This window comes from Rattus norvegicus, chromosome 11 (assembly GCF_021556685.1).
Source record: "Rattus norvegicus strain SHRSP/BbbUtx chromosome 11, alternate assembly SHRSP_T2T, whole genome shotgun sequence".
Taxonomy (NCBI): domain Eukaryota; kingdom Metazoa; phylum Chordata; class Mammalia; order Rodentia; family Muridae; genus Rattus; species Rattus norvegicus.
The window spans coordinates 91,785,611-91,910,136 of record NC_141544.1 but is presented as its reverse complement, the minus strand read 5'-3'; the positions used below and the strand labels follow the sequence as shown (position 1 = coordinate 91,910,136).

Sequence of the window (124,526 nt, the reverse complement as noted above, 5' to 3'; positions counted from 1 at the left end):
CTGGCTTCTTTGCAAAGTCGTTTACGTCAAATGATGTTTTGCTGGGGCACACAGGTGAGAGAATGTTTTCCTGAAGAGGACACAGGTGAAAGGACTCTCGATGTTTCAGAAGGGATATGCATGTGACCCCACAGACAGTGGGAGCTGGAGCATTGGTTTGCTTTGCTCTGCCTCCCTATTCTTCACACGGCACACATGTATTGGTTCGCCTTACATTTCGGTGCTGAGCTCCGCTTACGGTGATGCCGTTGAGAGAAACTCGCCCAAAGAACCTCTTGTGAAGTTCCTGTGGCTTCTTGCCGCTTCCACAACCTCAGGCCAGTTGGCAAGCCTCGTGTTTTCTTCAGGATTGAACTGCAGCTGCTGGTTCGTGTGTGTAGTGTCTGGTGAGAGGACTAGATTTCAGCTGCTGGTTCGTATTTGGTGTTTGCTATTGGACTGAACTGCTGCTATCCTGACAATGAAGATTAGACCGCCCCCAAAGAACTATTTCTAAACAGGTCTACTTCCCCCATGTCCTAATAATTTTTCTTTTCTACTACCTCTGGTGGGTGGCAAGCTAGAGGCAAAGTTGAATGTTTACTAAAGAAGGTTGAAAAAAAAATGTATGCCTCCAGAAATTCATACCTGGCACTGTCAAAAACCCTTGGCTAGAGAGGTCATAGACCCCAATAATCTATTCTTGGATTGGTAAAGGGAAACCGTCAAACTGCCTCCTAAATACTTATGTCTCCCAGCCTGGTTAGAGAAGGTCCTGATTGCAATGGGCAGCGGTTAACGTGGAGACTCACAACTGGTCAACATGCTGAGAACAAGTGACTGCTGAGTGTCAGCCATGAACGGTATGTCTGTGTGTCTTACCCCCTCCAAAGCTCAAAGAGCACCGAGGACAAAGGCAGGAGGGAAGAGCAGAAGGATGGGGAGAATGATATGGAACAGTCTTCTGGGTGGGGCAGGGCAGGGCTGTTGAAAGACCCCCAGACTTGGGGAGACTCTCGCTCCAGTCACGGGTTGAGGTACCCCCAGGAAACACGAGAAGCCGGTCTTGATGTAATCAACAAGAGGCAGTTTTATTTACGAGATCTCGGGCTGACACGTATCTCACACAGGAGATTGAGTCAAGCCCCGAGCCTCTCTAGGCAGGAGCTTATATAGGGAAAACCAGGGGTTTCGTGTGAATACACATAATTGGCTAATACAAAGGGTGCACAGTTACTTTTGGCACGGAGTTACATCAACAAAGCATACGTGTAATCTAGCATCTCAGCAATGTGGGCAGGGCAACTCATCTCACTGCAGCAGGGGGATGACCCATCCTCAGGGAGTGAAGGAAGGGGAGGGGGTGGCTCCAGATGGCCAGTGTCCTTGGGAGTTGATAGTCGGGCCAGTGAGCCCTATCTCAAATTCTCTCAGGCATGTCTGGACTTTGTTCATGACTAACTTTTAGAAATTTTAACCCTTCACTGTCATGTTCATGAATTAGTAGCAGTGAAGCTTACCCAATGTAGATGGTGACCGGGCTCACACCTCTCTGATGAGGTTATAAGCTGTAAATGATTGCTGGGGAGGTAGGGTCCAATTCCTTATTGGTCCTACCACTGGTATGGCGCTGGTACTCAAATTAATTACCTTCTCCTCCCAGGACAAAACAAAATGGAAATATACCAAAGGGAGCAAGCCCAATAAACAATGAAAATATGTGACAGTAGATGGAAGATTTATTTGGAAGGAATTTCAGGATGGGGGATGGGTAAAAGTGGATAATGGGGATATCATGAAAATACTGTGTGTGCACACAAGCACAAGCACACGGGGTGGGGAGGGGAGAGAGAAAGACAGAGACAGAGAGCGAGAATGCTCATCCAAGCAACTGGAGCCCAGAATCCTGCACACAGCTTTGGCCTCGTGTCAGTGATTTCCGGGGAAGTGTCTGATTTGTCTAAGCTGAAGACAAGATCCTCATAACAGCACCTGCCATGCAGTGGAGAAGAGAACTGGAGATAAAAGTCGTAATCACATGAAGGACAATGGTTCTGAGCTGGAGAAAAGATACACACTTTTTTCTTGCCCCTCCCTAACCAACTGCCCCCCACCCCACCCGCCGTTAGAAGTATCAGGCTTTGAACCAAGGGCCTCATATGTACTAGGAAAGCACCAAACCTCTGACCTTCCCCAAGCTTCCAGATCTATACTGAATGAAGTTTCTGGCCCCCTGTATGCTCAGCCCTTAGATCTCACCAGAGTAGGCCTGCTCCAAGAGCGAGGAGGCCTACAATTGCTCCAGCATGGCCCCCAGCCAGTAACGCTGTTGTCCTGTTCTCCAAGCCAAGTCCTAGGGCACTCAGTCTTGAGCCTCCCGCGGGCCTGGAGGGAGGACACTTGCGGGACAGTCTGCCTGTTGCTGGCAGTTGTGGGCGGTGGGTGGGTGGGAGGCTCTTGTTGGAATGCTCCCAAGAACAGATGGGGCTTTCTGTGTTGCTGGATGGTGGCAGCTTGATGTATAGTAACTGACAAACTACTCATCATGAGGGGCGGTCCGGAAGGAGGCCTGCAGTTGAGTGGGCGAAGGGGATCACACAGAGGGAAATTGGCAAGCAGGAAGGCAGCTTGTGGGTGGAGGCGCAGGTGGAGCTGCGGGGCAGTGCGCTCCAGAGTGAGGTGAGCAGGCTCCGCTCAGCACGGGCTGAGGACCCCCTCCCCGCCCCCATCAAGAGAAGAACACTGGGTAACATTTGCTCAGGCTCCAGAAACAGCGTCCTGGGAGCCCAGAATCAGGGAAGTGCTGTGAGAGGCAGGGCAGCCTTTCTTTCTTCTTCCTTTTAAAATGACATTAAAGGCAGGGGGAAAGACTTTAGACTCCTTTTAAAATGACATTAAAGGCAGGGGGAAAGACTTTAGACGACAGGAAGCAACAGGTAACAAACTATCAAAACGAAGAAACACGATAGGAGGAGGAAGGAGAGGGAGGCTGGCACGCAGAGAAAAAACATTCCCACGAAGCGAAGGGAAGTCCGAAACAGGTATCTAATTTCCCTGGGAGGGTCCAAGTCTTTTAAATGATTTTCAGTGGGCCCCCATCTGCCCTAATTTTGGCTTAACCTAAAGAAAGTGGATCTGGTAAGGCTGTAATTTCCTATAAAGCTGAAACGTGTTTAGCACAGGCCTCAAATACATCAGCCCAAAAAAGAAAGGCCCTGCTTGATATAGACAAGCCTATGAGGCCTTAGTATCGGAGGAGGAGGAAGAAGTTTGAGGTCTTCATTGTGTATCTGGCAGTCGGGGATCAGGGACGACTGGAACCATTCCTCATTTTGTGGAGAAGATACAGATTTGCTGAGCCCAGTGATATGTAGTTATCTGGTAAGGAATAGGAAGGGAGAGATTTTGGAGTCCTGGCTACAAACAGATGGAGAGAGCAGATGTCCTTCCAGGAGGGTCCCCAGACGTGTACTGCCCGGTCGTGTCCATTTCCAGACAGTGGATCCAGGATTGGACCCAGAATGGATCTGGATCTCCGAGGATCCAGAGGCAAGAGGAATTGATCTGTTTGCCACTGGGCACTACTGTGACCACAGTTTGAGGCCACTTGGGAGACAGGGCTGTGACTACAAGGCTCAGTCCTGACCCTGTGGAGAACCGCTGTGGGGACAGTTGGAGGGCTCTTGTCAACAGAAAGGACAGGTTCGAGTCAGCAGAGCCTTGGCAGAGCCTGTCTCCGGGGATAGGCAGCCATCCCTTTGGCCAGAACCCCTGCAGGGCTAATCTGCCCTGCTCCTGGTTGTAAGGTTGGCCAATCTGAAGGGTTTCTCTTACATCAATAAACAAGGCCCCATAAATAGCACAGCCCATTTGCTTTGATCGCTGGAGCAACAGGGTTTTACTCTGACAGCTCTTGACGTTTGGGTCTGCCACGTGAGAAGTCATTCCTGCCGCCCGTGGTGCTAACGTTTGTACTCTTGCCGATACCTGGGAATGATGGGCAGCAGCCTTTGAAAATGAAAGACCTTTTGCATTTAATCTGAACCAATTCCTGGGTTTTTTTATTTGTCTCTATAGGGCAGCGGCTCTCACTCCACCTGAAGGTTGTGACTGCCTTGGAGGTCAAATAACCCTTACACGGGGGTCACTTAAGACCATCAGGAAACAAACAGATTTACATCACGACTCACGACGGTAGCAAAATTACAGTTATGAAGTGGCAGTGAAAATAATGTTACGGCTGGGGGTCACCACAACATGAGGAACTGTATTAAAGGGCTGCAGCCTTAGGAAGGTTGAGAACCCCTGGTCCAGAGGCTTTTTAGCCCTTCCCACTCCACTTTCTTACATTTGCCCATTTGTTGACACAACCTCCATACTCCGTCTCATCTAATCCTCAGGGTCGTGACACACATGAATCTCATTAAGTTACCCTTTTCAGAGGTGAACACTCAGGCTCAGAGATCACCATGGCTTAGGAGGGAAACGCTTGTCTGGGAGCAAAGAAACCTGGATCCTGTTCCTGGCTCTGCCCTCCGTTCCTAGGCTTCGTCCTCTCAGGTTTCCTTATCTGCAAGCGTAGCTAGCCAGATGGATTCATACGTCCAACGGTTCAAACACCGGATGACCCCAGCAAGCCTGCTGTGCTCCTCCTGAGGAGACCAGGAGGCTACTTGCCAGGGGAAGGTAACCCAGCAGGGCCTGCTGGGAAATCTGTTCATGTGCGGCAGTTCACACCTCTGTCTCTGCAGTTACATAGTTACAGTTTCTTAATCATACTGGCAAGACGTCTAGGGTTCCATTAGCATTCCCATTGGACGGGGCATGCCAAACTGCTAATAGCACCCTGGGGGTGGTGGCGGTCGGTACACCTCACACCGTCAGCTGCCTTTCAGATTTTATTTTAAACTTGCTTTCACGTTTATTAAAATTGGACTACTGGTTTACAACCAGGAAACTCTAGGCCAATGCCTATGCAAAGGTGGAAGAGGGGACTGTGCACCACTCACTACTGTGAACCGACCTGCTAGGGGACTAGCTGTGGGACTGGGAGGTGCCTGGTTGCCTTTGGGAAGCTTCCACTTGCTAGTGGGAGTGAATTAAAGCCGCAGCTGCAGCAGATGTTGGGAGAAGCTCAAAACCCTGGAGAGGGAAACACCTTATGAGGCAAGGTGGACAGGCTGAATTTGCATCTTGGTTTTGTTGATGAGGTGCTGGGTCTAATCCAGTTATTCTGTCTCTCTGTCTGTCCCTCCACCTCTCTCTGTCTCTCTGTCTGTCCCTGTCTCTGTGTCTCTGTCTCTCTGTATGTTTCCTCTCTCTCTCTTCCCCCCCCCTCTCTCTCTCTCTCTCTCTCTCTCTCTCTCTCTCTGCCTTTGTTTCTTCATCCTTAAGAGGAATGTCATGGGTTTTATTGATCTGGAAGCACATCCCAACACCAGGATTTGAGTGTAGGGAAATATTTGGAAGATGATCCCAGGAAGCCCTGGTAAAAGAGTGGGAAGGTAGGAGAGGAAAAATCTGTCACTCAGCAGGTCACCATGTCATGCTGGGGAGAAAGGTGTATGTCTACTAACTTTTATCATCATTGCTTCAGGATGTTCTTGAGGGGCATGGATGGCTTAGTGTTGTTGGCCATCCTCATGTTCAGGCTGAGAATGGCAGGGGACCTGAATGGGTTTAAGGATTTAGCGAAAATCAGTTGTTTTCCTATTAGCACTTCAAGGCCCAGAAGGAGAAACTTGTGTGAGTTATACAGCTAGCAAGTGGTAAAACGAAGCTTTGTATCCAGGTTTTCTGTCACGGACAACCATTATGCTAGAATGGCTTTCTGAATAAAAATAACAAGGAGAAGAAGAAGAAGAAGAAAACAAGGAGGACAAAGAGGAAATAGATAAGAAGGAGGAAGAGGAAGAAGAAGCAGGAGAAGAAGAAGGAGGAGGAGGAGGGGGAGGAGGAGAAGCAGAAGCAGAAGAAAAAGAGGAAGGAGGAGGAGAAGGAGAAGGAGAAGAAGCAGAAGCAGAAGAAAAAGAGGAAGAAGGAGGAGGAGGGGGAGGAGAAGGAGAAAGCAGAAGCAGAAGAAAAAGAGGAAGGAGGAGGGGGAGGAAGAGGGGGAGGAGGAGGGAGGAGGAGGGGGGAGGAGGAGGAGAAAGCAGAAGTAGAGGAAAAAGAGGAAGGAGGAGGAGAAGGAGAAGGAGAAGAAGCAGAAGCAGAAGCAGAAGAAAAAGAGGAAGAAGGAGGAGGGGGAGGAGAAGGAGAAAGCAGAAGCAGAAGAAAAAGAGGAAGGAGGAGGGGAAGGAAGAGGGGGAGGAGGAGGGAGGAGGAGGTGGGAGGAGGAGGTGGGAGGAGGAGGAGAAAGCAGAAGTAGAAGAAAAAGAGGAAGGAGGAGGGGGAGGAGGAGAAAGCAGAAGCAGAAGAAAAAGAGAAAGGAGGAGGGGGGAGGAAGAGGGGGGAGGAGGAGGAGGGAGGAGGAGGGGGGAGGAGGAGGAGGAGAAAGCAGAAGCAGAAGAAAAAGAGAAGGAGGAGGAGAAGGAGAAGGAGAAGCAGAAGAAGCAGAAGCAGAAGAAAAAGAGGAAGAAGGAGGAGGAGGGGGAGGAGAAGGAGAAAGCAGAAGCAGAAGAAAAAGAGAAAGGAGGAGGGGGAGGAGGAGGGGGAGGAGGAGGAGGGGGGAGGAGGAGGAGGAGAAAGCAGAAGCAGAAGAAAAAGAGGAAGAAGAAGCAGCAGCAGAGGAGGAGGAAGGAGAGGAGGGGGAGGGGAGACAAGGAGGAAGGGGAGGGGGAGGAGGAGGAGGAAGAAGAAGAAGAAGAAGGAGGAGGAAGAGGAGGAGGAGGAGGAGGAGGAGGAGGAGGAGGAGGAGGAGAAGAAGCAGCAGCAGCAGCAGCAGCAGCAGCTCCTTCCTCTCATTTGTCATTGATTCCTGAAGCTTGTCTTTCGTTGTTTCATTGACTCTGTCTTAGGGAGCCCACATCACTAAGTCTGCCTGGACAGGATTCCTGAGTCTCCAGTATCACAGCCAGAAGCTCCAACTCAGCTGCAGGAGGTACCACTCTGCACCAGGCTAATGAAATCTGGAGGTTCCCTTCCTGGAGCCAGCATTTGGTCATATTCCCCTACTCACTCAAAACGTATGCCTTGGACTCAGCTTTCCTTAGACCCCTCCCATTTGATGTCTGCAGAAGTGCAAGGATGTAGAGAAACTGGGAGGATGGGGAGTCTGTCTGTCTCCCCAAGATGACCAGAGTCTCTACTCCAAGCCTTGTTAGGAAGTTTAGGTCCACAGAAAGCTTAGTCCACTGATACTGGTGGCTTAAAGTGATGACATGTAACAGGTTCAAGACGGATGTCCCTGTCACAATTGTCTCTCCTGTAAGAGAGCTGGCAGAGCTCTTGACTTGCAACAAGCTCATATTCCGAGGGGAAACGAGTGATGTAGACCGATAGCTGTGACTCTGGACACAAAAGGCAGACGTGATGGTGAAATGACATGGGATGTGGAAGGAAGACGTGTGACCGGAACTCCTGAGGGGGCATTCGAGTGGCTTCACACGAGAAGAATCACAGGCAATAAGGCAGGGAGGGAATTCACCACAGGAGCAACAGACTCTGGTGTGGATCCTTACGAGCAGTGATAGCTTTCTCACCTGGGACATGTGTGACCCAGGGACTTAAGATTTCAGGTTCTCAATGGACATCAAAATCAGCCTGAGACCACGCATGCTGGCTACTTTTATGCTAACTTGACACAAACTAGAGTCATCTTTGCGGTGACCACCTTGAGAAAATGTTCCTACCAGATTGGCCTGTGGGTGAGGCTGTGATGCATTTTTTTTTAAACTGATGATTGATGTGTGATGGCTCAACTCGCTGTGGGCGGTGCTACACCCCGGCAGGTGCTCCTAGGTAGGAAAGTAGGCTGAACAAGCTGTGTAGAGCAAGTCAATAAGCAATGTTTCTCCATGGTCTCTGCTTTAGTTCCTGCCCTGGCATCCCTCGGTGACAGACTGTGAACTGAGAATTGTTAAGATGTAATGAACCGTTTCCCACCCAAATTGCTTTCAGTCATGATGTTTTATCTCAGCCATAGAAACAAAACTCCACCTGTGTCTCACGCCAATGATGATTAAAGATGCAGACACAAGGGGGGTAAGGAAAGCAATATCAGCTTCAGGAAGGGAAAATGAAGGGACAGCACAAGACCAGTGTCAGAAGGTGGGCTCCTGAGAGGGTTGCCCTGAGGGGGTCTTGCAGAGTGTTTTGAAAAGTTCGGAAATCATATTTATTTGGGAGTGCATGTGTGGAGATCAGGAGACAACCTGCAGGGACTGCTTTTCATTTTCACTGTGTGGATCCTGGGGATCAAACTCATGTAATCAGGCTTGGTGACAACTGTCTTCACTGGCTCGGCCACCCTACCAGCCCTGTGGAGATTCCTTACAAGACTTTTCATTGGGATTGGGCAAAGACTGAAGTAATCTCTATGAGATTGGTGAGTTTCCTGAACATATTCTCGGTAGAGTTACTCAAACTGTCCTTGACTCTGCATGATCTTCTGGCCCAACCAGAGGGATGGTCACATGCTGTACACCAGCTAAGAGCTGAAGTGTCCCTCTGTCCACCTCTAATTCCTGCTTTTGGTATTGCTGACCTTGGCCCCCTTGCTGGCTTCTAGCTAGCCAGTGACTGGCTCTGCCAGTGTTGCTGGTCTCTGCTCTTGGATCATGCCTTGCTGTATGTTAAACTGCTTTCCTCGTTCCTCACACTCACATGGCTAGGTTGTAGTTTTCGCTGGAGACCTTTCCCCCCTTACTACCTATGAAGCCAGCTCCTAACACAACTACCTTGAAAAATTACCAACAATTCCCTCCGTGCAGGGAGGAGGAGGAGGGGGTGTGGGTGCTTGGTGAGATGCATTCCTGGGCCAATTACTGTGAGGGTGTCCCACTTTGAGCTGTGCTTTTGAAAGCCCTCTTCCCTGGTAGTGTTCCCTTCAGCTGAGTTATTCTGTGTACACGCTGTGAGCTGTGGCACTGGTACAGCGGCATACCCCGGGATAGCTAATGAAACTCTATTTTGTGCTAGGCATTCATTTTGGGACTTAATAGCCATTTGTTTCTGACTCAAGTTCCTGGAGGATATGGCCCAGCAACCCTGCCTCCTTGGCCTCCACTCAGAAATGTATGGCCATCTGCTCCTATGATATGACAACCCGCTGATTTTGGCTTCTGTAACTTGTTTATGCAGACATTCAAGGACTATTTTGAAATCACCTTGACCATCTAATCTTGGCATAGCAGAACAGCCCTTGTGTTTTTGTTTTTTTTTTTTTTTTGTTTTTTTTTTTTTTACTTTAAAAGCCCATCTTTCACTCAGCTCAGGGTGCATGTCTCTGATTTGGATTAGAGACTCTGCCCCAGCTAGCAGCTTTAATAAATTTGGTTAGTTGTAACCTGGATTAAGCCTGGGGTCGTTTTCTGGTTGTCTTGAACTCCACAGCATGTGTTATAGCTCTGAGAGTTGCAATTCTTTTCTGCACTTACATGAACCCAAAAGATCAGAAGGGTTTACCAAGATGACTCACCGCATGTTTTAGAAAGAGGCAGATAATACTAGAGCTGGCTGAGATGCCCCATCCAAGGCTGCCACAGATGACCACGTCAGGAAAGTGGGGGACAGAGGACGGCTTTGTGCTATCCTTTCGGGATGGAATGGACAGAGCTTTGTAACCAGTGGAGTATGGGAGAGAAAGGGGCTGAGACAACATGAAGTCGGTGTGTTAATGGTAGGAGGAGAGAGAGGTGGGAAGAGGGGGAAAGAGGGGGAGCATAGAGGAGGAGGAGGGCCCAGCCCTGCTACCTATTCCCCTGGAAGTTTTCAGATCATCTGAAACAGGACGGGGAGGAGAGGAAGAAAGGAGAGGGAAGATAGAGGAAAGGGGAGGAGAGAGAGAAAAGAGAGGGAGGAGGTGAGGGTAGGGGAGAGGGGAGGAGAAAGAAGAGGGGGAAGATAGAAGAAAGGGGAGGGGAGGAGAGGGGAATTGAGGAAAGAGGAGAGAGAAGAGAGGGGAGGGAAGGTGACAGGAGGAGAGAGGAGAGGAGAGGGGGCAGGAAGAGGAGAGGAGAGGGGAGAAAATAGGGAAGAGGAAAAGAGGGAGAGGAGAGGGGAGGGAAGGGGAAAGGAGAGGAGAGTCTCTGGAGTTGTAGAGCTTGGTCCAGGGAGAATGGAATATGAAGAGAACCAAGAACAAAATGTCTTCGAACTCTGATGCCTTAGGGAGAGGAATGAGGAGGAAGATGAGCAAACAAATATTGCCCTCCATCTTTTCTGTTAAGTAAGAGGCAGTGCTCTCTGAGGAGACCAGGCCATGTGATGGGGTTTGAGGAGGAAACGGTTGCTGGTAGGGAGGGCATGAAGGAGTTGACTGGGGACACAGAGAAAGGGCTGCCAAGCACACCTTGTTTTCTCCTGCCCCGACAGCTGTCATCGGTCAGGGGACCAGATGGAAAGATGAGGTAAGACTCCCCCAGTGCAGAAACTACACCCGACTAGGTACCTCGATACAGAATTATTCCTCAGAGCCAGTGGCGGGCACAGGTACTGATGGAGTGATTTGCTCATGGGAGCTCGAACAGAAGCTTGGACGCCTTCCCCAGTGACAGCCAGGGCAAGTCTCTTTATAATTATGGACTCGAGTAAAGAGTAAAAATGGAAGACCATACATCAGATGTCTGAACATATTTGCACACTATAAATTGAGCTACAGTCACTGCCAGCCTGTATTCCTGGCTGGTGTCCTATCATCCACTTCCAGAAGCACCTCACACTTAGGGCTCCAGGAGCTGAGTTCACTCCTCTCTTTCTTTCTCTGTCCCTGTCTTGTTTCTGTCTTTCTGTCTCTATCTCTCTGTCTCTGTCTCTCTGTCTCTGTCCCTCTGTCTCTGTCTCTCTGTCTCTGTTCTGTCTCTCTGTCTCTATCTGTCTCTGTCTCTGTCTCTGTCTCTGTCACTCTCTCTGTCTCTCTGTCTCTGTCTCTCTGTCTCTGTTCTGTCTCTCTGTCTCTGTCTCTCTCTGTCTCTGTCTCTTTCTGTCTCTCTCTGTGTCTGTCTCTATCTCTCTGTCTCTGTCACTCTCTCTGTCTCTGTCACTCTGTCTCTGTCTCTCTGTCTCTGTCTCTCTGTCTCTGTTCTGTCTCTCTGTCTCTCTCTGTCTCTGTCTCTGTCTCTCTCTCAGCAGCCTAGCCACCTGTGCCCCTAGAGTGTTCAGTGCTGGGCCAAGCTAGGGAGGGAGGCTAGATCTAAGCTAGAGCCCCAGCTGCTGCCTCTGAATCCAGGACAGGGATACAGCTGGCAAGGTCTTTATAAAACAAGGAGGCAGGTCTGGGTGTGTCAGCTCACCAGCTCAGGATCTCCAGGCAGGCCTCAGCACATCACTCTAAAAGAAGGAAGGGAAAACAGTTATTTTGTGGAATTAGACTGGCTAGACACATGGTACCGGAGACTTTAAAAACATTATAAACAAAAGCAGAGTGTCTGGAAACAGCCCCATTTCCTTCACTCTTGAATTATTAAAGTTAAAAAGTAAAAAACCATAGTTTCTAAGTAATGAAAAAGAATTACTGATACATGTTGCACACGGAGACGTATCCCCAAACATTATTCGTGTGGAACCACACACAACCCAATCCCACTCAGGACCTCAGGAGAAGGTAAACCAAGGGAAAGACAGTGGCTTCAGTCCAAGGGGGCTAAGCCAGGATAGGCTTCAAGCAGGGACACATGAGGAACCCAGTGGAATTTTCTTGGGGGATAACAATGTTCAATCCTGGTTTTGGTGGTGTTTACCCAACTGTATAGTTGTAAAAATTCATCATGTCAAAAGCTTTAAAAAGTGGCTTTTACAATACTGGAAGGAGGCCCCAGTGATTTACTCCCTCAAACAGTGGGTCAGAACTTCCTCCATTCTGAGGCTACCCCTGTGACTCTCTCCCCGACCCCACCCTCCTGCATTCACCAGCCCTGGGCTGCTCCTGCACAAGCTGCCTGCGTGGGGGATGGAATAGCCCACCTCAGATGTTTCTCTGGCTTATTTTGAGTTGCTTATACAGCGATTCCATAGGTCTTCGCAGATTCGAGAACACTTCTGAAAGCCATCCTTTTAAACAAAGAAATCAGTACCTTTTCCTCTGTGTTAGAAACCAAACAGGGTGTGCCTGATGCCTCCCTCACTGCCTAGGAGAACCTCTGAACAGGAAGGAAGAGGATGCGGTGGGTCCGAAGCTGGAGCAGACTGGTTACAACATGTACCTGCGGCCTGGGGGAACTCATGTGGCTGAAGCAACACTTGCCAAGCACATCCTCCCTGACCCCCCCCCCATAAGCTAAATATTGCTATGCCTTAGGCATGGTTTGAAAGGTCAGTCCTGTTCCTATACCTGTCTATAGTAAATGGACTTCATAGCTAAAATGATCAAATCTTCAGAGGGAAAGGGTACATTTAAAATTATGCCAAATCCTCCCCCGACTCCATTTACTTAGTTGAGCGTAGGTGGCACGCCTGGGGTAGGGATAGGGGTGGTGGGGGTGGGATGCCGGGGGTGGGGGTGGGATGGGGTAGGATGGGGTGGAGGTGGGAGTGATGATGGGTGTGCTCTCCTCCATAGTTCACGGTGGTACAGGATTCCCTGTAAGCAAAGGGCCCTTCTTTCCAGGACCTAAGGACATGTGACAAAGTCACAGACTGACATCCAATTTGACAAGTCTGAGGGGCTGACAAGGTCTGGCATGCTGGAACTGTTCTCTCACTTTTACAGCTCCTAGACAGGGAGAGTTTTAGGAGATGTTGAGAATCAGTTCAAATTCTGTGCTGCCTTTATAGAGACACACAGGTGGTGTTTCAGAGCGAATGTTTTCTCCTGCTTTTCTTGTTTCCCAACTTTGAGATTTTTTTTTTGTCATGGATTAGATTTTTTTTCTTCTGTTGGGCAGATCTGCTGTGTTTCTTTATTATGGAAGAATAATTAGAGGACTCTTCTCTGGTTTCTGGAAACCAGAGAAGTGGAAGGCAGAGGGCAGGAGGAGACACACAGTACAATTGATGATGCATTTGAGCTCATCAGGTTGTCTGTCCAGCAGACCCTCTCTCCTACTTCCCTCAAAGGCCAATCCGCTAATCCCCATTACATGTTACATTCGCTTATACCTCCAGGGTCGTCGACACTGAAAGCGCGGTTACGCTTACGGGAAATGTGAGGCTAACAATCTCTCACGCAGAGAAATGTTTGGTGCTGACCCTGGGTACATCAAGGGGCTCTTCTTGACTGAGGGCCTAGGAAGGCTGAAGCTGCCCCTACAGGAGCATAGCCTTTCTGTGACTCAGTCTATTCCACAGCGAGTAGGAAGCATAGCTACCTTCCTCTTCACATAATCATGGGGAGAGTCAAAGTCCGGCATGTCAAGAGGGTCACTAAGGCAGTGTGAGTGAAGCTGTTGCCAGGAGACACTGAGTAGGCAGGACCATGTGACTCTCTCACAACTGCCAGGTTGCCTTTGGGAGTCTTTGGGAGTGACTCTGGTTCATAATCCTCTCACAAGCAGTTCTCCTCCCTGCTCTTTTTTTTTTTTGGCCCAGGCTTGCGTGATCACGGGAACATAGTTTGAAGATCTATCTTTCTGAACTTAGCCCTGGGTCTTGCAGTACCAGCCTCGCCAGGGCCACGGGGCATAAACTGTGAGCGTGGGCAAACCAGTCAGTGTGTATTCAGAAACCAGCATGGTCAGCGTTACCGCCAGGACCCACCATTGTTCTGGTCCCATGGTTCAATGTGCAGGCTGATGTGGCTGTTCAGGGAACAAAGGGGACAAATCCCTGCCTGCTGTGGACTTGACTCCCGAGAGGCAAATGCCAGCAGGATTTCCCCAGAAAGGTATTCACTCCACAATCACCCAACTGGGTTACAGCTGCTGGCTCACAAAGGGAGCCACAGGTACTGCAAAAATAGGACTAAAGTGGAAAGATCTGAGATGGGGTCAAAGGGTGCTTCTGTTTCTGGCAGGCAAAAAATGAGGGAGATTAACTTTCCATTTATGTGCAAGTAGCCACCCTCATCATGTGGCTGAAGTACCCCAAACTTCCCTCTACTCCCCTGGCTCCCGCTTCTCACTGGCCCCTACCCTTCTTGACTCCTCCCCTCCTACCTACTCTCCAGAAAGGATCTCATAAGTTCACCCAGAATCTTTATTTCGGAAGCCCCATGGGTTCTGAGTCTTCCACCAAGAAAGGGAATCTTCTATGTCTGTGCTTCCGAGCCAGTTTTAGGGTAGCTGCCTTTATTCAGTATATGCCCCTTAGAGTTGTAGGCATGGCTACGGTTTTTCTCCATATTGTCTCAGCTAATACTAACACAGCTGCTTGTGTCGTGTTGAATATGAGCATGAAGTGCAGGTTTGAAAAGCTCTGACCTGTGTGAGTTCTACACGTAACCATGTTGGCTTTGGGAACTGCTCAGCACTAGAACCAGGGAAGAGACTAATGGGACAGGCAAGAGAAGGCCAGAGTCCTGTGGCAGCTAAATATGGTTTTTCTCAAGGTTATGGGGTTCCCCCAACTATGGAGCATCTGCTAAAACTACAGACATGGACTGTGGAGGTAACGTGTGGAAAAGTGTTTCTGTGCAAGCTTGAGGGCTAGAGTTTGGGACCCCAGAATCCATGTAAAACAGAGGGTTTGGGCAGCCCTACCTGTAATCCTGGTACTCCAGAGACAGTGAGTCTCTGGGTCAAACTGACTAGCTACATACATGGTAAGCAAAAGACCCTGTATAGATAGATGGAGATGGAGATGATATAGATGATAGAGATATACATGGTAAGCAACAGACCCTGCGTGTGTATATACGTGTGTGTGTGTGTGTGTGTGTGTGTGTGTGTGTGAATCAAGGAGGATACTTAACCACAATCTAGAACCTCCACAACACACATCTATACATGCACCCATATCATGTACATGTCATATGCACATTTCTGAAAAAAATCGTGGGCTAAAATGACAGGTGTCAGACTGGCTAAGCACATGAAGGACTATGAAATTAATCCAGACAAGCAATAGCTATCTAGCAGTAGAAAATAGCGTGAGCGCGGCAGCCCCTGCGGTCCAGTGGACCCTTACGTCAGGCTGTATTTGCAAATTCTAAGCTCCAGACACTTTGTAATCCTCAAGCCACTAACCATGGTGGCTTTGAGGCTCCTTGTGGATGTGAGCGGTGGGGAGCCATGATCGGTGACCCAGTGTGTGTGATCCCAGGTGGAGTGAGAGAGCCCTATGCCTTTTGGCCTCAGCTCTCACACAGGCCCACCAAGTGCCATGGCCTTTGGATTCCTGCTTCCTGTTGATTGTTTCACTGTGTAGAAATGCACCCAGGGATGGTGGCAATTTGTTATCTAACGTTGCAAGCACTCAAAGGCCGAGACAGACCCTACAGAGAAAGCATGTGCTAGATAACCAATCATGTGGCGTGAGTTCTGGTGCCGCTGGGTGTGAGTCCCATGTTCCTGAGTCAGCAATATGCGCAGTGTCTCAAACACAAGCGCACAGGAGAAGTGGTTTTCTGCTGCCCATTGACAAGACCACCGGTGCTGGAGGCTCACAGGAATCATACAGCTCTTCTCAGCAATTCAGCATTTGCTGTTCGGGGTTTGTGCTGCCATTTCAACTACTGAGGACAAGGCTAACAAAAACATCTATTACATGTTTTTCTATGTTGTCCGATCCCAGTGCCCATAGAGCAGGTGCTGTCCTTCTCCTGCAGGAAAGACTTATCCACGTCAGAGTATGTGACTCTGAACTAATTGGGACCCACTCCCAGAGAGGAACAGGACTCTAGCTTTTGTGCCAGACGGCCGGTACTTAGGAAAACGATCACGATCCTGTAGCAGAACTGGTACATCATTAAGAGGCATCATTATGTCTTGTGGGTGGAGACCTAGGTGGACAAGACATAAGACTGCTGATTGAAAGCTGGAGCAGCAGATGCTGGCTTTGTGTAAGAGGGAGATTGTAGCATTCAATTCTCTCTGACGGTCAACATTTGAAATGAGTGGTCCAGTCTGTCCATGGGAGACACACATTTAAATTGCCTTCGTGGGTCCTGTACCCTCATTTCTGAAGCCTACCTACAGTGTCCCGTGTGCTTTTGGCCTCACTTCATTTGTTATGACTTGCCTTACTCTCATAAGAGGATGGCCAGATATAGCAAAGGAAAATAAGGATGACGTCACATGATCAGACACATGATCATTTCTAGCACGCCCCATTCGGAACTTAGGTCATGTTTATTTTTATATCCTAGTATTTGGTGTTTATTAATACTGCTCTGTATTTAACCTGGCAGTTCTACCCTGGAGGATTAATGTAAGAGCCCTTGTTACATGTTGAGGAAGTTGGCTCCATATTTAGGAAGTACTCAGTCTTGTCTCAGAAGGATGCCTGGGATAGAAAAAGGCTAACATGGTTTTCAAATAGCTTGGCCGTTGCTTTCCTGAGATGCTGTTTCACAGAAAACAATTAAGGGGGGGGGTAAGTTCAGGATAATCACTTCGCTGTTGGAGTACAGTTGATGGCAGACCTTGGCTCCAACAGCAGAGAGAACTATCCCTACCCAAAAGGCCTGGGATTTATGAACAGAGGACAGATCGTTTTTTGACCTTTAGTATCGAATGCTTGTAAAATTCCTTTTAAGCAGAGTTAAGAGCTACACCCATGGCTTGGAGAGCAACGACGGCCTCTCTGAATCAGGGCATTAGCTGACAGGCCTGTTGTTTTATGTTTTAGCAGCCTTTGTTTGCTTCCCTCAGACCGTGTGTAGCCATCATGATAGCGTTCTCCTGGCTCCGAACACACTGCGATGAATGCCTAAGGAACAAAGCAGTGGTTGCTGTGAGAGAGGAGGCCATCACCGACTATGTTACCACAGCCTCAGTTTCCCCAGTGGAACGTGACTGGTAAGATCTCTGAGGTCATTTCCAGAGACTTCACTTCTAAAAACCATATCAGTAACCTTGGGTATTGGCCAATGTTTTCAGTGTCCTTTCTGGCCCACTGTGTTCGATGGTGAACACTTGGTTTGGGGCTCTTGTATGGGAGACGAGGAAGCCAACAGTGAGTTACAGATGTGTAGTGTGCATTAGCATTGAGTGTCCTCATGTGTCATTAGGGGGAAAGGCCCTAGAAGACATGACACTTGCCATCTCTTTTAAAGACAGGTGCTTTGAGCATTCCCCTGAATTCTCAAATACCCTCCAGAACTCTAGGGATGGCTGCTGTGTCTGCACCAGGACTCAGTGAGGCCTTGGGTTACTCAGAGCCTCAAGACTCTGGTCGACTTCTTTTCAAATTCTGCTGAGTAGGAACAAGTTACATCCAGTCCCTTTTCACTGTGAACCCAAAACATCTGGATCTTAAATGAGGGACATTCGGCAGAGGACAGCTCAGCTACTCGCAAATAACAGCCCTGGGTTTATTCCTTGTTGTCAATAAGTATCCTCCTTCTGGAGAGAAGCTGCAGTGAGAGCCTACACCCCCACTTTTTACATCCGTTAGAGTCCTTCACTCTCTCACACTGCACACATATCTTCAGCTATTGAGTTGAATGAATGAGCTGGAAATTAAACAGTGGCGTCAGAAACATCAATGTCCTCCACAAAATTCTGCTTCCATACAGTGAATGTGATCCATTTTATATTTTTTCTTAAGTCTCAGTTTTCTTAATTGTAATGTGTAGACAGACTGCTATTCTTATAGGGTGGTGTGAGAAGAGACAAATCTTAGTCTAAGTGCTCTGTAAAGGGCAGCTCTGACTTTTGCTTTTGTTGAGTTAATGCAAAATGCAAACAGAGAGAGCCTCTACGTGAAAGTGAGGTTTCCTAACCTTCTAGTCTTACTTCAGTACACTTTCTTATCGGAAAGATGAATGGCCTACTGTAGAGGGAGCTAGATTGCTGGTCCCTAAAAGCAATTAAGAGGAGACACAGTAGTCAGCGATGGGATGCATTCCACTGCTTTTATTTATGTTGCCTATTTGGACCACAAGCCAGCCAGCAGAGTTCAGCCCTCAGGGAGAACTCTACGCTCCCACTCAGACCATCACTCCACAATGCGGCGGAATGACTGGACAGCGGGGGACGCCGCACCCCAATCGACGGGCTTCCGGTACTCCTTCTTGTCCAGAAGGTACTGTCTGCCATGATAGCTGGGTAGCTCATAGAAGATCCAGGTGCCTTCTAGTACCTTACAGGAGTGGATCTCCCGCAAGTGAAACCGCTCCATGGTGGAAGGGCAGTCCTCCGTGGTTTCGTACATCTGGCCACTGAAGTCACCCTTTTCAAAGATCTGAATCTTGTACTGGCCTCCACTAGACTGAAAGCAATGAGACCAACAAAAGGAAATGAGCAACCATTGCTATAGAAGTCATTAGCACTTCGGGAACTCAGAGAAGAGCTTGGTGCACAGCCTCTCATCCTGAATGGAGGGTCGTCAGAACTCCTGTCCCCAAATAAGAAATATTGAAAGGGCAGACTAGCACAATTTCTATAAACATCTATGAGGTAGAGAGAGAACAATTAGTATTTCGTGATCTCAGCCACGAGGTGGAGAAGTAACGTCATTTAGCCTACTGATGAAGTAAACTTAAGATTCTTATTTCATTCAACAAAAAAGAGGTGGGAAGACTTAGGGAGGGGTCTGTGGGGAGAGGGGCTTGGATGGAGAGACGGCTCAACAGTTAAGTGCTTGTTCCTCTACCCATAGACCTAGCTCAGTTCCCAAAACCTCCATCAGTCAGCTCACACCGAATCCACTTGCTAACCAAGTTCTAGGCGATCCAACACCCTTTGCTGGCCTCTGAGGGCACCCGAATTCGAATGCGTGTGTGCCTGCGCACACTCACAAGAACAGAATCTTAAAAAAGAAAGATGTGGGATGGTGGCCACACAGCGAGCTCCCTGACTCACCAGATGAACAGCTCTGCAAGAGCCCAGGCGGTCATTGAGGCCCATCCAACGCTGGTACTCAGGGTACTCGCCCTGGGGTAAGATGTACATGTGCCCCGAGAAGTTGGGCCTTTCATACACGGCCCAGGTGCCACCTTCTACTCTAATGGAGTTGCAGCGACTCAGGTACGAGCGGAAGTCTACGCAGTCACAGTCGCAGTCATAGCGGCGGCCTTGAAAATTTCTGTCTTCGTAGAAACTGATCTGCAGCACAGAGCAGTCAGAGAGCTGAGGAGCCGGGTGGCTTTGCGCACAGATGAAAGTGACCTGCACACTGCCACGTTAGAACGTCAGTATGGCTTTTCCTTCTACTGTGAAGAAAAACACTCAGTTCTCTTTCACCTCACACTTGGCTTCTGGCAATCTTGTCAACAAAGGGGATAGGAAGTTTCTTAAAATGGAGCGGAATAAAAGAATGTCCTTCGAGATGCCAAGTAGTCTCGGACCAAGGTATATTTAAGTTCCCATAGCCCTCTACTTACCACATTATATTCATATATGTCTGTGTATGCGTTTGACCCTCTCACCAGGCTGTTTAGATTCTCCCAAGGGTAAAGACCAAATCTCCTTAGCCTACAGGCCCCCTGGGCCCAACACCAGCTGACAGATGCTCTCAACAAATGCTCTGTGAGGATGACTACCCACGGATGGGCACAGGGCATGGGTAGATGAAACACATCATGACCACAATGCAGAGATTGCGGGGCAAAAATGGTCTTTGCTTCAAAGTCTTACCAGTTTCTACCACAGGAAAGACACTGGGAACAAGTTGCCACGGAGAGCCAGACATAAACCCGTGCTCTCGAACTACTGTTCCATTGGCCCTGCTACCTCAGGTAAGGCATTCCTGGAGACTTCCACTTCCCACTGGTCGGTCCAAAGGCATGACTCAAATACACTCACTGTACAGTGTACAGTGGCCATACAAACATGAGCTCAGGTGTTTTCTGGGTGAAATGGGGGACACCTAATAGGAACTCTGGGGTTCATAAAACTTTTTTTTTTCCAGAGCTGGGGACCGAACCCAGGGCCTTGTGCTTGCTAGGCAAGCACTCTACCACTAAGCTAAATCCCCAACCCCTCATAAATCATTTCTGAATACCACCATGAAATAAAAAAGTAGATTCCTCCCCCACACCCCCTCCTTGTAATGCCACAATCAGAAAAATACCGGTTGTAAGGGAGAAGTGGCTGATTTCTTGGCATTATGCTGCCACCTTGTGGCTCATTTATTGACTTGACAGAAGAGCATTGTCACAAAGGCGCAGAAGCAGAGAGATAGTCCTCGGATTTTTTTAGTGAGAGTAGCAGGGTGAGTAGTCTTCCAGGAACAAAGGAAAGGGGGCAAGCCCATTCAGACATAAAATACGTGAGGCACACAGCCCACCATAGGAACTAGGGACTAGTAGTGTGCGGGGTTCCCTCAGTACCGGTAAACGCCAAGAGCAAGAGGATAACGTGGACAGCCGACAGCCGCAATGGGAGAGCACTCTGAATGGACCCAGGTGTTGGTGACTCCTTAGATGGGGAAAATAGCAGATTCACAAAGGGCACAAGATCCTTTCTCTTTAGTCCTGGGTGACTCTTTCTGCAGGTGGCACACCCAGAGTCCTTTCATCCTGCTGTAATCTTTCCTGTTCCCTTCCTGTTCCTTAAAAAAACAAACAACCCCCCCCACAAACCAACAAAATGAACAAAACCTCACACACAAACCAACAAAATAAACAAAACCACACACACACAAACCAACAAAACAAACAAAATCACACACATACATACACATATCAACAAAAACACACACACAAACCAACAAAACAAAATCACACACACACACACACCCACACACACCAACAAAACAAAACACACACACCCCACATTATTTCATTTCCTCGCTTCAATTTTGTTTTTCTACTCCCTCCCTCTCATTTTAGCACAGCAGAGTTAGAGGTATAGGATACCTGCTTACAAATGAGAGGGAAAAAAAATTCCAGCACAGCTCAAGTGACTTTGAACAGAGGATCATGGAGCCTTCCTAATCTGTAAAGCAAGGTAAAAGTGTCTTTCTACAGAGGGCAGGCTGAGGGTAAAATGGCAGTCAAGTGTACAGTTTAACACTTGACTTGAAGTTGTCAATAAGAAGGGGGTTTTGCCAGGCTGGAGGAGCTACGGGCACTTAAATGGATGTTGGGAAGGGAGAGTCATATTTCTGGGTGGGGAAGAATTCCATGTGGAGAAGATACTGGTTGTCAACCTTCCTAATGCTCTGAACATTTAATACAGTTCCTCATGTTGTGGTGACCTTCAACCATGAAATTCTTGTTGCTACTTCGTAACTGTAATTCTGCTACTGTTGTGAATTGTAAGGAAAAGAAAAGATATATAAGATATCTGTGATCGGGCTGGACATGGCTCAGCAGTTAAGAGCACTGGCTGCTCTTCCAGAGGTCCTGAGTTCAAATCCCAGTAACTACATGTTGGCTCACAACCTCTTGAAAGGGGATCCAGTGCCCTCTTCTGGAGTGTCTGAAGACACTGCCCCGTCTATGCACAATTCCTACTTATGAAGGAAATGTGAAAGCTGCCCATTCTGTAGCCAATGGATAGGCTGTGGTCCTCTCACATAAAACTTAGAAGAGAAAAAAAAGTGTTGTTTTCCTAGAAATTACTACGAAATTCCTGTCACATTTATTTTTCAAAAATAGCCTACCAAGCAGAAAGAAAAATATCTCGATTTTTCCCAGTGGTTAATGAAAACATACTTAACAAACCCTGTTGCTTTTGCAGAGCCCCCAGTGCCTCGGATTAATCCGGTGACAAGATGATGAGAAAGGAAGAACAAGGAGAAAGAACGGGTTTATTTACATGATGTCTGTGTCTCTGCAGACTTCTCCGTGGGACCTAAGTGATTACAACACTGGACATCTGTCTGGGTGCATGTTTGCTCTGTCTGTCAACTGAGGAAAAAGCACTCAGGCACTCGTCAACCACAGAACCTTAGGTTAACAGCCACCTCTGGACACCGTGACTGGAGAGCATACACTGTCGCTTACATAACTTCTTGCTAGTCTCAGTCTAAATGAGGAAACCATAAGACAATCTAGATGGGAGTTACCACAGCACGCATGGCTTGAGCCTTGAAAAGCGTTCATGTCTCAGTAACAACAAAAGCCAAAGATGCTGCTGTCTGGGCTCAAGGAGGGGAAGACGGGGAGCAAAGACAATCACCTAACTGCACGTGCCACGTGACCGTAACATACTCTGTCACACATGTTTATGGGGTCAACTGGAGAGACGAAGTATGATTTGAATGTCGGGGACCTATTTTTTCAAGGAGGGAAAAACTGTCTTTCAGAGAAACACATTTAGATGTCCGTCATCCATGCAATGAAGTCAGCTACTTTTCCAATGGTACAATAGACATCAAATAGAGCCGAACATTAACAACTGGATTCACTGAGCATTTTCTTAAGTCTTCCAAGGTTAGCAAGTCTAAATGTTTTCAAAGCGAAGAGTTGGAGGGGCCCTGCGTGGGGATCAGGCAGTGCAATGACTCTGCCCTTCAGAGTCATTGATGACTACAGAAGCAAACCACCTGAGCCATCAAACTGTTGGGTCGAATGTTGGTAAAGATTCTGCCTGGACACAAGAACCACTTGAATGAAGTATTTTAAGATTTAGTTCACTGGACCGGCCTTTTGGACCGGTAACGCGTGAGGCTAAGTTACGGACAACAGAATCTGACTACTGATGCTTTCTACTGCAGTCTTCGCTATTCCTGAAGAGAGTTACATCCCCCGTTGCTGGACGGCAGCCATCGTGACGGTTCACATAGGGCCTAGTGCAGCACCCATCGCTAATGGTAAATCTTTAACGCGGTGTTAGATGATTCTGTTAGACTAGAAACAAGCTCTTCTCCATCTTCTCTCCCCGGCCCTGGCCCTCAAGCGTTAGCTTACTCACCTCAGGGCAAGGAAGCGAAAGCTGTGCTATGAGCGAGCCACTGGATGAGAAGCAGGTTAGCTAAACGGTCTCTGTGGCAGTTGCTTACCTTGGCTCCGGTTTTAGACATTGTAAGTGCAGAGGTTGACTCCCGCACTACTGAGAGAGATTCAGGGCAGCTCTGGGGTTACAGGCACGGGGACATTTATATGGAGTGGCTTCAAGTCAAACATCTGCTTAGTCATGAGAATTGGATCCAAAATTTGAGTCAGTCATTTAGAGTCTATTGATGGTTGCTAGAAAAACAATTGGGATTATGAAATAAAGGAGAGCGCCGTGGTCCCTTTAGTGCTCACCCAGCCCTGCTGCATTGTACACTTTGCTGAATCAAGGCACCAAAAACCCAGCCAAAAGTTTTAAAGGTTCAAAAACAGGTCTTTCTCTGTGCAGTTTGTTTTCCTCAGCCAACGACCTCTTGGACATTCCTAACGTCTTTTTATCCTTCAACAGAGAGCCTTCAGAAGAAGCCAAAGACCACCCTCTACTTCTGGGTAAGCAAATTCACTAAGAACTAAGAGTCAAGAAGGCTCACCTTTGGCGGGGGGTTGGGAGTCCCCCAAAACATTTAAATGTTTTAAATGTGGATTATGTTAGGTGTATCAGTGTTTGGCTCCAATTTGATTACTGCCATAAAACTAGGAAAGATGTCTGCTTTCGGCAAATGCATGCTGATATGTTTAGGAATAAGATAATGTCACCAACTTCCTCTCAAGCTTTGAAGGAGAAGACTGAGTGTGGCAAATGTAACACCTGGGCACTCTACTCACAGCACATAGGGTTCAACGGCCTAACCTTTCCTTCCTCCTTCCCTCCCCTCTCCCTCCCCTCCCCCTCCCTCCCTCCCTCCTTTCTTCTTTTCTTAAGAGTCTTACTATGTTATGTATCACTGCTGGCCTGGAACCCACTGTGCAGCTGAGGCTACCTTCAAGTTCATGGCAATCGTCCTGCTTCAGGAATCACGAGTTTGCCTCACCAAGGTCAACTCACTTATCATTGCAAATGTCTTTCAATTAGGGAGACTCACACAGTGCCATGTACACAGGGGCAGAAAGCTGCCTTGAGACTCCAGAACTTTCTGAGCCAGACGCTCTCTGCCTGTCACACTGGGATCTTCTCAAGCAAAAGTTTCATCTCTAACTTTGGGAATAAGATGAAGACTTTGTACAATAAACTCAGAGAAACACCATGTCAGCTCTTCCCCCTTTTAAACTTTCCCAGCCAAGCTCAGTCTTCTTCAAAGTCCAACTTCACCTTTCCACTAACAAATCTCCAACGGGTATCTTTACGAATGTAGTACACAAGAGTGTTCCGCTTAGGAAGGGCAACTCTAGGGGCTGGAGGGGCTCAGCAGTTAGCAGCGCTTCCTGCTTTTGTAGAGGATTGGACGTCAGTCTAACAGCAGCCCCGCCCAGAGTAGCTCCCAGCTCCAGTCCCAGCTCCTGGAGACCTGACTCATTCGGCCTCCTTTAGCATCCACCAGTGGACACACACACACACACACACACACACACACACACACGCACATATACACACACACATACACGCACACACACACACGCTCACATGCAGGCACATACTCACATATATACACATATGTACTTAATAATAAAAATAAATCTTTTAAAATGTGCTTTGACATGTAGATTACCAAGAAGCAAATAAACCACGGAATGCATTTGCTTCCTCAATTGTATGCACTTTAAATCCTGTCATGCCATCCCCTCTGGTTCTTCATACTTTGTTTATTCCAATTTCATGCTAAAGTAAAAACTACCAAAGCTTCGAAGGCTTAACAAGCAGGAAGAGAGTTCATTTTACTTGAGAACTAAGAGTGCTGCGCTGTGAGGATAACTAGTAGTTAAATGACCTGCGAGAGTGACTGGCTCATCTCTCTCGCTGTCTTAAAGGACAGGGCTTCACAGCCATATAAACCAAGTCTGGCACAGTAACAGAATAACAACAGACACCTTTCATTAAAGTTAAAAGTAAAACATCTTTTTAACAAAAGGAGAAAAATTACTTTTTAGAGTTTATTGAAATTTGAAGCAGAAAGTAAAAAAAAAATTATACAATTTCCTGTGTTTTATACTTTAAGGCCTAAAATACTATTTTATAAAACTACCTGTGCTATAGTTATATGCCAACAGACCATTCTGTCACTCTTTTTAAAAAAGAGAGTAGCGATTTCCTTCTAATTAGCTTCAAAGAACCATGTAACAATTTTTTCATTTCTTTTCCTTCCTTTCTTGTGCGTGTGCATGTGTGTGTGCATGTGTGTATGTGTGTGTGTTTGAGACACAAGGTCCTCACCATGTAGACCAGGCTAGCCTGGAACTCAAAGAGATCTGCCTGCCTCTCCTGCTGAGCCCCGGGATTACAGGCGTGTACCACCACACCTGGCTAGCGTTTTTAGCTAGGACAAACCCCTTTCATCGTACAAGCTAAAATATGAAGTCGGTTGTGAGTCTGCACTTGGTCACCGAGACACTAACGTACACACAGAGCTGCCCTGCCCACTGTTCCATTTCCGCACAACACGTGACCTTCTGACCTTCCACAGTAAGGTGCTTTTATGAAAGTCAGAAGTGAGTACAGAAAGGAACCAGCAGAAGCTCTTGGAGAGAGAGAAGCTTGAGGTCTCGTGGGTAGCAAGGATGCCTTTCCAACAGGCTTGAGCAGACACCATTCTCCGTTCCTCCTCACGTCTCCAGAGCCCTGCAGAGGAGAAGAAAATGTAATGTAGGTAAATTAATGTTCATGCTCTATGCAAAATAGAAAACTCCTTTCACTTATAAACTCACCTAGGTTGTGTAGATCACGAGAATTCAGAGTCCTTTTTGGTGTTAGCTAATGGAGAAACTACTCAGAACTCGGAATTGGTAGACTAGAGACCAACGGGAATGTTAGTGTCTGTCTCTTTGAACAATCCCTGTGCTTCCAATCCCAGTCCCACACTTGTTAACTGTATATTATGAGATTGTGCATATTTTTAAGTTTTTTATTTTATGTACATGGATATTCTGCCTGTATGTTTGTATGTATGTATGTATGTATGCATGTATGTATGTATGTACATGCACACATGTACATAGTACCCTTGGAGGCCAGAAGGCATCAGATCTTTGGAATTGGAGCTATAGACAGTTGTAGGTTAACATGTAGGGCTGGGAATTGAACCTGGGTCCTCTAAAAAGGCAGCAAGTGCTCTAATCAGTGAGTCATCTCTCCATCCCCCAAAATTATGTTTGGGCATGCTGGCACACACCTACAAACCCAGCACATGGTACTGAGGCAGGAGGACTGCTGCAGGTTCAAGGCCAGCCTGCACTACATAGAAAGACTCTGTGTCATGAGCAAGTTAAAGGAGAAATATACACTTTAGAAAGGCAATCCTTGTTTGCAGCTTTAGAACACTACAGTCCCCTAAGTAGGAAGCATATGTCCATGCAGCCCACTCCCGAGGATGAGAGCGCATGCCATGCTTATCCACACTGTGTGCCTGTAGGGGACAGAGGACAGCTTTGTGGAATCACTTCTCTCCTTCCATCTTTATGTGGGTCCTAGGGACTCATAGATGTCACTAAGCTCATAATGCAGCTGGCCCTTCCCTCTGAACCACCTCGGCTGCCACATTTTCTATTTATAAGCGAGCATCCCTATATGCAAACAAGCATCTGTGTGTCAGCGAGCATCTCTGTGTGTCAGCGAGCATCTCTATGTGTAAGTAGCATCTCTGTGTGTAAGTGAGCATCTCAGTGTGTAAGTGAGCATCTCAGTGTGTAAGCAAGCATCTCTGTGTGTCAGCGAGCATCTCTGTGTGTCAGCGAGCATCTCTATGTGTAAGTAGCATCTCTGTGTGTAAGTGAGCATCTCAGTGTGTAAGCGAGCATCTCTGTGTGTCAGCGAGCATCTCTGTGTGTATGTGAGCATCTCTGTGTGTCAGCAAGCATCTCTGTGTGTCAGCGAGCATCTCTGTGTGTAAGTAGCATCTCTGTGTGTCAGCGAGCATCTCTGTGTGTAAGTGAGCATCTCTGTGTGTAAGTGAGCATCTCAGTGTGTAAGCAAGCATCTCTGTGTGTCAGCGAGCATCTCTGTGTAAGCGAGCATCTATGTGTAAGCAAGCATCTCTGTGTGTCAGCGAGCATCTCTGTGTGTCAGCGAGCATCTCTGTGTGTAAGTAGCATCTCTGTGTGTCAGCGAGCATCTCTGTGTGTATGTGAGCATCTCTGTGTGTAAGTGAGCATCTCAGTGTGTAAGTGAGCATCTCTGTGTGTCAGCGAGCATCTCTGTGTGTCAGCGAGCATCTCTGTGTGTAAGTAGCATCTCTGTGTGTCAGCGAGCATCTCTGTGTGTAAGTGAGCATCTCTGTGTGTAAGTGAGCATCTCAGTATGTATGTGAGCATCTCTGTGTGTCAGCGAGCATCTCTGTGTGTCAGCGAGCATCTCTGTGTGTCAGCGAGCATCTCTGTGTGTAAGTAGCATCTCTGTGTGTCAGCGAGCATCTCTGTGTGTAAGTGAGCATCTCTGTGTGTAAGTGAGCATCTCAGTGTGTAAGCAAGCATCTCTGTGTGTCAGCGAGCATCTCTGTGTGTAAGTGAGCATCTCTGTGTGTCAGCGAGCATCTCTGTGTGTAAGTGAGCATCTCAGTGTGTAAGCGAGCATCTCTGTGTGTCAGCGAGCATCTCTGGGTGTCAGCGAGCATCTCTGTGTGTATGTGAGCATCTCTGTGTGTCAGCGAGCATCTCTGTGTGTCAGCTAGCATCTCTGTGTGTATGTGAGCATCTCTGTGTGTATGTGAGCATCTCTGTGTGTAAGTGAGCATCTCAGTGTGTAAGCGAGCATCTCTGTGTGTCAGCGAGCATCTCAGTATGTATGTGAGCATCTCTGTGTGTCAGCGAGCATCTCTGTGTGTCAGCGAGCATCTCTGTGTGTAAGTGAGCATCTCTGTGTGTAAGCAAGCATCTCTGTGTGTCAGCGAGCATCTCTGTGTGTAAGTGAGCATCTCTGTGTGTAAGTGAGCATCTCTGTGTAAGCGAGCATCTCTGGGTGTCAGCGAGCATCTCTGGGTGTCAGCGAGCATCTCAGTATGTATGTGAGCATCTCTGTGTGTCAGCGAGCATCTCTGTGTGTCAGCGAGCATCTCTGTGTGTAAGTGAGCATCTCTGTGTGTAAGTGAGCATCTCTGTGTGTCAGCGAGCATCTCTGTGTGTAAGTGAGCATCTCAGTGTGTAAGCGAGCATCTCTGTGTGTCAGCGAGCATCTCTGGGTGTCAGCGAGCATCTCTGTGTGTATGTGAGCATCTCTGTGTGTCAGCGAGCATCTCTGTGTGTCAGCGAGCATCTCTGTGTGTCAGCGAGCATCTCTGTGTGTATGTGAGCATCTCTGTGTGTCAGCGAGCATCTCAGTATGTATGTGAGCATCTCTGTGTGTCAGCGAGCATCTCTGTGTGTCAGCGAGCATCTCAGTGTGTAAGCAAGCATCTCTGTGTGTCAGCGAGCATCTCTGTGTGTAAGTGAGCATCTCTGTGTGTAAGTGAGCATCTCTGTGTGTCAGCTAGCATCTCTGTGTGTATGTGAGCATGTCTGTGTGTATGTGAGCATCTCTGTGTGTAAGTGAGCATCTCAGTGTGTCAGCGAGCATCTCAGTGTGTAAGTGAGCATCTCAGTGTGTAAGCGAGCATCTCTGGGTGTCAGCGAGCATCTCTGGGTGTCAGCGAGCATCTCTGGGTGTCAGCGAGCATCTCTGTGTGTATGTGAGCATCTCTGTGTGTCAGCTAGCATCTCTGTGTGTATGTGAGCATGTCTGTGTGTATGTGAGCATCTCTGTGTGTAAGTGAGCATCTCTGTGTGTAAGTGAGCATCTCAGTGTGTAAGCGAGCATCTCTGTGTGTCAGCGAGCATCTCAGTATGTATGTGAGCATCTCTGTGTGTCAGCGAGCATCTCTGTGTGTCAGCGAGCATCTCTGTGTGTAAGTGAGCATCTCAGTGTGTAAGCAAGCATCTCTGTGTGTCAGCGAGCATCTCTGTGTGTAAGTGAGCATCTCTGTGTGTAAGCGAGCATCTCAGTGTGTCAGCGAGCATCTCAGTGTGTAAGTGAGCATCTCAGTGTGTAAGCGAGCATCTCTGGGTGTCAGCGAGCATCTCTGTGTGTATGTGAGCATCTCTGTGTGTCAGCTAGCATCTCTGTGTGTATGTGAGCATGTCTGTGTGTATGTGAGCATCTCTGTGTGTAAGTGAGCATCTCTGTGTGTAAGTGAGCATCTCAGTGTGTAAGCGAGCATCTCTTTGTGTCAGCGAGCATCTCTGTGTGTAAGTGAGCATCTCTGTGTGTATGTGAGCATCTCTGTGTGTCAGCGAGCATCTCTGTGTGTAAGTGAGCATCTCTGTGTGTATGTGAGCATCTCTGTGTGTAAGTGAGCATCTCTGTGTGTCAGTGAGCATCTCTGGGTGTCAGCGAGCATCTCAGTGTGTAAGCGAGCATCTCTGTGTGTCAGCGAGCATATCTGGGTGTCAGCGAGCATCTCTGTGTGTATGTGAGCATCTCTGTGTGTCAGCGAGCATCTCTGTGTGTCAGCGAGCATCTCTGTGTGTATGTGAGCATCTCTGTGTGTATGTGAGCATCTCTGTGTGTAAGCGAGCACTTCCATTTCTCTATTTTCCCTATACGTTTTACTTTTAGTCTTCGAAAACTTGAAAGCAGCAAGTTATTTTCTATTTTAAAAACAGTTTGTGGGGGCTGGAGAGATGACTCAGTGGTTAGAGCACTGACTACCCTTCCAGAGGTCCTGAGTTCAATTCCCAGCAACCACTTGGTGGCTCACAACCATCTGTAATGGGATCTGATGCCCTCTTCTGGTGTGTCTGAAAAACAGTCTGTGGGCTGGGGAGTTGGTTCAGCAGTTAAGAGCACTTGTTGCTCTTGGAGAAGACTCAAGTTCGATTCCACGCACCAAATGATGGCTTACAACTGTCTGTTACTCCAGTCCCAGGAGACTGATGTCCTCTCTGTTCCTCAGATACTAGGCATACATGTGGTGCACAGACATACATGAAGGCAACCCACTCATACACGTTTTCTGAAAAATCTTTTAAAATATGATAAAAATAGCATTTAGATTAAGTAATTCTCAGCAAATTTATCTCTATATTCTCTTCTGCATAGTTAATTCATGGCTGTCTTCTAGTGTTCAGTAATAAGCTATTTCTTTGGATGAATCTTAACTAACTTATTAATAATGCTCTATGTATGATTATTAATGACCAGTGTTACTAGTTTTAGGAGACAGGAAAAAGATGCACTAGAGAGGAGGAGTAGAACTTAATGCCTGGGCTGGAGAGAGGCCCAGCAGTTAAGACACACACTGCTTTCCCAGAGGACTTGGGTTCAATTTCCAGCACCAAAGCTCACAACCACCTCAAAGTCCAGCTCACAGGAGCTGACCTTTGACCTTCTCTGGGCACACTCGCTCAGGTATACACACCCACATACACACACACATCCCATAATTAAAAATAAAATATTAAAAAACAAAAACACAATTAGTGAGGAAAATGGTAAATTTTTGATGGTATACGAATCGCAAAGAAAGGTAAAACTTGGCCATTATATTTGCCCAAATTTCTGAAATAGGCACCACTTGAATATTTAAGCTTTCTCATCAAAAAACTATGTGGGTAAGTGTCTACCCGTGGGCGGGAGCAGAAGAGAACACTGACAAGAACATAACACACTGTGCGCTCTTCTCTGTTTTGTGTGCCATCAGAGTTCCCGATAGTCCTGCAAGTGCCCGTGTTCTAAATGCCTACCCATGGCTCCATGTGAGGTCCTTTTTGGCCACTTGGTTGGAGGCTGCTGGAGGTGGGACGAGGCTGTCCAGCTGCTGTCGATGTCCTGTACTAACCAACCACTCATAGAACTTGTTCTCCACGAGGACCTGGAACTGCTTCCTCTGCTCCCTGAAGTTGTGATTAAGAGCAAAAAAATGTAAGGAGACTAAGCCCAGCAGATTTCACTCCCACACCTCCCTAAAATCTCAACACAACTAAATGACCATGCAGTTACCCTCCAGTTCTCAGTAGGTTCAAGGCACAGTGACACACGATGTCCAAAGCCTGGTACATTGCATGTTCTTACTGAGGACAAAATGAATGAGACAGTGTTCTGACTGACGGGAATAAATGCATAGGGAAAAGCTGTCCTTCTGTGCAGCTCGGTGGATTGTGATCTCAGTGTTTGTGTCCCTGTCAACTACAAGCCCTTGTAGAAGACAGGAAAGAAGCAAGGTAAGCACACGGCATGGAGCTAACTGTGTGTGCAGAGGAAAGCCCTGCTTGGAGAACAGTGTCCGCTGAGACCGCAGCATTACTGTGAGTGTCACTGTAGGAAAAGGAGTGGACAGAGAGGCCCCTCTAATGTGAGCCTCAACAGAAGGACACATGAGATGAAGAAAGAAGCAGCAGGATTACGTGGAATGGACTACCAAACAGAAACGATCGAGGCCCTAACTTGACAGCATGATGCAGGCAGGAAAGGCAAGTGCAGCCCCACAGCTGGGGACAATTTTCGCACCAGCCTGGCAGGACACAATTCCACTGAATCCACAGGACACCAACAGCAGACAGGGCTAGCTGCAATGACTGCCGTCCAAAGCAAGAACAGGGAACACCACAACCCCAATTGCACAATTTCACTCAAGTCCAGTGGTGAGGCCGTAACAATGACTGGCAAGCCCTGTCTCCTGGGTGAGTGGCTGCTGACACTTTTAGATCCGCCTCATCCCAACCTGTCTGAGAGATAAATTATTAAGTTACAACCATGCAGCCACTTTACCTGAATGCAGATGCATTCAACCTTCAGCAAGGCCTTGCTTCCCACAGCTCTCCACAAATCACACAATGTGAACCAGGATCTTAATGGCAGTTTGCCTTCAATCTGGTCTCTGTCTTTCTACACAGAAAGTTCTCAACTCACATTTAACTTAATGGCTTAACTTTGACAGAATAAAGCTGATGTGTTTGCTCTGCAGGAACTCTACTTCAAGTGTGCGTGCGTGTGTGGGTGCATGTGGGTGCGTGTATGTGTGTGCATGTGTGCGTGTGTGTGCGCATGTGTGTGTATGTGTTTTCAGGCTGGTAATCTGCAATAATGATACTCTTTTTAATGCTGGGCAGCGGCTGTGAAGAGAAGGCCTGCAAGCCAATGGTCAGGAGAGTGGATGTTCTATGGCGCTCTCACACTGCAGAATCAGCTGGAGGCTTATGTACAGTAAGTGAATTTTTGGCTTACACTGAGTTTTGCTCTGGACGTAACCCTAGTGTAAGCTAAGGTGTACATTTATCCCCAAAGTTACACTAGCTACTTTTTCAGTGTTTAGCACCATTATATAACTGCTCACCACATTCCAGACTCTACAAATCTCCCTAAGCCTTTCACGTGTATAAGAGAGTCTAGGCATTTAAACAGTGGAAACATTTATACAGCAAGTGTTCTAAAGGTAAATTTTCAATAAAGCTCTCTTTTTATACACTTTATTACTGTATTATATGGTATCATAGTAACTGAAAGAAACAGTAAGGACAGACAGAGAAGCACCTCTGGAACGAGGCCAACAAGGCTGTATTTGAATCCTTTGTGACTAAGTAAAGTACTTAATCTTAGTTCTCTAGTCTTCATCTGCACCTGGGTACAGCTATTAGAAATAATCAGTGGGTTAGCATAGAGCTGATCAGATCAGTGCTTGGGACATCCTAAGTACTCGGCCTGTGAGCCCGTGAACATCTCCATCCTTACTGTATACTAGAGTGACGACTTCCTACCCAGAAGGCTCTGAGTACAGTGAGATCACCAACCTGCTGACATGATCCATGAGGTGAGAGCCACACCCAGTGTTTACACAGGTAACTGTAGTACTTCTGCATGGATCCCCGACTAAGGCCTAAGTTGTGACTGTTTTGACCTAAGGGGTGTGTGTGTGTGTGTGTGTGTGTGTGTGTTGTATATATATCGGTATCATGTATGATGTACACACACAGTATACACACTTCAATATGGAGCACAGATTGAGATTTACAAGAACTTGGCCCTGTGCTCAAATGGAGATAAAGGAGTTATCGCCACCATGTTCTAGTACTGTAGAATTTCCTTTTTCCCCTCTTAGAATCTCTAACAAATGAAATTTGTCCACCAACATATTTGCAAAAATGATTACTTATTCCAAGCATGGGTAATTTTAAGTTATTCCCAGTGGTCTGCTGAGAAGAAACTGGTTAATAAAAACTTAAAAGCTGAGAATCAATTTTTAGAATCCTTTTCACAAGCTTACACCCGGAGCCCGGCCTGCAGTCCAGGCACTTCCGTCTGCCCGTCCTCTCTGCTCTCACCCAGACGATGTCTCCCCTTCCAATTGGCTCTCTGACTGCCTATCTGCCAGCCCAAAGTTCTATTTAAATCTGCTCTTGGCCTCCAGTGAGTAGTCTGTGTGCTGTGGGGCTTACAGATGCTTCTGAGTAAATAAACTCCTTTCTGGACTTCATCCCACAGCGTAAAGCAAATGCTGAAAGGCTTCTACTGTGGGATTCTAATGGGATGTTCAGGGCCTGATCATGAAAACATGGCATAACGGGACTCAGGTCACTTATCAAGCTTAGAGACCACCGTGCTGCACCCTGAATCCCGCCTTAGATTCTGCTTCTCAGATATCTGTTCCTCCGCTCCTCTCAGATATTCAGACTAGTCCTCACTTGCTACCCAAACTTCTCCTTCTTCAGGACCCATTAGAAATTCTATCTCCTTGACACATCTTCCTTAGCTGTTCGCACCAATGTCTGTGGACTCTGTGTAAGCTGCATGCCATGACTCGGGCTTCTGGAGTTCAAAGACCCAATACCCCTTAAATAAAAATCTGGGCATAATACAATACCCACAGCTGTATGTGTTAGCCCTTGTAAGTAATTTTTAAAAAGCCACTTTTGTGCCCCCTAAGTAGAATGAAACACAGTATTCTATTCTGCAAATCTAGTTTTAAAAAAAGACACTTTTGTTATTTCTCCCACTTTAGCATGGATTAAGAGAGCAGGTAATAAGAACTAGCAAGAATCTACAGGTGAGCCTTGGGAAAGCCACCTTCAAGAATGTGACGGGTAAGTCTGTGGTGTAGTGGGAACCGTGAAAATCTGTATTTTACATAAGGTTGGAGTCCAAAGCCCTAATCTCTTAGGCAGTAACCAGTATAGAGCAGTAAGAGGATGCTAACAGCTAGGCCATTTAAGACCGAACCACATACCATTTTCTAGACAAGATTGCTTTAATTCATGCACGTGTTACCTCTGCCAACCAAGTGTAAGCTGACTTTTATTGTGAGTCTTACTGTGCACCTCCCACTAACCTTGAATTTGTGATCCTCCTGTTTCAATCTGTAGCTGCTGGGATCACAGGCTTGTGCCATAGAGCAATTTCAACTTCTTCAAGGAAGGAGCCTAATACCTGAATACCTACCTGCTCATTACCTTCTTCTAGCCACAGCATCTACAATACTAACCTGGGGTCCAAGCCCTGAGAAAGGACGCACAGGTCATTTTAGTTTGTGTGGCTGGATACTATAAAGTATCCAGATTAATTTGTCTTCCCATCAAGTTCTGCATAAATAGCAAAACGCTGACTCTAGAAAACACTCACTTTGTCAAACGAGCCTCCTTCACAGTTTTCTGCCAGTTATGTATCCTCTGCTCTCTGTGAGCCAGTGCTTTCTGGTAGGCAGGGGGGAGACCCCCAGGTATCTCTGCTGTGTCCCCTTCCATCTCAAAGGGAGTGACAAATACATAGAACTCAGAGGGAGGCAAGAGCTGGAAGACCCTTGTGTCAGTGCCTTCTCCGCCCAAAACCATCGGGTCATCCCAATAGTTAGGCACTGTAGCAAGGCCAGTCCTGGCCATGTGGTCCTCTAGCATTGGGTAATGGGTATGAAAGGGGGCAAAAGTTACTGTCTGGTTTCCAGAGAGAATAAGTGGGCGTGAAGGGGTCATAATGTGAAAGGTGCAGCCTATTGTAGAAGACACGGACAGTCGATGGCAAACAGCAATGACTTTCAGATTCTCACAGCCGTGTAGGTGAAGAGCCGTCTCCACAGGACCCAACACAAAGGTACTATTCCTGCACTTTTCAATTGTCATGGACCTGAAAAATTTTAAATGAGTTAAATTCTTCTGAAAAAAATTAGCTAGAATAAAATTCTTTCTCAAAACAAAAACCCCAGTCCCAAGGAAATGTCAAAATATTAGGAGCCTATGCTTACCGTAAGGGGGAGAGCAGATATATGAAAGACTCGTTGCAGCGATGAGCCCTGACGTGTGCTCCTACTAGAGTTTCTGAGCTCTTGGCCAGTGTCTGATTGCAAACCTGGCTCATAACCACGATGCGATGCGACCGAGGGGCCATGTGAGCATTGCAGGCAATCTTAGCTCTTTTGGTCGCACCTTCAACTGTATAAGAAAACACAAAAAATAATGCAGCTTCAAATAAAAAGAAAAAAAACATGTGACCATGAGATTATACACGTCTACATGTGCTCCTGCCTACAGTCCATTACATGTGAAGAAATAAACTTAAGAGTTAATGATAAAGTAGTGTTTACTGTTCTTTTTCTATATATCTGTAATCTTTCAAAATCATCTTTAACAAATATAAAGCTATAATAGCCTAAGATTTCTGGTAGAGCTAGGATGTGTTTTCTCATTTACCCGTTAAGTAACATGCCTAAGGTCCTACACTAGTGACAGATCCTCCTCAGGATGCCCCACTGTCACCTCAATCATAATGGCCTCCTAAATGCTACACTGAGTATTCTCCATCCCTTTCAACTTACTAACAGCATCATCCAGGACTCTCACTTGAGCTCATGTCTTCTCTCCGAAAAGCATCACTACTGGGAACCCATCTTCCCTCTCAGGGTCCCTACAGACACAGCATGCCTGAGTCTCGGTGCTCTGCCTGCACCTCCCACTAGCCACAGGACAATCCATACTGGTCCACGTGGAAAGTATACACAAATATGCTAAAATTCTTCTTTTAAAAGACTTAGTTTTTAATTGCACATGTATCATATACAATACATGGTTATGTAGAAAAACAACAGTAAAAAGTTTAAATATTGGTTTGTCATCAAACTATTAGAATTTTAATGTAATCTTATGAGATTAAATAGTGTTACTTTTCCTAACAGTGCCTACCCTGTCAAGGTTAAAATGCTCCCTTAAGCCTAAGTGTTTTCTATGAGGGTTACTTAGTTTCACCTACATGTCTATAGGATCCCCCAATCTCAAGGAGACTCTGATGTGTGGAAGAATGGCTGGGCTGGATATAGACTTCCTGGATCACTTAAAAAAAAAGAAAAAGAAAAGACTTCAGGCTTGGTAGATAGTGAGCAATCGCTCTGTTTTACAGTACTATGAAAATATGAAAAGATGTGCCTCCCTCTTTCTGGCGGTGCTGCTCCATGGCAGGATGCACACTCAGGACTCACCCTGGCATGTCCTAAAAAATCCTAAAAAAGATTCGACTTTCTTGGGGGAAGGGTTTGAGACAGGGTCTCAGTATATAGACCAGGCTGTCCAAGAATTCACTCTCAGAGACCAGGCTGGCCTCAAACTCAAATATCTACCAGCCTCTGCCTGCTGAGTGCATGCAACACCATGCCCAGCTAATTATTTAAAATGTGTGTGTGTGTGTGTGTGTGTGTGCGTGCGTGTGTGTGTGTGTGCGTGTGTGTGATTGCTTTCTCTGGGACTATCTTTGCAAGTCAGAGATTGTGGGAACAGAGCCAACATATTTTTTTTCTCAATAATTTGGTCTGGCACCTAGTTTAGTAGCACAGATATGTGAACTGTTTTCCTGGTTCTTTTCTTGAAACTTACACATGGGCCCACAAGTCTACAGCAGTAGAACCTATCTGTGAGCCACAGCTGGACTGCCAGGGACAGACAGTGACACAGCCAACACTGGTCTCTTGTTACTGTTCATACCATTGCTAATTTAGAACAGAAGGAAATATATTCCTTGCTTGTGTCTATGTAGCTAAAAGCCACTTGTCCTATACCAACTCTAAGGTGTCGTCTACTAGTTTGCCAAATTCTGCTACTAAATGGAAATGAAAAAGCCTCAAGCAAGCACCTGACAGCAAAGGGAAGAAAGAACTGGGAGAGGATGGGCCATAGCTTCTGTGAATGTAACGAAAGATCCAGGACACCTGACGGCAATGCTCCACTGTTCAAAGCACATGCAGATCTTCTTTTACAGGGGAACTGTTTTTTTTTTTTGTTTTGTTTTGTTTTTTGCTTACATACTGTGGTGGCTTGAATAGAAATGGCCCCCACAGACTCATGTGCTTGAATGCTTGGCCCATAGAGAGCGAGTGGCACTATTAGGAGATGCAGCCTTGTTGGAGGAAGTGTGTCACTAGGGGATGGGCTTTGAGGTCTCAGAAGCTCAAGCCAGTTTTTTCCTGCTACCTGCAGATCAAGATGTGGAACTCTCAGCTCCTTCCCCAGAACCGTGTCTGCCGTGCTTCCCGCCATGATGATAATGGACTAAACCTCTGAAACTGTAAGCCAGCCCCAGCTGAGTGTTTTCCTTTACAAGAGTTGCCATGGTCATGGCGTCTCTTCACAGCAATAGAACCCTAACTAAGATATTTACTTGGTTTCCTTCCCCTTTGTTTTTATCTGATAGTCATGTGTGTTTTGCCTACATGTTTGTTGTGTACCACGTTTGCACTGCAGAGACAGAATTTCATTATGTAGCCCAATTTGGCCTTTTTCCTGTGATCCTTCTGCTCTGTCTTCCAAGTGCTAGATTGCAGGCATATGCCACTGCACCAGGCTAGAAGACATCTGACCATTCATAAACCAGCCAACAGTAGGTATCCCTGTTGTTCAAATTAACATTAAGTAAAGCATTTTTCTTTAAATACCTTTATGAGCCCAAGCCAATTTCTTTCCAGACTGGAGGCAAGCAGATAGACCAAATGGATTTGTAGTCAAACAGGCCCTCAACCATGCTTCCAGCTTGTACAGAGAGAAAGTCTTAGAGATCTTTGAGAAGCCATTTGCTGCGTGCAGTGGTTGCCACAGTGCAAGTTCATGAAGGGGGTAGACCTTCTTGGTTCTGCTCACGGTGCCTTCAATGAGAAAGCTGAGTGCCGTGACAGCTTCTCGTGAGAGCAGACTACTCTGGGTTGAGTGGAAGGACTCAGTGAGCTGTTCTGGATCTAGAAGCAGCTCGAGGAGCTCTGACAGATGATCACAGACAAAAGCCTGGTGATTGTAGTCATTCCAATTCTAAAACAAACAAGAGAAAAGACTCAACTGAACAAAGGTATTCTGTAAGATAAACACTTTTCATTTTTTTTTTATTAACTTGAATATTTCTTATTTACATTTCGAATGTTATTCCCTTTCCCAGTTTCCTGGCCAAGATCCCCCTAGCCCCTCCCCCTCCCCTTCTATATGAGTGTTCCCCTCCCCATCCTCCCCCCATTACCACCCTCCCCCCAACAATCACGTTCACTGGGGGTTCAGGACCAAGGGCTTCCCCTTCCACTGGTGCTCTTACTAGGATATTCATTGCTACCTATGAGGTTGGAGCCCAGGGTCAGTCCATGTATAGTCTTTGGGTAGTGGCTTAGTCCCTGGAAGCTCTGGTTGCTTGGCATTGTTGTTCATATGGGCTCTCGAGCCCCTTCAAGCTCTTCCAGTTCTTTCTCTGATTCCTTCAGCGGGGGTCCTATTCTCAGTTCGGTGGTTTGCTGCTGGCATTCACCTATGTATTTGCTGTATTCTGGCTGTGTCTCTCAGGAGAGATCTACATCCGGCTCCTGTCAGCCTGCACTTCTTTGCTTCATCCATCTTGTCTAATTGGGTGGCTGTATATGTATGGGCCACATGTGGGGCAGGCTCTGAATGGGTGTTCCTTCTGCCTCTGTTTTAATCTTTGTCTCCCTATTCCCTGCCAAGGGTATTCTTGTTCCCCTTTTAAAGAAGGAACACTTTACATTTTAATTACACTGTAGGTAGCTATATAAAAGTAATCTTGGTATATGTAATATGTATAAACTAACTCAAAAGCACTACAGAACAGCACTACAGGTTCACACCCTTTATCTAATATGTTGAGACCGGAACTGTTATGTACCTGTTATCTATTTTTATTTCATAAGTTCAAAGCAATAGTTTTTTATATCAGAGGTTAAAAAGAATTTTGCCAAGTAACAGGCCATGTATCTTATAACTTATTTTTTGAAGTCCTGTACAGTTAAAGTAGCTAATTATCCATTCTCTGTTCTTACACACATAATTATCATGGTGCCTACCAAGACCTGTGGCCTCATCCCTGAACCTAACCTAGAATGGATGTCTTTTGTGATCATTAATTTTTTCCAAGCCTATTTTCCTTTCTAGTGAAATTTACGTGCTTGTAACACATGAAAGCTCCTTTTCTAACACACGCAGCCTTTACTATTTACAGGAGGAGGTATATTCTATTTTTCATTCTAACCTTAAACTTTCTATCAATTATCGTAAATTCTTAAAATTATTTGAATCAAATCAGGAATTCTGTAAAATCATTACCAGGAATTATAAAATCAACAATTCATTAAAATACTATTTCTTCATGAAAGCCAATCTTCATGTGATCTGCAGGAAATCTGTCCAATAGGATGGTTTAATACCCACAAATCAATCATAACATATTATGGGCAGAAAGGATCTTTTGTTGTCCAATCACACTATGTCCGAAAAATAAGGAATATAGCAATGACAAACATAAGAATATACAGCAGCAGGGCTGGGGATTTAGCTCAGTGGTAGAGCGCTTACCTAGGAAGCGCAAGGCCCTGGGTTCGGTCCCCAGCTCCGAAAAAAAGAACCAAAAAAAAAAAAAAAAAAAGAATATACAGCAGCAGCAAGAAGCAATCCAGAGATGAAGCTCCTGAGGCCATGTCTTTCCAAGGTACATCATTGCAGCCATGCAAATGGTGGGCCGACTCTAGGAAGCCTTGTCCACTGCAGCTCCCCCTGGATGGCATCTGCCAAGGGCTCACTACAGAGCAGGACCTGGAAAGCCATCTGCTCCTCTTTCAGAGGCCATGGTCTCACGCACGCCTGTTTTCCTCTGATAAGAAGCCATCTGCACTTCAGAGTTTCTAACCTCTCATAATTGCAGGTCACTTGTGGGCTATTCTTATAGGCCTAATGCCACATAAGTAACCATCATTAACCAGTAAGTTCTTCAGTCTAAAGGACTGATAGCTTGAGGTCTTCATTTCAAAGCAGGCCAACGAGATCTGTGCATGGTACATATGCTATCACTACTATTACTTGGGACATACAGGCTGAAGAATCCTTATACCCAGGAGTTTGGGACCAACTTTGTTAATAAAATGAGATTCTGTCTTAACAAATAAGTCAAAGGTATAACAGTGAATAAGTGAGCCTTAGGCACAGGGACTATACTCTAGGGGGAGGGCACTCCACAATCACTTATTTCTTGTATCTCGATCCCCTTTGAATCTCTACAATACTCTGCATTTGCTGCAGAAAGGTGCTTTGATGAAGGGTCAGAGGTACACTTGCCTGTGAGTATAAAGTGTTTAGAACACAGTTAAAGTACACTGGATAGGATAATGCAGAGGTAGCTGCTCAAGGTCTGTGACCTCTCAGTTGTTGATCAGTTGACCTCTCAGTTGACCTCTCAGAAGTCAGTTGGCTCAGTCTACAGTACCAAGCATGAACTCCTCCTTTATATCCAAAGAAGTTGTTGGTTACTTCCGAGATTTCAGTCCCACTATTGCACCTCTGGAGATGCCCTACCAGTCACTGCTGTGGGTCAGAGGCTTTGCATTGCGACAGAACGGGCGAAGACCAGAATGTCTGCTGCTTTCGGGTCTCCTATGCTCAAGCTACACTCAGTGTGGCACGCAGTCTCCTTCTGCTACCTGCAGATCAAGATGGAGACTCTCAGCTCCTTCTACACCACCATGTCTGCCTGCACACCACCGTGCTTCCAGTCATGATGATAATGGACTGAACCTCTGAAACCCAGCCAGCCCCAATCAATGTTTTCCTTCTAAGAGTTGCCATGGTCATATTATGTCTCCGTAGCAATAAAACCCTAACTAAGACAGATGCCACAGAACTAGAGTTAGACAGCGATGAGCTGCCAGGAGGTGCGAGAAATCAAACCTGGTCCTGTGCAAGAGCAACCAGTGCACTTGACTGCTGAGCTCTCTCAGCCACAACACAGGACTTCTCAGACGTTTATACTCCTGCTTGTTTGCCTGAGAAAAGTGTGTATAACCCTGGACGGGTGTACAAACATTTGCTGACAATAAAGCATTAAGAAATTTACTTTAAGGTAAAAGCAGAAGTTTGCACTGGGCAGAGGGTGAAGGGTCAGCTACCTGGGTGAAAAACACAAGTGTCAGGACAGGAATGGTGACAGGTGCTGGTATGACTATGGCAGGCAGAGTGCTGTCCTTATATACTGTGACTGTGGCAGACAGTGCTGTCCTTATACACTGTGACTGTGGCAGGCAGTGCTGTCCTTATACACTGTGACTGTGGCAGGCAGTGCTGTCCTTATACACTGTGACTGTGGCAGACAGTGCTGTCCTTATACACTGTGACTGTGGCAGACAGTGCTGTCCCTTATACACTGTGACTGTGGCAGGCAGAGTGCTGTCCCTTATACACTGTGACTGTGGCAGGCAGTGCTGTCCTTATACACTGTGACTGTGGCAGACAGTGCTGTCCTTATACACTGTGACTGTGGCAGACAGTGCTGTCCTTATACACTGTGACTGTGGCAGACAGTGCTGTCCTTATACACTGTGACTGTGGCAGGCAGAGTGCTGTCCTTATATACTGTGACTGTGGCAGGCAGTGCTGTCCTTATACACTGTGACTGTGGCAGGCAGAGTGCTGTCCTTATACACTGTGACTGTGGCAGGCAGTGCTGTCCCTTATACACTGTGACTGTGGCAGGCAGAGTGCTGTCCTTATACACTGTGACTGTGGCAGGCAGTGCTGTCCCTTATACACTGTGACTGTGGCAGGCAGAGTGCTGTCCCTTATACACTGTGACTGCGGCAGACAGTGCTGTCCTTATACAGCTGCTCTACGATGCCCAGCTTAATTTCAACACACTTTTTAGTGGAGGGGAAGTATTTCCTTTGTAAGTTATGAGCAATACCTTATTGTGACAACTGGACCTTTCGGCTGGGCTAGGAGACTTCGGTCTGTTTCTGGGACTGGGCCATTCTTCCCCAATCAACGATGTCCGCAGCGAGATCTTGTTTAACTGCTGGATGTAGAGGAAGAGCAGAAATTGCAGCGTGTCCACAGAAAGCTGTTTGGAAAATAAGAGATGTATATACCTTACTGACAACCAGTTTATAATTCAGTATACAGTAAACTAGGGCTCCAAAGCTTGATCTTTAAAGTATCGAATTTAGAAACAGCTACCATTCGCAATGCCAGATGGAGAAATTGCTACACCACAAAACTGGAGTGACTTCTGAAAACCAACACACTTTCCGTATGTACACTGCAGGTGAAAAGGCAGCCTCAGTTACTGGAGAAAGTAAGTGAACAAATGGAAGGAGAGCTCAACCAGACATTAAGGTTTAACCTAGATTCACAGGCTCACTAATAAAACCCCAGGCATCAGCGTAACAACTAAAGCTGGTCAGTGTGGCAAAAGGAACTATGCAGTTTCCTCATGCATGTGCATGCCGGAGGGGAATGGGTCTCGGGCTCTTGTAAACCACCTAAAAGAGCTTGTCTGACTTAGAGAAAATGCCAGTGTCGTAGCATATGTCTATAATTCCAGCATTCAGTAAGCCACACTGGAAGGAGCTTTGAGTCTGAACCCATCCTGGACTACACAGTGAGCCCCCTTTAAAACAAACAAAGCCATACACAACTGAATCCAAAATCACTACTGTTCTGTTGCTGTCATCTTATTTGAGGAAGGGCGTGTCTTGAAGCTCATGTGTTTCAGACTCCAATCAAGTAATGTATCTGGGTCCACACTTGAGTGTTCCAGCCGTGCTGGCTAGTCTCTGTCCACTTGACACAAACTAGAGTGACTGAACTGAGGAACTGCCTCCATTGGCATGACCCCTGGTCATGTCTGTTGGGCATCTTCTTGATTAATGCTTGATATACGAGGTCCAGCCCACAGTAAGTTGTGCCAGTCCTGGGAAGATGATCCCAGGTTGTATAGAAAAAGCAGTGGACAAGCCAGAGGAGGCCAGGTAGTAAGTAGCACTTCTCTCTCTCTCTCCTTCAGTTCTTGTCTCTAGGTTCCCACCTGAGTTCCTGCTGACTTCCCTGAATGGACTGTAACCCTTAAGTAAATAAACCCGATTCTAATGACCTTACCTGAACCTAATCACGCTCCAAAGGCACCTGTCTCTAAACATTGTCGATAGATTAGATTTTGGAGTGCTATTTTTAAAGAATTTTAATAGCACATATTCATTACATGAACAGTGGACTTTGTTATGACATCATCATACACATAAATCACATACAGTAGTAAGGGCTAATTCCATTTTCCTATACAGCTCCATTGAGCATACATACATTTTCTTTATTCACTCATCTACTGTGGACAACTAAGCTGACCCTACGTTTTGGCTGCTATGCAGTATAACCGTACACATGGTCCTCAGAAGTCTAGACTGTTCTCTAGATACTAGCTATCAATCCATGAGAGGAGTGGTTCACATTCTCTCATCCTATGATGTGTGTTTACTCTTCTGAAATCCTCTTTAACTGTGCAGTTTTAAATCTCGTGCAGTCACCATTAACAACTCCTAGCTTATGTCCTGTGCTCCCGGAGTCCGTTTCAGCGTGTCCTTGGCTACATCTGTATCTTATGCTTTTCTCCTTTAAAAGTTTTGGAGTTTCAGGTCTTTGGTGCATTTTGAATTGTTTTTGTTCAGAGACAGAGGGTCTGGTTTTATTTTTCTACGTATGGATATCCAGTTTTCCCAGTACCACGACGGCATCTCTCCGACGTGCTTTCACGTCTGTGGAAGCTGAGGGGGCTGTACCTGTGCTCGCTTTGTTGCTCTTCTATCATCTACAGTTGTTGTTGTTACTGTGGCTCCCTTCAGTAACTTACGGTCAGATACTGCGGTATCTGCAACCTTGCTTTTTCTCCACAGAACTGCTCTGGCTATTCAGGGTCACTGGTGTTTCTATAAGGCTTCTAAGATCATTCTTCCTCACATTATGAAAAATGCCATCAAAACTCTGGGCTGCGCAGAGCCTGTGGATGACTTTTGGTAATACTGTCATTTTTTATAACATTACTTTTGTTATCTGTGAGTGTTGATGCCATTTTTATTTTCTGTGTCTTCTTCAATCCCCTTCTTCAGTGGTTCATTATAGAGGTCTTTCACCTTCTTGTTTATGTTTATTCCAAGGTTGCTTTCTTCTTTCTTTCTCAGAAAGTTAATTCTTAGGATAAAGAAAAATTACTGATTTTTTGTATGTTTTTCTTGTATCCTTCTACTTTTCTGAAAGTGTTTGTCTGGTGGAGTCATTAGGATCTTTTATAGATTGTGTGCATTTTATTTATTTATTATTTTGAGGCCAAGTTGTCTAAGCTACACTTAAGCTCACTCTGTAGCCCAGGCTGCCCTAAACCTATGATGCTCCTGCCTGTTTAGAAGCTAAGCTGGGATTACAGGCCTGTGCCATGAGACCTTGCTCAGACCAGGTCTGTGTCCTCTCAATCGCTCACAATGAGCAGTAAATCCTAACAAGGGATTCTGTAGAAGATGCTCCAACCATGTTCCAACCACAGCATACGTGAGATCTAAAACTCGCTCGCTACGGGCACAGAAGCACAGTGAACAGTGGCCGTCAAATGCTGAGGCAATGGCGAACCTAACAAAGCTTCAACTGTACAAGGTGATTTAGTTCTGTGGGTCTGTGATACAGCACCACGCCTCCAGCTAACAGCACCGCAGTAAATAGGTAAGGTTTTCCAAAAAGTTACAATGCATGTGCTCTTAATATATGCACTAGTGAAATAACAACGCATGTGGGAGAAATTCAGGAAGGTGACAGATAGACCTGTGGCTGTTACCGTGGTGACGGCTTCAGAGTAAAGACCTGTTCTCAAGCTCCTCATGGGAGGAAAGGCACCATTTTCCCCCCTCTGTTGCTCTTCCCATCTGTGACAAGAACAGGCACGCTCTACAAAGAAGCTATCTCTTCCCACAGGAGAAGAGGTATGCTGTCAAGCACTCCCTGGAGGAGAGCTGCGGCTCAAGTGGAACCTCTGTGTAAAACGAACAAGAAATAAACTGTTGTTACCCTAAGCCTCTGTATTTCATTGTTTCATTCCCCCTGCCCAGCAAAGTCATTTAACACTAAGTGACCCAAGATACAGAAATGTGGTTTCTTGCGTCACTGCTCACACAAGAGCCCACAGATTCACCCAGTGCAGCTGTGCAGGACTGTTGGGGAAATGAGAAACAGTTATCCTAAGCTGCTGTTACTATAATTAACCTGCTATATATAATTAATATACTCTGCGAGTCATTTCTACCATAAGAATGAAAAGCTCTCAAACCCATTTCTCAACTTGTACTCTAACCTTTTTGCACACCAGTCATTCCTACTAGCTATGGAGCCCATGATGGCTGAGGTGTTGGTCTCTGTGGTTTGGGTGAGTCATATGTTGAAGCTAGAAGCCAGCATGGCAATGTGAGGAGACAGTGGACCTGTGAGAGGCCTGCTAGGGCGCTAGGTCTTGCTGAGTGCTGCCCTCAGAAGAGGTGCAGTTCTCCCAGGATTCTTTGAGTTAGTTCTTGCAAGAGGGGTATGCCCCATAGCCACTTAGAGATTTATGGAAAGCAGAATTTAAAAGTGACAAACTGGGGGGCCTGGCACAGAAAATATTAAAACAACAGAGTTGCCACGCACGCTGCCCCTGGGTTACCTCTGAACTGCAGGAAGAAGGGTTTAGAAGCACCATCTAAAAATAGAATCTCTAATTTGAAAGGAAACAAAGCAAAAGGATTTGAAAGATTTACAGATCCTCCTGGAAAGGAGCAAAAACTTATCATGTAGGAGTGCATCCAGTAACCTAGCATGAGATCGGCATGGATAAAATGAGGACAAGATCCTCTTGTCCTCAGGACAAGAGGAAAGTGATGTGGAGGTTACCTCAGAAGTCTGCAGGGCTACCTCTCCTACCACAGGCCCGGGGCCTTAAAGGGAAGAACTGTCTCACAGGCCCAGTGCCTTGAAGGGAAGAACCGTCTCAGGAACAGGCTCTGAGCACTCTCCATACACTCTCGCCTGCTTTCCAGAACGCTGCCGTCATGAGACTCTACACTGAGGGCTGAGCCTGAGAGTCGGAGAAGGAAGAGCTGCTTGTGGCTTCAGGATGCAACCCCAACCTACCACAAGGGGATTTAGAGTCTTAACAACTTGTGTCTGCTCTGATGGTGTCTGGATGTGCTCTGGGCTAGTTACTGCTGTTTAACTACTCCCTTTGGGATAGCAACGTTCACCCACAGCACAGCCTATCCCACTACATACTATGAATAGAAAACTTGATTTTACAATCTCATAACTGAAGAGTTTGCCTTGGACCTCCAATGAGTAACTAGCATTTCAATAAGTTAAGATTTAGGGACTCTCACAGAATATGATTCTGTCTGTTAGCATATGAGTTGTGTGGAACAAGAGGCAGAAGCAGAATGATAAAATGTGTCCGTCCATTCTGAATATTCATGTTGAGCTTTGATCGTCAGACTGAGGAACCAAGGGGGAGATGTGACTATAGCTTGAAGTGGAGCTGAGGAGGCGATTAGGTTAAACAGGGTATCAGATCCGAGGCCTGAGATTCAAGACTGTTGGCTTTGTAAGAGGGTGGGAGACTGTCATACACTCACAGGCAAACAGTGTCCCTCACCACGTGCCACCTTCCCATTCTGCTGCAGGTCTCTCCCAGCACGAATGCTAGAGCCATGGCCTGTCAACGTCGCATCTCTAACACTATGAGCCATACTAAAGCTCTTTAACGCTGGCCCAGTCTGTGGCTTATCTTATTACCACATGGGTGAATGAGTATCGGTCCGGATAGCTACTTAGTTCTAACATGCAGCCAAGGCTATTCTCCATCAGTCTAGTTAGAATGAGGCGGCCGAGTAGGGAGAAGGCAAAGACTGCTAAAGAGACTCCAGCACGGTGCCGCTGCCTGTAATGTATCAGCAATTTGTAACATTCTACTGCCCAAAATATGTTTAAAGTCAGTGGAAGAGTTTTCAATTCATGCTTCCTTCAGGAGTAGAGAAATACGGACTAGTAAGTAAGGACTAATTAATCAAACACATATATCTAAAAACACTTCCCAACTGGAAATGCTAAAATTCAAACGGTACTGTAGAGTCACAGCCGCCAACAGCCCAACGCCTCAAACTATACTGTGGGTTTAGAACTAAGAATGGGTTACTTCTCAGAGGACCTGCATACACACCAGTCCACACCTGATCTCTACTTCTCAGAGGAACTGCATACACACCAGTCCATACCTGATCTCTTTACTTCTCAGAGGAACTGCATACACACCAGTCCACACCTGATCTCTTTACTTCTCAGAGGACCTGCATACACACCAGTCCACACCTCATCTCTTTACTTCTCAGAGGAACTGCATACACACCAGTCCACACCTCATCTCTTTACTTCTCAGAGGAACTGCATACACACCAGTCCACACCTCATCTCTTTACTTCTCAGAGGAACTGCATACACACCAGTCCACACCTCATCTCTTTACTTCTCAGAGGAACTGCATACACACCAGTCCACACCTGATCTCTTTACTTCTCAGAGGAACTGCATACACACCAGTCCACACCTCATCTCTTTACTCCTCAGAGGAACTGCATACACACCAGTCCACACCTCATCTCTTTACTCCTCAGAGGAACTGCATACACACCAGTCCACACCTCATCTCTTTACTCCTCAGAGGAACTGCATACACACCAGTCCACACCTCATCTCTTTACTTCTCAGAGGAACTGCATACACACCAGTCCACACCTCATCTCTTTACTTCTCAGAGGAACTGCATACACACCAGTCCACACCTCATCTCTTTACTTCTCAGAGGAACTGCATACACACCAGTCCACACCTCATCTCTTTACTTCTCAGAGGAACTGCATACACACCAGTCCACACCTCATCTCTTTACTTCTCAGAGGAACTGCATACACACCAGTCCACACCTCATCTCTTTACTTCTCAGAGGAACTGCATACACACCAGTCCACACCTCATCTCTTTACTTCTCAGAGGAACTGCATACACACCAGTCCACACCTGATCTCTTTACTTCTCAGAGGAACTGCATACACACCAGTCCACACCTGATCTCTTTACTTCTCAGAGGAACTGCATACACACCAGTCCACACCTGATCTCTTTACTTCTCAGAGGAACTGCATACACACCAGTCCACACCTGATCTCTTTACTTCTCAGAGGAACTGCATACACACCAGTCCACACCTCATCTCTTTACTTCTCAGAGGAACTGCATACACACCAGTCCACACCTGATCTCTTTACTTCTCAGAGGAACTGCATACACACCAGTCCACACCTCATCTCTTTACTTCTCAGAGGAACTGCATACACACCAGTCCACACCTCATCTCTTTACTTCTCAGAGGAACTGCATACACACCAGTCCACACCTCATCTCTTTACTTCTCAGAGGACCTGCATACACACCAGTCCACACCTCATCTCTTTACTTCTCAGAGGAACTGCATACACACCAGTCCACACCTCATCTCTTTACTTCTCAGAGGAACTGCATACACACCAGTCCACACCTCATCTCTTTACTTCTCAGAGGAACTGCATACACACCAGTCCACACCTCATCTCTTTACTTCTCAGAGGAACTGCATACACACCAGTCCACACCTCATCTCTTTACTTCTCAGAGGAACTGCATACACACCAGTCCACACCTCATCTCTTTACTTCTCAGAGGAACTGCATACACACCAGTCCACACCTCATCTCTTTACTTCTCAGAGGAACTGCATACACAACAGTCCACACCTCATCTCTTTACTTCTCAGAGGAACTGCATACACACCAGTCCACACCTCATCTCTTTACTTCTCAGAGGAACTGCATACACACCAGTCCACACCTCATCTCTTTACTTCTCAGAGGACCTGCATACACACCAGTCCACACCTGATCTCTTTACTTCTCAGAGGAACTGCATACACACCAGTCCACACCTCATCTCTTTACTTCTCAGAGGAACTGCATACACACCAGTCCACACCTCATCTCTTTACTTCTCAGAGGAACTGCATACACACCAGTCCACACCTGATCTCTTTACTTCTCAGAGGAACTGCATACACACCAGTCCACACCTGATCTCTTTACTTCTCAGAGGAACTGCATACACACCAGTCCACACCTCATCTCTTTACTTCTCAGAGGAACTGCATACACACCAGTCCACACCTCATCTCTTTACTCCTCAGAGGAACTGCATACACACCAGTCCACACCTCATCTCTTTACTTCTCAGAGGAACTGCATACACACCAGTCCATACCTGATTTCTTTGCTTTTCAACTTCATCTTTGGTTGTGCAGTTGGACAAAATTTCAGACCATTCCAGGCGTTCCTCAGGTGTCCTCTCAGAAAGATTATCAAATATTTCAAAGTAAAGCCATGCTAGATCCTTAGCCAGCTGCAGCTTCCCACACGCAATGTGCCTCCAGGTTGGCCAGTAGAGGCGTGGGTAGGCACGTTCGGTGGCCCGAGTGCGCACATAGGCAGCTACCTTCTTGAGGTAGTGAAGACTCAATTTGGATGGAGGTGGCTCCTGCAAGGCACCCACTATAAAAGGTTCTGCCTTTACCCAGAGGAGAACTCCAGACTGATCCATTGTCTCTCTGAAGACATCAGGACAAACAGGCTTCTTTGCATACCTAGAAAACAAAGCTGCTTTACCGACATGAAAGAAATCTCATTTACCCACTTCCTTAAAAAGAGATTCTTCCTTAACGATCTTTAAGTGCATGGTAGCCTCAGTTTAACCACAGCTGTGGCTCTCATCAAAAGCAAAACAGGCTTTTGGTCAGATTCCACTGCAATCTATTTGAGAAAGAAAAAAATAAACAATCAAACACCTATGCAAAAATGTATCTTATTCAAATTTATCTGAAATGGTTGTTTAAAAGTATGTAAATGTGTAAGTCTGGGTTATATCCCTGCCTAGAAAATGAAGACACAAGTGTAACAAGTTTTTACAGTAATATCAATTACATGCAGAAGACAGCTGGTTGATAATGATTTGGCTATACAGGGTCACCTGAATTCAACCCTCCAGATTCACATGCTTAAAAGGGAAACCCATTTCTGCAGGTTATCCTCCAATCCCCACAGCTCCCCACCCCTCCCCAACTAAATAAACAAAAGGAATTAAAATTTAAAAGTATTCTCAAAGATCTGAATATGCGAGGTGGTCACCAAGCAGTATGTATGCATGACATTTACAACAGCAGGTGGCACCCTAGACTGTGTGTGCAAATGGGTCGGGGAGAGGGAAGGCATCAGTGGACAAGCTCTCTGCAGCGCTGAACTGGCTCTGCTGTCTGCTGTGCTCAGTCTTGGTACAGCGCCTGCAGACTGGCTGCACACAGTCATAGGACACAAGTGGGGTCACTCATGCTCCCCCACCTGAGGGAAATTAGTTACCAGCTTCTGGTACTTGTGTGTTTCCTAGATTTCATGAGACTTTGATTATTCATGGCTATGGTACATATATACAATTCTGTATCACTTTCAAGGTAGCCCAGCATTCCTAAAGTATTCCAGTTACTTTCCAACACTTAGTTGTTCCCAGTTTGTCATAAAAAACAAGATGGGTAAATACTGCTGGTTGTTGACTCGGTGAGAGGGCCCTATCTACCTCACTCTCCTTTACCTTTACAGCTCCCACTTTAAAGTGTGCATGGCTCAGCTATTACACAGAATGCTGACTGCCATCTCCCTGTACACCATGTACTATGGGTTGCTTCCCAGGGATTTTTAGACAAGCATTTACAAAAACGTCATTTCTGGAACTCCTGACATAGAGTCCCCCTTCCCAACACAACTATGAACTGCAGCATCATTTAACCGAAACATCCATCCTTAGGAACGCTCCTTAGCACTAACATTACTTGAAAAGGACTTTTCATATGACCAATGAGAAATATTGTATTATTCCATTCTGAAAAGAAATAATCAGGCAGCAGAGATGGTTCAGTGGTTAAGAGCACTGACTGCTCTTCCAAAAGACCTGGGTTCAATTCCCAGTAACCATGTGCATAGTCATTACAAAACATCCATACGCATAAAAATAAGTATATATTTTTAAAAAGAAAAAAATTGACAGAGCACTTATGTGCTCTACAGGGTGTTAAGTGCTAAGTCCTTTCACTCCCTCTCATTCACATAATCACCTACACTTCCCTTGCTTCAGACAAGAAGATTTAAGAAGTTAGGGAACTTGTCTGAGTTCATGTATTTAGTTTGGCACACTTTGATTTAGGCTTTGGTCTGCTGTGAGCAATCCATGGCTACAAAGGTACTTTGCGAAGTCATACAGGGAGGATTTCTAAAAACGGTGGTTATAGGAAGAGGATGACACCCTCAGGCACGAGGCCCTTAAAGCACCAGATGAAAGGACAAGGAAAGGTCAGCTCAAATGAGGTATGAGTGGAGTCTGCTCCAATCCAGGCTCCATCAGGAAGCCCCCTTGGTTTTCTCCCAAACGGAGACGGTGTTTTCGTGTTTTCGAGGCCCGGGCACAGGGTGCTGACGACCCGTTATGACTCAGGGCAGTTGGTAGATACAAACCAGGGGGCTGCGACCTGGCCGCTGGCTCCGGAGGGCAAGGCAAGGACCTGGGGAAATCCCCTGGGTCTGCCACTCCTCCGCTGTCCTGAATGGAGTTGGAATGGCTAAAGGTGTAGACTGAGTTTGCTGAGTTCGCGGCCCCAGGACAGACAATCGACCCTCCCCGAGGGAGGTCGCAGGACCATTAGTTACCAGGGCAGCACTCAAGCACTCACCACCACCCTTCTCCGCAGCCCCAGCAGGAGCATCCCCTTCACCCGCCCAGCCCCCAGCCGTGGCCACATCCTCAGTGCGCAAGCGCCAGGCCTTCCACCACTGTAGGGTACCAAGGCTAGGGCGAAGCTGGCTTGCTAGGACTGAGGCTAACTGATTCCTGGGGCTGGGAATTTTCTGGCGCTGTGCCCTTCACGCCAGGAGTAGGAAGTTTTCTATGGCTCCATAGAATTGTGGTCCTCCACGCGGCTGGTACTGATGGACAATTAGAACACTAATGGCAGTTTATAGCTACTCTGGGGTGGGTACCTGTAAAGTTCCTGTAACCAAAGGGTGGAAAGGCAGGCGAGCTCGACCGAATCCTAAGAAAACTTCATCTTACTGGCTTTCAACATTTCTGTTTTCCTAGTTCTTCATAGCTTCTCTAGGTGTGATAGAACATAAAAGGTAATAGTTCCTCTTACAAAAGATAAATAGACCATAAGAAGTAATAGTTCCTCTTAGGTAAGCACTCTTCTCCCAGTGAGAGAGGAGTCAGAGCATAAAACGGAGCCTCCCCTCCCCTCCAAGAACTCTGAGACAAACATTGAAGGGGTAAGGAAGGACACCATGGGCAGTGGTTAATTTTTGTCAACTTGACACAAACTGAAGTCATCTGGGAAGAGGCAATTGAAGTCATCAATTGAAGAACTGCCTGTGGCCTGTGGCCATGTCCCTGGGGGCATTTTCCTGACAAATGTGGTATGTTAGGGTCTAGCCCACTGTGGACAGTGCTAGCCCTGGACAGGTAGACCTGCATGGTATAAGAAAGCAGGCTGAGCAAGCCACTGGAGCACACTTGTAAGCTGTGCTCCTAGATGGCCTCTGCTCTGGCTTCTGCTCTGAGTCAACCTTGTCTTACTGTTACTTATAAGTCAGATAAACCCTCTCCTCCCTGAGTTGCTTTAAGTTACCATGCTTTTGCCACAGCGACAGAAAGTAGACTAAGACACGAGAAAACCCCTCTCTTCTAGGTATTCAACAAGAAGAGAGCAGAAGCCATTTTAGATCTCTGTTCCAAACACTGTGGGAACCCAAACAAATGTGCTGAAACCAGGACAGCAAATTTCCTTTAGGCTTTGGGGAAGGAACTTTGCAAAAGGCCTATCTATTCAGCAAGTGCAGACGTAGTCAGACTAGAGCTAGAGTTGGCTGGTTTTGAGTGGAATGCCCAACATGGGGAAGGACCTGACTGTATCTGCCTCTTGGCTCCTGAGGCCAGGCCCAGCACTGTGATAAGAAGGGTATTCTCAACCTGACCCCCGAAGGACTGCCCAGCGCTGTGACACCTCCTGAGAAGGACAGCCAACCGACAGGTCAGTATCTGCAGCCCAATCTTGCAAAGAGACTGTCTACAGGCTCTCACAGTCTCAAAATTGTTTAAAAGTCCAACTTCAGTCTTTCATGAGACTCGTAGAAATCTCTTAACTGAAACACCCAGTGAAACCAAAATAAAAAAGCAGATCGCATACTGCCAATGTACAATGGCACAGAATGCACATTACCATTCCAAAAGGGAGGAATGGGAGCACACAGAGGAAATACTGGACCAGAGGAAAACAGAAAGCCAGCATCTCCATGTCTGATGTAAAAGTGCTCTTCAGATCTCCAACTCCTTTCAGCTTTGTTGTCTGCAACAAAACTCTGCCCTCCCTCCCTCCATCCTTCCCTCCCTCCCTCCATCCTCTCCCTCTTTTTGGCTGGTTCCACATCCTGATAGCAGGTCTCTCTGGCAGGTATCCTACCACTCTGGCATCTCCAAAGTCTTAGGGTTTCCAAGGTAAACCAGGCTTCAACTTCACAGCATCACATAATGGCCACTCTGACCTCATGACATCCATGTAGGGTCATCTCTGACACATACCTGGCCTTAACAGCTTTCCTTAGCTTACACGTCCATCAGCTCTCTGTTTTAGATGGTTCCATGCTTAAGCCTTTCCTTAATTTCTTTCCACAAGTTGGAAGCTTAGCTGGGCAGAGCCTTGCCCTGAGGTTACCACTCCACTCCCTTTATTCCATTTAGCATTAGGCTTTTCTTTAAACATTGCATCTCCTTGTGCACTGCACTTAGCTCCATTACACTTCCTGTGCTCCTTTCTCCTCAACCTTGTTTTTTTTTTTTTTTTTCCTTACTTGGCTTACTCTTTTTCATTATAGATCTGCATAACAGTGACCACTACCACCCATACAACAGAGTCAATACTAGGCTATCTTGAAATCTCTGTGCCAATGTCATTCATCTAAAGCTCTTCAATTTAGCCTCAGGCAGATTTTTCTGGACAAGGGCAAAAAGTGGATACATTCTTTGCCAAAATGTCACAGGAATGGTATCTAAGCCACTTCCTATTATTCTTCCCGTATGAAATGTCTTGAGGTAAACCCCCACAGTTCAACTTTCCCTCAGTACTGTCTTCCATACTTAGAATGGCTCATTAAGCTTCCTTTAACAAGTTTAAAAACTGCTTTTCTATCTAGAATCACCACATCCACATTTCACCAACAGGAAGCATGGTCAGGCCTAGTACAACTAAACTCTGCTCCCTGGTAACAACTTCAGTTTTAGTCCCCACTTTGCTCCTCATGGGATCCCAAAACTTGGAACCCATAGTAAATAAACTGTGACAATGACTGTGAGGATGAGCCGGCAGTGAGAGAAGACACACGGCCATCAGGTCCAGCCTTTAGTACAGTGAGGAAAAATCTCAGTACAGTACACAAATGGAAGCCTTACTAACGGTCCAATTCAAGAAACTATGTTAATCAGGAATATTCTGTCACTGAACTATCTAAATTGGGAATGACTCTTTAATGTGTGTGTGTGTGAGAGAGAGAGAGAGGAGGGGGGGGAGAGAGAGAGAGAGAGAGAGAGAGAGAGAGAGACCGACCTGCTGTGTCTAACTGCTTCAATGTGGTCAGCCACCTTTCTGTTCTTGCTGTCATATCTTCCCACCAGGACAGACTATCGCTTTGGAACTGTGAGCTAAAATAAGCACATTCCCCTCTAAGTTGTATTTTAGCCAGGTTATTATTGTTTTATCACAATAAGCAGAAAAGAAACTAATTCAAGAAATGTTTCCAAGAATTGGTGTCACTGCTGTGGTACAGCTGACCACATAGCCTTTAGGCTTTTGCTCTGTGGAATGCTGAGGCTCTAGAACTCTAGGATGGAAATGCATTGAATGCTGGAGTGGAATGTAATGGGTCATTCTAGCGAAGCCAGAAGACAGGGATGCAGAAAGACCAAGGCAGTGGAGCCAAGTTCATGATGCTCATGAGAGGCACAGGACTGTTAGGACACAGACTAGGGACCAATGGTGTGATGTTTTGGCACAGAATCTGCCCCTTTCTAAGAATTTGAGTAAGCATGACTCTAAAGGTAATAGACTAAAGTTTTAAGACAGCCTAACACTGAGTTTGTAGCATGGTTACTACTGATTACTCTGATACATGCCTAGAATAAAAACAAGTGAGGCAGAAAAAATATATGTGCAATTTGGAGAGGAGGAAAAGGCGGTAAGAAGCTTAAACCTGCCTCCAAGGCATGTCTTGAAAAACAGAGATGGTAATGGCTAAGAAGTCAGCACTATTAGAGAGGAGCCCTTGCTCTCCACAGCAACAAACGGAAAAGAAGGAGCCCTGAGAACCTCAACTAAGGCCCCAACTGGAAAAGGAGACCCTATGGTCTCCACTTCACAACTAGCAATTACACAGGCAAGTTTTTACCCGCTGAAGCATACTGAAGTTGTTACAACGTGGTCCAAGAGATTCAGGCTCCACCCTGAGCCGGGAGAAGAAATGGGTAGTATCATCCATGTATACTGATTTTGGATGCATGAAAGGTGCAAGACTGAGGAGGTCATGAGGTTGTTTTTCCTTTGAAGTTTCAGAGAGCATGCGAATCCAGGCAATGTGTGTGGCAGGTTGGGAGTTCCTGCAAAGAGTCCCTGTGGAGCCGCTGTGTGAACTGGGAAGATAAAGCCTGGGTTGTAAGGGAAACCCCAAGATGTTTGAGATGTCATCCTCATGGCACATATACCAAGGAAGATTTCATACAGGGTGGAACCAGCACAAGAGGTTGTTGTACATTGCAGGTAGCAAAGCTGGAGGGACATAGTTAGGCCTTGGAAACTGGGGTCCCAGGTACCAGAAATGGCACTAAAGGATTTGTTATTTTCTCTGTTGGTTCTTAGTAATGCTTTTGGTCTAGGAATGTCTACTCAGTCCCACTGTGTTGGAAGTATGTAACTGCCTTTTGTCGTGCAGTAGATATAGTTCAAAGACTGCCTTGGGTCTCAGAAGACTCTGGACTTGTGATCTGTGTTGGTGTCGTTGAAAAGGCTATGGGAACTTTGAAAGTTGGACTTAAATGCTCTCTGCATCATGAGATGGCCATGAACCCATAGGAGCTAAGAGTAGAATGTTAAGTACATATGAATGGTGACATAGGCCCATGGGTTTGAATACTTGGTCCTTAGCTGGAAATGTGCCTAGGAAAGTTAAGGAACCTTCGGAATGTGAAGCCTTGCTGGAGAATACATGACAAGTGGAGGACCTTCAGGTTTTATAGATGAACCTTGCTGTTCTCTACCTATCTCTCTACTACCAAGTACAGGTTGGTCTTGGTCAAACCAAACGTAGATTTAGGAAGAGGGAATCTCAACCGAGCTTTTGCCTTCCCCAGACTGACCTATGGGTGCATTTTCTTGATTGCAGTGTGAGTCTAGCTTCAGTGTGGGTGATGGATAAGAACTGAGTAAGCCAGTAAGCAGTATTACTCCATGGTCTCTGATTCAGTTTCTGCCTGTCTCCAGGGTCCTGCCTTGAGTTATCCCTTGGCTTCCTTCCACAATGGACTGTTAACTATAAGTCAAATATTGCCTTTGCCTCTTAAGTTGCTTTTAGTCATGTGTTCATCATAGCAATAAAACCCAAACTAAGGCAAAAATGTGCATTTGTAATGACTTGAAATATCTAAAGTCAAAATAGCCAAATGCAGTGCTTGTGAGACTCTGGAAGGTTTTAAGCTTCTCCAGGACAAAATTATACAGTGTGTGTAAATGGTAGAACACTGCACGTTAAAAACCACTGCTCTGATTCCATGAGAGAATGCTTCAGCAACAGCAGCAGCTCATAGGGTCTTGCCGGTGAGAATGAGGGCAAGCAGGCAAAAAAAACAAAGGTTTCTTTCCATGTCTTTTACATAGGCTGCCACTAGAAAATGCAGCCAGACTTAAGGAGGGTCTTCCTACCTCAAATGATGCAGGGTTAGAGTGGGTCTTCCTACCTTGAAAATCCAATCCAAAAAGGAAAAAAAAAAAAAAAAAAAAAAAAAAAAAAAAAAAAGGAAAAAAATCCAAAAATCCCTCACAGGCGCCCAGCTGCTTAGGTTTTAAGTTCATCTCAGTTGTAGTCAAGTTGACAATCAATAATTGCTATCACCAAGAGTAACAAATCAGATGAGATGATGGCCATAGTCCCTCTTGGCCTTAGTGCAGTCTTCCTTCCCTGCCTGGTGCCTGCTAGAGGCAGAGAGATACATGGTAGCCCTAAGGCAATGCCCTAGGATAGGAGGGAGGGCTCATGGAGTATGAATAATGTGGCTTGTGGAGGACAAACTAAAATACTACTTCTCATCCATACTAATACCCAATACTCTGAGAAAAGAATTAATAAATATTGAAGTATTTTCATGCTGTATTGGATCTTGCTAACATTTTTCTAGTGTCCTCTTAGCTGCTGACCCTGAGATCAACTGGCATTTCTTGGGTCGTGGGTGGTGGGCCTTCAGTGATCCTGACTCCCCTTTGCAGAAAGATCTCATATCACATGCAATATAATGCTAGTTTACCAGCTCAGTAAAGAACCTGAAAGGCACAGGCACACCAAGAGGAGGATAGGCAATCAGTTCACACAGGATGCTAGACCTAAAACAGCTGCAAATCCTTGGAAACTTTACAACTGGGTAAAGGTAAGGATGATATGCAAGGGAATGAGAAAACTCTCCACCAAGCCTAGGCTTGTGTTAAAGCAATAATTAAAGAGTTTGAAGTGTTGAGTATTGGTGGGAAAGGACACTCCCAGATGCCATAAGGCTATTAATGAGAACTATAAAACCAGGGGTAGACCACCTTCCTAACAGTTGTTGGCCAACAACTAGACAAGCTATACTAGTTATCACCAGTGCTACTGGGTGCCCACAGAACTAGACAGAAAGACCCTCTTGCTGAAGACATCACACACTTTGGGTGCTGGACATGAAGAAATCAAGCTGGGGTTAAGCTGGAAGCTTCCTCCCTGTTGCCTAATTTGCACAGTGCATGAAAGGTGCTGCCTTAAACTGAAAACTGCCACCAACAGTCTTACCTATCCCATGCCTTCTGATATGGCATGACCATTGTAGATAAAACCAACTTCTTTTCCATTAGAGTTAAGGTCTGCTCCACAGAACGAACTGGAGGAAATTCATGGCTGGTATTGCAAATCCAGTACTTAAACTCAGTCAAAAGCTGATGGCCAGGAAATCACAGGCCCCAGTGGAGAAGCTACTGCTGTGGGTTTGCTAACTGAACGTGATGGCCTTCAAATGGCCTTTCATGTTTATGCTTATGCCCAGATTATTGCTGCTGTCATCTCTTGTTGCCTCCAAGAAATGCATCTTACCGTCAAGGACCTTGGGGAGAAAGAATGGAAAAGGGTATTCCGAAAAAAATGAATCTAGGAAACAAATGGGTGTTGCTAATTTAGTATCTGACAAAATATATTTCAAACCAAATCTATTCAGAAAAGATAAGGTCACTTTTTATTGACTAAGGAACAATCAATCAAGATGTTACTATTCCAAATCATATTCTCCAAACACAGGTCACCCAATTATATAAAACGGATACTACTATAAATAGACACAGATGGGGCAGAGAAGATGGCTCAGAAGTTAGGAGCACTGGCTGCTCTTCCAAAGGATCCAAATTCAATTCCCAGGATCCACATGGCAGCTCACAACTGCCTGTAACTCCAGTTCTGGGGGATCTGACTCCCTCACACACATGTATGCAGGCAAAATACCAATACACATAAAATAAAAATAAACAAATGAATTTATCAGAAAGAATATATATATATTTAAAAAGACATAAAATAGACGCAGACACAGATTATCTCTAGCATAAGAATGGGTGAGTTTAAGACCCCACTCTCACAGGTACACAGACTATCCTGACAACAAATAAACAGCAGATTTCAACAGCATCCTATGCCAAACAGACCTACCAGATATCTACAAGCATCCCACAGTCTTCTCAACATCTCACAGAACATCTAAGATACAGCACATAACAGCACACAAAGTAAGCCTTAACAAATCCAGGAAAACTGAAATAATCTCATGTGTGTAATCTGTCACCAAGAGATAAAACTAGAAACTCAAGAGGAGCTACAGAACACACACACACTAACTCATGGACACTGAACAACAACGGGGAGAGGACAGTCTAGGAGCTATGGCTCAGCTGTCAAGAGCATACACTGCTCTTGCAGAGCACCAACGTCTGGTTCCCAGCACCCATGTGGGTGGCTTACAACCAACTGTAATTCTAGCTCCACGAGATCTCACAGCCTCTTCTGAACTCTGAGAACCCCTGTATTCACACGTTCATATACAAAGACACACACATGCACACATAACTTTAAAATAATAAACCTGACAATCTTTAAATCAATAGACTAGAATAAGATAACCACAACATACCAATGCCTAACACATAATGAAGGCAAGGCGGGAGATGAGAGCACAGTCTCTCTTACTCTTTCAAAGATTTTAATTTACACTTAGTTTGTGTGTGTGTGTGTGTTGTGTATGCACAGGTCGTGAGGTGCATGTAGAAGCCAAGGACAAGAGTCAGTTCTCTCTTTCCACCATTTGGGGGGTCAAAAATTGACCTCAGGTAGCCAGACTTGATAGCATACCACCTGAGCCATTTTACCAACCTTCTCCTGTTGTTTGTCTCTTTGTTTTGTGCTACAGACTAGCTGGCCTTCAAGATTTTGCCAGATCCCCTTTCTCTGCCTCCCACCTTGAAGTAGAAATGCTAAGATCACAGATGTGAGGCACCAACGTCTAGCTTTTTAATGAGGGTTTCAAGAATTGAACTCAGGTCCTTAGGTTTGCATGGTAAGCACTTTTCTCCCGCTGAGCATCTCCCTGTAACCAGGAAATAAATGGGTTCTACAAGTAAAGTGCCTACCTGTATTTTAAAAAAAAACAGAGACATCACAAATATTTTAAAACTCACTTTAGGGTTTTGGAAAAACCTCAAGTAAGTGGGTGGAAAGTAAGAGACCAAACAAGATCACGGTGGCAAGATGACTGCAATGGTCTATTTTTAGCGGTCAACTAGCCAAGCCCAGAGTCATCTGAAATAGTCTCGATTGAGGAATTACCTAGATCAGGTTGGTCCTGTGGCCATGAATGAGGAAGACTGCCTTGATTATTAACTGGCCCATTCCCCGGGCTGGGCTCTGCCCTGTGTACAAGGAGAGAAAGCTAGCAGAATTGTGAGCAAGTAGGCAACATGGGCACTTCTGTTTCTGCTCCTGACTGAATGAGGTATGACCAGCTGCCTCAAACCTTTGACACATTTCAACAATGACACGACTTTTTACTTAACCTAGAACTGAAGGACAAATGAAACCCTTCACCCCCCTGTATTTCTTCCTCCCTTTAGGTTATGTTTACTACAGCAACAGAAATGAATCTAGTACAAAAGCTCGGCACCACTTGCCACCAGGCCTGGCCACCTAACACCATACTCAGGATTGACAGGCTGGAAGGAGGATGACAGCAGCAAGTTGTCCTCTGACCTCCAAATGCACACCGTGGTGCAGGCGTGTGCCCACACACAAAGTAAACAGGAAACTGAAGGGGGCATAGACATGAATAAAACTGAAATGAAAACCTATGGAGACTCCATGAGATGACGGGATCAACAAACCCTTACCCAACCCAGAGAGAAGCCCTAAATCAACAAAATCAGTGAGTGACGAAAAAAGGAACCATCACAAGATATCAACGGAATTCACATCTTCAGGAAAGCTTAAGAGAAATGGATAATTCCTTCAGGACCACAAAGAGGAGATAAAGAATATAAACAACTGTGTAACAAGCATCAGTACCGAAGCAGTAAAACTAACTCAAAGCAACCACAAAAGCCTCACAACTACAAGGAGCCCAGCGGCGGTTTGAAGAATGGCCCCTAAAGGCTCAGATATTTGAATGCATAGTCACTAGGGAGTGGAACTCTTTGAAAGGAGTAGGATTTGAAAGGATTGTGTTCTTGTTGGAGTAGGTAGTCGGAGGAAAAGTGTCACAGGGGGGTGGGCTTTGAGGCTTCAAAAGGCCATGACAAATAGCTCTAGGTGTGTGCTCTGTGTGTCTCTGTCCCTCCATGCCTCAGTCTGTCTGTGTCTGTCTGTCTATCTGTCTGTCTGTCTGTTTCTCTCTCTCTCTCTCTCTCTCTCTCTCTCTCTCTCTCCCAGGGTGTGTCTCTCAGCTACAGCTGAGTGCCTGCCTGCCTGCCACCATGCTCCTGGCCATAACATAATGAATTAAGCCTCTGACATTGTGAGTGAACCCCAATTGAAGGTTTTTTAAAAATAAGAGTTGCCTTGGTCATGGTGTCTCTTCACAGCAAGAGAACAGTGACTAAGACAAGCCCAAATAGCCCAGATAAAATCACTGCAAAAATCCACCTTTAGAAAAAACAGCACTATTTTTCAAAGTATTCCATTAAATAACTTCTTGAAAATGAAGTCAGTTTTGGTCTACTACTAGTACCAAAGACACAGCAAAGAAAAGACAGTTAGAGACCTATCTCCCTAATGAACATGGATGTAAAAATTCTCAATACAACACTTGTAAGCCAGACTCAGAGGTTAAGAACATTTACTGTTCTTCTAGTGGATCTGGATCTGATTCCTAACACCCACATGGCTGCTCATGTCCATCTGCAGTTCCAAGGGATTCACCACCCTCTTCTGGCCTCCTTGAGCAACAGGCATGCATTCCAAAATAAACCTTCTTTTTCTTTTTAATTAGAAAAGGGTTTTTGGCAAAACATCAATGTTTGTTCCAGTACTACTCACAATAGCTACATTACAGGATTAACCTAGGAGTTCAACGGCAACAGAATAAAGGGAATTAAGCCAGTCTCAAAGAAACACATACATGTTTTATCTCATTTGTGGTTCCTAGATTTTATATAGGTAAAGTCATATGTGTGTATATGGCAAAGCCAAACTGCCTAGAGAAACAAAAAGAGTAACAGAACAGAGTGGAAAGGGTGAGAGGGCATAATATATGCATTATTCAGTTTGCTTGCACAAGAAAGTACCATATACAGTGAATATACACAATAAGAAAGTTTTAAAAGGAAGAGAGTTGATTTTTCTGGAACATGCTAAGATATTTAATATGTGAGGACATATACCATTAAATTAGACAACCTTGTAAATTACCATAAAGTTAGCTAGCGTTTTACTTTGAGTGCAATGAAGAGCCACTAAAGCTTTTAAGCAGAATGGCATGATTTGACATAATTTTTAAAAAAGTGAGCGGACGCTGGGGACAGTTCAGTCCATGAAGCTTGCCACTTACATGCCATACAAGCAAGGATTCTTGAATACCCCCCCCCCCAACCCCGTATAGCAACTGCGACAACAATGTCCTGAAGAGACGGAGACAAGATTTTGAGCTCTCTCGTCCACCAGCCTAGTAATCTGTGATCTCCGGGTTCCCTGGTGTGCTCACGCGTGCACACAATCATAGGGTGGAGAGCAGAATTTTAAAATACTGTATGGAGATTTGAAGTTTGGCGGCAGAAAGATCGGTTATACGACCTTTGCGAGCAAGAGATAACTATGACTCGGGTGGAACTATAGTGGATGTGCACCCCGTACGGTTCACTGGTAAAGATCTGAATAGGTTATGCAGGAGGTAAAGCTGAGCAGAGAGGCTTTCCGAAACTAGTTTTCGGAGATAAACAAAACTGGAGAAAAGAACAACCAATGAACAAGCTCTACTCCTAACAATAATAATGCCTTTTATTGATTACATGCTTACTGTGTGCAACTCTGCTAGGAAACTAACAGAAAAAAAATAATTCAATTAATTCCCAACACTGCCAGCGAACGCTTTGCCTTAGTTTTGCCGAAAATAGGTTCGAAAGTGGGATGGGGATGGGGTTGCCTCACCGCTACGGAGTGCTGGAAGCTGAATCTGAACTTAAGTCGGTCTCCACGGCGGCGTCTCTACAAGGTACCAGACCTCTTTTCTACAATATCGAGACTATAATAAGTTTGTACTGTGAGAGCCTATCTCTATGCAAGACGCCCCACGTACTTTGACACCTCCTGGGGTTGCACCTCCGAAAGCAAGCGCGCGTCACGTGTGCACATGGCGTAGTTTCCAGACTGGTAACCACGTAAGGATCTCTCTCAAGCAATTGGTCGGAATCGGGAAGGAACCTCGTGATTGGTGGACATTCCGGTTTCCTACAGCAGCGCGCTCTTTCTCCGCTCCTCTCTCCGGTTCTAAGGCACTTCCGGGCGGCGCGAACCTCTGACGTTTCACTTTCCCATTGGCCGGCGGCCCCCCCGGCTGCAGTTCCGTTGTCTGACTGGCTGCCCGCGCCGCCTCGGAGGTGAAGTGTATCGCTCTGATTGGCTGCGGCGTGGCGGCCTCGTGTGATGTCCCAGGCGGCGATTGGCCCACGCCTGGCTGCTCGCCGGCTTTGGGGCTCCCGGAAAGTGGCAGCTGAGGAAGGGGCGCACTACCTGTCTCCGCGGCCAGGCAAGAGAGAGACCCGGGCGTGAGGCGGCCTCCTTGGGCTGGAAAGGCTGGTCAGCCGACGCAGCGGCACGGGAGGCTGAGAGGGTGGGACCAGGGGACACCATGGCCCCGCAGAACCTGAGCACCTTCTGCCTGTTGCTGCTGTACCTCATTGGGGCTGTGATCGCCGGGTGAGCAGGGGGCCTCCCGCGCGGCACGGGGACCGAGGGGGCAGCCTTTGCTGATAGTGACACGGGTGACATCGAGGCGTGAGGGAGGAGCACTGCGGGGCCGAGGGACCGAGGGGTAGTGTGGGTCAGGATGGCCGTCCAGGGCCAGGTTTCCCCGCCCCCGAGAAGAACGGGAGTTGGTTGCAGAGCCAAATACCACGTTTGGGAATTAGAGGGAGTTAAGTGGCTGTGAGCAGTAGTAGGGACACCGACGACTGAGGAATGGGACTCTTGATGGAAATGAAGGTAGTGAGTGCCAAGCTGAGGTTGAAATGATGGATGCGTCCTTGATGCCCGAATTCCAGAGTGGGACAGTTTGCGACAAGCATCTGAGAGGCAGACACTAAAGTAAGGAAGCCGAGCTTAGATTGAGGAAAGCTGGCCTGAGAGAGCAACATAACACTTTAGAGAGTCTTCGTACTCGCAACCTTCTTGGGCTAGCGAATCTGAACTGTCTTCTTGCCTCGCTGTCTCTCTTCATGGTTCCTTCTTGAGCTGGATGGTATGAGTGAGAAGAACAGTTCTCTTAACAGTCAATAAAAACTAGGGTTCTAGCCTCATGCCGCTGTTATGAGTCCTACAAGCATGACGGAACTTTATCAATTTTCTGAAATCGGGGATAACAGTGTGATAACCTTCAGGGAGAAAGAGCAGGCTTAGAGTTTCTCCCAGCATAAAAAATGCAAGACCCGGGGTTGGGGATTTAGCTCAGTGGTAGAGCGCTTGCCTAGGAAGCGCAAGGCCCTGGGTTCAATCCCCAGCTCCGAAAAAAAGAACCAAAAAAAAAAAAAAAAAATGCAAGACCCAGTAGTTCTGATGACTTAGGATATGGTATATTGGACTTGTGTGTGACCTGCACCCTTAGTCCCTGCTTCGGGCGCATGAAAACCGGTGGATCAGAACCCCAGATCATTTTCAACTACCGAGTGAGCTCCAGGCTTGCCTGGCCTATGTCACACCCCGTCTCAAATAAATAAGTAACCACAGAAATAAAACACACCAAAAGCTCGTAGATGTCAGCTTTTGACAATTTATAGGTTGTTCACAATGCTTAGCATAGCTTTTAAAGTTGCTTTCTTTATGGGGTTTTTCTTTTTTTTCTTTTAAATTTTATCATTATTTCCTTGTGGTATACTTTAAATTTCTAAAAGTTAACATTTCTTACATATGCTTTGTTGTTTTTTTTTTCCTTGTTTGACTGAACCACAAGTACCCAAGGTATTTAATAAAACATCACGGTAAAATTTTGCGGTTGGGAGTTGAGGTGTGCTGGTCTCCAACTCAATATGTAGCTAAAGATCACCTTGAACTCCTTCATGATCCTTCAGCCTTCACTTCCCAAGTGTTAGGATTGCAGGCATGAATGACCATGCCTGGCAAATGCTAGTATTTTTGATACTATAGCTTTAAACGTCAGTCATTCATAAAGCAGCCTCTGGGGAAAATGATGTTGACACTGAACTGTGTCACACACCCCCTCCCCTTTTCTCTTGTATTTTTCTGAGCTGTCATTTAACCTATTCCCTCTTAAATCTTTTACTTGTTCTCATACACATACATATATCACCCCCCCCCCAAATGCTTGCTCTGGGCACACCCCAATATGTTCCCTTTCTAACTTCATGCAAGTGTGAGTCCAGTTAATCAGTGCTGCCCGCTGGCATGGTGACTAATTGTGTTGGCTTGCTCTCTCGAAGGTCTTGTTCAGGTAATCATAACTTGAGTGAATTCATGAGTACCATTTGCAGAAGACAGAATTTCACAACACTCTTCCCCATCCTCTGCCTTCACATTCTTTCTGTTCCTCCTTCCCCTGAACCTTGGGGAGTGTGGGAGAGGGGTGGAAGGTTGAAATACTTGTTTTGAGACTGATCTCTCAATACTCATTTACATTCTCCATGCTTTTTGAACAGTTATTCTGATGCATTAACTACTGCCCCTGTAGAAGAACTACTGCCTCTCTGTGCAAGATTGAGAATGGCATGAATATAACAACATATGTATATATATATATGGCATACTTATGTTACAGTCCTATATATTTCCATATATAGTCATATAATCTATGAATATAATCTGAATATTTCCAAGGCAGTTTGATAACATGTCTACTTAACGAAACAACAGCAGTTAGTTCCCTCTCCCCCAGGGCCTGTGGTCCCCCAGGCCAGGACTTCCAGACAGTTTTATATTATTAGATTTAAATTTACTCCTGTGGAGCAGGTCTTAAATCCAATCAAAAAGCAGTAGGTTAACCCCATAACCTTTCTGCCTCTGTTGTACCAGAGGTGCATCTTGCCCACTTAGTCAGCATTGGGGACTTTTCTCAACAAGCAGCCTGCATAACGCCTTCTAGCACTGTGAAAGCTGGTGAGGAGGGAGCAATGACAATGGCCTCTGTTGTTTTGGGAGCCTCCCTGACTTACAGTAACTCATAGGGAGGTTTCCCACCCCTGGCACTGAGATTTTTGCATTATATGTGCATAGAATCTATGTATTCTAAGGGAAGCATCCACTCATGCGAGGTACCTGTGTTCAGAATCCTTTGTCTCTGCTTGTCTCTCCATCTGTCTCGCTCTAAGATTTTATTTTTAAGTACATGTGTATGTGTATGTATATATGTTTGTGTGTATATGTTTGTATGCATATGTGTGGGCATGGACCTGTAAGTGCAGGTGCCCATGGAAGCAAGAAAGGGTGTTAACTTCCCTGGATCTGGAGTTTGAATTGCATGCAAGTCACCATGCGTGCTGAAAGCTGGATTCAGCTCCCCTGTAAGAGAAATAGGAACCTTGGGGTGGGGGTGGGGGTGGGGGTGGGGGTGGGGGTGGGGGGTTTTATGTAGGTTTTGAATCAGCTTGAAAAGTAGTGGCTCTCCTTTAATTGGATTCTTTTAACATCCTTAGTTTCGTGTAACCCACTCCTCTCCAGAATTGGAGTGTTGTGTGAGCCTCACTCTGTGTTGTTAGCCGTTTTTGTCATTAGAAGGCTGATTCCTAGCATGAGATGTCAAGACTTTAGAGATGAGGTCGACTTCCTGGGGGTGATAAATGTTAAAAATGCTGTAGTTGAGCTGGGACCCAGCACGTGGGAGGCTGAGGCAGGCAGATCTCTAGTTTGAGGCCAGCCTAGTCTACAGAGTGAATTCCAGGACAGGCGGGACAACAGAAAACCCCTGTATTGGAAAAAACAAAAACTTGTGTATAGGTGAGCTGAATATGACTTTATATGTCTGTAAATTCAGCATTTGAGAGGTAGAGGCGGGAAGATCAGGAGTTCAAAACAAACTTCAGATACATAGTGAGTTCAAGGCCAGTCTGAGCTACATGAGGACCTGTCTAAGAAAACCAACCCAGAAACCTAACAGAGTGATTAAAATAACTAAATTACTGTTGGAAAGTGTGACCAGGAGTTTATGAAATAACCCCAACCTTCTGAGTGCTGGAATTATAGGCATGCGACATCAGGAATCCAGGACTTCATGGATTTAAAGCAGGCACTGTCACTGAGCCACGTGCCAGCCATAAAATGTATTTTTTAATATTCTGCCTTATGTCTTGGCTCCCGGTTCATTTCCCCATACATTTTTAAATTATCCGCCATGCTATGTCAGCCTCTATTATATGAGTTCCCTAGCCCCGTTGTTGAGATAATATTTTTAGGTTCTATTCTAGTTTTAGGTTTGAATTCTAGTGGTTGAACTTCTGGCAAAAAGAGATGTGAGCATTCTTATATGTTCAGCTTACTCAGAGGGCATTTACTGGCCTCTTCAATGAGCTGGGTACGGCCCTTGCCTGGAATGCTTTTTATAGTCTCACTCTAGCTTTCTCCCAACACTTCTTGCAGAGAAAGAACCCTTTTATGGTTGATTCAGCATAGCTCCTGGCAATATTCCCTTATTTTATGCCCTAATTTATATCATATGAATATTCTCAACTACAGTGATACAGAGGCTCCTGCGTGTGGACTTTAGAAGATGTCTGTCATAAAGACTTGATCCTAACAGATTAGCATAGTTACTGGCAATGAATGCATAAAATGTATTTTTCTCCCAGCATATACCATAATCATTGCATCCAGATGTGTGCTATTTTCCCTTCAGGTTTATTATTTGGAGTTTGCTTAATCTTTATGAACTCCTTAGGCCAGTCCATCTTTAATGTCCAAAAGTGCTACTATTTAGGACATGTATGTGACGTAATCTTTGTGAATAAGGATAACTTTCTTTTTTAATCATTTGACCCTTAGAAACAGGTAAAAGTCACTGGGGTGGGGCTGGAGAGAAGGCTCAGCAGGTAAGGGCTCTTGCTGCTCTTAGTGGAGGACCCCAGCACCCACGCGGTGACTCACAGCCACCTGTAACTACACATCCAGGGAGCCAGCTTTAACTGACACCGAGGGACCTGCACTCACACCCACACATGAGCTCATAATTAAAAATAAAATAAATTCTCTTTTAAAAAAGTATTTGGAGCCAGAATAGGGAGTAAAGAGGGAGCCAATTGGACTGTTTGGTTGTTAGCTGGAAATAGCATGGAGCTATAAAGCAAAGGAAAAGTTTCTCTGCGGAAGGTAATTCTAAAAGAAGAGTGCCGCCCGTCCTGTACATATTTTTGAATTACCTCCAAATCATAGTCCCGTTATGATTATTTCTGTACCTAAGACTATAAATCCTGGCGTGTCCCTTTTTTGTTCATTGTTTTATATATGTGCACATGTCACATATTCCTTTGTCTTTATCCTTCCGTGCTTTTATAGTTGGACTTAACTGCAAAGGGAGATAATGTAATGCACCCTGGGAGATGATAATTCAGCTGTTAAGAGCACGTGTGTTCTTACAGAGGACTCCATTCAGTTCCGGCACCCACATCAGGCAGCTCACAACTTCCAAGGTTCTTTTCTGCTTCTACAGGCATCTGCATGTGGTACACACGTGCGCACACACACACACACACACACACACACACACACACACACGCAATTTCTCTTAATGTAATAGGGAGCTAGAGAGATAGCTAGGACAAACACATGAATTAAAAAAAAAAAAAGATTCACGTCTTCCTTGCCAAGGGAAGAGTTGTTGATAGTTAATGGTTGCCGGGTTGAGGGGGGAGTCATTTTCTTTAGGGATGCAGGCCCTGGTAAGTTGCCAGGCTCCAGGAAAAACCTCCCCACCCACACTCATGTAAGTCTCCCTAATTCAGCTCAGTGGGTCACAAACAAAATATATGAAGGGGGGGCTTATTGGGAAGAAAGAGGGGCTCAGTATGAGTGGGGCCATGAGAAAGGGTGAAGGAGTCATGTGAAAATGACCAAAGAATGTTACATCTGTACAGAGAGTAAAAAGGCAAATTAAAGAATATAACAGAACTCTCTAATGAAGTCTTACCTGTCCATCCTCTCAGGCGGGATTTCTATAAGATCTTGGGAGTGCCTCGAAGTGCCTCCATAAAGGATATTAAGAAGGCCTACAGGAAACTGGCCCTGCAGCTTCACCCTGACCGGAACCCTGACGACCCCCAAGCCCAGGAGAAATTCCAGGATCTGGGTGCTGCTTATGAGGTGAGTCGTGAAAACAAAAATGGGAACGCCAACCGCGGATGCGGGAAAGACCAGTCCCGCGGATCATTCCTGTTCAAAAGTACATAAGTGAACTGAGCGTTCCCGGACTGTGCAGTTGTTATCCACAGACTCCATTTTTATTTGTGTGTGTGTGCGTGTGTGTGTGTGTGTGTGTGTGTGTGTGTGTGTGTGTGTGTGTGTGTGTGTGTCAGGTGTGCATGGGTGCCCACAGATGCTAAAGGAGGCATCAGCTCTCCTGCTGGGGTTAGAGACGATTGGGAGCTGCCTAGTGCGGGTGCTAGGAACCAAACCCAGGTCCTGTGCAAAAGAAGCAAGTGATCTTAATGGCCCAATCCCCTTGCCTCCGCTCTGACAGTGTGTAAACCAAAGTGGGTTGGTGGCCCCTAAAATGACACATAAAATCTTATTTCTTAGGAGGTACTGACTTCATATTTTGTACTGTTCCCATGAATATTATCATTATTTCATAGAAACCTGATACTCAAAAATACTTTCCAAGAGTCTGCATTTACTTCTTCCAGTGCTTTACAATGCACATGTGCTTTTTTGTTTTTGTTTTTGTTTTGTTTTTGAGACTAGGAAGGTCTCTCTGTAGTTCTAGCTATCCTGAACATCCTGGAACTCGGTATGTAGACCAAGCTGGACTCTCCATGCCTGGCTTCATGTGCTGCTCTTGATAATGAATCTGTAGGGTTCTTTATCCATAGCCCGGACAGGCTATTCCCATCTTGTGAAACTGAAGTTTATTTGACCCTAACTACCTTTGTGGCATTGTTGATTTTCTTCTTCCTTGTATCAACCAAATTTGTTTACCTTTCTCCCAGGTAAATTAGTGTGCGCAGATCAGAATATTAATAGAATACAAAGACGCAAACAAAAGGGTATTTTTTTCCCTCTACTGAAGTAAGATTGATTACTATTAGCATTTAGCTAGTTGAGAGTCTGCATTTTTGTTAACTAATAACTACCTGCCCCACCCCACCTTCCACTAAAGTCGGCTCAGTAAGGTAGAAAGCTCCGTGACTCCAGCTCCCTAGAAACTGAGCTCAGGGTTTAAACCCAGCCTGAGCTTCCTGGTGAGGAGTCAGCTTGTGTCCAGAGGAAGAGTCAAAGCTCTCTGATTTCAGAAGTACTCACGTGTGCTTCTGCTCACATGTGCGCATGCTTCAGGGTTCTAAAATAAAAGAACTCCTGATATCTTATTTCAGCCTTTAGTTTTATTCCTATATGTGTGTGCATATGAGTAGAGGAGGTGCCCGCAGAGGCCCAGAGGCATCAGAGCTGTAGCCATGGGTGGTTGTGAGCCGCCCAGCATGGGTGCTAGGAATCAGTCACGGGTCCTCTGCAAGAGCAGTGTGAGCACTTAACTACTAAGCCATCTGTTCAGCCTGTTCTGTTTTGTTTCTTACTAAGTTGTTTTGGTTTTGCTCTTTATGTAGGCGAACACTTTGCTTGCATGTCTGTAGATACACTTTTGTTCATGCCTCTTGCCCATGGAAAGCAGCAGAGGGCATTGGATTCCCCTGGACCTGGAATGATGGGTGTTTGTAAGCCACCGTACTGGTTCTGGAATTAGACCCAGGTCCTCTGCAACAGCAGCAAATGCTTTAGCTGCTGAGCCGTCTTTCTAGCCCTTTCTAAATTAAGTTTTAAACTTAACAGAAAGTAGTGGATTTCAATGTGGGAATTTCATACATAAATTTTTTATACTTAGTTTTTATTAATCCCCTATATATTATTTTTCTTCTTGCATGTTGATGGCAAATTTTTACATGCTTAGAAACCAATTTTTTCTCATGTTCTTTGGCTCACACAAACATACAAAGTTCTTTCAGGCAGAAATTGACTCAAAGGTACATTTATAGGGAGGGTAGTGTGTGTTAATATTTTTCCTCAACAGTTTGAACTCAAGATGTCACAAACGTAGACATTTCAAGGCAGACAGCACTCTTCTACAAATGAATTTCTTCTACACATACAAAAGCATGGAAAAAAGTAGGAAAACACAGTTCTGGTAACACAACCTGGATTTTCCTTCTGGCCCATGATCCTGTTCTCTTGACGTGCTGGACTTCTCTGTACAGTGTGTGCAGAGGTCGGGGAGAGGCAACTGTTTTAAGACTACTGATATAGTACATCTGTTACTAGTGATAGCCTGTCACAGTTACATTCTAGTTTATAGTTAGTGACATAGTGCAGCATGGTGCTTACAGAATAAGCCCTGGAATTAAAGTACCCAGAAGACCAACCTGAGCAGTCCACCTCGCTTCTTTCCTGGTACCTTCTTGACCGTCACAGTCCCATGCTTAAATGCCTTTTTTTTTTTCTTGGATACTTTATGTACTTACATTTCAAATGTTATCCTGTTTCCCCTCCTTCCATATCCCCTCTCCCCTCCCTCTGCTTCTATGAAGATATTCCCATCCCACCCACCCACTCCCACCTCAACGCCCTGGCATTCCCTTACATTGGGGAAACAAGCCTTTATAGGACCCAGGGCTTCTCCTCCTATTGATGCTGGACAATGCCATCCTCTGCTACATATGCAGCTGGAGCCATGGATCCCTCCTTGTGTACTCATTGATTGGTGGTTTAGTCCCTGGAAGCTCTGGGGTCTGGTTGGTTGATATTGTTGTTCTTCCTATGGTGTTGCAAAACCCTTCAGCTCCTTCAGTCCTTTCTCTAACTGCTCCATTGGGGTCCGCTTGTTCAGTCCATTGGTTAGCTGCGACCATCCTCATCTTAAAGTACTCAATCGGATTTGATACCTTGAAGTTAAAAGGGACTGAGTTGGGCAATGTGAAATAGGCAGTGCACCAAAGAATTCAGTGTCCTCAGACAGCTTCCCAGACTCCTACTCAGGAGGCTAAGGTAAAAAGAACATGAGTTTGAGGCCGGCCTGGACTACATATGGAAGTCTAGGCCAGCCTGAGTCACATAGCAAGGTCTTTACGCAAAAATCCCAAATAATCCCAAATAAACAACAACAACAAAATAACAGCTTTAAACAAGTCTTACTGCCGTGCACAGTGAGAATCACACTCTCTGGAAAGCTTTAGAACCTTGGGGTCAGAGTGGAAAACAGCTGTCAATGTGAATGTACTTAACTGACCTTAGAGTGTGACATTTTCCCACTGGCATTTACCCCCAGGTTCTGTCAGATAGTGAAAAACGAAAACAGTATGATACCTATGGTGAAGAAGGCTTGAAAGATGGGCATCAGAGCTCCCACGGGGACATTTTTTCACAGTAAGTAATTTGCCCATTGCAGAGTATTACACCCTGGGACTGGACCAGTTGGGCACTAACTGAATTGCTCTTGGAAGCAGAGAGAGCAGAGTTGCCTCTGTGTCATCCTGTGGACAGGAGAGGGGTGGCTGTGATAGGCACCATCAGGGAAGGAATTCAGAGGTCTCTGCATCTCTATAACACTTGTCTTTCTGGGAAGTCAGGATGGCGGCAATGTTAATAAGTGCTTCTCTCTTTGAACCCTCCTTGTTAGACATGGAATCTCCATACAGCATAGTGTCTTAACGAGGAGGTCTAGTCCAGAGTTCACCTCTGTAATTAGAGACAGAAAGGTGTTTGAGTCTGCACTTGGGTGCCCTGAACACTCGTTTCTTCAGACTCTCAACAGCTTCTAGAGCTTCCCTGTCAAGTCAGACTGCAGTTACAAACGGCTCTGTCTGTTGAGCTGTCAGGGACATCTCTCCTCCTGACCATCGAACTAGTGCTAGAGATGTCAGAAAGAAGCCCGCTGCCCTGCTCTGCCCTCTTCAGCAGAAGGGTCAGGAGTGCGTATACCTGGTACGGCTGACAAGCAGCTTTATCCATCTCGAAGTCGGTCTTTGGTTACCTTCAGTGTTCACTTTGACCTTGTGCAGGCCAGGACTTACTTTTCGCTGTGGACAGGGACTGTCCTGAGGCTTTGCTTGTCAACTTTAAACACATGCCCAAGGTTTCTGTAGAGTGGTAGCTTCTTCGTCAAGGCCTGCACTCTCTAAAGAGCAGACGTAGTGAACACTCACAATACGTTCAGATGTTCAAAATTAACCTTAAGGAATCTCTTAAATTAGGCTGGGCATGCTGTTCACACCCTTAATTCTAGGCAGAGGCAGGTAGATCTCTGAGTTTGAGGCCAGACTGGTCTACAGAGTGAGTTCCAGGACAGCTAGGGCTATGCACAGAGAAATCCTGTCTAGACAAACAAACAACAAAGAGCAAACAAAAGGAATTCCTTACATTAACCAAAAAGTTTAAATTGCACCAGATTATTTATATTAATTATATTCTATCCTTTTTCAATATGTCTGTCATATCTGGATTTTCATTGGTATTTGAGTGGATTATCCCATTGATTGAGTCCAGATTGAGTCCTTTGACGTATTACACTGTGCACTTAGGTGTGGCTCTTGGGTGTGCAACATGTTGTATTACAGAGAGCATTTCTTTTGAGGTGGGCAGCAACCTGATATATGTAAATTAAAATTGTTATATCTAGATTCAGTATATTAAATATCTGGTCTGTGTAGTACACTGGTAGGAACAGTATTTTACCAAGGGGAAGAGAGTCAACTGTGCGACAGGGTCCGAGCCCTCTGTCCTGACGGTCTCCTGTGTGCACAGCTTCTTCGGAGATTTCGGGTTCATGTTTGGAGGAGCCCCTCGTCAGCAGGACAGGAATATTCCAAGAGGAAGTGACATCATCGTAGATCTAGAAGTCACCTTGGAAGAAGTGTACGCAGGGAACTTTGTGGAAGTAAGTTCGCACAATGCACCTACGCACACTGACCCACAGAACTTGTACTTTTGACCACAAATCAGAGACTTTCCAGTACTTTTTGTCTTTTAGAGTAGGAGAGGGAGTGACTGGCACACAGTTAATTCTTCAGAATCCTTAGTTCATAGCAGTCACAAACCAAACTGCCTAGCCTGAGGACGCAGTGAAGCAGTACCACGCCTGTGCCTGCCTGTGTGCTTTTCACTGCCCTGGCTCACCACTGCTGTCGGTGTGTTGCAGCACTGCACATGCATGAACCTGAACGATGTGTTCTTGCTGTCGCCTTTGAGTTTGTAAAAATGGCACCTCGTATTTTGAGAGACGTTTGTCTCTGTGAGTCATCCTTGCTGCCTACAGCTGTCAGTCTGCTGAGTAGACGTCACTGTGACGTCAGTGGGGTTGTGTTCTTTTAACTCCCGAAGAGTCCTGTATGTGAACATTCCTGTACATATTGTAATTACACATGAAGTGTGAAAGTAGAATTGTTGGGTGTGCTGACACGTTTATGCATTACACAAAAATGCCACAGTGTGTTTGAAATTGTCCAAGCCAACAGTCAACATGTTTGCCCCACCCCTGTCCGTATGGGATATTCCCTGCTCCCTCTTAATTAGAATTACAGATGGGTCTAGATGTTTTCTGTATCTTGGTTGCACTTCTTAATCTCTGACTGGGCTAAGCATCTCTTTTGTTGGCCCTGTTTGTTTCTTGTGAGATGCTCCATCACCGTGCGCCCTGCTTTGTCTCTCTCATGTTGATTTGTGAGACTGCTTCATATTTGCTCTTAAGTCTCTGAGCCACGATGCAGATGTAGCTATCCATTTATGATATAACTTGTTTTACACGGTATTTAGAATTTTAATTAGTACAAGTGTTCATTTTAATGTGAAAAAATCTGATCTTTAATGATTAATTTTTGAGTCTTACATTTTAAAAGTCTGCTCTAAATGAAGAAGCTGTTCTGTGTTCTCTAGTAAAAGGTGGCTTTCTTTCACCTGCGGTTGTCTTCTGTGACATTTGTCATGGACTTTGCAGCTAGACTGCATGCTTTCAAACCATGTGGTCTCCCTTAACCGAATGTGCCGAGAGGAGTAAGAGCCCCTACAGAGCTGCGATTAGATGTGTGCACGACTAGTGGGTGTAAGCACCACTGTGGGCGGCTTCTCCAGACGCTTAGTCATTTACGCCATGAACACAGTGCCCTGAGAATACACAAATATAAGAATGTGGTGCTTTTTAAAAGCTGTATTTTAGTTTTAATTTTGTGTATATCTATAGGTGTGGGCACAGGAGTGCAGATGTTCAAGGCATCAGATGTAGTCAGTGGAAATCGAACTCAATCCTCTCCACCTTTTGGTTTTGTTTTTTGAGATGAGGATAACATAGCCCAGACTGGCCACAAATTCACTGTGTAGCTGAGGACGTGTCTATGAATGTGTTTGGATGGTGACAGCACTGGGGATTACTCCTGGGCTGGGTTGCCTAAAACAGAAAGAGGGGGTCTAGGGAGATTGCTCATAGAACTGGGAGGTAGCCACACAGCAGCTTTTGAATGCCATGGCTGTTCTGGGGGTTGGGGGTTGTGCTGTGTATAGCTCAGACTTCTCAACCTAGCAATCCTGTGAGCTGCTTTAACTCAGCGGCCCTGCTATGTCTTGGAAATGCTGATACTAATATCTGGTTTTAGTCTCTTCCCCTCTCTCCTCTCCTACAGCTTCAGACTGAGATCAGAGTCATTTCAATACCCACTTGCTGCCACCCTGTGTGGGCCTTGGTTTGTACCCCAGAGAGGAAAACTAAAGGCTGTTTCATGTGTTCTTAGGTAGTTAGAAACAAGCCCGTAGCCAGGCAGGCTCCTGGCAAACGGAAATGCAACTGTCGGCAGGAGATGCGAACCACACAGCTGGGACCAGGGCGCTTCCAAATGACCCAGGAAGTGGTTTGTGACGAGTGCCCTAATGTCAAGTAAGTGAAAGGCCCTCGGCGTGTGTCTTGTGTCTACTTGTGACAGATGCTTCCCTCCAGCTCTGACCCCGAGTACACGCCCTGATATCTGTGTGATGCAGAGACGCTCTGCTCTCAGTGTTAGCATCTGAACGCTCTGAGCAAGCCCAGGCAGCCTTGGCAAGCAGCACAGTGGGCTGTCCAAGAAAAGCCTCCCTGGGAGCACAGTGCAGAGCTGATGGTACCTGGGCTTCCGCTGCTGTGTTCTAGCCCCTTTTAAATTCCCTTTGTCACAGACTAGTGAATGAAGAACGAACACTAGAAGTGGAAATAGAGCCTGGGGTGAGAGATGGCATGGAGTACCCCTTTATTGGAGAAGGTGAGATGCTGGTGTGGATTATGATAACTCTTGCCTTATCCCTTAAATATATGGCTGCATGTTATTGGGGGGGGGAGTGAAGGCATTGCCTTCCCAGACAGACTTAACAGAGACACTGCCTGAGGCAACGGATTTAAAAGTCACTCGAAGTGTCAGGTAAAAACTGAGTTCAGATTGTGTAATTTCCGTTTCTTCTTGGACTGCCCTGACCAGGTGAGCCTCATGTGGATGGGGAACCCGGAGACTTACGGTTCCGAATCAAAGTTGTCAAGTGAGTATCAGCTGGGAGAGACTCCCAGCTTTGCGTTTTGCTTGAGCGATCACAGGACTAATGAACGAGTCCTCGCTTTGTCTTCTGTTTTATGCTTACAGTACCATAGGCATTGTTTCTAACTCTGCAGCAGTACTGAAAATAGGAGGTGATGCGCTGGCCTTGAACCCCAGATATTTACCGAGGACTTAAAAATGCAAAAGATGCTGGCAGGAAAGACTGGGTGAAAACGGAAGAGCAAATGGGCACTGGTACAATGCTTGGAAAAGGCAGGCACAGCCCTGGGGCTGGGCCCTGGCACTGTATAGGCCTTGATGGCTGCCACATTTGCCACATGCCTATCATGCCTTCCGGGTGGTAGAGACAGGCAGACCACTAGTTCAAGGTCATCCAGCCTTGGGGATAATCAATATCTTATCTCAAAACAAAAACAAACAAATCATGGGAAATGAAAGAGCTGTAAATGAGAGGTGTCGGCAATAGGACTTAAGGCATCCATGGTTGTTTTCCAAAAATGCCATTTAGTCATACTAATATTCAGCCTCTCCTTTTATAGGCTTCCTCCAGTGTGGAGTGCTCGTTACCCAGTACTCTGGCTTTCAGACTTATTATTATATCTTATTAACTAGTTAGAAACCAGTAATAGGTCTGTGTTTAGGCTTGATTAAAACATTGCTCCCAGTGGATGATATAGAATTGGCCCTTCCTCCTCAGTCTCCCTCTTTCACCCTCTGCACTGGGTGATCTTATCTTGCATGCCATGTCTCCCTCAGCTTCCCTGAGAAACTAGAACACGTGATGCTCCCTCCATAACCCAGAACCTTTGGTAAGGGGGGTGGGGAGTTGAGAGATAGGATCTCACCTCTCCTTGTCTTCCCCTTATCTGTGACTTGGGAAAGCGTGGTCTTTCTTTTCTATGACCTAATGATTAATGATTTTCCCTTACATTTGTGTACTTCTGCTAATTGTAAGGTACTTAGGAATCGAGTTCAATAAGACTTATAGAGCTCTGTAATCTCAGAACATGCCATATGGGAAGGCAAGTCAAATCCTGTTTGAAAGAATGGTGTTGGGCTGGAGAGATGGCTCAGTGGTTAAGAGCACTGACTGCTCTTCCAGAGGTCCTGAGTTCAATTCCCAGCAACCACATGGTGGCTCACAACCATCTGTAATGAGATCTGATGCCCTCTTCTGATGTGTCTGAAGACAGCTACAGTGTACTCACATACATGAAGTAAATACATAAATCTTTAAAAAAGAAAGAAAGGAAGGAAGGAAGGAAGGAAGGAAGGGAGGAAGGAAGGAAGGAAGGAAGGTAGGTGTTTTTTTTTTTTCTGAGATTTTTCCAGCACTTGAAACTGATGGTTTTTGATGTTTTCTGTTTCAGGCACCGGATATTTGAGAGGAGAGGGGATGACCTGTACACAAATGTGACTGTCTCACTGGTTGAGGCTCTGGTTGGCTTTGAGATGGACATAACTCACTTGGATGGTCACAAGGTAAACACTCCACCCTTCCAGCTTTGTGGCTGTGTGGTCTTGGGTCATCTCAGCAACTTGGTCATCAGAGCCCGAGGCTCCCTCCTGGCCGTCTCCCACTGTCTCTCCCCCTCCGCTGCTGAGCCTCCAGCTATATTTTTAAGTCTCTCTGTGCCTATCAGCCCTTGCCCTTTGACCTTTCTTTGCTGCACTGTGACACTAGCTTCATCCCCAGTGCCCAGCAGCAGTTGTGTCCTGCTCCACTGTGCTCCTTTTGCTTTCCAGGTACACATTTCCCGGGACAAGATCACCAGGCCAGGAGCCAAGCTGTGGAAGAAAGGGGAAGGACTGCCCAACTTTGATAACAACAACATCAAGGGCTCCTTGATAATCACCTTTGATGTGGACTTTCCAAAGGAGCAGCTCACAGAGGAAGCAAAAGAAGGTGTGTGTGTGTGTGTGTGTGTGTGTGTGTGTGTGTCTGTGTGTCTGTGTGTGTGTCTGTGTGTGATGACTGTCTGAAAGGAGAATAGCAAAACCCTCTGGAGCCAGGAGACATGGATGTAGGACATCACATTGCTGTGTTCGCCGAGGGCTATGTGAGCTGGGCTGTGAAGCAAGTCCCTTAGGGGAAGAAGCCAGACCAAACTAAAGGGAAGATGTGATGTGCGTGGGAGGGCGGACTAGAGGCTCAGGGTGAACTTCTCTGCGCTAACTGAACATAGCCCCTGGTGTAAGTGTTTAAAATGACAAGGAAACGGGTAAAGGGGCTGAAAGCTGGTGAGAGGGCAAGGAAGAGGAATGGGAGATCAGCTGAGGTGATTGTCTGTCCTTTTTTTTTTTTACCTGATCTTGTTTCCTAGGGCTTCTCATGATGTGTATGGGTGTGGGGCTTGAGGGAAAGAAACAAAAGATCACACACGTGTGTTTGGAGCTGTCCGTGTGTGAAGTTGGAGACTCCAGGGAAGTCATGTTTTCGTTAATGAAGTCGTTTGTTGGTTCCTGCAGGTATCAAGCAGCTTCTCAAACAAGGGCCAGTGCAGAAGGTATACAACGGGCTGCAGGGCTATTAGAACTGAAGAACTGGACTCTGAAAGAGTGGATCAGCGATATTTATTATCTGCAGGGGTTTTTGTGTGTGTTTCATTATTTTCAATATGCAAGTTTGTCTTAATCCTTTTTTCCCTGATGATCGTCATGACACGAGCTAGAGGTTTGCGAATCTGTCTATTGCATTCAGACAATGACCAGCAGAAGGTTACCTAATACCTCTCCCTCTGGGGATTTAACGTCTGGTGCTGCCCAAGGTTCAAGGAATAAAGTCTCAGAGGACTCCAGAGCACAGATGAGGGTCAGAGACAACTGTTAGCTCTTTCAAAATGCCAACTGGAGAAGTGTGTTTTTAAATACACCTTGTTATTTTTCCTTGACTCCTGCTTCTGTTTCCCGTGAGCCGATGGTAGTCTCCCATGAGGATGGGCACACAGCATGCAGAGGAATGGTGAGCGCCCAGTTCCCAGGCCCCACTGAACACACATGGTGTCTATAGCAACGAGCTCAAAGAGGCCCAATAGAGTAGAGACTGAGCCACACGAATTAAAGTTACACAAAGACCTCATTGTCTGTGAGAGAACATAATTTCCCGATTTCTTTGGTAATAATAAAATCTGATATGGCTATTTTACTGTTTAGAAAGTAATTTTGTGTATTTAACCCAGGTAGCCTTATGACCAGAAACTGTTAGTTTAGGAGCTAAGATGGCCGGCTCTAGAGAATAAAGTGGAATTGCAAGTGGCTTTGTCTTCCCGTGGCACCGGATTGAGACACCAGCAGGCCCGAGCACATTTGACTTTGAGTCTTGTCCTCCGTTGCTCCGGAGCGCAGGCCTTGTTGCCACAGCTGATGGGTATTTGAGTGGGATTGAGCAGTTGCTGTTGCAGTGCCCCCGCACTTTGGAAGCACTGCTTTGGAAGCACCGGGGTAGTTCAGTCTCACTGCCCTCGATGTATGGCGCCCTGTGTGGTCTGAGACTGTCAAGAATCCAACAGACGGCAGAAACACAGACATGGATTCAACCGGCTTTCTGTACACTACATACACATGCACGGCTTCAGTATGTTTTTGCACATTTGTAAACACATATCCAGGTCAGTGGGCTTTCACACGTTTTATACATACATACACGTTCAGGAGGGTGTTTTTGCATTTTCTGTGAATGCTGCCTATGGTAGCCCAGGAGAACCCTGGTCATTATTTGTACTTGCTAATGCGCTTCTTCCAAGAGCCAGTCCACTCAGAGCTAAGGCTGGAACAGCCCGCACAGATGTTGCTCTCGCCGTGAAGAAATGTGGCTGGGCGTCTTTGCTGATTTTTATTCATGGCCTAGACTTGCAATGTAAGGAGTTCCGTCTATCCCTGGGCTCTAAGCTTCAGTTCACTTTGAGTTGGAAAGGTTTGTGTCAAAGTGCCATAACCCTTACGTTAAACTGTGACATGTCATTGTGGGAATGGTAGGAGGGTCATAATGCCAGGCTCCAAAGCTCATGAGTTTTGCAGGAAAAGTGCCCTTCAGAGACACTATGGTCTCTGAGACAGCAAGTTCCCACCATGTACTGACACTATCTGCTCAAGTTGTCACAAACGAGTTCTAGGCCCAGGAGGTTGTACCGGCTGGTTTTGTGTGTCAACTTGACACAAGCTGGAGTTATCACAGAGAAAGGACCCTCAGTCAAGGAAATGCCTCCATGAGACCCAGCTGTAAGGCATTTTCTCAATTAGTGGTCAAAAGGAGAGGACCCAGCCCATTGTGGGTGGTGCCATCCTGGGCTGGTGGTTCAGGTCTATATAGAAAGCAATCTGAGCACAACAAGGCAAGCAAGCCAGTAAGTAACATCCCTCCATGGCCTCTGCATCAGCTCCTGCTTCCTCACCTGCTTGAGTTCCTGCCCTGACTTCCTTAGGTGATGAACAGCAATGTGGAAGTGTAAGCTGAATAAACCCTTTCCTCCCTAATTTGCTTCTTGGTCATGATGTTTGTGCAGGAATAGAAATTCTGGCTAAGACAGAGGTTGTAGTAGTCATGACAGAAATTTCCTTCAAGGCAGAAATTTCCACTCGATTATGTAAGAGCTCTTTCTGGTGGGGACCTGATGGGAGAGGGTAGTGGGGGGGGGGTGCACAGAGGAGGACTCTGGTGAGGGCTTTAAAGTCTGAGGGTCTCAGGATATTCTAGCTCTTTAACTGTACTGAAATGCTGATGATAACTTCTGAAGAGTCCTAAAAACTCTCTTGTTCTTTCTGAGGGTAAAAGGCTGCTGACTTAGGCAATTGACAGCAGGGAATTAAGTAATGTGGCCTTTGTTATCTCACAGCAGGAACTGCTGGGCTCTAACTTTCAGCCTGCTAGTCCTGAAGTCCCAGGAAGAAAAGGGAAACAGGAAAGTGTTTATAGTGTTTCTTACCAAAGTTGTAGAAAGTTCCCTATGAAAGCTATCTAAGGGGAAAAGCAGAAAGATCCAAAGTGGGGAAAGGGGAAAAAATTCTACTCTCCTCTTTGTCCTCAGTACTTATATATCTTTCAGAATACATGATCACATGTTAAAAAGTTCACAAGTTCACACAAAAAATCAAATCATAAATTGAAATAAAAGTTTACATCAGAGAATGGTTACATGCATCTCCATTAGGAGTAATTATATGGCTAAACATCCATCACCTCTCACAGTTCTGCAGGTTCACTGAAGGTTTAAAACCATAACTAAGTTATTAGTGAAGTTTTGTATAGATAAACCCAGTCAATATTTTATCTTCTGTTCTAGCACCTATAAATCGTTAGTTCCCTTTTTATGACTTTTGGTTAATTGTTTTACAACCTCTTGGAATGTGCTCTGAGTAGGAGAAAGTCTGGTTACCATCTCAGAGCAATTAACTGGTGACACTTGGGAGACTGGCAGAGTCCTCACTGCAGTTTGATTATCAGACCTAATAGCACTCCCACTATAAAAGAGCTTAAAAATCACTGATATAATTCTAGGAATTCTTAAAGGATCATCATTAAGACTTAAGTCTTGGGTTGGGGATTTAGCTCAGCGGTAGAGTGCTTGCCTAGCGAGCGCAAGGCCCTGGGTTCGGTCCCTAGCTCCGAAAAAGAAGAAAAGAAAAAAAAAAAGACTTAAGTCTTCTATTTGTCTATATAGCATCACTACAAGACTGTACACCTTTGTAGATCTGCTCCAAAGGGGTGGGCTATTACTTAGCAATTGTTACATATGTTCAATAATAACAGGAAAAACATATCAAGAGCAGGAATCTTTCCTAAAATGAATTCCCTTACGACCTTGCTCCGTAGGAGCAAACCTGTCACAGATTATATAATATTCCAAAGAAGGCCATCTCAGGAAGTTCACCTGCTAGTTATTAGCTTGTCCCATTATGGCTCCTGACAGGGACCAATGCGTGTATACTCACCCCATAAAGAGAACAGTCCAAGATAACGATTGATTGAACCAAAAGACCAGCTTGGTGAACTCAGAGCTCTTCCTGGGGTTGCTAACAGGAGTGTGGGTGAGGTACAGTAGCAGGGATGACTCAAAAAACAGTTGCATCAACAAAAACTCACCCCAGCACAGGTGACAGTTCAGGAAAGCTGCCACTGCTACCCTGGGACTGCACACCTGCTACCCTGGGAAATATGTCTACAGACCATTGCAAAACTCTGAGGCCATCTGGTCAGGTCTGCGTTCCTCCCACCCCCAACAGCTGTTTACTCCTCCAAGTCAGGAATCTTACAAATTTCCGCTTTCCCAGATGTGGCCTTTTTATCTATCTCCTGAGCCCTTTCTGGAGGATATTGGGTGGGGAGGAAGCTGCTGTACAGGCTAGGGACGGTGAAAAGTTCTGTTCATTGATATGGACAAAAGGCTTACTTAGGACCTACTGTGAGCTAGCTAGGTTTGTTCCAAGTCCTTTGAACGGATAGACTCGGTTTTAAATTCGGGCTAGAATTTGAACCTAGGCAATTTGCTCCTGAAAATGTACTTAGTACAATGAATATGTAGGTCCAGGAACAAAGTTAGAAAACGGGTAGTAAAGGCGGGAGAGTAATCTCAGTGCATAAAGGTGCCACCAAGCTCCACAACCTGATTTCAATCCCTGGGACCCCTATGGTGGAAGGAGTGAACAGATTTCCCAAGGTTGCTTCTGATGTCTATGGGGACATCATGTTGTATGTGTGCATGCACACAGACAATAAATAATAGATTCTAAAAAGAAAACGCATGTTAGCTAAACATGGTAGGAGAAGAACTGCTATTCTTTGCAGCTCAGATCTGCAAGGAAAAACTGACATTTGAGGGAATGCTATAAGGCAGACTGGATACCTGGCCTAGAAACAGAATTAGCCTTGGATCACGAAAGCCAGTTAACCCCTTTGAACCCTATTGTCTGAGGTGAAGAGGGGCAAGGTGTTTGTTCTTTCTTTGGCTCAGTTTGGGTTTTTCAAGACAGTTTCTGTGTGGCCCTGGCTGTCCTGGAACTCACTACTGTAGATCAGGCTAGCCTCGAACCCAGACATGCAACTGCCTTTGCTTCCCAAGTGCTAGGGTAAAAGGGGGCCCACTTGCCTAAAGGGTGAGTTTTAAACCTAAACTCCAGTGCATTTCTTAACGTCTAGTTTGGCTATTAGACACTGTATTTTTTCCCTCCTCAGTTAGTGTCTAATTGGTGAGATTCCCATCATAGATGAGGGGCATGCCTAGAAGTCAGGGAGATGGCTCTGTGGGCTTGCCGCACAAACCCGATGACGTGAATTCCACCCCTGGAACCCACCAAGAGCCAGACATTGTGGCTTCTTGTATTCATAGGCTCCTACTGCGAGGTGGGAGGCAGAGACTAGAGAATCATACAGGGGAGGTTGCAGGCCAACCTCCCGGAAATATGCAGCAGGGCACACACAAGGTGAAGGGAGAGAATGGACTTCCAAAAGTCACCCTCTGGCCTCAACACCTGTGCCATAGCATACAGCCACACCCATGGCATAATTACAATAAATATTTTAAAAGTTATACCCCGATTGAAAACATTTTAGGGTTACTCCCAATAGGGGTAGAAAGAATCTTATTTCTTTTTTTAAAAAAAGTTCTAGTTTGGGCTGGAGAGATGGCTCAGTGGTTAAGGGCACTGACTGCTCTTCCAGAGGTCCTGAGTTCAAATCCCAGCAACCACATGGTGGCTCACAACCATCTGTAAAGGGATCTGATGCCCTCTTCTAGTGTGTCTGAAAACAGCTGCCGTGTACGTATATAAATAAAAAAAAAATCTTAAAAAAATTCTAGTTCCAGTGATGAGCTGAAAAAAACCAACTAATGTTCAGCAACTCCAGGAAATAAGCAAGAAATACAATTACCACATGTTTGCCTCCTGAAAGTCCAGTATTTCTCCCACCACAATTGCCCAAGTCCTTGTGATCAAGGTTTGAATAAGGTCACACAGAGCGTCAGTATAGTTCCTGTGTAGATGTTATAGTCAAAGCCCAGACCCAGGCAGGAGGATAGCTGCCAAGCCTGACTACCTGAGTTTCATCCCTGAAGGAGAGGACCCGTTCCTCCAAGTTGTCCACAAGAGAACCTTAATACCCTTCCCCAACAACATAAGCAAATAAGTGGAATAAAAAAAATTAAAACCCCAGTCCAGTGAAAGGCAAAATACTCCTGAATGATATAATAGGCACATGCCCCTATTAAAGCAGCTAAGAATAAAGCAGGACAGTCTCCCTGGAGGACAGAGTGCCACAGGTGTAGCCATCAAGAGATGCTATAATGAAGTACAAAATAGCCACTGGATGTTTGTTTGTTTTGGAGACAGGGTCTCATGTAGCCCCACTGGCCTCAAACATACTAGTCCAGCCTTGAGCAAGAACTTATGGTGTCCACCTACCAGCCATGCCCAGGTTACTAGTACTGGAAGTCAACTCCAGGGCTTTGTGTATACCAGGCAAGATCTATATCCTGTTTCTTTGTACTGGATTATGAAGATTTAATATTATTTTGAGTTATATTGGGTAAAGTACAATACAGTTTAACAATGAGAACATACTATTAGAATTTACCTAGGATTATTTTTAAACCTTTCGAAATGTGACTATTACAATAGCTAAAGCATATTTGTAGTTCGCGGTATATCTCTGCTGACAGTGGAGCTCTACCCAGACTGTCCCAATCAATGTGGGATGAAAGCCGTATTTAGGGGCTCGAATCCAGGCTCTCATTCTGGACTGTGTTGGAGTCTTCCCACTGGGCAACCTTGTTTCTTCCTCTGCCCTGTAATCTGAACACTGCTCACCTGGACAGATTTTCATCCAAAACTGAACCAGTTGCTGCTGAAGAACTGAAACCAAGGCATGGAATTTGTTAGTGAAATTCTCCAGATTAACAAGCAGTAGAGTGTTTCCATAAAAGCAAGCCGTTTCTATCCAGCCATTTCAGCCATGCCCTCAGGTGTGTGCAGAGCTCATTTAGATCCAGGAGCTGCCCCCCTGCCGAGCTGCTTCCCCCCCCCTCTCAGGGAGCCTGGGGGTTAGAACTCAGTTTCTGATAATGGGGAGGGACTGGCCCTCTCCAGTATTTCAGCCTCTCTTTCACAATGTCTTCAAGCTACAGACATGTTTAGCATCCTTCTCGACATGCTCTACCTACCCCAAACATGTCTTACCTTGTCTGAAGACAGGCCTTGCCTTCATGTACTGCTCCTGTCTTATTAATCACTGCTTCCCCAAGAGTCATCCTTTCTGGTGTTCATTCTGTCTGGGGTGTTTCTAACACTGTTTGTTTTGGCAGAAGATGGGAAGTTTTCTTGCCACAGTGGGAAAGTACGTATCTAGACTCACATTCAGAATGTCCACTTCCCAGTTTAATCACAAAGTACCTCTCCATGGTAGGGTGGTGTTTTTTTTTTTTAATTGCATTTTTTATTTACATTTTAAATGTTATCCACTTTCCTGCTTTCCCCTCCAGAAACCTAATATCCCATCACCCCTCCCCCTGCTTCTATGAGGGTGTGCCCTTACCCTCGCACCCACTCCCTCCCACCTCCCCCACGCTGACACTCCCCTACACTGGGGCACTGAGCCTTGACAGGACCAAGGCTCTCTCCTCCCATTGATGCCCCACAAGGCATCCTCTGGTACATATGTGGATGGATCCATAGGTCCATCCCTGTGTTCTCTTGGGATGGTGGTTTAGTCCCTGGGAGCTCTTGGAGGTCTGGTTGGTTAATATTATGTTCTTCTTATGGGGTTGCAAACCCCTTCGGCTCCTCCAGTCCCTTTTCAATTTCTCCATTGGGGACCCTGTTCTCAGTTCAATGGTTTGGCTGTGGGAGCATCCACCTCTGTATTTATCATGCTCTGGCACAGCCTCTCAGCAGACAGTTCTATCAGGCTCCTGTCAGCATGCACCTCTTGCCATAGGATGGTGGTTTTAACAAAGCTCACTTCCTAGATTATCGAATAGTTAAGATACTGGCGACAGGAGTAGCTTTCTTGGGATAGACAGACAAAAAGAAGTTACTTTGTACCTCTTTTATAAAGGTTTGGGAGCTTTAGTTCCCATTTCTCCCACTCCATTTCCTTTCCACTGCAGTAAACAACTTGGTCCCCAGGTGGCGCTCAAATAATGGCGTGAGCTCTAAAATCAGCCCTGCGGCTATAGTTTCCTTTTTTTAAAGCCACATTCTGATGGTTGCCAATAAAAATCAAGTTATTCTGTAAAACAAATAACAATGGAAGTGCAAAGTCAAATAACTAATGCCCATTAAGTGCCTGCTTAGCCTCCCCTTAGCCTCCTTTAATGCTGATGCAGAGGAGTCCAATTTCACTGGGCTGGGTTGGGTGTTGTTGTTGCTGCTGTTACATTAATTTACACATTTCTGTGTGTACACCCTGTGAACATGTATGGGTGCCACGGTACATGGGGGAAGGTCATAGGACAACCTGTTAAAGTCTGTTCTCTCCTTCCACGGTGTGGATTCCAGGGATCTAACCCAGCTCCTAAGACCTTTCACATACTGAGCCATCTTGCTGACCTGCCCAATGTGGGCTGGGTTTGTATTTGGAGCTTGATTCCACCAAATATGAAAAGCAATAACGTTAAACTAAAATCAGAGACAACTTCTGAGACAGAAGATGGGCGACAGACCTGGGGACCACTGCCAAGCTCTGGATTGTATAAACAAGAACCAAGCTGGTAGCTAGTTAAAGCGTTGGCCTCCTCTCTGAGCTGCATCATTAAAACAGGGAAATGCCGCAGACCACCCAGGGGAGTATGTCAGCAGAGGGACCAAGGCTTGGATTTCAGGTAGACAACAGATTTGGCGTGAAAGACAGACACAAACTTGAGGTGTGTGTGCTGCAAAAAGCTTTACTTCTTGGCGTAGATTTAAGCAGTTAAAACAGGTACATCATAATTGGCAATCATCCAGCTCTTATTCATTACCCCACCAAATGTCCCTTGTAGAGTCCCTTGTAGAGAGGAAAGCTAAACATAGAGTCTAGGAAACAGTTCTCAACTGCAAACAATAGTTTAAAAAAACTGCAGTTATACTGCCAGATTTGTGGGCACCAGGTATGCATTCATCATTTATCTTTGTCACAATGAAGTTTAAACTCTGTATTTATGGCCCCTCAGATTAATAAGGAAACTTTTGTAACCATAGTTAACTCTTGATAAGTTTGTTCAACTTGTTGGAACTTGTCTATGATCTTTCTAAAATAGTCATTACTATTTTGAATCATGCAAAACAAAACTTTTCCAAAAGGGGGGAAAGGCTTTTCTGGAACAGTCACGTTGTTAGTAACTGCAATTAATTTCCCTCCTATTTGCTGGGAACTAATGGGTGCATCAGTTGAATTCATCGCAGTCGTTGAGTTCATCAGGATCATGGTGGTGTGAGACGTTTCCGTCTCTGAACTCTCAGTTCCTGAGACATCTAAAGGTACATGACCATCTTCCCACACTGCTGTATTCTTAAAATCAGATATTGCTGACAGGCTTAAAGTTGCTAAGATCACCAAGGTTAAAAACACAGAAGGCATCTCCACCGCAAGCAGGTCAGCCAATATGGAAGGCAGCCTGGGTTGGCACAAAGGGGCTGTGCTCTGATTGGCTCACTGTATCGGCACCGAGTATCTCAGGAGAGAGCGTCAGTGCCAATGCCTGCTGGTCTGGAAGTCATGGAGCTCTCACATCCGTCAGTTTGAAGAACTCAGGGAAAGCCAGAGCTCACTGATGCTGACAGGTAAGCTTGTTTGACGTTTCCAGTTAGAGAAGCAACTTCGTTGAAGAGGCGTGGCTTGACCACTTATCTGTCAAGTCATCTCCTGAACTGATGTCGGTTGACACAGGCTATCTGTCCTACATGTGTGGTCAGAGTAGTGAACAAGCTGCCCTAGTGAATAAAGGGTCTAACATCATTGGTCCGACAAAAGGCCATAAGGCCTCACGTTATAGTAAACTAAACCCCCTTGTGCTTTGCGGTTTGTTAAAGAAATGTCGAGTCTGCCAGGACCTGCCTCTCTGCTCAGCAGCTGCTGCAGAAGAGAGGTCAGGATGTCCTAGGGTGACATGAGACAGGCAGATGAGACTATAAGGGTTGTGTCCCTTTTCTACTACTGGAACCAATTACTCAACATTGTGGCTCACACAGCAACGTTGTATTTCCCCTCGTGCCTACATTATAGTCATGCTTGATGGAAACGCCTGGTTCTACTTGGTGTCACTATGACAGCTAAGAGCCATTTAAAGGCCTCTTCTCATATGTCTGACAGCTGAATCTAGGGGGACAGAGCTGTCCGAAGACACATGCCCCAAAGGAAGAGAGACCAGGGTGTGGGGAGGTCTCTCCCATGATCTGGCTTCACAACTCCTCAGAGACTCCTCTGCTTCGTCTCTGCCCATAAAGGCAGCTGTAGGGCTCATCCACAGGAGAAAAGTTTGACTCGATCTTTTGACAAAATAAGTAAAAACAAAAACCTTCTAATCTTGAAAGAGTATAGGAAGTAGGAAAGAGTTCTTCGAGAAGTCATTTGGATGGTGTTTTGCTGGGGCAAACATGTGAAGAAATGTTTTGTTAAAATAGACACGTGTGTGTGGAAGGCTAAGGCAGACTCAGGAAGGAAAGTTTCGCTGACACAGACCCAGGAAAGAGGATGATCTGCTAAAGCAAGTCTGAGAAAGGAAAAGGCTTCTTTGCCAACAACATGCGTGCACTGGTCGGACTTACATTACACAGCTGAGCTGCACGTGTTGGGACTCTGTGGACTTGGGAGGGCTGGGTACTCGTGCTAAGGCAAGACACGTGTGAGGCAAAACCCATGCTGGTGCAGGGCCCGTGGAGGACATGTGTTGCGGTAAAAATTAGAAAGGAATGTTTTTCTATCAGTTCCCACAAGCCGGATCCGCTCGCTCTGGCTGTTCCTCTGCCACACGGTCTGCAAGCCTCCCTCTCCCGGCTGTCTCCCTTTTGGGTGCCCTCTCTGCGCAGTCCCCTGGGCGGTAGTTACCACGCCTGGGATGCATACAGTTGCAAGCATCGCTGTTGCCGTCTTTGAAAGGACAATCCCTGGTGTTCATGGGAGGTGGGGGAGCACGCAGGAACCAAAGCTGAAGGGTGTCAGAGCAGCTGCAGGGAAAGCCACACAGCTCATAGAGAGGGGAAATCCAGCTGTGACTCTAGAAGTGTGAAGCATCTCCTGAGCCTCGAGGACCAACCGCTGGGAGGCAGGGCAGGGAAGGGATGCGGAGGGAAGAATATGGAGACTCACATGCTCTGCCAAACACAGTCACAGACGGGAACCTTCCTGTCTGGCTTTTGAGTCCATTTCAGTGTTTGTTAAGTCAGTTCCCCTGTGGAATTGCTAGCCACATCTGTGTATGCCTGCCTGCCTGCCAGCCCTTCCTTTTTACTCAGGTTGGGGTTCTCTGTGCTTTTTCCTAGTAGATGAAATGGAGAGAGAGAGAGAGAGAGAGAGAGAGAGAGAGAGAGAGAGAGAGAGAGAGAGAGAGAGAGAGAGAGAACATCATCAAGGTGAGCATGTAAACTGTCAAGCACAGCCAGTTTTAAAAATGCAGTAGAAGAAAGCAGCCGAGAACACCTTTCTTGATGGGGGAAGTAACATGAAAACATTACACTCTAGTGGTCCACTGAGACTTTCAAGTTGCTGCTGAGTGAATCACCAGGAGGCTCTGGAAAACTAAGGATGTCTAGAGGCCAACCACTGAGTGATGGAGGGCAGCCTTATTCCACCGTGCCCTCCACTGCTAGTCTCTGGACTCAGACACCTTCCCAGCGCACAGCTTGTGGGGTGAGGTGGGATCTTTCCAACCCATGAGGCCACGCGGTCCAGTTCTTGCTGAAGATGGTGCTGGATCAGGAGAACCCTGGTCCCACTAGTTTTGGGCCATCCCCTCACCCCTGGAGTCTGCTTTCTCCCTCATGTGCTTCTTCCTCCTCCACACACATTCTTCTCTGACAATGTCGCCAACAGCTGTGTGTCTGTGATATATATATATATATATATATATATATATATATGTATGTATTTTAATATCCCTAAGACAGACAGATCCTGGCTATTTCATTCATGAGAGGAAAAGCAGGTTCTGTGCCAACTGGGCTGCTCCAACATGTCACATGAGCACTGAAAGATAATCTCCCTCACCCCACCCCTGCCTGTTTACACATTTATCAGAATAGAAAGTATAAGAATGGCATCGGCTTTAAACCACGCTTATTTAAACAGTTGACAAAATGCCTTTTATTGAGGGGAAAATGAGCAATTAAGATAATAGTGAAAAATCAAACACCGGCCTTTGTGTGTGTGTGTGTGTGCGTGTGTGTGTGTGTGTCTGTGTGTCTGTGTGTGCTTGCATCTGTCTGTCTCTCCCCCCACCTGTGTCTCTGTCTCTGTCACCCTCCCTCCTCATCTCCATTCTTTCCTCTCTGACCCCAACCCCCGGTGTGGGGTTGGGATGGAGGGAGGGTTACTTAAAATGGCGGAGTCTAGTCAAACCTTGGCGAGAGTTGATCCAGAGCCTAGCATAGTATATTTCTGTTTTTCTTGACTGGAGACCAAGAGCCACAGGAACCCTTGCACCCGGAACTGGACTTGGCTTCTGACTTTTGTTAGGGCATAACAAACAGGATTACCCATTATCGGGGTATCTGGTTTCCTGGTGCCATTTCTCTGAACCCCAAGGTGGTGTGGCCTGTAAAGGAAAGGCATGTGGGGGGGTCTGTGGGGAAGGGGTGCTCTCCCCCATGGGGGTCATAGATGCTTTCACCATGGAGGGAGACTGGGAACGCATCTCATCTGGCAGAGATCATAAGCTTGGGGGTGCTGCTGTTAAATCTCAACTCCGACAAGGTGTAGGGGACCAAAATGCATCAACAGCTCATACAGTGAGGTGATGTCTCAGGTTGGACCGAGGAAACATTTCTCACTTGCAGTAAAGAGTGCTGATCTGAATTGGGGCCTGAGCCGCTCCCCCCTACTCCAGGTCTCCTGCATCCCTCACTTCCTGCTGAGATTCCCCTGTCAGTAGCTTTCCCCAGACCAGTGTTTAAGGACAGGATAACAAGCTGACGGCGGACTTGATTCCATTGCATCACAAAGTAAATTAGCCTTGAGCTGTTGGTTTTGGACTGTCTACAAGAGATAACGCAGTCACCCACTGGTTGCGTGTAGTTTCTGGGTTTCAATGTCCTTGGCAACCATTTCCTGCCCCCTCTGAAATGTGATGTTCCCAAACTTCTTTAGTTAAATGTCCTATAATCGGTTCATTTCTCAAAATGTGCTGTATAGTCGCTCTGTATTTAAGAGTGATCTAGTGACACAAGACCGTGTGAGTACCATGCTCTGTTTTTCAAGGAATTGAATTGGTGTCCCTGGGCACCACAGCTTGTTGCTAGGCGTTGCTATGTGATCCTGCAGAGACCTGACCACCCCTTGGCTCTGTGTCCTTCTTTGAGATACTTCTGCCTAAGACTACCCTCTTGCTGTGGGTATCCATGCTTATCCAAGGATACCACTCAATGAAAGCACTGTCGGGCACTGGTGACCCTTACCAGGCTTTTGGGGCTACTCCCTTCTCTAATCAGTCAACGCATTCAAATCCCTGAGAACTATTGCCTGATTCTCAACAACGGGCTTCTCCTGGGAGCCCTGCTTGTTCTCTACAAAGTACCTTGGCTACCTCTGCACATTGCTGCGGTCTCCTGAGTACTATTGCCTGCCACAAATACCACATTCCCTTGAGGAACACTTTCTGCTTGAGAGTCCTGCTGCCTACGGTGAACACCACTGCTTGGCTGTGGCACAGCTGCCTGCCTCTGGGCACTACTGCCTGGTGCTGGATGGCCACTGCACACCACTGGGCATGCTCCCTACACTGAGCCCTGCTAGCCTTTGTCCTTGGCCTCATCCTGCCTCTTTGCCTGATCACTGCCCTACTGAGGTCTTGAACATCAGGACTATACAGCATTATAAAAATCGTAGGATAATGCCTTTGTTTTTCTTTGTCCCAAGTTGTCAATGAGCATCAAAATAAATGTGTTTGGACTTCTGAAGTCCTTCAGTTTTTATAACAGAACTCCAATTTTTATATCAGAAGACAAATCCAAGTGACAGGCACTGTTGTGTTTTTTTCCAGTTGGTCACAGGGGCTCTGGTACCAAGCTAGGCCTTTTAGTCTAGGCTCTACTTCAAGGAGATGTGTTCTCTCTGAGAGCCTCCTGGAGAAGTAGGTGAGAGTTTGACATCTGGATTCACAGGCACTGGGCCTGGCTTAGGCTTCTTCTGAAACCCCACCTTCACCCCCTGTGACACACTTTCTCCAACAAGGCCACACCTACTCTAACAAGACCATACTTTCCAACCCCTCTCAAGTAGTGCCATTCCCTGATGACCAAGCACCAAACATGAGCCTACAGGGAGGGGGATTCTCTTTCAAACCACCATAGCCCCTCATCCTTCCTTCCATTAGGTGGTGTGTTCCACAAATCCCCAGAAAAGCAACCATGCTGCCTGAGGTGAATGTGACATACGTTAAATTGTCATGTACTGTTTGGAAGCTGCATCCCCTTCCATTTCAGACCGAAGCATGTTTATCTCAAAATGTCCTCCAATAATAAGTTATCTGAGAGTGGGCTGGTCCCCTTAATCCCTATAACGGAGAGGAAAATACAACAAAACAGCTGTGCCCTTGAGGACTGCTCCCAACAGAGGTTATCATTGTTTATCCCATAATTGGAAAGCGCCTGGAGCAGGAAGAAGGCAAAAGCTTAGCCACCACAAGTTCACGCCACAGGAAGCTCACCTGTGCAGAGAAATCTCAACCAGGAGGCCCAGGAGATTCTCTGAGCTTCCCCAGTTGGTTTCTGCTGGATGCGCCCGGTTTGATGGTGTGGTCTCTACCTGTGGCTGTCTGTGCTTTTCGTCTGAAGTACTGCACAAAAGAGGATATTCTGTCTGGGACCCTCTATCTGTCAAAAGCTCCCACTGGCTGTTTTAGTTCCCGGGGCTTCCCCAATCAGTTTCTGCTGACGGTGCAGTTGTCTGATCCATGCTCTGCTTTCTTTGGTGCTCGCTGTTTTCTTCCTTGGCACCCGCTTGCTGTGTGTTTGATAAACTCCCGAGTATGAAACTGAAAACATGACGACTGTGGGTCATTGTCTGTAGAGGCAGAGACCCAAGGCTCCAGAAGACGGCGAGCTACCTCTGCCACTCAGGAGGGAAAGTTCAATCCTGACAAGGCAGGAGACGAGAAAAAGCCCAAAGTTGGCTGAGTAAATGAAATTGAATAATAGGGCAGACCAACGGAAAGCAGAAAACGCAAAGGGTTTATGGGTTGTCACAAGTCATTTCTAGTCCTAACGGGAAAGGATGGCGCTTGGATTGGCTTAATAGGAAACAATACTTGAAATGCAAATATTAGGATAGAGGTGTTGAAAATAGAGGGTTGTGAGTTTTTTTCTAAAGAAAGATGACTTTCTTCTCTCTCTCTCTCTCTCTCTCTCTCTCTCTCTCTCTCTCTCTCTCTCTCGTCCAGTCTCTAGGTGTGACTTCAGGTGCTGTGTATGTGCTGACGTGTGCTCTGTCTGCTGGATCACTCTGGGTTTCTGCGTGGGAAATGCATCACCATGACAAGAAGTAGAGCTGACATTGTGAGGTAGAGGATACAGAACTGGGTCAAAGTCCTACCTCTGTCTGCTCGGCAAATCTCCACCCAGAATTGTCGGCATGAAAAGAAGCCGAGGCAGCAAGTTAGAGGACGGGGCTCTTGCCTGTTGCTCTGTATCCGACCCGTTCTTTAACTTACATCATTTCTTATAGTGCTGGGGATAGGACACAGGGCATCACACTATAAGCAACTCTACCACTGAGCTATATTTCCAGCCCTTATGTAATTATTTTATAATTTTATTTCAGTAACCACTATTTTTTCATTAAGAACTCATTGGCTTTTAAAATGCAACCCCGCCCTCCACTGTCAGCATTTACTTTGGAGATGGAGTTTTTATAACATGGTCAGAACTAATTTTTTAATTGGGAAGGCTCCTAGCAGATGAGCATCTGGAAGAAAGGACTAAGAAAACCCTTGAGAAAAAAGCTACCCTCAAAAGCCATCTGGGCACAGAGGACCCCAGCTATGAGAAACTCAGAGGCACCCCTTTATTTGTCCAAATCCTGCCCCCTTATTTTCCTCCCCTCTCCTGCTCATCGTTGCTAGAACGGGTCTTTCCTTCTCTGAGGATGCCTGCAGTACTTGGTTCCTTTTTCTATACTACTCAAGCTCTTTAGGACTACTCCACGCTTTGTGTGGCTCAATGAGAATGAAGAGCCAGGTTCCCTTGTTTGAAAAAAAAATGTTTAAAATTTCAAGACATCTAGCATGCAGAATTCTTCCATCCACAGTTTGCTTCTAAGTGCCCAAGCATGGGCAATTCCTGGGAAGCCAGCTCTGACTGCATTTGTAGATTCCAAGAGGACACTGAGAGTGTCACCAGGCAAGCCATCTTTTGGGTACCCATTGATGCCTTGTTTCTGGGCTCCAGCACTAAATGCCTGTGTCTCTGGCCTCCTGAGTCCCCATAGCCACGCCACACCTACTGCATACAATCTTGAACCTTGTCTTGTTGACTTCCTCAGGTAGGAAACTAACTACACACACACACACACACACACACACACACACACACACACACACACACCATCTCCCTTTCTTCTGGTTCCTCCCATTGTCAGATGCTATTAGCTACTAACACAAGGTTTGCTGGGACAGCATGTTGATACAAAAGTAAAACGTATATGTAAGACCTGCCACTTTCACCTATTGCATCCCTTCTGTGCTGTTGATAACTTAGTCTTAGTCAGGGTTTCTATTACTGCACAAAACAACATGACCAAGAGGCAAGTTGGGGAGGAAATGGTTTAGTTAGCTTACATTGCCACATTGCTGTTCATCACCAAAGGAAGTCAGGACTGGAACTCACACAGGTAGGGACCTGGAGGCAGGAGCTGATGCAGAAGCCATGGAGGAGTGCTGCTTACTAGATAGCTTCCCCTGGCTTTCTCAGCTTACTCTCTTGTAGAATCCAGGACTACCAGCCTAGGGATGGTGCCACCCACAATGGTCCCTCCCACCCTTGATCACTAATTGAGAAAATTCGTTACAGCTGGATCTCACGGAGGCTCCTTTCTCTGTGATAACTCCAACTTGTGTCAAGTTGACACACACAATCAGCCAGGATAGTAACATAGATGGTCCTTGCTAGGAACTTAAGTGTACTTCTTATCTACTACTGTAATCCATCTCTGAAGTATTCACTACTATAGTCACTCCCTTTACAGATGAGTAAACCGAGGCTCAGAGAGTTTGAGCAACTTGTCCAAGGGGGAAAAAACCCAAAGAGCCTTGACCTTAGCCATTGGGCCATACTGCTTCTGACATGGGCTAACTGAAGGCAAAGGGCACCTCTTCATCCCCATCCTACCTCTGTGTACTCTCCATGCCTGCATATTAGGACTACTAAGAACTACTGTTTACTGGTAGCCAGCCCTATGCTAGGCTTCATTCACAGTGAACACAATGAGTTGATGTTATCTCCTGAACTCCTCCGGTTATCTTTAGAAGCCTGGTTTTAGTGCCCATGTTTAATGGATGGAGAAACTAGGGCTTAGCAAGATTTAAGACCACTAAGTTGAAAAATAGTGGCAGAAGGTCTGAGATTTTGGTGAGCCTCTTGGCTCCCCAGGGATGCTCAGCTGCCCCAGAGCCCTGCCTCCCTCTGCTAACCTCTCTCCATCCTGTTCAGCCTCACCTCCCTGCTCCTGCCTGTCTGTCAGAATTCAGCTCCTGAGGTACAGCCTGTCACTTAGCCCATCAAATGACTGGGCTTCTGGTTGCAAATCTCAGCACACAAAGAGAGCCACCTTGGCCCCATGATCTACACCTTCACCACAAGTTGTCTCTCTGGTGTCCTGTTGTCGTTCAATGTTTGATAAGAACAAATGCTTCGAAAGATGGCCCACCTCCCAAGTATAGTCAAAAGATCAGTCAGCAAGAAAAAAATGCTACCAGCTAGAGGCTTGCTGGATTTAAGACCAATGTGAGTCCATCCCATCTTATGATTCTTTCATTGAAGTTAATGTTTTCCCTGTACATGTTCAAGACACCTAATCAAGGCAATACAAAGATAGGAGTGCCTATGTTTTGATTTCATTGTTAACCCTTTTGAGAGTCCAGATAAACCTCTGGGAACCAGAAGGACCCCTTCTGTAGTGGCAACTGGCAAGCTTCCATCATTAATTGAACCGTGTACACTCTACACAAGCCATCTCCACTCAGCTATGTAACTGACTCATGACCACAAGACGACTTACCTCACTATTTAGCCATTAGCGTCCATCTTACCAACTCAATCACATGATGAGATCACCTCAACATGAATTTAGTTGAGCAATGACTGAAGGAAGAGAGATAGCGGAGGCTAGAAAGCAAAACAGGCAGAGATGAATGTCCTAGAGTCCAGTGTAGAGACCAGGCACTTAGTCTGTGTAACTTCTGAGGGAAAAAGTCTGTGACACTCCCTACTCCCAGTGAGGTTTTAAATCAGGTTGATGTAAAGTGAAAAAGCTCCTTCACAACTAGAGTTAACAATAGAACAGGCTGTCAGAGTGGAAAAGAAGTTCCTGTGTCTGACTCTCAAGTGGACAACAGGCACCAGAGGGAACTCCTGCGAGGATAACTGTTCCCCAACCCCTCTGTGGGGGCTGGGCAGGAGGTGGGTCCTGTGGACTCTGCCCACCCCAGGACTGTGTGCTTCTGGGTTTCAGGTTGAGGGGAGAAAGCTTTCTGTGTGCTCACGGCAAGCAGCAGAGAGCCAGGCTGTCACACACAGCAGGGAGCAACTGGAAGAAAAGGGACCATCTACTGTAGCTTGTCCAGAGAATATTTTCTACTTATCAGGGCAAAGATTCACAGGCTCTTAACTATGAACTCACAGACCCCCCTGTAACCTCAACCATTCACAGACTGGATTAGTAAATGTCCAAACTTAACAGGTGCCATGAGTCACTTGGGGCCAGTGGCCCCAGATAACCTTCCAGGGTGAGGTCATGGCTCTTCTGAAAGTCTTCACATCTAAACCCCAGCAGGCACACAGCATGGCTCATTCTCACCTCTCTTCTGTTGAGAGGACACTCACCTTGAAGTTAGCAAAGGGCGATGAAGAAGCCTGCAGGAGAGGTGGGCGGGATACTCGTTACTGGCTAGACTTTCCCTGGAAAACATGTAACTAGAAATAGTCTAATCATTTACCTTTTATTTACCTTCTAAACCTACAGCTGAGATAACTTCAGTACCATCCAAGTCATCACCAAAATTTATTGAGGTTTTTGTTTTTTGTTTTTGTTTTTGTTTTGTTTTGTTTTTTTGTTTTTTAGAAAAAATGATTTCTGAGTATTTTTCACTTACTGAAATTATGCAGGCAGACTTGTTGTAAACTCCCCCCACCCGCTGTTAACCAATCTCATTGCGTTTTATATTCCTTTAGTCTCCCCTCCTCCCAAAACCATGTTTTGTTGTTCTTGTTGATGTTTTTGTTGTTTACTGCTAAGAAGTTGCCATCAGTAGTGGCCAGAAGTCAATTCCTAGCTTCCTCTGGCTATATATTCTGCAGGTTCTGGATTAACGGAGAAGCAATCAGATTGGGCCAAATCCAGTCTCTGATTTCTCGATGTGTTAGAGAGGCTAAGTTCTAGAACCTCTAGGAGCCTCTGCTTCTCCCCTGGAAAGAAGGAGGGTGGGAACAGCGTGTCTCTCCTACTCTCTCTCCTGGCTGCCCGTAGAGGTGAGATTCAGTCTCAGGGGCCACACACCCCATGTCTTTGACCCTAAACTGGTTTTCTGTTTTGTGACACAGAGCATGTGACAGGGAGTAGCAGGTAGTAGAAAGCCTTCTTTCAAATGAAAGAGAATGGAAGACTTGCATTATTTCTTCTGGGATCGATCGGGTAACACTAACTGCATGAATCCTGGTGTTCCTGGAGCCGTCTCACCAGCTCAAACGATAAAAACAGTGGCAGCAGTGACACTGCCCCTTGAAAAAGAAGAATGAAGAGAGAAGAAGAAAGATCTGTTGGTTTTTCTTGCAGTTCTGGGCGTTCACCCTGCCTGTTCACTATAAGCCAGACAGGAAGGAAGAACTTGGGCTCAGAACTGAAGGGCGGACAACCCCAGGGGTGGCTCCTCTGTAAGCCCAGCACCTTCATCGCTTCCTGACCTCACTTCAGTCTGCCTCTGCTCCCCTCCTTCACATGTGCCCTTGAAGGTAGCCTTTTGGATTTAGATCCACAGAGCCAAGCTGTGACTGTCAGAACCAGGTCACTGGTTTTTATCTGTTTGCCTGTGTGGTCAGGACCATGTCATCCAACTGTAGTTCTTCCAGACAACTGGGCAGTGCCTTCTGAGGCAACGGGGAATGAATTACCTTCCCAAGATCCCGGATGGATCCTAGGGTAACTGGCATTCTGTTGGTTCTCATTTTATATTAAAGAAATAAATCCACTCTGTGTCTGCAGATGTTATGATAATTCATACAGTGGCAGCATGAAGATTTTGTACAACAATCTGTGGTTCCCAGCGTATCAGAAGTTACTGATGCCAGTGCAGTGGGGGAGGGGAGGGAGGGAGAAAGAGGGAGAGGGAGATGGAGAGGGAGGGAGAGGGAGAGGGAGAGGGAGAGGGAGAGGGAGAGGGAGAGGGAGAGGGAGAGGGAGAGGGAGTGAGCGAGAGTGTCTTCATGATGACTAAGGTCTTCTCCTTCCTCCGTGTCCAGGCAGCTAACTTTTCAGGCAGTAGACACTCCCAAATGCTTTTCTTTGAACACAGGAGTGAAGAAACAGTGGGTTATCAGAATCTAAATGTCTGCCTTCATGGGGCTTTGATCCTTCAGGAAACATAAGGGGCAGAGTCCGGTAGCTGCCCTGTGATTAACCCAACACTGGGGCTTCTTCCCCATGGCAGCCAAGGCTCGATCGGGTTTCCGTCCTTCGCTGGCACACACACATTCTCTGTCTGGTTTGTGAGAAGCTATGTTTCTGTCGCCCCTGCTGCTGCCTCACTTAGTATCTCACCTATTTCTAGCCCTCTTTCTATGCTGAGCCCCACCCCCACCACACCCCCAGCAGGGCCACAGAGAGAACTGACCTATGAACACGCTGGTCTGAGAGAACTTAGGTTAATCTTTTTTTTCTCTTTTGTCCTGGGTTACATTCACAGCTGTAAATACTGAATTCTCATCCATTTATCCATTCCCCCTCTCTCCCTCTCCTTCCCCCTCCCTCTCCTCTCCTCCCCTTCTCCCTGCCCCTTTCCCATCCTTCTTCCTCTCTCCCTCTCTCTTTCTGTCTCTCCACCCCCCCTCTCCCCCTCTCATCTCCTTTCTATCAGCTGGAGACTGAATCCAGGATATTGGTGATTGAACATGCTAAGCAAACGTTCTATCACTGAACTATATGCTATATGCTCAGCCTCCCTCTTTTTTCTCTGAGAATCACAATTAAGTTGACTGGGCTTCGTTTACCACACTCTGTAGCCCAGGCAGATTTTGAACTTGTGATCCTCCTGCCTCAGCCTTCCTGATAGCTAGGATTAGGATTAGCAGACTTGTGTTACCAGGTTTGGTCTAAATATCACACTCTGTTGGAATGCCTAGTCTAAAGGCTCCCTGGTGACACATGGAGAGGCCCTGATGCCATTCCTAACTTCTGTCCTGAAGTTTGTGCTGCCATTAACACTGCTTAGTAACCTGCTTCTGCCTTAGGGATCGCTGTTCCTCCTGTGCTCCCGAGACTGGGACCCTGTTCCCCTCAGCAAGCTTTACCACACTGTGTGGAATTGGGTGTGAGTACAGCACCAGTGCCCCATCATGAGATGAGAGCTCAGGGAAAGTGCACAGAACTCAGTAAAACAACAGAGGTGCACCACAGAATCACACAGTCGTCACGAACGCGTTTTTAAGCCTTTTTAATAACATGAAGCAATATTCACAGGAGAGTGCTAAACAGGAAAATGAACATCTGTACACTTCTATTTGATGGAGAAAATGAGGTGTGGGGTTAAGAGCTATCTTCTCTCTCACCACATCCCTGGGTGAGAGACAGCCAACTGCTAGCTTAAATACTACTGCTTGTTCCATTGCTATCTTGTCCACCCACCTCCCCACTCCCATGCAAAATCTTATCGGATCTCTTCCCAGGTAGACGACACTGGGAGCTGCTCCTGCTAGCTGACTGGAGGACCGCTACTTCAGGGGTGCCTTACAGAAGGGTGTGAAAGCTGCTGTCTCCAAAGCCCCCACTCCTCATATGGACAAAGCAGCTCCTCGTCCCCAGTCTTGATGAAGGACTGAAGGGCTCTCCTGGCCAGGACTGGGAGCCCGAGGGACTGGGTTGCTGGGAGGGCTGTCTTGCTATGGACTAACGCAGAGACAAAGAGGAGAGAGAGCTCTGCCCAGGCAGAGCTGCCAGGCTGATGACGGATGATGATCCGGGTCTCTTGGCAGAGGATTTAGAGCAGGCTCTTACATAACACGGGGAGGTGGACACACCTTCCGCCTCGGACTCCTGAAGCACTTCCATCAAGTACCCCTTTCTTTTGGGGGCTTGTCCTAACCCCAGTGGGAGGCAGGCTACACTTAGTGGGACAGGTTTCAATCCAAGCGTCTGAATTGGGTTATGTGACAGAGAGTAGATTGGGCATTTGCAAAAGTAGGTTCAAAGTCAAAATTTCAATTCCGAATACTCTCTGTGGAGAGTAAAGTTGCGACTTATGTGCCCGAGCTTGTAACTTATAAAGCACTCCTGTCTTTCCAAATAGTCAGTTATGTCCAGATTGAGTATCTCCAAAGAAAAGCTCGGCCCTCCCAAAGAGTTCCTATGTCATGCCCTTAGATTAAGTTGGCACAGTTAATAGAAAATCGACTCTGCTGAGTGATGAGCTAGATGTCTCTGAGAGTTATGGCCCCTCTCCAACAGAGCCAGGAGCTCCCTCAGGTCTGTACATGTGAACCTGGCTGGAAGCAAATGCAAAATGAGCCCTTGCTGCCACTGCCTCTCCCTGCCACCGTCCCTCAGCACCACAGCCAGATTGTCCATAACCCACAAAGCCGATGCCTTTACGATTTCTGTCAGAAGTTTTCTCTTCCTCTCTTCTTTTCTAACTAGTATTTTTTACCCTCTGAAGCAATGTTAAGCCACAGGACAAATCTACCCAAATTAGCTGACAACTTCAGAGTATTTGAGGTACACAGTGGTGTATGTGAAGACTTCTTGGCTCCGGGGCCTTACATGACATTTCTGAAACCAGTCAGTGTCCTGCACACACTCCCTGGAGGTCATGTCTAGGGCTGTCAAAACACACATGCACACCATCCTCTTGTCGAGGTTGCAAAGAGGGTAGAGTAGACCTTTGTTCATAATTGCCCTTGTGGTACCTCAACCTGAAATGCTGGAGTCCAATCCAGAACTGTGTCAAATGAACGGCTCATAGGCCAGAACTCCACAGCACCGTATTTGTGCCTTGGCTGGACCAGAGTGCTACTGATGCCAAACAGCCAGACAGAAGACACAGAGCAGTGCCTGCCTGTGCTCTTCCCTGCAGGGCCTGGTGGTGAGGTCTTCGGGGAGGAGGGTGAGGTCTTCAGGGAGGAGGGTGAGATCTTCAGGGAGGAGGGTGAGGTCTTCAGGGAGGAGGGTGAGGTCTTCAGGGAGGAGGGTGAGGTCTGCAGGGAGGAGGGTGAGGTCTGTAGGGAGGAGGGTGAGGTCTGCATGGAGGAGGGTGAGGTCTGCATGGAGGAGGGTGAGGTCTGCATGGAGGAGGGTGAGGTCTGCAGGGAGGAGGGTGAGGTCTTCAGGGAGGAGGGTGAGGTCTGCATGGAGGAGGGTGAGGTCTTCAGGGAGGAGGGTGAGGTCTGCAGGGAGGAGGGTGAGGTCTGCAGGAAGGAGGGTGAGGTCTGCAGAGAGGAGGGTGATGTCTTCAGGGAAGAGGGTGAGGTCTTCAGGGAGGTGGGTGAGGTCTGCATGGAGGAGGGTGAGGTCTTCAGGGAGGAGGGTGAGGTCTTGAAGGAGGAGGGTGAGATCTTCAGGGAGGAGGGTGAGGTCTTGAAGGAGGAGGGTGAGGTCTGCATGGAGGAGGGTGAGGTCTTCAGGGAGGAAGGTGAGGTCTGCATGGAGGAAGGTGAGATCTTCAGGGAGGAGGGTAAGTTCTTTAGGGAGGAGGGTGAGGTCTTCAGGGAATAGGGTGAGGTCTGCAGGGAGGAGGGTGAGGTCTGCAGGGAGGAAGGTGAGGTCTGCAGGGAGGATGGTGAGCAGAAAGGGAGGTCATACAGCTACAGTCACACCCCTTGATGCCATAAGAACTTCCTTTCACTTCCATTCTTCTGAAGTCTTTGGCATCTCCCATGACTCACTGTATTTTTGCTACATGTGTGGACCTTATTCTCCTTCTAGGAGAATATCTTGAAGGAGATCAATCAACAACATTAGAAGAGTCAGTAAGAGCATGTTATTGCCCTAGCATGCTCACATTCAGGGTGCCATGGCATGATCATATTCAGGTAGAGGACCCCCTGTCCCCACTCCCTGCTGCCACTGCAGCTACGCTCTGTGCAGCTCGTGTCCATTTTGTCCCTCAGCCACCTCCTCTCTCTGCTGTTATCGCCATGTTGCAAGCAGACTTTGGAATATCTTCCCCCACAGCAGCATTGACTTTGGCAAATCTACCGGGGATAGATGATGTCCTAACTTATTTGCTTTCCCAGAGCTGTTGTTTGCAAGGATGATTTGGAACCAGAACAAAAATCAGCCCACGCCTTTACGCAATTCCTTCAGTGGGCTCTGTCAAATAAATTGAGCCCTCTGCCCCTCTATCGGTCTAGCTCTCCAAGCTGATTATCTGGGCTGCCCCTGACATTTGTCCATCTCCCAGGGCCTCTCTGGAGCAGCCATGAAGTCCCTGGTCCTGCTCCTTTGTTTTGCTCAGCTCTGGAGCTGCCAATCAGCTCCACAAGGTGCAGGGCTGGGTTTTCGAGAATTGGCTTGTGATGACCCGGAAACAGAGCATGTAGCTTTGATAGCCGTGGACTACCTCAATAAACATCTTCTTCAGGGATTCAGGCAGATCTTGAATCAGATTGACAAAGTCAAGGTGTGGTCTCGGGTAAGTGAGCCTACCATGCGTGAGCTAAATGAGTCTATGTGGGGGATCTACCCAGTGTCCCGACGACTAGCATCTCCCAGTGGAGAGAAAACTGCAGCAGAGACTGGTGTCTTCCTAGAAGCGGGAAAGGGAAAGAGAGAGCTGGAGACGCCACATCAGTAGTCATGCATCCCACGGAGGATGCTCCCATGGGAAAAGGAAACGACCCTGAGCAGAGTTCCCAGATCACAGTGGAAGGTGGGGTTTGCTGGGAGAACCTGGGTTCCTATTTGCTAATTTGAAAATCATTTCTCTTTCTTGGATTCCATTTATCTCTGATGGAAAGGGAAAGTGGCATTTGATCAGTGTCCATGTGTGACAGCCCTTTAATGCAGATAATTTCATTAAACCCTCCCTTCCCCCATTTCAGACCTGCCTGACAGCCATGCTCTCATTGGCCAACAGATACCATATGCTAACAGATTGAAACCATGGAACCTCCAATACTTGCTGCTTCTCCTTTCCTCTTTTCCTTCCTTCCTTCCTTCCTTCCTTCCTTCCTTCCTTCCTTCCTTCCTTCCTTCCTTCCGTCCCAGACAGAAAGACAGAAGGGTTTCATTTTGTAGTCTTGGCTATCATGGAACTTGCTCTGTAGACCAGGCTGGCCTGGAAGTCACAGAGATCCATTTGCCTCTGCCTCCTGAGTGCCCGACTATTTGTCTGCTTTTAACACGCAAAGTTGGAGATTCCATATGGTTCAGCTTAATATAAAGAAGAGAGGGACAAGTTTGTGTCGTCGGAGACTTAAACAATTTAGGAGGGAAAATAAAGTTAACGTCAGGATGCTAGGAGTGAGGACTGACAGCCAGCATTACAATGGGACAGCTGATTTGAAAACAGGGTTTTCCTGGGTGAGTTTTAAGGGCAATTTGGCAAAAGATACACTGGCCGGCTCTCTGCTGGAGGGAGAGCCGTGAGTGAGCACTGCGCATGTGCTATGTGAAGATTGCAGGCTGCTTGCTCACTGTGGGATGCCCGAGTGGACCAGGAAGTCCGAGTCTTCAGGGGATCATTTGGGACCTCCCTGCACATAAGCCCAGTGTAGTTCTGAGATCTCTGGAAGTGAAAACGACCGGTGAACTAAGTTGGGTTGAGAGTTTTCAAACTTTGGGGCGTTTCAAGGTCTGAAAGGAGAATACATAAACAGGCAGAGTACTGAACTCCTCACAGGGTCCTGCAAGCTTCCCAGAATTCTTCCACCCTACTGATGACAGTTTCCTCAGAATAGGCGGGAAGCAGGAGATAGAACTTGAGGGCCCAGTAAGGTTGGTGATAGAAAGAGCCAAGGGAGGAGAGCAAGAGAAACCTTTAAGGACACGAAAACCCAAAGAAGGGGAGGAAATTGAACAACTCGAGAGAAGAAAGAACGGAGTAGAGTGGGGGATAGCAAAACCTAGCAAAGATAATAAACTCTTCAAAATAAAAAGTAGCCCTCGGCATCACTTCTCCTTTGTAAAGAGAGTTCGGAATCAGGACTGTCGTTGGGATAACTGTGCGAGCACTCCCTTCCCCATTTCACACCCGCTCCGTCTTTAGTGGACGACGATCACTAAACAAACAAATAAAAACCATTGCAGCATCGCAGAGAGCTAGAACAGGTTAAAACTGGTAGGGCTGGCCTCTCCTTACTCCTCCCGAAGTTCACCCTCACCCAAACCCCACTACGGGGCTAGTGTTCACGCTACATGACACAAGGGCGTTTGTTCACCTCTTCCTTTCTTCCTTCCTTCCTCCCATCTCCACAGCGGCCCTTCGGAGAGGTGTATGAGTTGGAAATTGACACGCTGGAGACAACCTGCCACGCTCTGGACCCAACCCCCTTAGCAAATTGTTCTGTGAGGCAACAGGCCGAGCATGTGAGTACTACCTTATGGTGAGAGGGTAGTGCTAGGCTACCACAGTTCAGCAAAGGGCAGTTTGGCTTTATCCAACTCTCAGCGGCCATCTTGGCCAGCCAGAGAGCAATTTCTAAAACTGCTGTGGGCTGGTGCCTTCCCCGAGGCTGATTTTTACAACACTTGGGCTTTCCTTCTTGAAGCCCTCCCAGAGCCCAGTTTATAATGTTTCAATAACACCTATTGAAACAGGGGGGGCCATGGGCAGGTTCCCACCCACAGTCCTGCCAGGATTCTCCCCAAGTGAGCAGCTAGGGTGCAGCTGGATATCAGCACCGGTTTCTTTCCCAGGCGGTGGAGGGAGACTGTGACTTCCACATCCTGAAACAAGATGGCCAGTTCAGGGTGCTACACGCCCAGTGTCATTCCACACCAGGTCAGAAAATGCTTCTGCTTGTTTTTATCCCGTAGAATGAGAAAGGAATCGGAATGGTTTTGAACTCAAATAGTTTTCACTTCCTTGGTGAGGATTACAGGTCTTGGGATTCTGTCACCATCTTTTAAAGGTGCTTGTTCTTAGGGACAAACATTGCCCCGCAGCTGTGACTTGGTGGCGCCTCACACAGCTGCTTAACGGTTTAGAGAAAAAGGCTGCATCAGAGCATGTGGGGCGCTTTCTAACCAAGCGAGCTGTGGTGAGTACACTGGCGAGCCGCAGTTAAGACCCTGTCATCTTTCCACCCAGACTCTGCAGAGGACGTTCGGAAGTTTTGCCCACGATGCCCAATCCTGATCCGGTTCAATGACACCAACGTGGTCCACACTGTCAAAACTGCCCTGGCTGCCTTCAATGCACAGAATAATGGAACCTATTTTAAACTGGTGGAGATTTCCCGAGCTCAAAATGTGGTAAAAAAAAAAAAGAATTAATACTCTTTTCGTTGATTTGGGCAATTTGGCAGCCGATAGGGAATGTGTGAGGGTGATAAACAGAAGAGAACATTGGTCAAAAGGGTTGGCGGGGGTTCTAGGATGTTGAGGAGCCCCAGACTCTTAACAACCCTATCCCAAACTGAACCACTCCAACCTTGGTTAGCCACAGCAGAAGGCAGGCAACACCCTGGCTTCCCGGCTGCACTTAACGCTTCATAGCAGGGCTGTTCAGACACAATACATTCCCTGGGTGCCGCACGCTTACACCCCACCAGTGACACCTGCAGCAGTCTGAGAACCAACCAATAGTAACAGAGGTCCAGCAGACTAATGAGAGGCTCCTAATCTGCCTTTCCAATCCGGACGTTGAGGTTGGGAGGGGACTATCTAATTGTTTAACCAAAGTAACTCTTTGGCTGCAACAGACTTGTGATGTTTAAGGAAGCTGGAAACCTGGAAATGAGTCAAGGCACACTTGCAAATACGTCTTTACAGGTGGTGATTCTGAAAGTCCCCGTCCCATACCACTCCAGGCTCTGTGCTCGTCAGGTTCCAAATGTTACCAGGAGGAAGGAAGCATAATGACTTCCATTTTGATACTGGAGTAGGAAACTGGAATGGGGGTATATCTCTTCACTTCTCCCCTCCAACTGGAATAACCAGAACACTGAGTTCCAGTGGTCGAAGGCCAGGAGATGCTGGTTTCCCATCCCTGCCTGTCTAAAGGTGGCCTTTTAGCTTCCTGTTTCCTCTCTGAAAACTTGCCTCTGCTCTGTCCTGAGAGACGGACAGTGAACACGTGCCAACACTCTGAGGAGACAGCTCCTGCCTCCACAACCCAAACATCAGAGCACCATCCTTCCAATTGCTCAGAGCCACACACACAGGCTGTGTGATTTGTGTCCTCTCAAACTGCCAGGCCATGGCCTCCCCCTCTCCTGCCCTCCCTCCTTGCCTCCCTCCCTTCTCTTCCCTCCCTCCCTCCTCCTCCCTCCTTGCCTCTGTCTCCCCTTCTTCCCTCCCTCTCTCTCCCCTTCCTTTCCCCCTCCCCTCCCTCCTTCCCTGTCTCCTTTGCTTCCTCCTTCCTACCCTCCCTACTTCCCTCCTACCCTCCCTGCATCCCTCCCTCTCTCCTTGCCTCCCTCCCCCTCTCCTTCCCTCCATCCCAATTCTTCTGGTCCCTCTTGTTCCGGACTATCTTTCCCACATGTTCTCATTTTCATCCTCAGCCTTTCCCGGTGTCTACTCTCGTGGAGTTTGTGATAGCTGCGACTGACTGTACTGGTCAGGAGGTCACAGATCCAGCCAAATGCAACCTGCTGGCAGAAAAGGTGGGTAGGCCAGACCCTGGGGCTCTTACCACTAGGCAAACCTGGTTGTGGAACAAAGTAGTTTTTTTTTCAGTTTACATCTTGGGGCTGAAGAAATAAAGTGAAAAACAAAAACAAACAAATAAACAAAAAGTGCAAATGTCCACTTGTGAAGCTGGAGAAAGGCTCGTCAGTTAGGGGCACACACTTCTTTGCTCATGCAGAGGGGCGAAAGTCAGTTCCCAGCACCTATGTCAGGTCACCCTTAACTCCAGCTCTGACACCTTGGGCCCAGCACTCAGGAGACAGAGGCAGACGGATCTCTGAGTTCAAGGCTGCTCTGGTCCACAGAGTGAGTTCCTAGACAGCTAGGGCTACACAGAGAAAACCTGTCTAAAAACAAAGAAAGAAAAAGAAGAAAGAATGGAAAATGATAGTTTAGATCTAAATGTATGTGTGTGTGTGTGTGTGTGTGTGTGTGTGTGTGTAGAGAGAGGGGGAGAGAGAGAGAGAGAGGAGAGAAGAGAGGAGGGGAGGAGAGAAGAGAGAGGAGAGGAGGAGAGGAGAGAGGAGGAGAGGGGAGAGAGAGAGAAAGAGGAGAGGAGGAGAGGAGAGAGAGAGAGAGAGAGAGAGAGAGAGAGAGAGAGAGAGAGAGAGAGGAAGGGAAGGGAGGGAAGAGGAGAGGAGAGGAGAGAGAATGAGTATGGCTTCTTAAGGAGGGTTGCCCAGAAATTGTAAACTTAAAAGGGGGTGAATTAAAAGGCAGAAGTCCCCTTATTTCAATAACTATGCTATCACTGAAAACTGGGGAGATCCTTACTTTGCATCATTTAAAACCACCCCTGTCTTTCTGGAAACAGCAATATGGCTTCTGCAAGGCGACTCTCATCCACAGACTTGGTGGGGAAGAGGTTTCAGTGGCCTGCAAGTTATTCCAGACACAGGTAACTTCATGGATGTTCTTCAAAACCGTGTCCCCTTCACACTTCTGCCATGGCCTGGTAACACTTGCTGTCGGGCCTAATCCTTGCAGTGGATTATAACACTGCAGAGTGTGGGACTCATCAGCCGGCTGAAGGAGATTTCAGCCATGGTTTCCCTCTCAGGTTCTGGTGGATGTGGGGCAAAACAATCCCCGTGTGTAGTTGGCAAAGCCACCTTGTTACCTGTGAAGGCAGGAGTGCTCCTCCTAGTTACAGAAACCAAGTGGGCTGATCTGCCTGGCAGTTCCCAAGTACACATGGCAAAGAGTAGAGGTTCTCTATGGATGGGGATCTTGTAAACTCTAGGTTATACAGTGAGGCTGGAGCCCCACAAACCGGCTACTGTTCTTCCCATGATCCTTAGCATCTTACCCTTTCTCCTTAGCTAGATTCTTCCCAACTAGAAGTCATTGTTGCAAGGGAATAGGGAGGGGTGTAACCAGACTCAGGGGGAGCCGTGCCATGGGAGACTATCTTACCTACTGAAATGGTCCTCTCTCTACCTGTGCCCCTGCAGCCCCAGCCAGCCAATGCCAACCCTGCAGGTCCTGCACCCACAGTGGGCCAAGCTGCGCCTGTAGCCCCACCAGCTGGCCCACCTGAATCCGTGGTGGTAGGACCCGTGGCAGTTCCTCTAGGACTTCCAGACCACCGAACCCACCATGACCTACGGCATGCCTTCTCTCCTGTGGCTTCTGTGGAGTCGGCCTCAGGAGAAGTTCTTCACTCACCTAAGGTGGGCCAGCCTGGTGACGCTGGTGCTGCTGGCCCAGTGGCCCCCCTGTGCCCAGGGAGAGTCAGATACTTCAAGATCTAGGCTTGACTCAGGGAAGTAAGGTTTTGGCAGGCAGGACATAGCCACCACTGAAGTAGAGGGCTTGTCCACTGACCAAGCAAGTACCACATCATAGCTTGAATTCCAGGTCTCTTCATTCCCCAGAGAAAAGGGGCAGAGAGGTGATGGTTAAATTTGTTGAAAGCCAGCAGCAGCAACACTAGCACTTGTGGGGTGACAGACTACTGTCATTTGTTTCTTTGCCTTCTCACTGACCTCATACAAAGCAGTTGCAAGCGCGACTGTGAAAGGTGCTCTCACCAAACTTCAATCTACCCATAAATAAAAGTACCCGAAGGAGCTTTCTTAAACAAGAAGGTTCTGAGCCGAGTGTGGTTGTGATCCTTGTCTACCTCCTTCTTGTCTCCCTGTGTGTGGTCTGTCCAATAAGCACAGCGATGTTACTTTACCAAAGTCTGCATGTCAAGAGAAACAGAGGGGAGAAGAAACATCTGCGGGGTTGCAGTAGCCGGGATAGTATGAGAGCAAGACGTGCTTGAAGCTCATGGGAGATGAGCAACCCATTCTGCCCACAGATGAAGGACCCAAACCATTGTTAAGGGAGGGCCCAGTGCCTAGACTTCGTAAAGACAAAGGACTTCTGGTTTTTCCCAACAATCAGGGAAGGAGGGATTGGTGGTTAACACAGGAGTCTCCCTGTCTTTATTCATTATGCACGCTCAAAGTACCTCTTGATGGGGCTGGCGACATGCTGGTTGCCTTGCAAGCCAAGTCACCTCAGAACCCACAGAAAGGCTGAAAACGTATAAAAGTAGGCCTGGCCTTTCTAGTTAATGCACTTCAAGGTCTGGTTTTAGAACACTTACAGAAGGGAGGCCGGGGAGGTGACCTGTAAATGACTGTAGATGCTCTCAGGTGTCCAGATGGCACGATGGAAGTGGTCCCCACTGTAGGCTGGATCTCAGCAGTGCCAGTTGCAATGCACCATTCTGATACCTCACTCCTGGGCCTTTCCACGTAGTGTTTTAATGTGTAAGACCGATCACTAGTCCAGCAGCTACACTGAGCCCAGAAGAGCAAGCAAGTCAGGCATTGGCACTTACCTTGTCATCCGTCTTGAAGTTCTGTCAACATTACAGAAGTAAAAGGTCTAGAATAGCAAGAAAATCATGGGGCTCACAGCATCCAGATAAAAAGAGGAGGCTGCAGGCAGCTGTGCTGGATGCTGTAGGGAAGACAGACAGGATAAGGACTGAGAAAAACCACTGTTTAGTTGATAACTGGGAAGTTATGGTGGCCACTGGCTGGTGTGGTTGTACTAGGAGGGGTAACCCGAATGTCAGGTCATGAGGACGAAATAGAGGGCAGACAAGGTCCCTCTATCAAGCAGATTATGAAAGGAACAAGAAATGAACCATGGCCCAAAGAAGTAAACAATCGGAAGGAAGGTTTCTCTTTTAAGAAAAATGGTTCTGAGTATCGTTAGGGAAACAGGATGAAATGGGGGAGAGAAGAATGACAGGCAGTTATTAGCAGGGCTCTATGATGGGAATTCTAGCCTGCACTTGAGGAAGCTCTCCAGAGGATTCCACAGAGGCTCTCTTCACCCAGCACTGCAAAGGATTTATCTATTTCCCACTCTTGCTGCACCCGGGAGTGGCTTCTAGAAAGTAGCCTGGGTATCGCAGGTCCCCCTTGGCGCGTAGCAAGTGTACAACACAAATTAAGTAAGAAGAAGAATGACATTTATTGATCTGATCTTACCAAAGAAGTGACTGGATCCGGGCGTTCAAAAGATGTCTTCAAGACCCATCCCACCCGTTAGCCATGCCCCTCTCTCTCCTTGCTTTCACTCCCTCCAACAAGGCCACCAACACCCTTGCATCTACCCAGCCCTCCTTGATGGAAGACCAGCCAACAGAGCAAAGGAAGGAACATTCTAGGTCAGAACAGCAGGCACACGGGGCACTGTGGCAAGGCATAGATTGATGTCCCGCGCGACCTCGCCAGCAAGAAAACACGCGGGGACATACGAATCCTTGCTGCAGCTAAAATGTTTATTGAATCTTAAGGAGAGGCGCCGTGCGCCGGCATGGCGGGGCTTATATACACCCTAGTGCGGCACATCCACACCTGATTGGTTGCTTACCCATGATCTCATTAGGCACGCCCCGGAGTGGGCAAAGACCTGGCACGAAGGCACTCTTGCACATGCGCACACAGTTAACTTCCTGAAAGGAAGTAAGTTGGCTGGCGCGGCGGAGGCCAGCGCCATCTTGTGGTGGCGAATGTTATTGCGGCCCTCTACAGATTGACGTGGTTAAGAACAAGAGAGAGGGCGGGCTGAAGAAGAGAAGGAAGAGACTGGAGAGGAAAATGAGCCAGGCCTCAAGTGGCCCTGGTATCCCCAGGGGGGTGTTAGTCCAGAGGGAAAACATGAATGGCTTTAAAGGAGAGTGACGATGTGAACTGGCTTGTGTGGAAGATGTGAGGGCAGGGGACCTGGAGAGATGGCTTAGCTGTGAGGAGCATGTGTTGTTCTTGCGAAGGCCCCGAGTTCAGTTCCCAGCCCTGGTCTGTTTCTCCTGTCCCAAGAGATCCAATATTCTCTTCTGGCTTTTGTGGGTATCAGGCACACATTGGTATTCATAAATACGCACAGAAAAAAAAAGCATGCATACACAGAAAATATAAATAAATTTAAAATAAAAGAAATAAGTCACTTAATATGCTATGCCTCTCAGCCTGGGGGTGGGTTGAGGTGCGGTGGAGCAGAACCATGCCACACCCCCGAGAGACACTTGGAAGTGGAGACGTTTCCTCGGGATACTATTGACATTTAGAGGTCAGACGCTGCAGCTAGCAAACATTCCGAAATGTTCAACACAGGCCTGACAATGATTAAACAATGTCTGGTCATTAAAGGAAGGCCAAAAGGAGCTACAAAGTTGTTTACTGGAAAGTAGACTGAAGCAGCAGGCAAGGATAGGACTAGAGCCTTCTGGGACAAAAATGAATATGAGTGGCGGATGGGTCCAAATTTGGAATTGCAGCCCCAGGTCTTGCTGTTGGACTTGGCTTGGCGGTATAAAAAATGGCGTAGTTTGGAGCCATGCCCTCACAGATCGGGGTGGACAGTGGGACTCATGACTGGGGGAGGAAACACTGGTCTGTTCTGTTTGCTTTAGTTCAAATTCTCTTCCTTAAAGTATTCCTGTTTAGCTGACGCGTACCTTGTGGTTCTCAAGGAAGCTGTAAGGTCAGACAGACCTGCAGGAGGAGCTGGGCTACTTAGGCTTTCCCTTTGCTTCTTTTGCTGCTCTCATGGAAACAGGTGAATGGAAGTGTGAGGCGCTACAAATGCAGACGTGGAAACCTGATGATGACTTCTGGGTTTACCTGGCCCTTTGTGTGTGTGTGTGTGTGTGTGTGTGTGTGTGTGTGTGCGTGCGTGTGTCTGTCCATCTTTCTCTCTCTCTGCTTCTCTTTCTTTGCTTAGAATTTGCTTAGGTTTCAGAGGCCGAGTTCTTGACTTTCTCTTAAATCTATACTGTCCGTTTGGCAGCTTTGATCTCTAACGACTATCAGTCAAGCGCAGATCCATTTTCCTGCTTTGCTCCAACTCAGATGTCATCCTGAATCCAGCTTTAGAATAACTTCATCCCAATTACAGACACACAGTAGGGGGATGAGTTAGAAGCCCTTACCCTCATAGAACTTCTTTATGTCAATTCTGTCTGACATTTTCTATTTGCTGCTGCTGCTGCTGCTGCTGCTGCTGCTGCTGCTGCTGCTGCTGCTGGCTGTTGTCATTGTCATTGTCCTTGTTTGAGGCTCACTGTTTAGCCTAGGCTAACCTGGGACTCATGATGAAGCTCAACCTGGACTCCAATTCTTCATCCTCCTGCACCAGCCTCCCAAGTACTGGATGTACAGGCATGTTCCACCCACTGAGTTTATATTTTCTTAAGATCATCTTTAGTATTTTGAAAAATGCTCCTTCCTAAATTAAAGCCTTAGATATATGCTATGTTCCTCTTACTTGCCTCCTCTGTGGCTTTATAATCACGTCTATTCTCCACTAGGCTTCAGGTGCATTTCTATATCTGTACTGTCACTGCCGGTCACCTACATGGACAGATATGTCAGAGGTTGCTTTCTTTTTCAGGGATAGACACTTTGACCAAAAGCAACTTGGAAAGGAATGATTTATCTGGTTTATAAGTCCTGATCACCACCATGGAGGGAAGCCAGGGTAAGAACTTAAGGTAGGAGCCTACAGGCAAGGACTGAGGCAGAAGGCATGGGGGAACGGTGCTTACTGGCTTGATCCTCATGGCTGGCTTGGTTTGCTTACCGTACAACTCAGGACCATCTTCCCAGAGGTGGCACCACCCACAGTGGGCTGGGCCCTCTCACATCAATCATCAATCAAGAAAATGACCCGCTTATTTCAAATTGTAGTAATCACAAGTAAATTGTAAAGACTTTTAAAAATTCAAAGTGAATTATCAGCCTATGATATATATAACTCAACATCAATTTTGGCTTTGTTGAGGCAAGGTCTTGTTACATAGACCAGTCTCAGTTCCCAAGTGCTGGGATTGCAAACATATAATCCACTATGCCTGGCTCAAAACACCAGTTCTATAAAATATTATTCGGGGTGGAATATACTATTTTTCCCACTTCTGGCTGTACTTTCTGTACCTGGATCTAAGAACTGCTAGGGATATGTGACATATTAGTTGTAACTCTCAGTATATATGTGTGTGTGCATACATGCATATGTGTGTATGCATACATGTATGTGTGTACATGCATGAATATGCATGTGTGTGCATACATGCATATGTGCGTGTGCATACATGTATACATGTGTATGCATACATGTGTGTACATGCATGTATATGTGTGTATGCATACATGTATGACTATGTGTATGCATACATATGTGTACATACATGTATATGTGTGCATGCATGTATATGTGTGTGCATGCATGTATATGTGTGTGCATACATGTATATGTGTACATGTGTTTATAATATTCAGTCAAGAACTGATAACTCTAGCCCTCTTTTTACATGGCCTGCTAAAGCTAAGAAGGTCCACAATGTTCATCATAGTATTACTTCAAATAATAAAAACTACGAAGATAAATTGTTTATAACTATGGTATAGAAGCTATCTAGCAAGCCAGTGTTGTATCACTTCCAAGGAATACTTGGCAGAAATTTAAAATCTTGTCATTAACACTAACGACAGAGTGCTGTGTGCTCTTCCTGATGTCCCTGGTTAGGTTCTCAGCACCTACCAGACTGACAACCGTCTGAAGCTCCAGTCTCAGGGCATCTAACGCCCTCTTCCGTCCTCTATAGGCACAGACATACACGGAGGAAAAACACCCATACGCATAAAATAAAAATAAACAAATCTTCAAATTTAAAAAACTGACAATTCACCCAGGAAAATATTTACAGTGTATTGTAATGAGAGGGAAGATTTAAAAAGTAGCATGATCTTGGTTGTCTAAAATTAACTTACACAAACCTGTGAAGACATTAAGGAATGACGAGGTAATAGAAAAGGAAATGCTAAACTGTTATGTCTGGTTATGGAATATGAGGGGTTTTGCTTTAATCAATTAGTATTTACTTCTATTTGCTACATTTTCTATAATCTCATGCATTACTGTTTTGATTTTTGTTTGTTTGTGCAGTGCTGGTATTGAGCTCTGGGCTCCACACATGCTAGGCAAGCACTGTACAATGAGCTATGTTCCCAACCCTCCTGTACCCCTTCTGTAGAAAAACTATTCTATTTTACATGTCAAAAGCTGCTATGTGTGCTGGTAAACTGACCTAATTACCTGAACAAAGGCAGTGTGAGTGAGAGTTGAGGGGAAGTATGCAAGCTAAGAGCTAAGGACTGACAACAGAGAGGGAAAGACCGGAGGGTCAGACAGCGGTGACAAGGATCAGGAAAATGATTCCACCAGAGACAGGGTGCTGTCATCACAGATACCTATTTCTTCTAAATCACTGGTTCTCAAACTCCCTACAGCTCTGACTCTTTAATACAGTTGTGGTGACCCCAAACGATAAATTATTTTTGCTGCTACTTCAGAACTGTAATTTTGCTACTCCTATGAACTGCAATGTAAATAAATAGTGATGTATTTCAGTGGTTTTAGGCGACCCCTGTGAAAGGGACATTCAGCCCCTTGCAGGGCTCTAAATAAATGCCAGCTGCTGATGTGGCCTTTAGCACATACCTTTGAGAGATATCAGCTCCAACCAATAACAGCATATAAATTATTGATAAGCAAGTATATCATTAACAGTCATGCATGTAGTAGCACGAAATAAAGTATCTTAGAGCTAGGGATGTAGCACAGAAGAACTGCCAGCTTGAGCAAGGCCAGGGGCTATCCTCGGTGCTGAAAAGAAGCAAAAGTAACTATTGATGGCTACCTAATTGGCAACTTTTAGCGTCTGGATAAACTCTATGCTCCTTTTCCTGCTATTCCAGTTGTTACAGAATCCGATCCATTTTCCCTTTCTATTCTATTCCCAGCGCATACTGAACTTTAACAGATTTAGCTAGGAGCATCCTCTGAACACATCCCAAGGCATGGTCCCTATGCAACTTTCTGTGCCCTGCTCACCCTCCTATCCGCCAGCAGCATCCATTTCAGTCCTGTTCCCAGACTAATGGCTCTCCATCCGAGGGTTGCGACCCTTTTGGAGGACATATCAGATAGCCTGCATACCAGATATTTACATTATGATTCACGATAGTAGCAAAATTATAGTTATAGAGTAGTGACAAAAATAATTTTATGGTGTACGGGTGTGGGGGTCACCACAACACAAGGAACTGTATTAAGGGTGGCAGCATCAGGAAGGTTGAGAACCACTGACATAGAGCATCTTACATATCCCTGGTCAGAAAGCCTCCCCTGCATCCAACTGGAAAAGCTTTCTGTTTCTCTGGAGCTGTTCGATGGCACGAACCCCTTGCTTTGTTTCTCTGTGTGCACATGCAGTAGCTGGTCTGGTCCGTTCTAATTCATCTTCCTACTGTTTTCTCCTTGTTCTTCTACGGTGTGATCTTATACTTAGAAAGGCTTCATGCTTTTAATTGTTGGAATGAACTACAGTAAAACAACACTTCCTCTCACCAGGGAGGAAGCAGGTCTGTGCATGCTCACTGAGGGCCAGAGAGGTGTGCTGGGAAATGCTCTTGTATCACGGACTTTAGGCTGCCATTCTTGCCCTCACTTCAATTACCCTGACCCTCAGGGACTCTTCCAGGCTCACCAGGTTACTTCTATGCTCGCGTTGGTCACTCTCCTTCTGTGTTTGCCTCCTCCACATACCCAGCTCCCTGTCCTGCCCTGCCCTGCCCTACCCACAGCCATCCTCTGAATGTCACCACCTTCTCTTCTCTATCTCTGCTTTATTTCTAATTGTTATTGTTAGAAATAATTATCCACTCCCTTGTTATTCATCCTCTGCCCCAAGATGTCTCTATCCTGGTAACAAAGGTTGCCCGCCACACTCTGCCTTCATTTCTCTCTTTCTTCCCCACCCACCTCTTGTCCATCTCTCATTAATGTTGATCAGCTCATCTTGTTTTTCAACCTCCCTGTGAGGACCAGTCCCTGTGCATTCACATTACCCAATCTATCAGACACCTCCTGCTTCCCTTCCTTGTCTGTGGGCTCCTGCCCCATCACTTCTTTCAGAGATGCTCACACAAGCATCCTCCACAGCTCCTGACCTCCCCCTCTCTCCTTCCCACTTCCAGCCTGAGGGTCTCGCTGAAGGATTTTCCTACCTCGTTCCCGATGAACTGGTGACTGCTTTGTGCCCTTAGATGGAGCAATAGCAAGGCCTGGGCAGCAAGCAGTCTCTTCATCTCCCCGTGATTGTCTCCCAGCCCCTCTAAAGGTTAATCTATGTTTGCTCCTCTCTGGTCCCCCATCACAGGCCTGTCTCGGTCCTCAAAAAATGACTATCTCAGTTCCAAATAAAATGCTATCAGCTAAGAGCTCCCTCCGGTATGTTTGCAAATTGCCCTTCCTGCCTTCTTTGCAGCTGTGAGTAAGCCTTACCTGCCTCCAGTTACACCATCCACCTGCACCTTCCCTAATTGTAGTTGTGTATTGTGTAGCAACAGTAATAGTTCCGAAGAGCGAGAGCATCATCAGACGTCTTCATTTCTTTTTTCCTTTGCAGTTTTGTAAATTTATCTGGTACTCAGGGAGTTTTCATTCACAATGGCGGCGGTGGAGGCGGTGGCGGCGGCAGAGGCGCTGGTGGCGATGGTGGTGGTAGTGTGTATGTGCGCGCGCACGCTATAATATGGTGATGGGGGTGTAGATTATCAAGAGTCTTAGTTAGGGTTTCTATTGCTGAGATTAAACACCATGACCAGAAGCAACATAAGAAGGGGGAAAAAAAGTTTATTTTGCTTAAACCTCTACATCCCAGTCCATCATTGAGGGAAGTCAGGGCAGTCATTCAAACGGGGCAGGAGGTTGGAGAAAGGAGCTGATACAGAGGCCATGGAGGAGTACTGCCTGCCGCAAACCTGCTTGCTCCTCATGGCTTGCTCAGCCTACTTTATTGTAGCTTCCAGGACCACCAACCAGCCTAGAGGTGGCTCTGTCCAGGATCTTCTGGCTTTCATAGTCTCTGGTGAGAAGTCTGGTGTGATTCTGATAGGTCTGCCTTTATATGTCACTTGACCTTTTTCCCTTACTGCTTTTAATATTCTTTCTTTGTTTTGTGCATTTGGTGTTTTGACTATTATGTGACGGGAGGAATTTCTCTTCTGGTCCAATCTATTTGTAGTTCTGTAGGCTTCTTGTATGTTTATGGGCATCTCTTTCTTTAGGTTAGGGAAGTTTTCTTCTATAATTTTGTTGAATATATTTCCTGGCCCTTTAAGTTGGGAGTCTTCACTTTCTTCTATACCCATTATCCTTAGGTTTGATCTTCTCATTGTGTCCTGGGTTTCCTCTATGTTTTGGACTAGGAGCTTTTTGCGTTTTACATTATCTTTGACAGTTGTGTCAATGTTTTCTATGGTATCTTCTGCCCCTGAAATTCTCTCTTTCATCTCTTGTATTCTGTTGTTAGTGCTTGTATCTATGACTCCTTGTCTCTTTCTTAGGTTTTCTATGTCCAGGGTTGTCTCCCTTTGGGCTTTCTTTATTGTTTCTATTTCCATTTTTAAATCCTGACTGGTTTTGTTCAATTCCTTCTCCTGTTTGGTTGTGTTTTCCTGTAATTCTTTCAGGGATTTTTGTGTTTCCTCTCTAAGGGCTTCTACTTGTTTACTTGTGTTTTCCTGCATTTCTTTAAGGAAGTTCTTTATGTCCTTCTTAAAGTCCTCCATCATTATCATAAAATGTGATTTTAAATCTAAATCTTGCTTTTCTGATGTGTTTGGATATCCAGTATTTTCTTTGGTGGGAGAACTGGGCTCTGATGATGCTAAGTAGTCTTGGTTTGTGTTGCTTAGGTTCCTGTGCTTGCCTCTAGCCATTGGGTTGTCTCTGGTGTTTGCTTGTCTTGCTGTTTCTGAGAGTGACTTGACCCTGCTGTAGGCCTCTGTGTCAGCACTCCTGTAGAACTGTTTTCCTGTTTTCTTTCAGCCTTTCCTGAGAACAGGTGCTCTGATTTCAGGTGTAGGTGCTCCTGGACACTGTCTTCCAGCTCTAGGAGTGGGCAGGAATCAAAGGGTCCTACCCCTGATTGCTCCTAGGTCCTTGCACCTAGGGGGCACAGTTAGCACTAGGCTATTCCCTCTTGGTCTGGAGTATGGACAGAGGCTCTGTCCAAAGCGAGTCTGACCATTCTACCCCAATCTCTAATTAAGAAAATGTACCCGAGGCTTGCTCACAAGCCCACCTGGTAGGGGCATTTTCTCAACTGAGGTTTCCTCTTCCAGACTGACTCTAGCTTGTGTTGAGCTGACATGAAACTAGTCAGCGCGAGAAATATAGTAAATGTTCACTGAATCTTTATTGTCATGTTTTCTGGACAAACATACATGGGTAAAACATGAAATATGCTCAGAGATACTTGGCTGAAGTTGGCACCAATGCACTTAATGGCACATGTCTGGAGGGTCTCTCTAGGTAGCCTTGGCTGCCCTGGAACTCACTAGGTAGACCAGCTGGCCTTTAGCTCACAGAGGTCCACCTGCCTTCTGAATGCTGGGATTAAAGATCAGCATACCTGGCTAGGGAAATCCTTCCTGAAGGTCATTAAATGGAGCCTTTGTGAATGCTTGAGAGTGTTTCTTAGGTTACCACATCATTGATGGCAGAAGGCCTGACTACCCTTCTTTGTCAGGGCCTTTCTACCAAGTCCAGATTGGGGAAAAGGGGGGGGGGATTAATAAATAAACATCACAGCAGTTACTTTCACACAATCTCCCAGACAGGCCTCTTGATATGGTCTAGAGACAATAATCATAAGATGTATGTGGCTGCAACCGGGGCACCGTGCCTACTGTCTTGATAGTAAATTCCCTTAGGAATCAGAAGGACTTGACGCTAGAATGGAGACAAAGTCAGGTGCAGAAAACTCACAAATCGGCTCTTGTTTGCTGTCATTATCAAGGTCTAAGTATGGAGTCGTTGCTGGGGCAATCAGTGTGATTGGAAGCTCTGACACTGCTCAACATCATCAGCAAAACACAGGAGACACCACTGTTATCATGTCCCCGAGTGATGAGAAATGTTCTGTTGTTACCATCTTATCACTGTGTGTTTCCTGCCCACCTCTCTCTCCACTCTGAGCCTCTCTGCACTTACTACAAACACTTTCAGACCGTCCTCAGAAGTTACACTGAATCTCCAGTGAGTTACTGGAATTGACCCTGAATTTCCCTCAGGCCACTCTCCCTACTTCTCCTCAGCCTTTTAAAGAACAAAAATCTACTTTTATGTGTTTTAAAAAATAATTTTCTAAATGCTAGTTTTATTTCAATTTGGCATCAGAGAAGAGGGAGCCTCGATTGTGAAAATGCCTTCATAAGATTGGGCTATAGGCAAACTGTAGGACATTTTCTTATTAGTGATTGTTAGAGAGCCCAAACCACAGTGAGTGGCACTATCCCTGGTGTGGTGGTCCTGGGTTCTGTAAGAAAGTAGGCTGAGTCAGCCATGAGGAGCAAGCCAGTAAGCACCACCTCTCCATGGCCTCTGCATCAGCTCCTGCCTCCAGGTGCCTGCCCTGCTTGAGTTCCTGTCCTGACTTCCTTCAGTGATGACCAATGATATGGTAAGCCAAATAACCCTTTCCTCCCCAGGTTGCTTTTAGTCATGGTGCTTCATCACCGCAATAGTAACCCTAACTAGGACAACTACATTCTTGTTTTAAAAAAAATAGTTGACGAATATGGGCTGGAGAGATGGCTCAGCAATAAAGAGTGTTTACTGCTCTAATCAGAAGACTAGAGTTCAAATCCCAGCACTCACATCAGGTGTCAAAACTGCCTGTAATTCTAGTTTCAAAAAACCGTATGTCCCCTTCTGGCCTCCATGTGTACACATACACACACACACACACACGCACACACACACACGCGCGCGCGCACACACACACGCACACACACACTCGCAAATAAAATAAATAATTTAAATTTTCAAAAATATTATAATTTAATTATATTTCTCCTCTCCCATTCCTCTCTTCAAGCCTCCCACATACCTCTCCCTATTCTCCTTCAAATTCAAGTCCTCTTTTTTCACTAATTGTTATTATATATAATTATTATGTAGATATATAAATTATATAATATATAGTTTTGGCAACAGGTCAGATTACATGCTTCTATATGTAGTCTACAAGACATTGACCCCAGAAAATAAAAACTTACTAACAAAATTAGTTTGCATAAAACAACCTTTGATAATATAAAGAAATTATATGAAGTTGATATATAAATAAGAATTTGCCAATTGTAAGGAGACTAGCTCACATAAAGTTACAGTGAAGTCTTTTAACTAGAAAACAAATGAACAGAGCCGGCCACCTGTGGCTTGGAAAAGCTTCTAAGCGAGGCTCTCACAAGCTGTACGTCAACCACTATGCATTGTTCCATGCCTGGGAGCCCGCCTAGACTGACTCAGATATTTTTCTCTCTGTTTAAGGCTTCACTTTTCTAAAGAATAGAATGCCATATGTCATAAATGCTCACACAGACTAGAATGATTTGAGATTGATAATACCTATTTTCTCTGTACTTGTAACTCTTGTCCAGGGACAAAATGACACAATCTGTATTTCTTTGGAAATCTTAAGTTTGCCTCTTCTGTGGGATCTGTATCAATAAAGAAACATCCTGGCTGCTAGTCAGTTAGAGATGCGGAAATCTCGCAGCCACTGTCTCTGACCATTACTCCCCTCTGCCCGATCCTTATCTTCTCTGCTGGAACCTGTCTGCCTGCTGGGCCTGGTAGACAAGTAAAGTCAATGATGCTTGCCTGGGGTGCATGTGCAATGTGGCAAACTGTGCCCTCTGAGTGAACTTTTAGAGTAATCTATTTACTATCTTATACCTATGATTATACATCAGTATACATGTGATTAATACCACATGCATCATAGGGAAGAGACATGTTCAGTAGAACTGCTTACATAACCCAGGTTTCAGCTAGAACAGAGAACCACCCTTGCTACACCCTTAGCTTCTCCTAGACATCATAAGGTACCCAAACAGGAACCCAGTGCCCTTGAGAACTCTAACTCAGGGAGTCCCTTCCTCACTTGCAGCATCTCTGATCCACATCACCACTTTCCTTAATCTAAATAAGTGTCCCTTGCCACTACACAATCTGTATGTGCTTCTTCAGTCCATTGGCTAAGACATCAAAAAACCAGACACAGCTGGTTCAGACAGCATCCTTCCCATTCTGGTGTTGACAATGAAAGGCCTTGACCCAGTCACAGACCCTGGGATATTCTGGGTCATTCTCAACCCCTCTCTCCCTAGGCAACCATGATTGTTTGCTCATCGAGACTTGATTTCTTGAATCTTCAAAATATCTCAGATTCATCTTTTCTGTCTCATGGTTATTTCCATCTCTGCTACAAGTTTCCCTCACTCATGACTGTTAGTCAGGGTCCGATCAGATTTAACAGACCCAGGGAGAGAGGCATTAAAAGGAACTGCATTATCCATTTGAACTTAAGTCCTTATGGTTACAAATTGCTTAATGCAAATTGTCCAATAATTATCCAATAATAGCTAAGCATGTGCAAGGCACTGCTTACAAAAATAATATAAAAATATATGATGATATAAACCAATATAAAAGTAGAGAGATATGATAGCGTAGGGGTAGAACGATTGCCCAGTATGTTCCAAGCCCTGAGTTCTATCCCCAGTAACAAAACAAAAACTACTTATACTATTTGGGGCCTGATTAGTCAAAATAATTTTTCCAAACTTAGGTATCTTAACTCCAAAAAGAACACTTTAAAAATTATGTTGCTACTTGCTGAGTTTGCAAGCCAGGTACCCTGGTACAAGGGTGTCATCACTGAGCACGTCAGCCTGTTTTCCCTAGGGATGGCTGTCTTCTCTTTCATCTCTGACTGATTGTAGTCCTGTGCGATCTGGGATCCTCCACAAGCCTCTGGAGCAAGTGACTCTTCAGGAAATGGGTTGACGTTCAAGCGTTCATTTAAAAGGATGTGGGAGAATGTGTGCATTCGAGTGCACTTCACATGCATGTGAAGACACATGCATGTGTATGTTTGAGTATGTGCGTGCATGTGTGTGCACATGTGTGAGTGTGTGCATATGTATGTGTGTGCATGTAGGTGTATGTGTGCATGTATGTTGTATTATATGTGTTCATGAGTGTGTGTGTGTGTGTGCATATGTATGTGTGTGTTGTATGTGCATAAGTGTTCAGGTGGCCATGCAGGTAGAAGAAACCAGAAGAAAGTGGATATCCACTTCTGTTCCTTTGCACCTTACTCACTAGAGACAGAATCTCCCGCTGAACCAGACATTTTCCTTTATGTCTGGCTAGACAGTAAGCTTCCAGGATCCTCCTGTCTCTCCCTGCCCTCCCTGCAACATGCATCTGTGACC

General features: G+C 46.2%; 4 protein-coding genes and 3 long non-coding RNA genes across 19 annotated transcripts; 5 read left to right on the top strand and 2 right to left on the bottom strand.

Annotated features, from left to right (window-relative positions):
* Positions 1-18,003: 18,003 nt before the first annotated feature.
* Crygs (crystallin, gamma S) lies at positions 18,004-23,172 on the bottom strand. Of its 2 annotated transcripts, NM_001109553.1 has the most exon segments (3): positions 18,004-18,384; positions 18,978-19,220; positions 23,065-23,136. In NM_001109553.1, coding segments are annotated over 3 exon segments (537 nt in total). In that variant the 5' UTR covers positions 23,086-23,136; the 3' UTR covers positions 18,004-18,111.
* A 245-nt stretch (positions 23,173-23,417) lies between these two features.
* LOC148002682 (uncharacterized) lies at positions 23,418-30,944 on the top strand. The gene is made up of 2 exons (XR_015633643.1): positions 23,418-23,506; positions 30,778-30,944. It is a non-coding gene; the product is annotated as an uncharacterized LOC148002682 (long non-coding RNA).
* Positions 25,032-63,686, bottom strand: Tbccd1 (TBCC domain containing 1). 11 transcript variants are annotated; one of them, XM_087576091.1, is made up of 9 exons: positions 55,128-55,219; positions 52,513-52,627; positions 49,697-50,075; positions 42,258-42,413; positions 37,978-38,344; positions 35,305-35,491; positions 34,689-35,186; positions 30,821-30,970; positions 25,032-25,730 (listed from the first exon to the last, which is right to left on the bottom strand). In XM_087576091.1, exons 3-9 carry the CDS (start codon positions 50,030-50,032, stop codon positions 25,715-25,717), a joined length of 1,710 nt encoding a protein of 569 aa, XP_087432217.1. In that variant the 5' UTR covers positions 50,033-50,075; positions 52,513-52,627; positions 55,128-55,219; the 3' UTR covers positions 25,032-25,714.
* LOC148002681 (uncharacterized) lies at positions 32,189-34,770 on the top strand. The gene is made up of 4 exons (XR_015633642.1): positions 32,189-32,279; positions 32,815-32,883; positions 34,072-34,153; positions 34,433-34,770. It is a non-coding gene; the product is annotated as an uncharacterized LOC148002681 (long non-coding RNA).
* Positions 63,687-64,006: 320 nt separating the features above from the next.
* Positions 64,007-80,419, top strand: Dnajb11 (DnaJ heat shock protein family (Hsp40) member B11). 2 transcript variants are annotated; one of them, NM_001015021.1, is given in 10 exon segments: positions 64,007-64,254; positions 69,699-69,855; positions 73,028-73,125; positions 74,503-74,635; positions 76,479-76,621; positions 76,897-76,979; positions 77,193-77,250; positions 78,638-78,749; positions 79,014-79,173; positions 79,737-80,419. In NM_001015021.1, coding segments are annotated over 10 exon segments (1,077 nt in total). In that variant the 5' UTR covers positions 64,007-64,186; the 3' UTR covers positions 79,802-80,419.
* An 8,185-nt stretch (positions 80,420-88,604) lies between these two features.
* Positions 88,605-99,847, top strand: LOC148002680 (uncharacterized). The gene is made up of 3 exons (XR_015633641.1): positions 88,605-89,018; positions 94,829-94,948; positions 99,204-99,847. It is a non-coding gene; the product is annotated as an uncharacterized LOC148002680 (long non-coding RNA).
* Positions 99,848-104,215: 4,368 nt separating this feature from the next.
* On the top strand, positions 104,216-110,776 carry Ahsg (alpha-2-HS-glycoprotein). Its single transcript, NM_012898.6, has 7 exons — positions 104,216-104,500; positions 106,285-106,395; positions 106,726-106,810; positions 107,120-107,283; positions 108,537-108,638; positions 109,478-109,561; positions 110,118-110,776. The coding sequence occupies exons 1-7, from the start codon at positions 104,288-104,290 to the stop codon at positions 110,415-110,417; spliced, it is 1,059 nt and encodes a 352-aa protein (NP_037030.2). The 5' UTR covers positions 104,216-104,287; the 3' UTR covers positions 110,418-110,776.
* The last annotated feature ends 13,750 nt before the right edge of the window (positions 110,777-124,526 follow it).

Bases quoted from the DNA above. Each gene is read 5' to 3' on its own strand.
- Ahsg (NM_012898.6), top strand. From the start codon at position 104,288: ATGAAGTCCCTGGTCCTGCTCCTTTGTTTTGCTCAGCTCTGGAGCTGC. The intron at 104,501-106,284 runs GTAAGTGAGCCT...CCATCTCCACAG, and splicing joins AAGTCAAGGTGTGGTCTCGG to CGGCCCTTCGGAGAGGTGTA. The intron at 107,284-108,536 runs GTAAAAAAAAAA...TTTCATCCTCAG, and splicing joins TTTCCCGAGCTCAAAATGTG to CCTTTCCCGGTGTCTACTCT.
- Dnajb11 (XM_087576623.1), top strand. From the start codon at position 74,525: ATGTTTGGAGGAGCCCCTCGTCAGCAGGACAGGAATATTCCAAGAGGA. The intron at 74,636-76,478 runs GTAAGTTCGCAC...ATGTGTTCTTAG, and splicing joins ACGCAGGGAACTTTGTGGAA to GTAGTTAGAAACAAGCCCGT. The intron at 76,980-77,192 runs GTGAGATGCTGG...TGCCCTGACCAG, and splicing joins GTACCCCTTTATTGGAGAAG to GTGAGCCTCATGTGGATGGG.
- Crygs (XM_087576950.1), bottom strand. From the start codon at position 23,085: ATGTCTAAAACCGGAGCCAAG. The intron at 18,385-23,064 runs GTAAGCAACTGC...CATTGCTTTCAG, and splicing joins TGTCTAAAACCGGAGCCAAG to TCTAGTGGAGGCCAGTACAA.
- Tbccd1 (XM_087576089.1), bottom strand. From the start codon at position 50,032: ATGGATCAGTCTGGAGTTCTCCTCTGGGTAAAGGCAGAACCTTTTATA. The intron at 38,345-42,257 runs GTATTGCTCATA...TGTTTGTTTTAG, and splicing joins GGTCCAGTTGTCACAATAAG to AATTGGAATGACTACAATCA. The intron at 35,187-35,304 runs GTAAGCATAGGC...AAAATTTTTCAG, and splicing joins TATCTGCTCTCCCCCTTACG to GTCCATGACAATTGAAAAGT.